This window comes from Melanostigma gelatinosum (assembly GCF_949748355.1).
Source record: "Melanostigma gelatinosum genome assembly, chromosome: 3".
In the NCBI taxonomy this organism is placed as follows: domain Eukaryota; kingdom Metazoa; phylum Chordata; class Actinopteri; order Perciformes; family Zoarcidae; genus Melanostigma; species Melanostigma gelatinosum.
In genome coordinates, this window is record NC_136636.1 from 4,192,059 (window position 1) to 4,312,953 (window position 120,895).

Below are 120,895 nucleotides of genomic sequence, written 5' to 3' on the forward strand. Positions count from 1 at the left end.
TAACTCTTACATCATGTTGAGTCAGCTGTGTTGAGTGAACTTATTCAGCTAAGAGTGATGGATAACTGGTTGAAATATCTGTATTTCATATTATTTTAGGTATATATATATATATATATATATCTCATAGTATTTAGGACAAGATGCTAACCACCAACAGGTTCGCTTGATCTAAAAACAGACGGACTCAGGCGGGTGGAGTTAGTGCTTTTTATTTATCACTGAAAAGCCTTTTTTTAATTATCATTTATGACACTGAAACAATTATCACTGAAACATATTTACAGTTCAACATCATCGATCCCGTTTGTTCCTGCGTCAGTAAAGTGCAGCTTCTTCAACACGAGGTCTTCACCCGTCTACAGCAAGAACACATCCTCCCAAAACAAACGGCATCATCAGTGACCGTTGACTTAGGCTTTTCAGAAACATCCTCTTCATCGTCCGCCACAGGAGGCTGTGACCTCTGACCCCTGATACAAGATTAATGAATAATATCTGTGAACAGAAAGCGATCCCAAACAAATGACACGGATAAACCCAGCACAGCAGATACATATTCAGGAGAAACACGCCGACTCAGCTGATTATGTGGTTAAGTGTTAAAAATGTTAATTTTCTTCAACCAGCGAATCAGAAAAGACAAACGTTTGAGCCCCAAACTTCTTTTTCCAGTTTTTAAAATGGAGAACCGTTGACAAATAAGGCCGAAGTGAGATCATTTGATCAGATTTGTGCTTTTGTTGTTTATCTTAACAATATGATACAATACAGGATTATTATTATTGTTAATGAGCAATACTTTCATGCGTCTATTCATTTTGTCGGAGGCAGAACTTGCAGATATGTGGAAAGAAAAATAATCTTATTATGAAAAAAATTTCAACATCAGATTTTTTTTCGATTCTGTGGTTTCACAACCTCCAGGTTTCCTGTGGCGGCCATGTTGGCGCCGTCCTGACACGTGCGCACGCACGCACGCACACACAACGCTGGACAAAACAAATTGCCGACAATTCCCCCAACAAACACAGAAAAGGTGAATTCTGAGACATAAAGTTATTTGCTTTGGAGGATTTGATAAAATGCTGCTGGACATTCCAGTGGTTCATATATTTGTTTTTAAAAGAACCGATAATTTTGTCTTCATTAAACGGTAACAACAAACAATAAGTCTGTTAATCAATTGTAAATCTTTGAGTGTTGGAACTTTAAGATTTTAGTTTGACACGAGCACGCTTTGTGGATCAGAACATTGTCCATGTTTTATTTTGTTTTACTTGGAATATAAATCATTTTTAACCTGCAAATCCACCAGATCCGGACCGGATGATGTGTGTGTAATTGAACCGCTGCCTTCAGTTCTTCTGAATAAACTGTTGATGAACTGTGAAAATCAGCTGTCAGAGACTCAGAGTGTTGATCCCTGATGAACGAAGATTTCACGCTTCATCACTCTGATGTGGTCATGATGATGATTAACTTACTGAAACAGTCAAAAGTACCCACAGATTCTCACTTAAGAAGCTGGAACCACGAATGATCGATCATTTAAAATAGCTGCAGATATATTTCCTGTTCAGATTGATCGACGTCTTGTTTAAAGATTTTAGAAGAACACGAGTGAAAACCAGTGACTGTCTGGAGGGAAAGATTGCAACACTGCAGGATGCTTCTTTTTTTAAATGGTCAGGAAGAACAGGAAGTACTCTTCAAAATAAGACTCTTCGGCCTTCGTCTTTTTGTTCTGTGATCTCGGGGAAACCTTCACCTCCGAACTGTCTCACTCTGACGTTTGTCTCCGTCTGATCCTCGTTCATTAATCTGCACATGTTGCTCTTTAACTCCTCCGTCGTTGCGTTTACTCTTTCTATAAAATAAACATTAAACAAACAGTAACTTGCAGGTTAAATCTATACGTGTGTCCTTTTCTGGAGAGCCGGTATGAAAAGCTTTTTTTTTTTTTTACACAAAGAATAAAAACAAAAGTCTGACGAGACGTTTCCACTCATACTGCCCTCCTCTTCTTCTTCCTCCTCCTCCTCCTCCAGTGAGGGTACGTTTAGTTTATCCTCCAGCTAGAGCGGGAGCGCATGTTTTCCAGTCGCAGGCAGCCCGGGCGGGCGGGTGTTGTTCCCCATCCTCTGACTCCTGAGCTGGTAAAACATGGCTCCCCCGTTTGGATTCGTCAGGCTTCAGACTCGCCCTTCTTCTTCCCCTCCTCCCCGGCATCGCTGTCCTCCGATTGGCTGTTGCTGAGCACCAGGAATTGTCCGTCGGCGGCGGGTTGGTTGGGGGGGCGACTCGAGGCGGCAATCAAGCGGCTCTGCTCCTCCAGATCCTGCAGAAAAATGACAACGTTAAATATGTTGAAGTATCTAATATTCCTTGATTATAATTATTAAATCATTATGTGTTCATCACTTTAATGTTGCAGCTGGTGGAGCTCATTTTAATTACTTTATATACTGCTGGGTAGTTTAATCTATAATTTAATGATTTATATCAGAACATGCACATTATCAAATGTATTTAGATTATAATTAAAACTGATAAACTAAACTGAAGAAATGTTATCTTTGGGTTTCGGACATTTGAAGACACAAATTGTGTAATTTTTAATTTTTAGGTTAATAATTGTTCGTTGGATCTCTTGATTATTTCAGGTAAAGATTATGAGGATTCTACGATAAAACCTAAATATATCTAAAGCACACTGAGCTGGGGTTAAAGGTTAAGAGTAAAAGGAAACTACAGCTGCACCCTTCATCTATTTGACTTGCAGTACTTCCTGTCGCTGCCCTTATAAAGTACGAACTGTCGAAAGCAGAATGCAAACAAGTCATAACGTTGCTCCTTGAGCTTTGACCCTTTTTGCTGCTTTACCCGTCGACTTCTGTCAATATTCTCTCTCTCTCTCGCTCTCTCTCGCTCGATGTGACGGATCTTCTATCGTGCAAAGGATTATGGGTCAGAACAGCCAGAAGCATGCAGCAACACTTTTTGGCACATTACGACCGTAATGTCTTTTCCTGACCACTTGACCACAAACCCATGTTTACTGAGGGAATAAATCAAGTGAGAAGTTGTCATTTTCTCAGACTTCTATACAATCTGAAGTCTGTCAGGAGTCGCCCCCTGCTGGTCAGTAGAGAGAATGCAAGTTTTAGGATTCTTCCTCATCGGCTTCACTCGGCAGACCCGGAAGTTGCCGCCTGGTTTCAGTACATTGAGGAGTTAAATGTCAAAGATCACCTTCTCTATCTGCTTCTGTTTGCTGAGCTCCTCCTGCTGTTTCTCTTTCGCCTTGTCGTGCTCCTTCCTCTTCTCCACGGCCTTACGGTCCTACACAACAACCAGACGACAAAAATAAATTCACCCGAAGACACCGGCTCCAAAACGCTGTGAGTTAAAGTTATCGATCCGTCTCACCATCTCGGAGTGGAAGGCTATCTGCTTGGCCAGGCCGACGCTGTCGCAGATCTGAAACACGTGAAGAAGACACACGGGGAGGTCAGACAGACAGACAGACAGTTTGTGGACAGTGAGACTAACGGAGAGACAGACACAGAACAACCTTCTCTCCGTCGTTGTTGGACTCGAAGATGTAGCCGACGGCTCGGCTGTCAGCCGGCCCGTCCGCCGTCTGCAGGACGAACCCAAACAGCCTCTTGTTGTCCTGATGGGACGAACACTGAACCACGCTGGTGAGAGGGAACTACAGGAGAGAGGAGAGGAGGACACGAGGGAAGGAAAGAGGGGACGCATCAATAGACGGAGACTAAAGCTTCCCGAGCAGAAGACGTGAGCGGAGATCCTCTCACCCTGAGTCGAGTGATTTGTGTCTGAGGATCAATGAGTCTGAAACGAAAAAAACATGGAAATCAAAGACCTTTTGTTGAACAGATACTTTACACAAATGTGTTCATTAATAACTTCTTCATAATGTTGTCGTGAATTCTGTCCTACTTGATCTCAATGATAAACCAGCCTTTTTGCAGAAAAAGATTTCCCAGTATGAAGACGCCATATTTAGGTTTTAATTTGACATTTAAAGTCATTTTTTCATCTACATAGTACGCCGGTGTATTCGGGTCATCTAAGGTTCCTCTTGTGACTTTTGTCTCTCAATGATACGTGAATCATACTTGAGGCAGTCGCAGGTGACCAGCAGGTGCGACTCGGTCATCCTGAAGATGTTGTGGATGGCTCTGGCTGCCAGGATCTGCCTCATGGTCTCAGGGATGACTTCCGCTGACTCGGCGGTCCTCACCTCCATGGAGCCCAGGAAGCGAACGATGAAGAGCTGGTGGAGGATCGAGTCTGGGCGATAAAAATGTATACCGAAGTCTGAAGCGGTCTTATGAAACCAAAACATACCGAAAACGCTTCTTCTGATGGATCATAATTCTCACGTTTGTAATGTTTGTCCAGGTATGTTTTTAGGTGAGACATGGTCTCAGTTCTGCCCCCTGTGGCCGATGAGGGGAATAACACCCACCACTACCGACAACTGTATTTAAAGTGGATGGTTTCATCCCCCGTCCACAAGGGGGCAGCAGTGAGCCAACTAAGGTTCATCGCATGAGAGTAGGCAATCACACTTACTCTGACAGTCATCAATAAAAGTGACAACATTGAAACTGACTGCAAGAGAAATCATGGAAATTGGTTTTCAAATTTCATATAAAATATTTAACAAGAGCCAGACGGTACCGTCACTGTCTTCTGATGTGCCTGACTCTCCAAATGGATTACTCCTTCTGTGGACGGACACACACACACACACACACACACACACACACACACACACACACACACACACACACACACACACACACACACACACACACACACACACACACACACACACACACACACACACACACACAGTATTGAACACCAACCAACAGCTGCTACATTACCAGACAGAACACAAGCTTTCTACCCCAAATACAAACTCTCACTCACACAAATAGTGATACTTTGATCGGGTCAGTACATTTCTTTTTAAATATTTCAATATAAAAATCATACAAGTCTTTCATTTTGAAGGGGGGTCAAATATATATCAAATATACAGATATGTTGTTGTTCAATACACTATTAATTGAGGCAACTATTGTTTTTTTTATTGTGGCTTTTGTTTATTTTTACTTGAGGCTTTTATTGTGAAAGGTAAGAACAGAGGGATTGGATCTGGTCTACGCTGCCTTTGTCATTGAGTAGCAAAGTTTGCCGTCAAAGTATTCATGACAAAAACAGCTCGAAAAAATATATTGACAGTGCAAATTAATCGCATAAAAAAAAAAAAACGCTTTAAGAGATGTAAGACAGAACATTTAAATATCATTTTTAAGTAATTGTGTGAACTGACGCTTATGTCGAAAATAAGGGAGACATGAGGTAGCTTTAGCATCCGTGTCTATCACACACACACACACACACACACACACACACACCTACCTGCCAGACTGTGCTGCCGTCTTGCTCTGTCCTGAGTTCTCCTCGCTGACGGGGGATATGATGTCAAACTGGATGGGCGTGTCCGGGGCAACCAGGGCGTCCAATGAGAGCACAGAGAGGGCGGGCGACGGCTCGGACCCGACAGAGCTGATGCTGCTCGCTCGCCCTTTACTGGGAGAGAGAGTGAGTCAGTCCTCATTACAGCTGATTGGTCACGAGCTTGTTGATCACACTTTGTTTTGACACTGGTGGTCTTCTAACACACACACACACACACACACACACACACACACACACACCTGCTGGGCCTCATGCTCTCGTGTCTCTGCTGGAAGGACGGCGACGGCGTCACGGCCTCGAGAGCTGATTGGTTCACTCTGGCTGCCAGCTCCTGCCAATGGGATGACAGCACTGTCAGCGGCAACCAATAGGAAACGACTTTGAGTACACGAAATTCAAATAGCTTTTCACGTATTTACATTTTCTGGCAAATCAAAATACTGCCAGTACACACTGGTTTTACGAGATGTCGTCTTTGTCCAACTTTCCACCTAAAATAACAACAAGAAAGTTTAACCGACTCGTGTTTCTGGTGCCGATGAGCCACTAATCACAGAGGAAGATGAGAGACTTTCCATCCTCTCGGATCACTTCTCCTGCTCAGTGATCAGCTGGTCCTCTGACTTTAGTTCATTTTCATTTATAGTGACTTGTGGATGTGCGATGTCTGTGGTAGTGCCAGCTCATAAGACGTCCCTTTATACATGCGGACGTGTATTTTGCTCCGAGTGGTCGACTTACGTTCTTTAACCAATCGACAAATCAGAAGTGTGAAACCAGGCTGGACTACATCTAAAGATGGCTGCCAAACGTCCAGTGACCAAGTAAATAAAAACACATCAAATGGAAGTTAATGAGGGAAGTGGGACACAGACCTCTGCGTTCTCACTCAGGTAGATCCTTTTGGAGATGTTGTTGATGGTGGAGATCCACTGGAGGAGGAAAGCAGCAGAGGAGACGGCGTGAAGACTCACAGACAAAAACAGAGCAGGTCACGTGACAGAAGACAGAAATCATTTTACCTCCTCGCAGTCCTTCCTGCTCTCCGACTGCAGCCACACCAACCTGACGAAAAACACACAAAAGTGGCATTTATACTCCTCCATCTTGAAAACTTAAGAACGCAGAAAACATCTCGAAGGACAAATGTTAAAGCAAAGCGGGAGTCCTCTCACTTCTTGCCATCGAAGGAAGTGACCTGGAAGCAGAAGCGCCGGTCGTCGCAGTCGACCGCCATGACGGAACTGTTGTCGAGGTCGGTGACCAGACCGCCCGCCACCTCGCTACGGCCCTGCTGCATCAGATTACCGCCCTGCGTGAAGAAGTACTGACGCTCCCAGGACGAAGACACCAGCCCCGTCTTACTGAGGTTCAGAAGAAGAGCTACATGAATTTCAAAGATCAGATAATATTTTGTGTGCGTGTGTGTGTGCGTGTCCTACTTGCGGATGTACAGGTAGCCCTGTTTCCTGGTCAGGTTGCGACAGACGGGCGAGTGGGCGGGGTCAGGGTCACACGGTACGTACAGTTGGTCACATGATGTCTCCATCTCCTGGATGGTCTCCTGCATATGCCCGACCTCCTTCTCCATCTCCCGACGCACGCTACACACACACACACACACACACACACACACACGTTCACCTTCACTTTTCTGTCATGTTTCCGTCCATTTTGCAATATTCCTCAAACTTAAACTGAGTTCAAGTAAATAAAACAAAGCATTTGAGACCTTCAATGTAGAACACACACAAAAGCAAAAAATAATGAGGAGGTGATGGGGGAGAGTCTTACTTCTGGACACTGGTTCCTATGGTTCCCAGGAAGTCCTCCCACTGCTGGGTGAGATTTTCTGAACCCAGTTTAAAGAAACTGATCTGCAGAGAACAAACACAGATGAAGACACATCAGCAGGTTTGGTGACAGCTCTGTCTGCTCCTCTTCACAGCAGTCTCGTGTTTCTCTCTTTATTTAGCGTCACATACATGTTACATGTTACAAACAGCTCTACGTGAAATTAACTGGGACTAGTTGACTCAAGGACAAACCCAAAAGTTTCTCCTGATGAATTACACCGTCTCTTAAAGAGGAACTTCAGTATCTTTTAACCCGGTGCCAATCTTCTCACGTTTTTGTGTCTAAGTTTGTAATAAACATTTTTTTTAATTGGTCCAGTATTGAGGGAGAACGCTGCACACTAAGCCGCTAAACAGATTACAGAGAAATAAAGTGTGTGTTTGAGTGTGTGTGTGTGTGTACCTGGGCCTGCATGTAGCCCAGCAGCGGCTCCAGCAGCGCCGTCTTCTTCTTGTACTGTAGCGTGTTCAGCGAGCAGAAGTAGTGCATCATGGTCTGGTGCTGTTTCTTGCGGGAGGTGTAAACGTCCTCCACGGCCTCCGCCCGCAACTGCAGCACACAAGACTCTTCTTATTACAGTATAGTGTAATATATATATATATATATATATATAAATAAATAATCGTACACTTTAAGTCGAGATAGTCGTATTGTAAAATGTTCATATTGGCACATAACTTAAGGTAATGGGCTGAAACTGGATGGATGACTGACTGGATGATCCAGAAGTTATTTGGTTATTTCACGAGTCCATATCTTTCTAATAATTTCTGCAGACGTTGCCCAATGTTAGTGTACCCTAAAGAGTCCTTTTGTCCTAATGGCTCAACACTATCTTTGAAAAAGTGGTTGCCAGGCGGACAACCAGCCATCAGCTTTTGTTTTGCCAAAACTGACAATATATGGTTCCCATTTTTAGTTGATTTATAATTGAAGTAATTAAGATACTACACAGTTATGTCAGCTTAACAATCAGCATTTAATATAAAAGCTTGATTACAGGAAGCAAACGAAACTCACCAACAGTCAAAACACTTCATTTGCTTCACCGCTGTCTCTGAAACAGATGCCTGAGTGCTCGTGAGCAAACACACTGGTTCCTGTTATAACTCTAACAGCAATATTTAAATTCTAAATATCACTTATGCAACAAATAGTAGAAATGTATTTATTTCTGGGTGCCACTTTTGCCGTTTGCAGTGCCTGTTATTTTATGTTAAGAAGTGGTTGCAACCAAAGGACAAGAATTGGTTGAAAATGTCTGGCAACCGTTAACCGTGGTTAGCCCTGCTACAGGGAATTTGACTGAATGTTTCACTTAAATTAAGTTCCGCAGTTCTATTTTTTCTTTCTTTTCTTCTCCTCTAAAAAAATCGATAACTTCTTATAAACTCAACAGAACTAAAATAAAAACGAATCAAAGTTTTCAGAGCTTTATCTGTATTTCTAGTTTTAGGAAACTTCCCTGGAACTCTTTAAGAAGACACAGACTCGTGAAAATGAAGAATAATCTAGAAGCTTAATATGTTTTAGTGTCGAGGTTTCTTACCTTGTCGTTGTCTCTCTTCTTGGACAGGCGGCTGTATCTGTTAATGGCTACATCGTGATCTGCAGACACAGGTCACACATTTCAGTCATGAAACATATCTTTGTCTTTTCTTTTCTTTTCCAACAGTAACATGTTAGAATGAAACATGAAGCATTAACTCAGACTAAGACAAAAAACACTGCCCAGCTAAATGTGCAGGCGATCCGGAGCCAGAAGAGTAATAAAGACACACAGATCTTCACATTTTCTTCTTTTAGTTTACGAGTTACTTCACATTGAGCTGCGTCCGGGTGACTTTGACCAAGACTCTGTCAGAGACGCCGGCTGTAAATTCTCGTCTTATCTTCAGTCTAATTAGGACAGACTGCCCTCCACACACACAGATGAATAAATACATATTCTCAGGAAGAATGTTAATTAATTCATCGCCACCTGTCACGTAGATGTCCAATCAGAATCATCGTCGATGGTAAACGAAGTCAATTAAATCAAAGCAATAAATTCCAAAGTGCTTTCTGTGCTGATTGAGAGTTTTCCTGTTTGTGCTGCCTGTCGGACGGAACAACAGATTTTGCAGCTGCAAACTCAGATTTCAGTATCAACGCACTGAGGAATTTATTTTGACTACATTTAACAAGTCAACACTCATCCACATATATCCTCTTTAAGTACATTTTTATAGAAAACTGGAAAACATTTGTATATTTAAGCTGCTCTCGTGTGAGAAATGTTCTGCTTATCATAAACTGTTGACACAAAATAAGCAATTGACCGATCCTTAGTCTCCGACCGTACTTATCCAGAAATATTAACTCTTAATTCTATCGAAACATTTGAAGCAACTGTCCACTGGTTCAAAGGAACAGGCAGGTTTGTTGGTCGAGAAAATCCAGATTTTAAGTTACTTCACTTTACATGCAGTTTCAAGCGCCACTGTAGCTGCGATACTATCAGTGTCTGTAGCTGAGATGGATTTTCAGTGATGCAACAATTGAATTAAAAAACGTAAATGCTAATGAGCAGACGAGTGGGTGGGGCTTAGGATTGGTTAATTGGAAGAGGACTCTTTGAAGCTGTGGAAAACTTGTGATGAACATTTATCCTTCGAAATATTAACACAAAAATGTATACAGAACATTAATTACAGCACAAAGTAGCGGTAAAAACTTACCATCACTGGATATTTGGAAGACTTCTTTCAGAGTGAGGATCTCTGAGAGAGATGAACAGAACTGTAAGTTGCAGTACAAAATCTGTCTGGGTCTGTTTTCCTGGTTTAGACCCCTTTGGACCAATTAAGGGAAATCTCATACTAAAGACAACAGTGTGTCTCCAATTACGTGGGCCGGATTATTGGTGTACCGCATGTGTGTTTCCTACCCTTCAGGTCTCTCTCTTTAAACTGAGTGATGGGAAACATCATGGCATCTGCAAGCTGGGTGGACAAGACGGCATGACAGGAACTCAACTACAAAAGAGAGACAGAGGAAGTTATCATGTCATATCCTGTCAGGTAAACTCTGCCTGTTGTGGCACATCCAAGAAGAATGAAACAGCAGCAGACGGAGCTCTGGTGTGTTTTCATTCTCTCTCACCTCATCAATGACTTCTGCAAACTGCTGCAGGGTGGCGCTCATCACCTCGTCATCGCTCCCTAGAGGAAAACGCTGCAGATGACAACACCAACGTGGAGGAATGGATTAGATTGATTCTTGTGAGAAGAAGAAATGTGTCTCTGCAGCAGCAAACAGACATGAAACGGACAGTAGAGGAATCTGTGAATTCATCGTCACGGAACAAATGTTGGTTAAATGTTGACCCGAGGTTGTCTCTAGAGGAAAGGTCATCATAAGGCTGGTGGCTAGCGTCGTAAAGCTGGTGGCTAGCGTCGTAAAGCTGGTGGCTAGCGTCGTAAAGATGGTGGCTAGTGTCGTAAAGATGGTGGCTAGTGTCGTAAAGCTAATGCATGTGTTATAAAACTGGTTAATGTTACATGTCTATTGTTAGTGTTTGTTGTTATGCGGCCTGTGCTATTGTTATAAAGCCGATGAATCGCGTTTAAAGGTTGGTGGCTGGCATTTAATGGCCAGTGGGTAGTATAAAAAGGCTAATGTCTAGTGTTGTAGCATTGCAAGGCTAGTTGTGTAGAGCTGGTGTCTGGTTTCATGAAGTCGGTGGCTGGTTGACGACTTGGCCTACCTGTTTGTCGTACTCTTTCAGCAATCTGGAGGTCAGGTGTGTCGCAGCACTGAGCTCATTCTGAAAGACAAAACAGGTCAGACGCAGTTACCAATCAGGTTGTATGTTCTGTCTACACCTGCAAAGCCAGTAGCACCACACCTGTGAATCAAGTTTGTGTTTACCTGTGCATCATAGATCCTCTGCATGGCCTGATAGAGCTGTGCACAGTAGTTGGACATCGCTGCAGTGTCCTCCTCAAACACTCCCAGCAGAGAGCGTGTCTACGTGCAAAAACACAACAAGAACACTGATGAAAATGTTAATCATTTGACCGTTCCATAAAACCGCAGCACCCAAAATGATCCCTTGTGTACCTGGCAAAAACCCAAACCCACACCCATCTATGTAAATCCACACCTGTTGCATATCAGCACAGTACAGTACTGTTCCTCAAGGTGTGTTTCAACTGCACCTTTCATAAATAGCATTTGGTTGAATGCACTCCACACTGGTACATAAAGGCAATCCTATTTTATTTCCATTTTCTCACGATTAAGAACGTACAAATATAATAATTTGGTGAATTCTACAAACACCAACGGGCGAAATGGTGAATAAGCAAGGGTCACGTTAGGAAAAACAAGAGTGCAAAGTCCCATTGCTTGTCAAACACTTTTGAGTTCATATTAATACATCACAATGTATTCGTTTTCTTATAGTTTGTATTGTTAATCTGAATCTGCAAAGTGACTAAAGGTATCAAACAAAAGGTAAATATTTGCCTCTGAAATGTAGAAGTAGTATAAAGAACAGAAAATGGAAAGACTATACTCAGGTACAGTACTTGAGTAAATATAGTCTGATACACCTCACCACTGGATATCCAGAATATCCAGGTAACCCAAACAGAGACAGACTAAAAGTGGAACTTGCTTCATGATTCGGACCCCTGATTTTCTCTGGGGAAACTGTTTACAGGTGCACTGAATTATAAAACATCCAAACTCAGGTGTATCACACTCTGGCCACACCCCCAACCGGTGATTGTACAGCAGTTGTTGTTTTTTTGCTGCAGCTTTCATCCCTGTGTGTGAATGACACATCTTAACAATTACATGACAATGGCCCAAAATATTACCAAGCTATCAATGGAAGGAAAGGACGCAGCAGCTAGCCAAGAGGCTAAGGAAGTAGCCGGCTAACCTATCCATTAAACGGGTTCATTTCTGACATTCTGGCTCCCGTATCTTGAGTCGAGACTGATCGATATAGCAGTCACACGGGCTGATGCTGATGCACAGCTGACGTGTCCTGTCTGACAGCTTTGATTAGCTGGGCCGTTAGCGCTTAGCTTGCTGCTTGCACTTGTCATCTCCCCGCTGGTTGTTGGCAAAACAACTGTGAGTCTACAAAGACGGTTAGCTCAGCCATACAAGTGGCTAACGTTAGCATGCTAGCTGAAGCCTCCAGGGAAAGAGGACTGTTACCTGAGGGCTGTCCTCCAGCGTCTCCTCTATCGGCAGCTTCTCTATCCCGGGCATGGCTGCGGTTGGTAAATCGGTGTCAATAGACGGACAAAAAAACGTAACACCAAAATCGGTCCCGACAATTCACAACACCCCAGAAACAGCTCCTCCCGGTTCAGCGGGTCCCGCCCTCTAAATGGATTGTGATTGGATAGAAAACAAATATACGAATTCGATTGGCTCCTTGTTTAAAGGGGAAACTGCGCCATTTTGGCTCTGACCAGGATCGCCCTTTCATATACCCGTGTACAACTTCGAGCCAGAATGGCGGCTGAGTTGCTTTAGTTTGCGTGAGAATCTACGTTATTTATTGAAACATTTGAAATTCTACCCGTCCAAAGTGACTCATTTTTGATATTCATTATTCAAATATTTCATATTTTGTACAGCCATTAACCCCACTGTCCTTGAGTTTCATATAAATATTTAACTAACAAATATATTTGATATTGATTAAATATAATAAATAAGATATTTGGAAAACAATAATCACCTGAATAAATTAAAGAGAAATGTGTAGCCAATTGTGACTAAAATCGTAAAATTATCCATAAAGAGTTATTGGTTTCCTAAACCAGAAAAGCCACCTTTGTTCTTTCATTCATTCATTGAGTCAGTGAACTCACAGGTTACAGGATGAAGAGGTAGTATTACGAAAAAATCACTGTAAGAAATATAGATTCTACACATTAAAATACCTTTAGACTATGTAAATGAATAATGACATATTTATGTGAATATATATATATATATATGATAGACACAGTTGATTATATACAACTGTACATAACAGTGTATATAATGTAATACAGTGGTGGGCCGACAGGGCCAGCTAGGCCTTCTCTAGGAAATGAATACGACACCACAGAGGACAGTAGTGTATGGAAGAACGTAGTATGTGAAGGACATTGTCCTGAGCAGCCAGTTGTGTAAAATAAAATAAGATCAGGTGGAATCAGATTTATTGTCAATTTATTTTCTCAAATGCATGTTTTGGGAGTGTGGTAGGAAACCGGCGCCCCCGGAGGAAACCCACGCAGACACGGTAAGAGCATGCAAACTCCTACCTGTCATCGTCGACTGTGGTGCAGGAGAATGTCCTCTTGGCCCAAGAAAAGAAGCAGTTCTTCTTCTTCATTGTCTTCTTCTTGGGCACCATGTCGTCTGAAAATCAAAAGGAAATTTCTGTAGAATCCACAACAATGTGAAACAACTCGACAATTCAGACACGCATGGCGGCGAGCATTTCCTACCAGATGTGGAAGTGATTTCTTTGTGTTCCTGTTCCATGTTAAGGTCCACTTTTAGAATGGGAGGGGGGTCACATTTAGGGGGTCGCTCCACTGGACTTTGTTCACCCGGTGCAGGTTGGACCAAGATAACGCCTGGATATAATGGGTCTGGGGTCCATTCGTGAAGTCCTCTGGTGGCACTGGAGCTGTGGAAATACGACACCCCAGCTTCCACCCCAGTTAGGTGAGTCAGGGGAAACTAATGCGGGAAACAAAATTGCAAATCCAGCAGCGGTTTTTATTTTCCGATTTAGAATCAATTACAATCTCAGCAGCGACAGAACAATCTATCTAAACACCTACCGTTTCCAAATCGTCCAGGTTGCGGGATTTAGAGATTGTCTGGTACAACCAAGGTCTCTAAAAGAAGGTATTTCAGATAGCTCTTAATCACATTAACTGATTCATATAAATCTTAACCAGAGAAGAGAATGTTAAGGGAGACAGGACTTTTGATCTTGTCGTGCCTTCAGTCTCCAGTGACCTGAAGGCCTTTGTAGAAAATGGTTTGTGGAGTACATCCCAGCTCTCAGAAGATGGTGTGGAGGTACACCCAGGAGTTCCACCATGCACCGCATCTGCAGACAAAACACAGAACATATTGTGAGGAAGCGTTTTTCCGTCTCTTCAATGGATTTCAATGGTTTCATGAACGTCATCGTTTCAGAACAGCCATTCCGAAGTCAATGAGCTTCATCCTGAGTGGCTGAGCTTTTCCTTCCACCACCATGATGTTGTTTGTCTTCAGGTCTGCATGGATCACGCCAATGGTCTTCAGGGCGTCAAAGGCTGTGGCCAACTGCAAGATCAGCAATGAAATTCAAAGGGTGAACTCACAGCTTTTTGACTTACGTGTTGTGTCCGATGCTACGGTATCCATACCTGTTGGATTACACTCCTGATGTCATGTATATTCACGGTTTCCATTTGAATCAGGTCGTCAAGGAGAGTCATATCCAGCAACTCAAAGACGAGAGCGGTTCTTTTGTCCGTCAGCTGGAAGGAGTCAATGAACCTGACCAGGTTCATCCTTTTAAACATGTTCATGAGATTCAACTGGGGAACACAAGTGTGACGATTAGTTGTTGACACAAGTTTTCAACTCTGGAGAAAGATGTTTTTTAAATTGAGATAAAAGTAACAAAAACATGCTGATGAGTAATTACTTCATTGTTGAGGGTCACGGCGTGTTTAGGGATCTTTTCTTCAACAGTAACACCTTTAGGGATCTTCACTGCAACAGTCTCATTGGTGTCCTTTTTGACACATTTGAAAACTTTTCCACAGCATCCCTGTCCAAGAAGTTGCAGCATCGTATGGTTACTGGGGAGGAGGCGGTGTATATCCTTCTGTTTCTGACAGGCACATGTGGATTGAACCACATTACACACACGATGAGAAGGCAGGAGAAGGGATAGTTCATCCAACTACACTTTGAGTGTTTCACATCTTTAACAGTTTTCTAGAAGTATACATCGTCTATCTAGCTTTCAATGAGATAAATATTTTAAAAAGGAGCAGCAGCACATGCTTTCTGTTCAGAAACGCATCTTCGTATTATATATTGTATCTTCAAGTTCTCACACACTTTTTCTACATGAGGGAGAAACAAACAGCGACTTACCTCCATCACAAAGTATTTGTCGAGTCGATCAGTCGAGTTGGTTCGATTCGTCGAGAGGTTGCTCAATATGTCTTCTCTGTCCACTTGTTTGCAGTGAAACGACAAACTGACCAGCAGTATTAACACTCTGTCTTCAGCACACTCCACTGTCCGTCTAAACTGACGTTGTAAACTGTACACCTTGCCGCAACGAGCCGTGGCTCAAGACCTTTCCAAAATGTGAAGAAAGAGAAACACGATGAGTGACCCTGTGGTGGTTCCCAGTCTGTGACTGGTTACCACATTCTGCTGAGGACCCACAGAGTCACAGCCAGTCTCTGTCCTGATCGCACACAGCAATCGAATGCTGCACTGAGTAGTTTTTCTGGTGTTTTAGGAGAAGATTATACTAATGTAAAATGAAAATGTCCAGATTGAACCAAACGAGTAACGAAATGGTCAGCTTGTCTCTTTATGTTTGAAATGTGTTGTGAGTCACAGCAAAAAGAACAAACTGATAAAGTGTCACAATTTGTGACACTTTATCAGTTTGTTCTTTTTTTAGTTTGTCCAAGTGTTGTTACTTACTTTTGCCACCAGGGGGTGTGTAATAACACAGCAAAAGAAAATCACAATTCAGTGTGTCTTTGAGTTATTTGTTTTAGACCATATATATTTATAGACACCATGACAACAACACATGTAATTATTTTACACGTTTGTTCACTTCTGATATGTTTGTCCGGTTTTATTATCGGCTAAGGAAGTGTAAATTATTAAAAAGTACAATATTTCACGATGAAATGCAGTGAAGAACAAGTATAAAGTTCAGGTATTCAAGTTCAAATTACTTGTTAAAAGTACAGTAATCAGTAGTTGTTAGCCTACTTTCCACCACAGCTGGATGAATCCAGCTGTTTAAACTCCACAGGTGGTAAAAATCTCAAAACACTCATTTAGAAAGTCAATATTTTAACTTTCTATCTCATAACTTCGAAAATATTTATTTTTTATTTGATATCTTTTTATCTGTATTTATTTTTTCCCTATTGCATATGAGCGTCCATACAGGTCTATCGGTGGAAATACTGCTAACATCTTTTATTTAAGAAAAGTAGCAATACCACAGTGTAAAAATACTATATTAGCATCGAAATATATTTAAAGTACAAAAAGTAAAAGTACTCATTCTGCAGATTGGCCCATTTCAGAACAATAACAAATGTATATCATACTATTGTGTTATATATATTATATTACTTTATATACTGATGCGAAGCTTAACTTACAATAATATATCATAATTTATTCGTTAACTATATTTTGTATTATTAGTATCAACCAGCAAAGTAATTCATGTCTAATACAATTACAATATTTACCTCTAATTGCAATAAGTGAAAAGTGGCCAACATTGAAAAAGTCAAGTAAAGTACAAGTAACTTAAAATTGAACTTAAGTACAGTAGGCCTAAATGTACTTAGTTAGATAGATAGATAGATAAATAGATAGATAGATAGATAGATAGATAGATAGATAGATAGATAGATAGATAGATAGATAGATAGATAGATAGATAGATGGATGGATGGATGGATAGATAGATAGATAGATAGATAGATAGATAGATAGATAGATAGATAGATAGATAGATAGATAGATAGATAGATAGATAGATAGATAGATAGATAGATAGATAGATGGATGGATGGATGGATGGATGGATAGATAGATAGATAGATAGATAGATAGATAGATAGATAGATGGATGGATGGATGGATGGATAGATAGATAGATAGATAGATAGATAGATAGATAGATAGATAGATAGATAGATAGATAGATAGATAGATAGATAGATAGATAGATAGATAGATAGATAGATAGATAGATAGATAGATAGATAGATAGATAGATAGATAGATGGATGGATGGATGGATGGATGGATGGATAGATATATAGATAGATAGATAGATAGATAGATAGATAGATAGATAGATAGATAGATGGATGGATGGATGGATAGATATATAGATAGATAGATAGATAGATAGATAGATAGATAGATAGATAGATAGATAGATAGATAGATAGATAGATAGATAGATAGATAGATAGATAGATAGATAGATAGATAGATAGATAGATTGATTGATAGTTACTTTATTAAACAATAACTACTAAACAACTAAACAATAGTTTAAAGATTTAACCGAACCAAACAAACAGCAGTGTAACGGTGTTTTAGTGACTTTCCATCGGTTTAACCCTCAAAAAGTACTTTTGAAGATGTGAGGACCGGATAAAACCTTCACACCTTCACGGTCGCAAAATCCAACCTGGTCCTCACAAAGATAGATAACACACAAACACACGCGCGCGTACACCCACAGACACACACGCGCCTCCTTCCCTCTCCTCTCTCTCAAGAGTCTCTCTCACAGTCTCTCCAGACTTGAGGGAGGAATGGCGGCTCCTCGGAGTTTCTTCATCACTCTCTCCGGTTTATTCCTGTTTTTGTATTCCTCTTGTGGATCTACGACCTCCGGCATCAAGAGAGCAAACCAGGAGCGATGCGGTTCCAAGGTAAACCGCAGAAGTGCACTTTTTACAGTGTTGTTTTAACGACATGTAAGCTGCTGGTGCGTCGTCTCCAATAAGTGTCCAAAGTTCAGTTTTCGGAGATGTTTCCGTCTGTTTGTGTTTTCTCTCTCTGTTGCAGTTTGTGTATCTCAACTTGTAAGTGAAGTTTGAAGATATACTTTTGTTCAAATAGTCTTAAATCCGCAGGTTGCGTCAGTCACGCGACGTTACCTTTCTTACCTGTAGCTCCGGTTCGGCCCATTTCTTTACGCACCGCTTGTGACCAAACTCCAATTTAGAAAGTGCTGATTTAAAGATCACTCGCTCTACTGTAACTTCCCACATCCCAGAAAACGGACTTAAAGCCTTTTTCTGAATGACTCTGGTTGTCCTGCTAAATTCGGCATACATGTAGTCCACCATAGGACTTCACTCCATTACAAATATAACATTTTATAACCTATTTGTCTCCCAAAAAGACAGCATGTGACTGATAAACTCTACGAAAATACGTTTGATATTGATATTTAGTACTGGATCTATGCTGAATTTAAAAGTGGCTCCCAAACCTCATGTTTATGTGTTTTATTGGCTTTGGAAACACTTTGAGATATCAACTTGTTTAAAGTGTAATAGGAGAAGAAGGTAAGTCAGACGAGTCTCCCTGGAGCGGTAGACCTGCTCCTCTCTGCTTTACACCAAACTCCTGAAAGAAAATGGTAATTGGACGTTTCCTACCTTTTGAAGTCTTTTTCTGTATCTGCCTGGTATGCCAAAGTGGATGGTTATTTTTGCAAATGACAGTTGAATAACTTCTACTTGGTGCTGAATTACAAATATTTCAGATGGATACAAAACACAGAACTTCCACTTCTTTCCATTTGAGCTGTGTGGCGTTGGGGGATTTCAGGTGGTAAAGCTGATTTCCTGCCTTTTGTGTGTTCTGTTAAAAACATTTGATGTGGAAAACAGGAATATGAGCTGATGCACCGCCTCCACACTGCTGCTCTGCTCCTCGCCATGAATGTACCACTTTCATGTGCACTTTGAAAACTAATTTAGCTTAAAGGAAAACAAAGAAGTGATGTTTTAATCAGATTTTGGCAAAAGGTCTTCAGATACCTGAACATTTCTCTTTCACTCCCATACAAACCATCTTTTTTATTTTACATTGCAACAGTTATCAATAACGTTTTCTTCTTGCTGCTTTGTCCTGATTGTCTCCAAAATGTCAACTTGCCCAAACTTGAGATTATGAAGATGATGATTTTGATGTTGCTGCCAGTAGATGGTTACAGATGACCATAATTACTATCGCGTAATTCTGGAGTCACTTTAGGAACCTTTTCTTTTCTTTCTTTATTATTAGACCTGTGTGTCGTTGTAAAACGTTCTTACAATCAAGTATCATTGACAATAATCGATTCATCTGCAGATTTTATAGCTTTATTGATTATTTGATTACTTATTAATTCTTTTTTTACATACAGTTTCAGCTTACCATCATCTGGGTGATTGGGACTGTCCATGTTATCATTGATTTATGTTAATGTAAGCATATTTATTGCCCAATTTATTGAATACCTTTTGTAAACTTAATTTGACACGCACCTATTCATTTTCCTGTTAATCGATATTATTAAAGAGTCCATGATCATTCGGCGATCGTCGATCTGTTGGATGAATCGACAAATCTTGTCAGCTCGAGAGAGAGCAGTTTGAAAGACAAAACTTTCAGAAAGTCACATGAAGATTTAGATGTTTGTGTTTTTGAAGGGAGTGAAGAAAGTATCTGATCGTGTGTGTGTGTGTGTGTGTGTGTGTGTGTGCGTGTGAGCGCTCTACAGGTTTTAATTTACCTGTGTTGATAGACGACTCCTACCTGCCTTTGATGCCGTGTGTGTGTGTGTGTGTGTGTGTGTGTGTGTGTGTGTGTGTTATCCTGGTTTCCTCTCTCTGGCTTTGAAGTGTTTTCTACAGGAAGCTTCACACTGTTTACTCTGCTGAAACATTCCTTCCTGCAACCCCCAAACACACACACACACACACAAACACACACACTCACACACACACACACACACACTCTGTCTCTCTCCACCACCACCTCCCCCTCCCTCTCCTGCTTCCCCTCTCTCTTCAGAAACACACACATCAAAGGCTGCTGGATGGGGGTGTGAGGACCTGCTATTCTACAGGTGTGAGCTTATTAGAGCTGTGTGTGTGTGTGTGTGTGTGTGTGTGTGTGTGTGTGTGTGTGTGTGTGTGTGTGTGTGTGTCAGAGACCCATAAAAGCTCTGCTAGTTTTACATGTCGGCTTCAAGTTTCAAAAAGGGCCATGAACACATTTCTGAGCAGATTACTTTAACGGTTATCTCTAATTGATGATCCATCTTCTTTTTTTCAAGCAAAAAGGCGAAACAGTCCTTGTTTTACTTTCTCTGTTGTGATGTTTTGCTGCTTTTCCTTCTCTTATGTGACAGTAAAGTTGATATCTTTCAGTGACTGTTGGTTGGACAAAACAAGATGATGAATTGATTTATTTGATAATGAAATAAAAGTATCTAGTAACACACAGCATAGACTGCAGGAGAGGTAAAACACCTAAATGCAACCTCTCTAGGTTTTACAATTCATCCTAGTGCTATAGAAATGTGTTAACATAATGAGATGTAAGCAAACGCCTTTAAACATTTGCAAGAATATGAACAAGCAACTTTCAGTCCATGTCATTTCATAGTTGGACACTCTGGAACCAAAAAGCTGAACCAGACATCCAGCAACGGCCAATCAAATACGTTCACACATTTCTGCCTTACTCTCCGACGTAAACACCGTTTTTCTTTTTCCTTTCTTCGTGATCGTCGCTCCAGGAGATAAAATGATCGTTTGATAACTCTCCAGACAATCCTTCCTCATGATATTATGAATGTTGTTTTGCCGTCTGATAAACCTTTAAACTCCTGGTTCTACGACTCAAACCGCCCCGGAATGATTTTATCGCCTCACTTGTCCCTGAAACAACAAGCCCACATAAGAAGTTGTCCTTTGCTGTGTTTCCTTTTCCTCCGGTCTGAACGTGGCTGTAGAGATCTCTTCCCTTCCACCTTACCACCGTCTCTGCTTTCACTGTCATTGCTCTTCGTCCTGCATATGTTCATTTTTTGGGGTGTGTTTGAAAACCAGAATTCACTTAAATCCCTGAACCTGATGAAGGAAACGTTTCATAAATCAGGTTCCTGCAGAAGGCCGGAATGAGAGATGATTTATGTCCACGTGAACTCTCTGCGGTTAAACACATCTGCTGAAGACATCACATCTGTCTCAGCGGAGGAAGACGTTCCTCTCTTTCTCTGGATTCCTCATCTTCTTCTTTCTCTCTCACCCTCCCATCATTATTATTTTTTAGAAGCACGTTTCCGAGCTGTAACCATGTCACGTATCCCATCATCCTCCAGGGCTTCGGTGTGTTTTTGGCATCAGCGAGCCGTACGAAACGTCACGGCTGGGTGGGCGTCCGATATGAAACACGTGTGCTTTCACGGTTTTTCTGGCGACTGATTCGGGCAGTAAAGTGAAGGATTGATGCTGGAAGTTCACCTCTTACAAAAAAACATCTCAGGGGAAATATGTCTTCTACGCTAAAGATGGTGTGAGGCTCACGGAAATTCTTTTAACTCTCTTTGACTTTCACCAACAAAAACTGAGGAAAAACGATTTCAGCTACCGTCGGTATGTCCGACTAAGAGAGGACAGATGTTTTCAGTCTCTATCTCCATATTTTTGTCCACATTTGTTGCTTCATAGAATACTTGTAAAGTGAATCTCAATAGTTTGTCCATTTTTTGTTATAATCCAGGTTCTACCGTGTCGCTGACAAGCCTGGAAGCTCTGCGTTGTGTTCAGCGTCGGATTGGGCAGTTATTATCTCACATTGCACAAAACTGGTGCATGAAAAAGTAGTTTATTTGCAGGATGATGTGCTTTGCCTCAATTCCATTCGAAATTCTTGTACGTACGAGTGAAATACAAAACGTTTGTTATTTATGAGGGAATCAAAACGAGTGCAATGAGTCGTTGAACCTCAATACCTTTTTACTACAAGCTTAAAATGTATCACCGGCTATCAAACCTGTCAAGCACTTAAAGCTCCCCTTAAATATCTGATCAAGTTCATAACACGCTGCTTGAGTTCAGACTCACCAATTTGAGCTTCTTTTGATCATTATATTGCTGCTATATGACTAAAACGACTACAGCCACAGTAGAGACTTCATCTCGTCCGCCTTTCTCCTTCTTTTCTTTTTTAAATGTATGTTATGTAAATATTAGCAGCTGATTGCAGACGTCACTTTCGGGGTGTATCTTGAGAAGAGGGTTGCATGTTTGCAGTCTGTTCAAACAGAGCTGGTGACTGTGGGTCCTGGTCACGTGACTATTCTCTGTTCTCTTTATTTCACATTCATGCTGCTGCTGGTGACCCATGTTGGTTTGTGCCCGTTCAAAGTAACGAGACTTTTTAAAGGACAAACTATCACAGCAGGAGAGGAGCAACACCTCCTGGGTGAGGAGGGGGAGGGGGAGGGGGAGGAGGAGGAGTGATGAAGAAGAGAGGGTGGGGGGGTCATTGAGGAGCAGTCATGCAGGAGGAGGAAGCTGCAGGTTTTGTTCCTGCGGTGGGAAGTCTCTGGTTGGCTGCCCACGCACACGCACACGCACACACACACACACACACACACACACACACACACACACACACACACACACACACACACACACACACACACACACACACACACACACACACACACACACACAGAGTTTGCATTGTTGCGCCTCACTTTTGTTTCCAGCTTTTTCTTCCTGGACTTGTTCCTCCGCTGGAGCTGCAGAGATCAGATGTGATTATTTAATTTATTTTTTATTCAGCAGCAGATTAATCAACAGCAAAATATAATCAGAGAAACTAACTCTGATTATATTTGATCTGCTGACACACGCAAACAGGGCAAGAAAAACAACATCACACATCCTCATAGCTATCGGTTTATTGACATTCATCACTGGATTATTATACTGCCACTGATCAATGATATGACCGACAGGTCGTTATCTTTAATAGAATATGAATGACATTTGTGCGTTATGCATTTATAACATTCTGACATGACAACAGTGATTCTAATGCAGTTGGTTGTAGTTAGTTCTGGGATTTCATAGTGAATAATAATCGGTGTTGACACTGGAAATCTCTCGACTACTCTTGAGTTGATGCGTTTTCAGGCTCACCGGCTGAACAGATCTTCACGTTGACTCTCTTCTTCTGTGATGATGATGATGGTGATGATGATGCATCCTGTGATCAGAGCTGTTAATCAGTTTGCATTGACGCATCTTGATATATTGAGACCAGCAGCAATACAAGAAGATCGTACGAGACTGAATGTAACTTTGACCCGGGGATTTGATTACGAGCCGATTGGACCCCATGGACGTGGTGTTGTACTCGCTGTAGTCATCACTATCAAAATACACACACACACACACACACACACACACGCATAGATATTCCAGCACAGCCATATGGTAGTGTTTGTAGCCGAGTGTGTGTGTGTGTGTGTGTACGTGTGTGTGTGTGTGTGTGAGAGACAGGAAGACATTAAGAGGTTGTTTTTCCTTGAGGCCTTTGCATGAACAAGACCCTCATCAACATCAAACACAGACACACACACGCACACATGCACAGTGTGAGTGTTGGCGTCTTCGTGGCAGTTGAACTCAATTCACAAGTTTTAAAGAATGAAAAAATGCTTTGTTGGACCACAAAGGGCTTCATTTGAACGTCTTCATGAAATCATTTTTACTGGAAACTCTGACTTGTGGAGCTCGTTGGTGAATGGTGTCTGGCGAGCTCAGTGACAGGTAAAGCTACAAAATGACTCTTAACTCAGTTGCTCAGTTGTTCACATGAAAAGTGACATAAATAGTTGTGTGACAAATGAAAAAAGAATCTGTAGAGAGACGCTGATCAGTTAAGTGAATTCAATTATCAATCTCGTGGTTCTTGAGAGACACTTCGTGCTACGGATACAAATTCCGGCCTTCACTAAAAAACAAGTAACAAAGCTCAATACTCAGCTCTAATCCTGGTTCCCCAAACAGCCTTTCTAGCTGTTTGTATCTTGCCTCATGAGCAGTTTGTTGATTAAAGGTCAGTTTGTGTGTGTGTGTGTGTGTGTGTGTGTGTGTGTGTGTGTGTGTGTGTGTGTCCCATGTCCTCTGTCCCACATCTGGAACTGGTCTGGTCGCCCCAAACAAAATGAGGGAGAGGAGAAGTCTGCTACGTGAACCTTGAATGGTGTAATTGAAGGAGTTCCTGTTTAATCAGATTCCTCCATCTCTTCTTCCTCACTTCCTTCCTCCTCTGCAGGGTTGGTGATTACTTCTCCCATCATCCTTCACTCCCCCCCTATTCTGAATCCTCCCTTTTTTCTGCATCCTTGCAGGTCTCCTTTCTTTTCTCCCTTTGTGTCCTCTCCTCTCCTTCCCTCTTTCCTTGCCTCCAGCAATGTGATTAATCGCTGTTGATGTGCAGCTAAAAGAGCCTGCAATCAGCCGCCTGATTACCACAAGAACTGTGTGTGTGTGTGTGTGTGTGTGTGTGTGTGTGTGTGTGCGTGTGTGTTTGGGGATTCCCAAGGGAAATTCTGCTTCGTTCAGGGTTCAGGTTTTCCTTGTGTTTTATAGATTTGTAGTTTACTTCGGTTCTTTGTAGTCATAAAAAGAGTGAACCACGCTCAGGATTCGAGTCTGTGACATTCCCCAAATGTTCAGTGTGTCTTCAGAATGTGTCAGAAGTCCAACAGCTGCTTTTCAGATCTTTTTTTTTTTTTTGTAACTAATTATAATAAACTTCCCTTTTCTTCTTCTTTCTTTACTTTTCTTTAACTTCTTTTCTTCAGTGGTTTTTCTGATGTGACAGTCTGTTCAGGCCTCAGGGTGTGTGTGTGTGTGTGTGTGTGTGTGTGTGTTGAGGGAGGATAATAATTAGTACTAGTCAGAAACACCTGGCGACAGGAAGGAAGAAAAGTGTCTTTCTCTGTCTGCCTGTTTGAAAAATTGTCAGTTGTAAAAAGTAAAGTTTTGGCTCGTGGCTCGTTCAGTGGTGAGCGTTAGCATCGGTACGAATGACCCAGTTAAGTACCAAGTGGTATTGAAGCTTCTCCAGTCCAACGACAACTACAATCGAGCTTTGTTGTCCCCGCGATCTATAGCGCGGTGCAGGAATGAGTCCTGAAACCCAGCAATGAGTCGGCAATTTAACACTTCCGGTTCCCTCGTCTCCCAGTCTGTTAAATCGCGATGCTGTGTTCTCGAGTCTGGCCGGTCTTCAAACTCATTGATCTGTTCCTCAAACTGGACTTTTATTATTTCACCAGTACTTGAAATGAGGAGAGAGAGAAGGGAACTAACACCAGTGTCCACTCGTAGCCACTATGCATAGAAAATTATTGAAGAATTTACCAATTGTTTCAGAGTAATGATACCCCGAAGAAGACTTTCATGTTGAAACTTTGGTAAATTATTCATTTTATTTCATTGTTATTTTATTGTTGTGTGTCACTATTTTCCTTAATATCAGTACGATATGTCAACCATTTATTTTTCTTCTTTTCGGGTCGTCCGTCCGTATCGTTCTCGTGAATGCGATATCTCAGAGACGTATCTCTGAACAAATGTCCACTTTGTTGGGCCGAGGCGTTAATACGAGTTTTTGCATTTAGATCCACGGTAGTGTCTCAGGAAACCAGTCAGGAAGTGCTTTCTTCTTGTGCCGTCGGTGAAAACCTTTTCCTTGATTTTAATTAGCCTCCCATTTCATGCTGCCAGCAGGACATCTGTGCACGCAGCAGCATGCAAACCTCGAAAGGTGAAAGGTCAGCAGTGGAGGCAAACTGAAGGCAAGGTATATAATGAAAAAGCATGTGATCGGATCGAACCGTGCGGGTGCATTTCTGTCCTTCTAAGGGACATTTTGAGGACATATTTGGAAGCTGAAGACATTTTTGTCTGATTCTCACTTCTTCTGAAGGCTGTTGATTGTTACGATCTGGATTTAGGGTTCATGTTGGTGCGTCTTTGAAGGTCGGGGGAATGCGTTCAGGCAAAGAGAGTCTTCACAAGTCTATAATTAAAAACGTGTGTGTGTGCGTGTGTGTGGATGGGTTGTCGGGCTACAGTGACTGCTAATAAGCACGGCACACTTTCTATAACACACACACACTCAGTGGGGAGTCTGTCTGATTGGTTTCAGGTGTGTGGCTGTAGTTGTTGTGTGAGACCACAGTCTGACACCTCTGTAACAAGGGTGTGTGTGTGTGTGTGTGTGTGTGTGTGTGTGTGTGTGGGTGTGTGGCAGGGCAACATGAAAACAAGGTCAAAGCTGTAACGCTGCTCTGCTGAAACACACCTCATGAGACTCCATGTCTTTGTGTCGGGACACAGTGAAAGGGATTCTGGGTAACTGTAGCTCACAAGCGAGTCGGTGTTCACGCCGCTGCTTTATGCCACGATACTCATCGTGTGTCGCTGTACTTGCTGTCTTTTGGTTTAAATATCAAAGCTGCTGGGTGGAGCTGGGACGGATACCCAGTAGAACCAGAGCTCCAGTAGTTTCTGTGTTGTTTTTTGGTGACAGCTTTTACTCCAGCAATACCAAATTCCAGTTACTTGCATTAGTAGGAACTGAAGTTACATGTTGTCGTTCCTACTCCAGTCAGTTAGAGACGAGCACCTGTTAGCAACAAGCTAGCGGCTGTGCTTTGGTGCTTACTCTAAATGTTTATTCTAATACTAGGCTCTTAGTCCTCTGTTGTAACCAAAAATTTCCAAAAATCCAAAACTTTATGTCAGATATGCCTATTACATAATGTATATAGCATACAAACATAGAATTGAATTGAATAGATCGGCCCCATTGTCACCCATATCCAAAACCAGCTATTTTAGTCAGTTTTGGCCTAGAAGCTCCTCTCATTGGTCACCATTGAAAAGGCTCCAACATTCAGTATCAATATCTAGAGAAACTGTAATATTATTCTGGAACACTATTGCCTAAATAATCGAACACACAGGAAACATTAAGAGTTCTGTTGGAGGCTTGTTTTTGATATGTTATGGTTCTCTCTCTCTCTCTCTCTCTCTCTCTCTTTCTCTCTCTCAGGTTCAGTCTGGTGCAGAAGGAAGTCGCAGGTTGGCCGTCACCTTCAGAGCTGACAGTGAGTTCCTCTCTACTTCTGTAAATCTGGATAATGTCTTTGGTTCATTTTAAACACACAGATGTTCCCAACAGCCTTTTTACTTTGGCCAGGATGGTGGCCCTATTCCCAGCAACCTAATATTTTACCATCAAACCATATCTTCACCAGACCTTCTTCTGAGGGCAAAGTGATTATTAGTAGATTATTTTTTACTTTCCATCATGTTACCCATCAGGAAGATCTGAAGCTCCCTACATCTCCAGCCTTCTCCTCCTCCTCCTCCTCCTCCTCCTCCTCCTCCTCCTCCTCCTCTTCTTCCTCTTCCTCTTCGTCTTTTGTTCTTTTCTCTCTAAAAGTCAAGTTCCTGAGCCGTAGCCGATCCCTGCCTCCTGCCTTTGTCCATGACCATGAGCGAGAAGCACTTTCAGATCTCTCTTTGTGTGTGTGTGCGTGTGTGTGAACAGAGTGTGTATGTGTGTGGGTGTGGACAGAGAGAGTGTGTGCGTGTGTGTGTGTGTGTGTGCGTGTGTGTGTGTGTGTGTGTGTGTGGAGACAGAGTGTGTGTCTTTTTACAGTTTTCAAGCAATCCCTTCATCAGACTGCAAGTTAACTATTTTAAAGAAGTTTTCTTCCTGAAAACAGAAAAATCTGAACAAAATTTAGTGAGTGTAAAAATAAAAGTGATAATAATCAATAGGTTCAATTATTTTCTAGGAATATTACATTCAGGACTTAATTTTTGATTATTTGCACATTTTATGAGCATCTAACAATGATTTTCATTATTGTTTAAATGTCAAAAATACCCATCACAACTTCCGGAAGCAGAAGATGTCTTCAGGTTTCTGTTTTGTTCGAAACAAAAGTTCAAAAAAGTAAAAGATATTTAGTTTACTGACATATTTGAGTCATCAAACTGTAGAGTCTGAAACCAGAGAATGTGACCCAATCTTCCAATTGATGGTCATAATTGTCGGCGATCATTGTTCGAGCGATTGACCAATCATTTCAGTCTTAATCTGAATTATTGTCGTCTACTATTCGAGTTGATTGACAGATTCCAAAAAAAACAATTATTGTAGATTGTTAATAAAGTTATGTTGACTGATTCGAATGAAATTGGAATCAAACCCAGTCGTGAAATTCCCAAAGATTCCCATCCCTTCCCTTTGGGCGGAGGCAGGCTAGCGGTTTCCCTTTGTTTCCAGTGTTTATGCTAAGCTAAGCTAACCATAACCTGGCTGTAGCTTCATATGAAAGTGGAACAAAGTTTCTCATCAAACTCTTCTTCTTTTCCCACCAATGACAAACTATTCCTTTTTAAATACAACTTATCGTCGTCACTATTCAGTTATTTTCGCCGCTTCCACGAAAAATCTTAATCTTCATAGATATTAGTATAGGTCACCAATAATGTGCAGGTCAGGGGTCACGAGGTCATGTGACTTTTATCATCACAACGCATCCTGTTCTTAAGAACAGAGACAAATGTGGAAACCTACACACTTAAAGCCAAAGTGAAGCACTGAGGTGTTTTACCATGACAATCACAACCAGCACATTGCATGTGTGTGTGTGTGTGTGTGTGTGTGTGTGTGTGTGTGTGTGTGTGTGTGTTGAGGGACTGACACACCTCACTGCTTCCTTTCCTCTGAACCTCCAGCTTTTGGAGGATGTAGGAAAGTCAGAAGCTTCTTCTTCTCTCTCACTCTGTTTGCGGCGATGTCATGGACTGGCGAATATAAATCAGGGTGACCTTTGACCTGTAGGAGGTCACTAATGGAAGTTGATGAAATAAGCAAAGTAGTGGCGTTAACACCGAAGTTTGGTGATATTTTATATTTGTCTTATTGTTAACAAATACTATAAAAGGACCAAAGCCAACAATGTTGTCCAGAAACTATTAAAAACACATTAATGAGCCTCACTGTTGCACTGGGCGACATGTTTCTTCATCACCATGAACACACATTTTTACATCTTTAGTACAAACCAACAGGGTTGGAGCTGAAATGAGTGACGGATGGAATGACCTGCTGTTGGTTTTGGTCTTGAAATAAATTGACAATAAGAATACTCCAGGAAAACGTAAAATAACATCAGGTGCCTTTTCAGAGAGAAACAGCCAATCAGAGAGCTTCATATTTGGTCACGAAACCTGAACATTCAGCAGTTGGTGCCTCAAACTGGCTTCTTCTTCACAGCGACAGCAGCTGAGGCTCATGGGTATTGTAGTATTTAGAGATACTACACCGCACTGATAAAAACACATTCCTCAGAAAATATTAAATTGAATATAAAGATCTTAACGAAAAGCTATAACACTGTTAATATATCCAGAAGGCAGAATGACACTTGGAAGGATGATGAGGAGAAGCTCTTTATCTACAAAGTGTTATTCTAAAAAAGAGTAGGAAGAAACAGACGAAAGTACATGAAGAAGAAGAACTTCTTTAACATCCTCTTCCCTGATTCATCTCTTGAGAGCTCTGAGGAGGAGCAGGAGGAAGAGGAGAAAAGGACGAAGAGTGTGTGAGGTCTACCACCTCCATCTCCTCCTCTTTGCTTCTTAAACTTAAAGGAGGAAGAGGAGCAGGGAGACGAAGGGTTTACTATTCCTCTTACTCCTCTCCTTTTGTCTTTTATAGACGATCTTAATACAAAAAGGAGGAAGAAAGGAGGAAGAGGAGGCACAAGCGGTAACCTTTATATCCCATCGAGAAGCTTTATGATGGAGGAGGAAGAGGAGGAAGAAGAGGAGCGACCAGCCGTGACCTTCCTCTTTAGCCCTGAACATGACCCCTCTTTGAGGAAGAGGATCAGTGACTCGTGTCGCATCCCACCTCCTCCCAGTCATCTCCATCCCTTTTTAAGCTCCTCTCCTCTTCCTCCTCCTCTTCCTCACCTCAATCCTCTCAGCAGTAGGAAAGGGGAGCAGTCAGTCGTGTCTGAGCTCCCGCCCCTTTTCTTTCTACATCCTAAGTCCGGCTTTTCTCCTCCGATCCCTCTCGGTTTCATGGCTGGCTGCTCCTCCTCCTCCTCTTCCTCTGCCCCTCCATCTTCGTCCTTCGTGAGATAAAACAAGACAAATGTTGGGAACAGGAGGAGGCGTGCACACGTGGTGATTGAATGAGTGGAGGGTGTGGTTTATAAAAATATGATTGGCAGGTCTTTGCAGGATGCTGCTGCTAACAATATGTTTCCTATTTCCTGTCTAATTGTTGTTTATTTGATAAGCATAACTTTAGCTGTCATTACATTAAAAAATTGCTAAATTTAAAAAATACAAATGTCACCAGTCTTAACTAAGTCTTAAGTTATGTGACTCTCACTGCAACAACTTTTACTGTTCTTACTTACTGCAAGTAAGTACAATGTTGAGGTCATCCTGCATAATGAACTTTTTCATACCATGTGTATATTTTGATGCTAATAAGTGATTTCTTTGAATGTAGGACTTTTACTTGTAACAGAGATTCAAACACAGTAGTTTTTCTACTTTTACTGAAGTAAAACTTCTTCCACCTCTGGGGAAATGAACAGGGAGACGCTGACATAGCTCATCTACAGGAGTAATGATGTCGCCATCTTCACCGCGGTGTGACTTCAACAACTGTTTTCATGTAACGCAGTAATATGTGTTAGAATATGTAGTGATGATGTGTTGTTGTTGATCTCTGCAGACTGCTCGTTGAACTACCCGTTGGGGAAACATGTGATCCATGAGGTCACCAACGTCTCCTTCAGCCACCTGGCATGTGAGGATCAGGCCGCCGTGGTCGTCCACTGGGCCGCCAGTCCGCTAGGTACCTGTCTGTCTGTTAAACCTGTCTGTCTGTTGTCTGTTTACCTGCTTCTCCGCAACATAAAAGATTTAGAAAGAGGAGAGGAAAGTGAGGGAGCAGGAAAGCAAAAAACCTTCAAAGTGCTCAAATCCGTAAGATTACCCTACCGCGTGTGTGTGTGTGTGTGTGTGTGTGTGTGTGTGTGTGTGTGTGTGTGTGTGTGTGTGTCCCTTTGATCAGGCCCGGAGAAGAGAGTGGATCAGATCTCACACTACAATACCACGATTTGACCATGAAGGAATGTGTGTGTGTGTTTGTGTGTGTGTGCTCAGTGTAAGGTGAACCTCTCTCTCTCTCTCTCTCTCTCTCTCTCTCTCTCTGTCTCTCTCTCTCTCTCTCTCTGTCTCTCTCTCTGACTCTCTGTCTTCCCCCTCTCTCTCTCTCTCTCTCTGTCTCTCTCTCTGTCTCTCGCTCTCTCTCTCTCTGACTCTCTCTGTCTCTCTCTCTTATGTGGTGTGGAGGAGTGAAATGAACATGTGAGGTATAATGTTTATCATGTTTACCACCATCTTAGTTTAGCATGCTAACAAAGCTAGTTACCAGTGAACACAAAGCACAGCTGAGGCTGATGGGAATATCTTCAGTTTTGTGGGCTTATTTGGTCATAAACTAACTTTGTTACGGAAATAAATCTGCAACTATTTTGATAATCGCTCAGGAGTTGGGTTGTTTCGGGCTGCTGGTCAGACGGATTAAGACATTTGAGGCTGTAACTGTGGGCTCTGGGAAACTGTGATGGGCATTTTTTGTTACTTTACTGTAAATAATAGAAAATATGGGATCACCCAAATCAAAAGGATTCATCCTTTAGGGGACATGCGCTGTACAAAATGTGTTGATATTTCGGTCTGTGGTGAACCAACCAACCAACCAACAAGGCTAGAATGGCTGATAACCAATGTCTTTAGTCAGGGTTGAAATTATACTGAAGAAAAAGAGCACAAACCTGTCGTCACACTGCAGCTGTTGTTAATATGCAAAACATCCTCGTCTGTCTTTGACTCTGCAGAAGAGAGACGGCGAGAGAGACATGTTCAGGAATCTGCCTCAAGACAGAAAAACCTGTTCTACTGCTCTCTCTCCTTCTCTCTCTCTCCTTCTCTCTCTCCCTCCCTCCCTCCCTCCCTCTCCTCTCCCCACAGAGCTAATAGGAAAAACATGTCCTGTGGATGTAAAGGTGTAATTACAAGACAGACGTGTTTTCAAAGAGCAGAGAGGAGGAGGGGAGGAAACAAGGGGAGGAGGAGATAAAGGAAAGTAAGACGGGGAGAGGATAGGAGGGGTAAAAGGAAACAAGAAGAAGAGATGGAGGGAGTAAGAAAACAAGAAGAGGAGAGGAAACAAAGAGTGGAAGAAAGGTGGAGAAAAGAAAAGTTGTGAAAAAAATGGAAACACGGTCGTGAAAGGAAGCAAAGAGAGGAGAACAGGGGAGAAAAAGGAAAGGAAAGAAAAATAAGAAAGGAGACGAGAGTAGTAGAGGATAGGAAACAAGGGGAGTGAAGGGGAGGAAACCATGGAGAGGAGAGGAAAGGAGAAAAGGGAACAAAGAGAAAAGGTGGAGATAAGAGGAAACAAGGAAGGGAGGACAGAATGGGGAATAGGAGAGGAGGACATAAAAGAAGAGGAATAAAGGGAAGGAAACAAGTAGAGATGTACGGATGTGGATCGTTGAACTTGCTGCTTTGTCTCTGCAGGAATCGAACACATTAAAGGCTTCAGAGTTTATCTGGAGGACAAGAATCCAGAAGGGAAACAGTGTCAACATCTCATCCTCAAAGACCCTCGACAGCTCAACTGCTCCTACAAGAACACGGTAGGACCGGAGGTCACGACGGTGCAAACTGACCAATCACAGGCCAGGAGGCCGACCGCTGCTCGTTCCCACCCAGACACTTCACATGTAGACGAGTTCAGAAATCATAATGCAAAACTCACATGACAAACGTACGTTGAAAGAGTTGTTGGTGGCTGAAAACAGTTCCCTCCTCTACATACCAGTGGGAAGTGACAAAGTTCCGAACTTGAACTTAGTTCATACAGTTTAGTATGAACTTCCCTCTTTGTGTTTCCCCGCCAGTCTGCTGAGCTGTAGTTTCAACTCAACCTGCACAGACTTCAAACCGCAGACATCATTATGTCACAATATTGTCAATTAATGTGCAGCAAATATCTTTCTGAAACTACGGATGACCTTATTTCCGTGCAGCACTTTTAATTATTGCTCGTTTATTCTTCTTAAGACTGCACTCAGTGTCTCCTTCATTCCCTCTGAATGGGTAACAATGTGGGTGCTTTTCATTGTGTCTCCTCACTTCCCTCATTCGCGTCTCGCCTCACATCCTCGCTGGGAGGAGCTAAGACGTGAGGATGTGAGGAAGAGATGCAAGGATGGAGGAGGCGAAGCTGCTAAAGGAAGCATGCGTTATCATAATGCAAAGCACACTGTTGCTCATTGTTTCCTTCTCTGACCTTCGATGTTCTCCACAATGAACAAAATGGCTTCGTGTCTCTGTTTCACTGTTGTTTTCTGACTCTTCTCTGTTATTCATTGTTGATTTATTGTGATTGTTCTCATGCAGAAGCTGAGCAGCCAGCCGTTCAGCGGTTTGACCTTTGACACCGACTACATGGTTCGTGTCGTTCCTTTCCCGACTCTGATGAACGAGAGCTTCTTCCCTCCGTCCTTCCTCCGGACCAACTGTGAGTCCAGCGATCTCCTCGTTTATCTTACCCACAGAGTCACATGTTTAGCTTAGCTCAGCACAAACACTGGAGGCAGGGGGAAACTGCTAGCCCACCTAAAATGATGCCTTTTAAAATATTCAAATGCTTAAACTAATAGTAGTCAACATAACTTATTAGTAGTATCATTTTATAATTATTACTTCTGCTGTTCTTGGTACAACTACTGATATTACTACTCTCATTATCACTTATCATAATTATCAGGCTAATTTAAGATATGTGATATTGGGCTGTGCAAATAAAATGAAGTTAAATCCAGTTCATGGCAGACTCAGCATTTTCTGCCGCCTAACATTTCTGTGTGTGTGTGTGTGTGTGTGTGTGTTTTCATTCTACAGCGTGTGAAGTCCTCCTGGGATCAGACAACCTGGTTTGCAAACCGTGTAAGTTCCTCCGCGTCGTCGTCATAACCAGAGCCACATGTTAGTCCAGGGTTTAAATCTCTTGTTTTTAGAGTAATTACATGTAAGTTAAAGCTTTCCACAAACTTATTTTGATTCTAAATTTACAAAAGGAATTGAATCCAATCAGCACCATGAAGACGCTTGTTGTCATTTGATATATTCATTTGTATATTATGTTTCTGGTGCAGATGTTTCACATTAAAACCATCTTTGAAGGAAGTGTTGAGTTTGATAGTCGCTTAACTCATGATTAGTTGCTGAAAACAATATTATTGTTCAAAAGAGAAGCTGAATTACACTGAATTTATTAAGACAACAGGTAAATATGGAGAAAGATGGATTATAAGCAAATTAAAAACAGGAAGACATCGCAAACCAGGGAGGCTTCTTATTAATTATATGATCAAATGTACTTTTTATGGCAATAAAAACATTTCATTTATACTTTTGTGCTGCCAATTCCATTATGAACGTGTGAACCGCACATGTCCAAGAGAGCGGAGGTTGATTTATTTGTTTCTGTGCAGTCTGGAAGCCAAAGACCCTGAGCGTGTCCCAGCTGGGATCGAACCTCCACGTGGCGTTCGACCAGGCGCCGGCCTCCTTCGGCTTCCACTTCTACTTCCTGTACTACAAACTGAGGCAGGACGGACCCTTCAGACAGCAGCGCTGCAAACCGGTGAGTGCCTTCTGCCGTCAGAAACGAGAGTTTCACACGCTGTTACAGATGATTTTAGAAGCAGATGGAAAAATATGAAATATCCTGGAAAATCTTGTGTTGTCCTGGAAAATGATTTCAACATTCTCCTATTTAGCTTTAGCTCAGAATGAACTCTTGACTTTCTATCAGAGCAGATAACACTGAAAGTTAAATTCAGGATCAGATTAATCTCAAATGGTAGTTTATGGACCAGATTATTTCTGTGATCTTGTTGTAACGCTGTGAACATTGTTAAAGACTCCACTTAATGTTACTAGTAAAGGGGCAGCGAGTAATGGAGTTCAGCCTTTAAATCGTACATTTAGGTATGTAAATCAGACTTCCACAGAGAGGAACATGTCCTGGAAAATCAGGGAGGATCTGAAGATTGACCACCGACCCTCGACCCCTGTGATTAGTGGAGGAGAGTGGAGATTTAGGTTTTATGTGTTTGCTCATTGAAAGGAAGATGGACGTCATTCAAACAGCATTATACCTGTTGGTCGCTTTGATTTCGCAGCCTTTGCGATGTGTAAATTGTGGGAATTCATCATGATGAGATTGCGATGCCCACTGCAGGCGGAGCTGAGGTTTAAATAGTTTTTTTGTTTGTCCATTTTTTAGGATGTGAACCAGCACAGAACTACGTGCATCCTCCAGGACGTCACTCCAGGGACCTACACTATCGAGGTACATGAACGCAGCGCAGGGCCAAGCTTCAGTTACACATCACACCAGTTCTGAACTGGTTAAACTGGGTTCTACTGGATTCTACCTCTTCACCTTTATACATGGTTTAAATGCAAAAAACTCAAATTATTTAAAACCCCCAAAATCTCAAATTCATATCTAAGTGGTTGTACAATCAATTTATAATATTTCTCTCTTTTGTTTCCTTCCCTTCTTTCACAACTTTTCCTCTTTTCTCTGTCAGCTGAGAGACGACGGTAACACAACCAGGAGGCAAAGTCAGTACCACGTCAGCCAGGGTGAGACACACACACACCACACACACACACACACACACACACACACACACACACACACACACACACACACACACACACACACACACACACACACACACACTGCACAGAGCTGCAGCGTTTGCATCAGGACAAGCTGCTGACTGCTGCGTTCTCTACAGGGCGACAGGAAGTTCTTTGATTACAAATGAAGAGATAAATTCATGAGCAACAAAAACACAACGCCGCACAGTTCATTACAGTCAGTGGTTTTACAGCTACAGCTTTAACTGGTCTGTTTATAAGTATAATAGACATTACTTATCCATTTCAATGACTTTATGATCCTCCTAAACTTGTGTTTATCCCTTAATTGTTACATAGTTGTCATATAGTTACATAGTGTTGCTTTAAAATTCGAAATGAAATCAAGAAAATTCCTTTATAACCCTTTTAGATCAAACCCCTGGTCCTATTGGGCACCTATTTAACAATATATGCAAAATAAATCTCTTTCTTTGTATTTTTACATACATTTTTTACAGCATAATTTTCATGCTAGGACCGACCAAATTCGACCAATAATATCATGACATCCATCCATCATTCAATCTGTCACCTTTAGTGATAAGGGAGGAGTGTGTGTGGAGCCACAGACCTCTGTAGCTCCACTTTAAGCCCGCCTACTTTTTAGTCAACCAATCAAATGAGAAGGATTTGATTTAAATCCCTCTTTTAACTCCACACGGCTCAAATATTCAGTGTGTCACAGTACAGAAGCCAAAGACGCTCTAACTTCCATTTCACTGAGACTTTAAAGGACTCAGTTACCTGACTCTTTTTGTCTCATGACGGGTGTGTTTGTTTTCATCTCCAGTCCTCTCCACCTGGGCGGGGCCTATCCGGGCCATGGCCATCACGGTGCCTCTGGTCATCATGTCTGCCTTCGCCACTCTCTTCACTGTCATGTGTCGCAAGAAACAGCAAGGTGAGAGCGCTAGTTGTTGGTGATATTGCTCGTTTTAAGTGTGTATTCAAGATTATTTTCACGGTTTTTACACTTTTGCATGTAGAATTGGTCATCATAAGAAAATTAAATAACAGTAATAGGCACTGAGGTAATATTAAATAAAATGATAGAGTAGAGCAGGATAAGAACCATCTACATACAGAAAAGAGAAATAAATACAGTATATATTATGTATTTAGTAATAATAAGAAAATATACTGTATATTTTTAAAATTTTAAATAAGTACTGAGTTGACGTCAAACACAGAAACATCATATATGACAGTAAAACTTTTACTTTTCATAGTTATTTGCATACTTTTACTTGAGGGAAGTTTTGATGCAGGACTTTTCAGTGTAATGGAGTATTTTGCCAGTGTGGCATTAGTACTTCTACTTCAGTGAAGGATCTGAGTACTTCCTTCACTGCTGGTTGTTGAGTTGGGACTGTTGGTGCATTCAGAGAGGAAAGATTTAACGTTATTCTCATACATTGTGTCTCCCCTCCTCTCAGAAAACATCTACAGCCAGCTGGACGAGGAGAGCAGCGAGTCGTCCAATCACAGCGCGGCGTTGAACGCGGAGCGGCCGTGGCCCCGCCACAAAGTCTTCATCTGTTACTCCAACCGAGACTGTCCCAAACACATCGCCGTCATCCAGAGCTTCGCCTACTTCCTGCAGGACTTCTGCAGCTGTGAGGTGAGACAGAAACCACGCGATGTCTGGATGAAGGTGGTAAAATGTTCAAGTGGGTTTGGTCGTTGAGTCGTTGTTCACTGGTGCTCAGGTGGTGTTGGACCTGTGGGAACATCTGGAGATGTGCAGAGAGGGTCAGATGTCGTGGCTCAGCAGACAGCTGGACGAAGCCAACTTCATCATCACCGTCTGTTCCAGAGGACTACGGTACTCTCTCTCTCTCTCTCTCTCTCTCTCTCTCTGTCTGTGTGTCTCTCTCTCTCTCTCTCTCTCTCTCTCTCTCTCTCTCTCTGTCTGTGTGTGTCTCTCTCTCTCTCTCTCTCTGTCTGTGTGTGTCTCTCTCTCTCTCTCTCTCTCTCTGTCTGTGTGTCTCTCTCTCTCTCTCTCTCTCTCTCTCTCTCTTTCTCTCTCTCTCTCGCTCTCTCCCTCTCTCCGCTTTCTCTGTCAAAGCTGCAGTTCCTTTTGACCACTAGGTGGTACTACAACACTTGTAGTAAATAGCCCCCAAATAAACATTAATATTTACCATAAGAAGTCAAAAGTGATTGTGTGTTTTGATAGATCTGACCCAGTTTTGAATCTAAACTACGGCACAAAGTAGTTGAATCAACGTCTCATCTTACCTCATTTTCTTTGTGTTGTTTTCTCTTCTAACCGGCTCGGTTCTCTTCCTGCAGCTACTACATAGAGAAGAAGAGTCGCAGAGGGAAGACGCCAGTCAGTCGCCGTAGTGGCAGCAGCAGCAGCTCTCCGATTGGTGGATCAGGCGGTGACCTGTTCATTGTGGGCGTGGCCATGATCGCCGAGAAGCTTCGGCTGGCGAAGGAGAGCGAGGGGGGCGGAGCTCAGGAGCTGAACCGCTACATGACGGTTTATTTTGACTATTCCACAGAAAACGACATCCCGACCATGTTGAGTCTGGCTCCCAGGTAAACAACAACAACAACACGCTGGACAAAATAACAGAAACACCTTCAGAAACAACATGTTAAGAATATTACAGCAAAAATATGAGATATTTTGATATTCAAGTGTTTGAGAAGCGTGAATTCTGAGTTATGGGATTTTAGACAAGACACAAAATACCTAGATGTTGCGTTTTTTACTGGGAATTAAATTGTGTTTTCGATGCTGCTTCCATTTAGGAGCCAATTCCCGTTTGATATTTGAGACTCTTTGAGACCTTTTATCTCCACATTTTAGCTGAGCATCAAATTCCTAAAAAGGCTAAAATGAAACTTGGCTGTTTTCTGGTTGAGGGCCGGATAGAGGATTGGCACATGGTTGTGTTTACACAACAAAAAGGTACAGCTGTTTTTAAAGTGTCAGACATATGTCACATGTTAATATGCAAAACTGTTTCTGACTTCTCAGACAATCTTTAGAGTCACTTACAAATATTAAAAAGCTAAATGTTATTTGAAAGGACTCAGATTCAATAACTGGATTCACGCTGTGTGTGTGTTTGACCAATCAGCAGCAGTGATCCCTGCAAACCTCACCCTGACACCTCCTTTATTTGGGTCTTTTTTGGGGTATAAAATGCTCCAGAACTTAATTTAGACCCTGGTTCCTGCAGTCGAAAAAGCAATGAGTTCTTCAAAAAGTTCCTAGTTCCTGCAGAAAGTTCCTGCGGTCAAAAAGTGGCTTCTGTCTCCAACATTTGGCAACCCTTCCAGAAAATGTGCTCTCTGCGTCGGTGTAATAAAGAAACAAATCAAACATTTACATTTGCATCTTAAATCAGCGTCACATCGTTTAACAAGTGTATTACATCTCACATATTTTCTCTACATCGTACTGAAGCAGAAAAACTGTTTAATTTTGACATTAGTCGAGTCCTTCGTGTGTCTGTAAACCCTGCATCACACACGTTATCTCCTGTGTGCAGGTTTAAGTTGATGGACCAGCTGCCTCAGCTCTTCAGTCGGCTCCACTCCAGTCAGTCCAGTTTGGCTGATCGTGAGTCGCAGCCTCTCAACGTCTCCAGGAGGAACTACTTCAGGAGCCGATCCGGACGCTCGCTCTACGTCTCCATCTGCAACATGCACCAGCACATCAGCCAGAACCCCGACTGGTTTGAGAAGCAGCTTTCTCCTCCTTCAGAAGGTTCCTCAGCCTCCTCCTCCTCCAAGCATCCTCCGGTCCCTGCTGTCCCGGGCCCAAGCCCTCCTCCAAAGACTCCCTGCCCCTCCTCCTCGTCTCAGCCCGTGCAGAGGTTCGACTCCGGCTTGGTGCTGAATGAGGTGGTGATGAACACGCCGTCCTTAGAGGGAGGGGATGGAGCGCTGAGGAGGAACATGCTCATGCTTGCCCCCGGATCCAGTCCCAGTCTGAACCTAGGCCACAGTCCTAGTCCCAGTCCGGATCCCTGTCCCAGTCCAGCTCTGCCACACTGCTCTCTGTCCATGCTGGGATCCACTTCAAGGTAAAGAAAGATGTAATATGGCTGTGGTTTTGTCATTGTTTTCCTAAAGCTACAATTATGTTTTGGTCTTTATAGGATATTATTTACAGGTGTATCTTGATGCAATGCTCGCATACCGGTTGGTATAGGAATCATTCCACTTCCTATGCTACTCTTACAGCTACTTGCTCTGGATAACCTTTTGCATTTTAACGTTTTTGCATCAGCGTGTGCCAAGCGTATCCTGGTTGGTTTCATTTGGTTACAATCTGCAACCTCACCGCTAGATGTCGCCAAATCCCCCACACTAGACCTTGACCTGTTAGTTGAGCTAACGTTAGCACTCACACACTCGTAACAACTTTTTTTTTTAAAGATTGCGGAACATCTGTATGGTTATTTGCTGCTGTTAATGATGATTGACCTTTATTTACGGCGGATTCCATCAAAGCTGCATCATCACATGCTGGTAGAGTGAAAATAGTTTGGACTCCACAGCAGATAACATGAGAGCACTCTGCTTTTCTGCTCCTTCAGGTCCACTTCTGGATTATCTGGACTGTCACCTGAAGAATCCTCCTCCTCCTCTTCCTCCTCCTCCTCCTCTGCTCCCTCCATCCTCCAGGATGTTGTGTGTCCTCTCCTCACTCAGGCCGAAGAAGGCCATCGTTCCCCTCCGGAGGCCCCGCCCCCTCGCGATTCGGGCATCTACGATTCGTCCGTCCCTTCCTCGGAGCTCTCCATTCCCCTGATGGATGGACTGTCACATGACCAGGCTGACTCCTCTTCCCTGGCAGACAGCGAGTCATCTTCTTCGGGGCTGGGTAAGGCTGGCTGTTTTTTACCCCTTTTACACCTTTTTTACACCTGTCCACCGTGTCTCACACCTGTCCACCGTGTCTCACACCTGTCCACCGCGTCTCACACCTGTCCACCCTGTCTCACACCTGTCCACCCTGTCTCACACCTGTCCACCCTGTCTCACACCTGTCCACCGCGACTCACACCTGTCCACCGCGTCTCACACCTGTCCACCGCGTCTCACACCTGTCCACCCTGTCTCACACCTGTCCACCCTGTCTCACACCTGTCCACCGCGTCTCACACCTGTCCACCGCGTCTCACACCTGTCCACCCTGTCTCACACCTGTCCACCCTGTCTCACACCTGTCCACCGCGTCTCACACCTGTCCACCGCGTCTCACACCTGTCCACCCTGTCTCACACCTGTCCACCGTGTCTCTCAGGTGACGAGGAGCTGCCTGCCGTCACGTCGCTCCGCTGCAAAGCAGAGCTGCACCACCATCACCACCTGGAGCACAGCGACGGACCTGCACCTGTGGCGTCATCATAGGGCACGTCTCCGGCCAATCAGAAGAGGAGCAGCACCGGTGATGTCATCACAGGACCCCAAAAAAAATGTCTTGGACCTGAATCCTCTCTGAAACTAACTAAAGGTACTTTGTTCGCTCTGCCTGGAGGATTTCTTATTTTGAAGGACTGGATCTCCAGACGGTGGCAGAGCGGACCAGTTCAAACCAAAGACTCAGCACTGTGGATTGATTGATTAATTGATTGATTGATTAATTGATTGATTGACAGCTGACTCATGTATGAGTGGACGTTCAGGCACTTTTTGATCCAGGAAGACACAACATGTCCAGATGCTCCCCGACAACAACAACAACAACAACAACAACATCAAAACGGGACGAATGCGGCTTCTGAAGGTTTTTGTTTCAAACCAAAAGCTGCTGAATGTACAATGTGGCGACATCAGAATATATCTTTTGTATTATTCTCAACATTTAGGATCAAAACAAAGTATGCACTAAATACTTTTGGGGGGAAAACCACATATCAATGACTGTTGTCCCTTTGAAAGAGTTAGTTTGATGTGCCTTTTTGAGCATTTTTCTCATTATAAAGAGGAATTCTCTCAAAACATTTTTATTAATATTCATTGGATTTAAAGTTTTTCCTCTGATATGTTTTAACAGCATACCTTATTTAAAATGTCTTCATGGCCAGTGGCTAATAAAAAACTGTAATATTATTTTTGACAAACTGTTAACTGAACAGAGCTGTCGGAAACCTACTAAAACCTGCTAATGTGACGTAATATAGTGGAAGAATTGTGTGAAATATGTGTTGAATTGAAATTCTGTGATTTTCTCTGCAAAGTTCAGAACACACAATTAAAATTCATTCATCTGTTGGCACCACACGGACGCCATAACATATTGAACACTGTGGTTACATATTTACACATTCATAGTCATGTATTTCGTATTAATCCTTTTCTAACATTGTTGCAGGAAGCAGCGATGATGAGGGCATTACTTTTGTTGTAAAATGACTGAAAACCACTTTAAAGATGCAGCTACGGAGGCTCGTTGCGGCCAGAGCAAGAAATTCACACAGGAAATGTTGTCAAAGGAAAATATGATGTCACATTTTTTATTTACTTAAATAAAACTTATGCGATACAAAAGTAGATTGTATAAACGTAAATCAACATTCAGAACTATGATCCAAACACGAAACTTAATTATTGATCCCATGAACATGTTTCATATCTGACACAAGTATCAGAACGCTACAACTTTGTTGTTGATCGTTTAAAGTTTTATTTCCTCAAATTGACTCAAATGTATTGAATTGCTGCTGAAGGCAGAGTGACGTCTTCTGGTTCATCTTCGGGTTTGACTTCGTTGGAAGGGAAGAGTCAGCGTTTCCTACTTGTAAATAATATTCTTATTCTTATTTTTCCTTGGGAATGTCTGTTCTGCTTCAACTTTGTACATTTAGACGGTTGTATCACTATTATTTCTACAATATTATAGAGATGTACTGTTTTATAGTACCTTAATGTAGGAAATAGATAAATCCATCCAATAAAATGTTTGTCTTTTCATCTTTTTCGTTCAATATTTGACTGTTAAGAGTTTGTGATTAAAATAATAAACAGTTTATTTTGCAGTAATTTAAACCAGATTAATAAAACAAATAAAAAACACAACAGGTGGCAAAAACGAACATCTATTTGATGCAAGTTGCAAAGCTGTCGCAAAGTATTTTATCAGGTAACAAGAAGGATAAATACTTGAGTACAATACAAATACATGTAGAAATACTCCACAATGAGCTATACTGCTTTACGGCTGGTTATCATCTCTCATTTGCTTCAAGCTGACGAACAAGTTTTCGTTTCTTACTTCGTTCACTGACATTAAGGCAGCAGACAGCTCTATAGTGTGAGAGCTGCGAAGCGTCAACGCTTAAAACAACAGAAGCCTCTAAAACTCACAGACAGCCTGTACAGGTCTACCTTCAAAATAAAAGCCCAGGCCTGTTCAGTCAGGCTGCGACTAATGATTCAGTATCTATTCATTATTTTTCGTTATTGTTTAGTTTGTATAGGACCGTATAATACTTCAGTTGCAGACTGAAATGTGTCCGTAGCACTGATAATCAGTGTTTGTCAATTTGAGCCTGTATTTAGTTTATTTAGACCTTTACATCACATTACATTACAATAATTCAGCAGACGCTTTTATCCAAAGCGACTTACAATAGGTGTAGAGAACCTTTGAGATCTTCTTTTGTTCAATTAAAGTAATCATGATTATATTTCTTAACTAAGTAATGTATAAATTGGTATTGGTTCCACAATCTAGGTATTGTATTGGCTCTAGAATTTTAAAATATATCAGAATATAGTCTATTTAATACGGTTTTTTTGTAAGCAAAAAGTAGACCATAATCACCACTAAAATGTATTGCATCAGCGGCAGTGAAAGGAATCACTTCAGTAAACTAGTCTACTTTAAAAACTGCACTTAAGTACAGTACTTGAGTAATGCACTTGGTAACTTTACACCACTGTTCTTTTTTAACTCCTAAAAATGATCAATCAATTTAATGGCTCTTACTTTGAAGGCGCCACCGGAAGAGAGAGATCCCTCGCTTGAAAGAATCTTCACATCGACTCTCAGTTTGTTGTTCAGCTTCAATGTAGTCGGACTCATGTTTGACCTAAGACTTATTATAAAAGAGGAAAAGTTTATTTTTCTCGCACCGGAAACTTGACAGCAGCCGGAAACAGTTTTATTTCAATGTTTGTTTAAAAATAATAATAATACTTTGATTGTGGTTCTGTCTGTGGTCGTCGGGAGGAGCTGCAGCTCGATGCAGACAGGTGATGGATGTCAACGGGGTTCAAGGTGAGAAGCTTCAGTGGTTTACTAAAGTGTGAGAGAAGAAGAAGAATGTGAGGTGGACGGACAGGCTGTCTGTCTGTCTGTCTGTCTGTCTGTCTGTTGCTTTATAAAAGATGTGTGGAGAAGTTCAAGAAGTCTGGTCGAGAGACCCTGAAACGTACTGTGTTTTAAAGAGAGAGAGACAGAGAGAGCGAGAGAGACAGACATAGACAGAGACAGAGAGAAAGAGAAAGAGAGAGAGACAGAGACAGAGAGAGAGAAGAAGAAAAAATTGGTTTTTATTGCTGTCCTCAGTGCCCTGTGTGTCACAAGTTTGCCTGAGAGTGACTGCACGCACACACACACACACCCACACACACACACACACACACACACACACACACACACACACACACACACACACACACACACACACACACACACACACACAACCACACATCATCATCATGGCAGCTTTGTGTGGAAAATTATGTTTATCAGCTGTTTTTTGCTCGATGATACTATGGTGGAAAGTACATCAATATATTTACTCAAGTACTTTACTACAGTACAATCTTTTTTAAAAGGTACTTGTTGTTTACTTGGGTATTTATATGTTCTCCACTACAGCTCAGAGATAAATACTGAACGTTTTTTACATTTATTTGATACATTTTGTTACTTTGATTTCAGATTGATGATATTGATGATACAAATTAAAGCAACATTAAAGCGATGAACTCATTAATGCGTTAACGATAATAAGAAATGATTCTGATATTGGTCATTCTGCATATAGTGAGTACTATAAGCTTTTTATACTTTTAAGTTAATTTTGCCACAAATACTTTTGTGTATTGTGTATAAATACTGTGGTATTGCTACTTTAACTAAAAACCTTTAATGGTATAATAAGTTTTATTTTTATTTTTGTCTTTCTTAAGGAGATGTGATTATGTTGGGACAACATTCCAAGACAATCATTGTTTAATTAAATTTTGCTATATGTGTTGATTTCCTGATTTGTTCTGTTTTATTTTTAAAAAATGAAGAAGAAAGCAGGGAAATAAAAAAAAATCCATTACAAGTAAAATTCTTGAATTATAAATTTTACCAAAGTAAAATTGAAAGTAAGTAAAAACTGTTTTAGATATTGTGTGTACTGCTGGGATTAGTAATATAGTACAGCATCACATTTCATTTTATATCAAATAAATGTAGTGGAGTAGCATAAAAGTAGCATCAAATTAAATTAAAGTATGTCAAACTTGCACTTAGGTTCAGTACTTGAATAAATGTACTTAAATCATCTCTTTTAGCTCTGTTTTTGGTCTCCACCAACTCCTGAGGGGAACATCTGTCTTTTAAGCGGCTAAATGCTCCACGATGTTCTCCAGATGTTCGCTAACAGTGTGAGTCCGTTGTTTGGTGCTGAGCAGGTAGTGAACAGCTTTAATTTAAAGAGTAAACACAAAATGTGCCAAAAATAAAAAACAACTAAAACAACAAAAGAGGGAGCTAAAAGAGGCAACGTAAAGATTTGATTTATTGTTCATACACTGAAAATGTTTTGTTGGATTTACTTAATTTATTTCGGTAAGTGGTTGCATGAAATACATTTATCTAAATCCAGATATATTTTTTAAGTTGACTTTACTCAATTTTTCAGTGGATTTATATTCATAGTTTTACCTCAACTATTTTGAGTAAAGTTCACACTAAAACCATGTTCAGTATATTAAAATGTATTATGTAACCTCAATTACTATTTACCTTTAAGGTTTGTGTACATTCAGATCAATTTCATAATACAAACTAAAACTTGATCTTATTAAACATTTGTAACTATTACTAATATCTTAACTTTCAATGAATTCCATGTTTACACAAATTAAGCAAACAAAATATTTTTAAACTCACTTTTTTACAACTTTATTATCTTTATTACCAGTAATGTAAATAAGTACATTTACTCAAGTATTGTACTTACGTATACATATAAGGTACTTGTACTTTACATGAGTATTTCCATGTTGTGCTACTTTCCACTTCTCCTCCCTGATCTCAGAGGTAAACATTGTGGATTAATGGGGTTTTGAATTTACAATAAACAGAATAAAGTCCCAACGTTTATCATAAAACCTGAAGTAAAGTGTCTAATAACTAATATACATATGAATGCTAATATATATATATATGAATGCTAATATATATATATGAATGCTAATTTATATATGAATGCTAATACACATGTGAATGCTAATATGCATATGAATGCTAATATACAGTCACAATAACAGACGAGGGGACTTGATGCAGTCGCTGTTGATCTCTGGAAGGAATGTGGTTCTGCTGCATTGTTCTGAGGCTGTAATCGTCACGTTTGTACCAGCAGAATGCGGCCCTGCTGGTTCCAGGAGGGGTGTGTGTGTGTGTGTGTGTGTGTGTGTGTGTGTGTGTGTGTGTGTGTTTGAGAATAACAGTTTTGATCAGTTCATTGCTTTGTCTTTAGCGGTCCCTTACTGGAGGATTTAATATAATTATTCATCTATAAAAAATACATTTGATGTGATGGATCAGATGCAAGCTCAGCCTTTTTAACATTTATTATTTTTAGGCAAAATTCTTGCTTGTGTTTAGAAAACGTTCTATTAAATGGAAGGGAAAAAACAGGTTTGCGGTGAAAAAACAAACATATTTCTCAAAGTAAAGTATTGGAAAAAACATTTTGGTCTAAGAAACTATGTCAATCAGCACAAGTGTTAAACACAAATATATGCAGTTTAAAAAGATACAAAGAAAAGCACAACATCGTCACATTTCCTTGACATGAATGACATAAATGATAAATATATTTTAAAAGAAAAATTTGATAAATTTTCCTCTTATTTCAGCACCAACTATTTGCTTGAAAACTTTTACAAAATGAACCAAATTAGAATAAAAATGATGTTATTTAATTAATAAACGTGATTGAAGTTCGCTGCAGCAGGTTCAGTTGTCAGCTGAGGTTTGTAAGGTCTGACCTGAGATCAGCTGGTCAGAGTTTCCTCTGCTGTTTCCTGAACGATGTCATCACAACATGTTCAGCTTTTTCCTCGGCAGGAAGCGTCGTCATCCCACCCGCCTGGTGGGTGAGACGACGCTATCGTAAGAGCCTCATAGACTCGTTTCACCAAGAACCAAGGTCCACTTACTGAGGTTCTGGAGCTTTGTCCATTGGTTCCTATTGAAGATAAGAATCTATGTAAACATTTACAAATATACAGTTTAAAAAAAGGGCTCAGTAGGTTCAGTAGTTACGTCACTCAATCGGGAGGAAAAGTGCATTTGTTTGGGGACTATTTTCAGCGGCGGATGAATCCACATTTGGTGCTTTAGCGATTATGTGTGATTGAGTGAGAGTGTACAACTCGAGGTTCTTCACAAGAACTTCTTGTCCTCACTCTGAACACCAAACACCCAGTTTGAGTCCTAAAGCTGAGTGTTTACTGAGAGATTAGAAACAGATGAGGAGGGGGGGGGGAATTTAACAAGAGAGAAGCAGGAGCCTGCAGCCAAACACACCTGATCTGGATTAAAAACGTGTACAAGTGTGTGTGCGTGTGTGTGCGTGCGTGTATGGGTGGGTGTGCGTGCACCCAGGGTGGGATGATTTGTGCTATTGGAAAAAGCACTGAGTCACACATATTAAAACACTTGTAATGTACAGACTCACACACACACACACGCACGCACACACACACTCTTACACCAACACACACACACACAGGGCACTTTGATCAGATACAAATGCTGAACACGCTTCTGTTTGGTTTCAGGTTGGTTCAAAACAATATAGCGCTGACGTTCTGTTAGCATGTGTTAGCATGTGTAACGCTTTATATGGTGGACTTACATGACCCTACAATGCAGCACGGTGAACTCTATAGAAGGCCTTAGGTGTGTGTGTGTGTGTGTGTGTGTGTGTGTGTGTGTGTGTGTGTGTGTGTGTGTGTGTGTGTCTCCTGTGTGTTCAGTGACTGAGGACAGTAAACATGTCAGGACTGTGATGCTAGTTTCAAACTAGTGATTTACTAAATCAGGTTGCACCAGTTAAACTAGAGCAATGTCTTAAGACAGCAAATAATTCAGTCCCTCTCTCTCTCTCTCTGTCTGTCTCTCTGTCTCTCTCTCTCTGTCTCTCTCTCTCTCTCTCTCTGTCTGTCTCTCTGTCTCTCTCTCTCTGTCTCTCTGTCTCTCTCTCTCTCTGTCTCTCTCTCTGTCTCTCTCTCTCTCTGTCTCTCTCTCTCTCTGATTTTTAACTGAGAGGCGTTGCACAACTTGAATGTTCTCACAAGGGCGGGTCATGTTGAGGAACAAACCTCAGACTAACCCTCTTCAGCTGTTCGTTAACGTAACTGAATGAATGAAAAGGTGGTTACAGATGTGATTACAGATGTGATTACAGATGTGATTACAGCATGTAGAATATACAGTATTACAAAAGAAATGAGGAAGAAAAGAGAATAAATAATGCTGATAATTGTTCCTCTCCGTCTGCTTCTTTCTCTGCATTGATGTTCAAACCAAACCCTTGAAATAAAATAAGGCTTTCAGGTAATAACAATAGACCTGTAAGTGTGTTTATGGTTTACATGTACTGACCAACCGATGCCACCAGGGGGAGCTCTGCACAAATCTAAACTACACTGATTTAACAATATGAAGAACGGATTGTTTGCTAACTGATACAGAAGGACCTTAAAGGATGGATTTTGATCTTAATAGAAATCTCTTATGCCCATATGTACAACGAGCGAGTTATCGATGGCTCATCATTTCTACTGACGGATCCACATTCCTTCGATAAAATGAGGCGACAGCAGTCTAACGAGTATATTGTTTTCACACAACCGTAATAATAAATTATAATAAAGTTGAATTTATATATAAAAACCAGAATGTTTCATGGGGAAAAATATGAGCAAACATGGAGGCTCGTGGTTTGTTTTTGTATCCTTTTAGATTTTTGTATTGTGATTTTTGAAATCTTTCTTTTAACAGCATTTCATCAAAACAATTGTTATTTATTTTAATATACATCTTATTAAATGTCTTTATGTTTGTGTGTGAGTCCAGTAAAGTTGTCCTTGAACACCTAAGTTGCTCATAAAAGTTTCTCTGTAGAGTTTAGGAACAGTGAGCACTAATTAATCTTCTTTCCTTCTCTCCTTCCTCCCTTCATGTTTCCTTCCTTCCTTCTTCCTTCAGGTCGAAGCTGCAGAAGAAAACTTCCTCCTTCTCTCTGCTCTCTCCTGACAGCTGGTCCCTGAGAGGGGTAAGAACCATCATTCTCTGCATCGTACCAACCGTACACTTAATTAAGACATAAAGCACGACGAGGTGACTTCATTACAGATAATGAAGGACGATTATGGCTCTGATATCACATAACAATGGAGAGCATAATGCGACATTCAAATGTGTTTCTCATTTGTTTAATTCATGTTTACCAGCGGTGGAAGTACTCAGATCTTTTACTTCAGTAAAAGTATTAACACCACAATATACAAATACTCAGCTACAAGTAAAAGTGTGTATATATACATATATATATATATATATATATATATATATATATATGTATATATATATACAGTATATATATGAAATATTTTATATATTCATATATAATTTTATAAACCAGAGTTAGGGTCCTTTGTGTGTCGGTGTCTCTCCTGCCGGTGTCTCCGTGTCTCCTGTAGCTCCTAATTATAGACGGCCGGTTTCCCCCCCGACGACCGTCACTTCCTGTTTGTCCAATGGGAACTGAGTGGACACACACACACACACACACACATTGTGAAGGGTTCCTGTTCCTGAGGGTCTGCAGATCCACTCAGAGAGGTGGTGAAGCTGAGGAGGTTTATATTGTGACTGAGGAGCAGGAGAAAAGAGAGAAGAAGAAGAAGAAGTGTGAACTTCAGAAAAAGGAAAGAAGAAAGAAGAGCGCAGCGATGTGACTGTGAAGGATGAGGAGAGAGGCATCAAAAAGAATAGCAAGGAGGAGAAGTGATCACAGATGCCCAACGAGGAGGAGAAAAGAGCTGATGTGACTTTGGGGTACAAGCAAAGTGGCCTAGAGGAAGAGGAGGAGGAGGAGAAGAAGAGAGTGGAGGAAGAGGAGGAGAAGAAGAAGAGAGTGGAGGAAGAGGAGGAGGAGAAGAAGAGAGTGGAGGAAGAGGAGGAGGAGAAGAAGAGAGTGGAGGAAGAGGAGGAGGAGAAGAAGAGAGTGGAGGAAGAGGAGGAGGAGAAGAAGAGAGTGGAGGAAGAGGAGGAGGAGAAGAAGAGAGTGGAGGAAGAAGAGGAGGAGAAGAAGAGAGTGGAGGAAGAGGAGGAGGAGAAGAAGAGAGTGGAGGAAGAGGAGGAGGAGAAGAAGAGAGTGGAGGAAGAAGAGAGTGGAGGAAGAGGAGGAGGAGAAGAGAGTGGAGGAAGAGGAGCAGCGGTTTGCAGAAAGAGTAAACTGACACTTGAATGTGTGTGAGGAGCAGATCTTGATGATGGGCTGCTGTCTGTTTCTTTACTATCGGGTGAGTGAAATCTAACGTATCCCAGAATGCCTTTCATTCAACGATGAGCCGTCAGGGATCTGTGAGGGTTCTCCGACACGTTACAGGTGGACCACACAAATCCTTCAGAACCGCCGTACTGTTGTCACATTTTGTGTTTGTTGCTTCGTGTTTCAAATATCACAACATTTTCTGAAAGTTTTAGAAATACTCACAAAGTGTTTTTGAGGCGGCCACGTTCTTGGCAACGTGACACATGTCATCGTCAGCTCCATGCAGAAGCCTGCATCCATGTTTTAAGTCCTTTACGTCATTAAAAAGGTACTTACATTAAAAACACAAAGAGTAAAAGTATTAGCAAAGGTGTACTTCAAGTATTTAAAGTAAAAAATACACACTGGATGTGTGAATGTGGATTAATATTACTGCTGTATTGATGTATATGTTGCATTATATTCTATAAAATCATATAGTAGGAGTTTCATAAAATACTAATACTCATGTAAAGTACATCAAATTTGTACTAGGCCTGTGGTACTTGAGTACATGTAGTCAGTAACAATCCACCAGGGTTTTCTGTATATAATAATATAACGTGATGCAAACAACTTCCTACTATTTATTAACATGGCAACCAAAACCTCATCAGATAAGTCGCCTTTTGAAATGATGTCCGATCATTTTTAACACCGATGATCGCTGTAATATTTAAATTCCAGCTGACTGAGACTTGTTTCAGTCAGGTGACAGGTCGCTGTGATGTTTAGAGGAATGACCATATATGGACTGGAGGAACAGACTCCTCCCTCCTCCTTGGTTTCCATAGCGACAGTGAGTTAAAGGTAAAGTCTGCCAGGTTACATAATGTCGAAAACAAAGTCTCAACACAATACTGAACAAACAGCAGACTTCCTGCTATTGTTACACTCTGCTGCACTGATCCCAACATCCTCGTCTCCTCTCCTTGTCTCCTCTGCTTGTCACCTCCTTCTCTGCTTGTCACCTCCTTCTCCTCTCATCGTCCCCTCTCCCCGTCACCTCCTCCACCCCTCGCCTCTCTTCATCTCCTCACATTGTCACCTCCTTCTCCTCTCATCGTCTCCTCTCCCCGTCACCTCCTCCACCCCTCGCCTCTCTTCATCCTCATATTGTCACCTCCTTCTCCTCTCATCGTCCCCTCTCCCCATCACCTCCTCCACCCCTCGCCTCTCTTCATCTCCTCACATTGTCACCTCCTTCTCCTCTCATCGTCCCCTCTCCCCGTCACCTCCTCCACCCCTCGCCTCTCTTCATCTCCTCACATTGTCACCTTATTCCCCTCTCATCGTCTCCTCTCCTTGTCTCCACCCCTCGCCTCTCTTCACCTCACATTGTCACCTCTTTCTCCTCTCATCGTCTCCTCTCCCCGTCACCTCCTCCTCTCCTCGTCTCCACGCCTCGCCTCTCTTCATCTCATCATATTGTCACCTTCTTCTCCTCTTATCATCTCATCTCCCCGTCACCTCCTCTCCTTGTCTCCACCCCTCGCCTCTCTTCATCTTCTCATATTGTCACCTCCTTCTCCTCTCATCGTCTCATCTCCTTGTCACATCCTCCCTTTCCTCCTCCTATTGTCTCCCCCTTTTCTTTCCTTGTCTCCTTTCCTTGTTTCCCCCCTCTCAATGTCTCCATTTTTTCTTTCTCTTCTCCCTCCTCTTCTTCTCTGCTTGTCTCCTCCCCTTCCCTCCCCTCTCCCCTTCTCTCATTCCCTCACCTTTTAATGTCTCCTTTCCTCTTCTCTCCTCTAAATGTCTCCTCTTTCCTCCCTTCTTTTTTTCCTTCCCTCATCTCTTTAAACCTAGTGTCTTACTTTGTTCCTTTCCTCTCCGCCCTCCTTTCCCCCCTCCCCTTTCATCTTTCCTCTCCTCCCCTTGTCCTCCCTTTCCTCATTTCCTCATCTTCTCATCATCCTCCTCCTCCTCCTACTCCTCCTCCTCTTTACCCTCAGTGACCCGTCTTTCTCATTAAGTGTTTGTTTGTTTACTTCCTGTGTTTGGTTGTCATGGCAGCACACAGGAACTGTTTTTTGTCATCATCATCATCATCACTACCACCACTTCTTCAGTGACTTCCATTGTATTCTTCTCTTAAACCTCTTCACTGTTTACTGTGAGCTACATTCTGGTTCATTAAACTCTCGTCACTGGTTCGGCGACCAGTTCAAACAAAGAGTTTTATTCTCGTGTTTCTTCTGAATCTCCAATAATTCACAAGAAAAAAGTTTTGAGACAAATAAACTTTGTTTGTTTTTCAGAAATATGTATATTTTTTACTTTGTTTATCTTGCGACTCTTGCAAAGTTTTAAGAAATACATTACTTGGTACTTTAGTTTTCAAGTCGTGGTACTTCTATTTTGTCTATTTTGTCCGTCTCCTTTTACTTTGAACATGAGATCATAAAATATTGCTGTTAAAAATGAGATAAAACAATGAATTTAAGACATTATTGAAAGAGAACATGTTTTTCATTTGGACCTTTTGGCATTCCTACATTTACTTCTTCACTTATAATAATAAATAAAATAAATAAAGTAAATAAAATAAATAAAATAAATAAAATAAATAAAATAAATAAAATAAATAAAATAAATAAAATAAATAAAATAAATAAAATAAATAAAATAAATAAAATAAATAAAATAAATAAAATAAATAAAATAAATAAAATAAATAAAATAAATAAAATAAATAAAATAAATAAAATAAATAAAATAAATAAAATAAATAAAATAAATAAATAGTTTAGTAAAATAACAATAATTTAGTAAAATAAAGTAATTTAGTAAAATAAAATAATATTATCAATAATAAAATGGAGCAGTAAAGCAACGACATCACATAAAAGCCAGTCTGTGAAAATGGGTTTTAGGAAGTGATTGAGAGGAGATCTACGAGATCTTCTGGAAGGTAAAACAGTGAATACTGTCACTGTGGATATTTGAGTAATAATAAACTGCAAACTAACCGATCTGTAACCAAAGCAGTGAGCTAAGAGCTGCACAGAGCTGAAGGTTTGGTGTTTTGTCACTACAAACTAAACCTTCACATGATATCAGAGTCGTTTGATTCAGTGTGAAGATATAACGTAGTGCAGCTGTTACAGACGGGAATACAGACAGAATGTATCAGTGCTTCTGACGAACGTGATGTGTTTTTGTGTTGCAGAAGAAGAGGAAGCAGGCCAGCAGAGATGCAGACTCCCTCAGTCTCTGCAGTCTGGACATCAACGTAAGTCCAGCTCTAAACTAACCTCTCGTTGTGTTGCTGGTCCATATTCAGTCACGACAGGTCAACGTTAACAGCACTCAGTTTGTTTTTGATAAAGACTTAAAGCTGCTGTGTGGAGTTTCCCTGTTTACATTCAGTGTTACGCATTGTGTGGATCGCGTTGAATGCGTTTCTTTCCTCGTGAAACAGTGGCTTTTTGAAAAGTTTGAAACCTGCTCTATTTACATCACAAACATGTTAATCCATGAGACTAAAAGTGGTCAAAAACACCATCGGGTACCTTTGATACTTGAAATGGTGTCATTTCTCTGATACTGCTCGCGTTCCTGTAAAATTACAACATATTTCTTTCAATATTACAAAACATATTTCGAGGATTTACAACTTTAATCTCATAATGTTTCGATTCAAAATATTTTGAACATTTCATTTGAGCCGCAACAACACACATGTCGTTTTAAACAAAAGCTAATTGGAGCTTTTACCAACAACAACAAAAAAACTAGATTATTTTTATTATTGTTGTATTATTTATATATATGTACAAGTCCATATTCCACAACCCATCATAAAATATGCAAAATCGCTTTGTTTGAACTGAATGTTATTCAGATCCTTTCACCACATCGCCTCATTTATTTCTGGAAATTCAGAAAAGAAATGAATGAATGAATATATTTTTACTTCTAAAAAACAACGTGTTGATAAAACAGCACCTTAAATATCTGCATACAAGCGACAGTATTAGTTACACCCAGTTTTCATCCATGTGACGAAGGACAAATCAAATGTAAAAGGCGTCTATATTTTCCTAAAATGTGATTCTTTTCCTAGTTTTAAATTAAACTTGACAGTCTTCACCTGGCTATGTGTCCATAGGCTAACTTCATAGTAGATATGCGTAGACCAGGCAGTAACTGTGACTTTTAAACCTCTTGTTCTTTGTTATCTGCGGCTCTGACGGTGGCTTATTGTATATTCGGACCCCGGGGGGGCCCTCGACCCTCATGTTGGGCCCCCGCCTCATGTGACTTGTAGCCCTCTGCCAGCAGCCCGGGCGTCTCCCTCCCTGCTCCGCCTAACACAGGATGTCAGCCCTCGTCGATACCCCTCAGCGTGACAAACACACCGTCGCCTTGTTCAGAATAAACGACGCTCTATTGTTGCTCTACTGCTCTCCACTGTTCTCTGCAGCTCAGTGAGTCACTCAGTCACATTGTGCCGTTACGGAGACATGGAGTTCATGGAGTTCACTGCTTTTAAGGTCAACGGTCATGACAGGGGTTCATGCCCTACATCAACATATTCACTCCGTCTGGACTGGAGATGAAACAAAAGATTTATTTTGTGTGTCAATCAAGTTGTCTGTAAAGTATTAAGTCATTTGGTACTCATCCCTGAGTTATTTTAGTTACATTACTTTGTAAACTACTCATTATGAATATATTATTGAAATCCTCATTGACCATAAACACTTCTTACAATGTCGACAACATCTGAACATTAAAGACGTCGTGAAGGTAAAATCATTTATGTTCTGATTTACAACAGATTGAGCAGCTGCTACTAATAAAGTGGCCGTTGAGTTTATGCAAAATAACATAAAAAGAGAAATTTACCATTTTTTGTATGTTCAGCTCACCTAAAAACGATCTAGTTTTACATTATAAAATGTTTAAAGGAGTCCTGCTCAGTGGTGCAATGTAAGTACCGTATATTTATTCAAGTATTCATACATACTTCTACTTAACTTGAGTCTTTGATTTGTAATACTTCTACTCCAGTACACCTCAGAGAGAAATATTGAACTTTTTACTTAACTTTTTTCTGCACTAAGCAGCGCAGAATTTAGTGTTCTTTTTGTTTTTATAGGATCTGGTTCAAGCTAACGGATTATTTGGGGCAACATTTGTAGAATTAAGTGTTTTTGATAAAATAACACGAGTTTAAGCTCAGATTTAGTTGCTTTTCTTTGACAGAAGCGTTTGTCACATGTGATGTGTTCAAGGACCTACGGAAACATGAAAATCTGTTCATAATGTCTGTTGTTACAGCTTCTATTCTAGCTTCGATAAACGGTGTATTATTGGAGATTTAATAAAAAAGAAAACACTGGGACACGTGACTTTAGTTCGAATTTGAGATATTTGTACCTTATGTGGGATTTTTGTTTTGTTTGTGTCGACTTTGTATTTTATTAAGTACAATATTGTACTTTTTACATCAACTTTACAACATTTTCCAGGGAAATGTTGTTGTAGATTAAACTATCAAACACGGTAAAAAGTAGTTAAATCTAAGCTGCTTGATTAACTCTTTATTGTTTGTCACGGTATAAATGAAAGAAATAGAAGCCAGGGGAAAAGGGAGAAAGGAAGGAAGGAAAGTGAGTGGGTGAGGGAGCCAGTGAGTAAGTGTGTCAGAGAGAGAGAGAGAGATTCAGTTTCAGGAGGAGGGAGACGAGTGAACACCCATCACTGAGAGTGAGGAAGCTTAAAACACTATTTAACAGAGAGGTCAGACAGAAAACTGGAATAAGAGCTCCAGAGGGTCTAAACCGTCTGAACTCTGGTGGACTAAACCTTTACTGGACTCTTTCTCAACACTGCCGGTACCGAGCTGGATCCAGATACCCTCTAGAGGGCACCAGGCGCTTCCAGGACACTACCAAGAAACCGTACTGGTACTAGTTTCTCTCCGGGCAATACTGGTACTGGTATCAGGCACTTCTTGGATACCAAAAAAGCCCGAAAGACTTTGTGGATGCTCTTCTAGTTGCAGTTCACTCTGGAAGATCTGCTGCTACCAAATGAATTGTGGACACTGTGAAGTACGGAATACCAGACATATTCTGTATCCGACTCTTTCTAGAGCCTCCAGTTTCCTTGTGGATTCTGAACCAGTACAGTATTTCTAGAACCAGCACTAAACCCCATCTGGACTCTGGGTTCTTCACACCTTCTTGAAGCTCTACTGGTACCGTGCTCGCTCTTCACATTTTGTCAGCGTCACACTTTCTGTAGCCACCTCACAATCTCTCTGACCGGACCAACGAGCAGAGCGCAGACGCTTTCTCGTCACTTCTCTTGTTGGTGTCAGATATTAACCAGCGTTAAACCTCCTCTGACCAGTTTGAACATATTCCCGGGCGCTGTCTTGGTACTGTGCTGGGCTTTGTGGTGAGCAGTATGGTGATGGGACAAAAGCCCTCCTGGCTGCTGGTACACCAGTTCAAGTCGAGATGCTCTGTGGGGTTCGTCAAGGGCAACAACAGCAACATGGGGAAACAGTTGGAGGTAAGACGGAGGAGATATTCTACTACTTCTACTGCTGCTAAGACTCATGTAACCTTAAGTGTCTTTTAGTAGTATTCAGGTGACACTGTTTCATACTAAACTTATCAGACCTTTTTTGGGATAGTTCCACTTTGATCAAAGTTAATATTCTTGCATTTGCTGAAGGATTTCTGGAATTATTTTTGGAAAGTCTGTTCCATTTACTCCTTGAGATCCTCCCTGACTGGTTGCTCTGGTGATGAACTGTACAGTCACTCGCCATGCAGATATAGTTTTGTTTTTATCCGGCGAGGTGTTTGCCACTAAAATGTCTGCTGTCAAGCAAACACATTGGAGGTGAATGGAATTTAGTTTGTGGTGCTTGAAGCTTTGAAACAGAAAAAATCAGTCCTCTGTCTCTTGCTGTTAGTTTTCAGTAGAACACATTCTTATCAGTGAGTTCCTTCATAAAGGTCGACTGGTTCCTGAATGTGTTGATGCAAACAGAGTTTGACGGTTCCTGTGTTCCGGTCGGTCGGATGACTGTACACACACACACACACACACGCATATTGATTTGTTGTTAGTCTGTATGTGTGTGTGTGTGTGTGTGTGTGTGCGCGTGTGTGTGTGTGGCACAAAGGGGAGGCCTTTGAGTCACACTATTGTTTAACCTGCAGTATAATAATAATAGTTTCCCGCAAACCTGCTAGAACCAGCTACACACACGCTTTTCATTAAAAAAAGTTGTTCCACAAACATTCTGTCAGTTGATTGATGAGTCTATTGTCAGAAAACTGTTTCAATCATCTAATCTTAACCTCCATTGTGAGGACGTTGTAAACTGTATGTTTGGGAATTTCTTAATGCTGTGTGGTAAAATCAAAGACATTTTTCCACATTGAGCTTCCTTAAAAACATTTGGAGAGTTTGACCCCGACCTGCACCGCCCTTTGTAGGCCCTTCCAGCTGCAGACGGCGGAACGTCTGTTTTAATATCACCTCTGCTCGGCTCTCTCCTCCAGGAGCCCGGCACCAAGCGCAGTAAACTGGTGTCCAGAGTGACGTCTCTGGCCGGCCTGCTGCCGCCCGTCAAGACGGCGCAGCTGAAGAGGATTGGTCAGACGCTGCAGGTGAACAAAGAGAGACACGTTTCCAGAATAGGATTATAATCTAATAGGTTAATGTTATAACCTCCAGTTTTAAGGATTTCCACTTTGTGTCTGACATGTTTGTCCTGGCAGACAGCTGATAGACTACAATACCCATGACTCTAGGCAGCTGCTGTTATAGAATCAGAACTGTGCTATTGTTGCTGACTTCATCCAACATGTCCACCGAAATCCAAAGTGATTTAAGCTGCTGATAGTTTCATCAATTTTCTAAACACAGAAAAACTTTAGCTTCCACCTGCCTACAGTGGTGCATCTTGGGAGTCGTAGTTAAGCTCTTACCTGAAGTTTTGTATCGCCACAGAACCAGATATTTTCTAACACAGTTGTTCTTCTTTTTGAACTGCGTTTCCTGCCAAGTGTGAGTCACGTAACAGTGTTTGAGGAAAAACTACTTTTACTCCTTTAACAACAAAATATAAATGGGGTGGCCAAATTAGCTATTCTTATTAGCTGTTATATTTATTGTTAAAATGTATTACTGTATTATTTAACCATCTCTCTGTCTCTGCAGCGCTCCATCAGTTTCCGTAATGAGAGTCAGACGGAGAGAGCCGCTCCTCCTCCTCTTCCTCCTCCTCCCTCCTCTTCTTCCTCCTCCTCCTCCACGATGAAGAGGCGCGTTATCTCGGCAACGGTCTCCAACCCTTCCTCTTCCATGACGGCGGCGAGGGTTTCCACGGCAGCGGCCCCGGCCTCCAAGCGGCGTGACAGCAAGCTCTGGAGCGAGACGTTCGACGTCCGACTGGGAGCGACGCAGCCTCTGAGCCCCAAAGAGATAAAACGACAAGAGGTGAGAGAAACATGCCTGCTGGAGGACTTTTGTTTTTATTTACAACAGAAAATCTGAGGATGTTTCTGGTTTCCTTATTTACAGAACTACAATCAGTTGGAATCCAACAAATATGATCACAAAACAACATTATCCTCTTCCTTTTGTTTTTAGTAAATTCTGTATTTATTCTCAACGGATAAAAAAAATGTACAAGAGAAATATAATAAATACAATAAATACAGAACATACGTCATTACAATCACAAACAAGACATTTAAAGGATAGCACATTTCTTTCCTTCAGAAACCAGCATACTCACTCGTCCATCTCTTGACACTTACAGATAACTCAAACTCATTTCTAAGACTTGTTTTCCTCTGCAGGCTATATTTGAGTTGGCTCAGGGCGAGCAGGACTTGGTGGAGGATCTCAAGTTGGCTAAGAAGGTAAATAAAAATCTTTTTCTTTGAGGAACTGACTTTCCTGCTATATTAATTCTACAGAGTATGCTCATGTGTGTGTGTGTGTGTGTGTGTGTGTGTGTGTGCTGCAGGCCTACCATGACCCGATGCTGAAGCTGTCAATCATGACTGAGCAGGAACTGAACCAGATCTTCGGCACTCTGGACTCGCTGATACCGCTGCATGAAGGTAGGAGGCTGCATCTGATGGAAGGTCACCAGGTGTCTTGAGACATGCACACCTTTACATTATTCTGATGGCAATTGAACACGTCTCCAAATGAATGCAAAACTGTATCAGTGGATTCACCGGGAGAAGCGGGGACGAGCGTCAACGGCAAAATAATATTTACAAATCCTCTGTTTTGAAACATGTTGCAGCGCGTGAGAACACGGCTCTGGATGTCTGAGGAAAGCCAAGAGGAACATTCACTTGAAATATATCTACGCCTGATTGACACGAAGGCACTTTAACTTAAACAGATAGATGAAGGCAGCAGCGCTGTATGTTCCAGGTCTGAAATGGATTTAAAGCTGCAGTTCCTTTAATAGCCACCAGATGGCGACTGTAGACGTGAATGAAAAACCTCCAGCATCCCTCTGCTCATCAAGTCAACACTGCAGATAAAGTGCAGACAAGGAGACTGGATGAGTTCACACCTACTGAACTTTAACCTGATAAACAGTGAGCATCTTCAGAAAAAGAGAGCTTCTCTACTTTTTGAATATTGCAAACCAAAAGCATTGCTTTGAATGGGACTCATGCATGTTCAGCTGAATGTTTTCACAGGTTGAGATCTGAAATTCAAAAAACCTCAGCCATCAGGTTGAATTTAGTGATGATAGAACAGCTCTGTGCTGCTCTGGGTCCTTACCTCTTTTAAATTGTTTCATGATTCCAAACCGTCTCTCCTCAGACCTGTTGAGTCGCCTCCGAGACGCCAGAAAGCCTGACGGGTCCACAGAACATGTGGGACACCTCCTGACTGACTGGGTGAGTGTTTCTCATGACATGACATACTGAAAATAATGAATGTTTCATTGCCTCCTGTGCTGTGGATAAACCGGGTGTTTCTGTGTCCCTGCAGCTTCCCTGTCTCTCCTCCTACACCTCGTACTGCAGTAACCAGGTGAAGGCCAAGGCCTTGTTGGACCAGAAGAAGCAGGATCGGCGGGTCCAGGACTTCTTGCAGCGCTGTCGCCAGTCGCCCTTTAGCAGGAAGTTGGACCTGTGGAACTTCCTGGACATCCCCCGCAGCCGACTGGTGAAATACCCGCTGCTGCTCAGGGAGATCCTGAAGCACACGGCCAACGACCACCCGGACCGGCAGCACCTGGACGAGGCGGTAGGTGTTAAGATTCTGCACACCTTTGACCCAAAGGTCTGGTTCACCTCACTGTCAGAGGGAGGCAGAAGAACACCAGATGATTTGAGTTTCTTAGAAGCAGTGAGAACTGTCAAGCACAGATGTAAACTGCAATTATGTCCCTGAATATTCAAGACAGCTTTAAAAAGTTTGGGACACCTTGAAAGTTAGTGAATGATGACTCGGTCACACCGGCATTCAAAACATTTCAGTCAATCTGCGTGAAAATTTGGCACCGAGTTCCACTTTGACATAGGAGGCCATCTATCTCAGGCTCCGCTGGTCCTATAAGCCTGTTCATTCATTCATTTTCTCAGATTGACAGTTGGAGAATGTCAAGGCTTGAATGACCATGGAACTCACCTGATGTCTGGCTCCTTTATATAAAAGTCAAACTTACCAACCTGTGGACCTAAAAACTGTGAACTCCCAAAAAGACAATCGCCAGATTAAAAATATGATATGAAGAGTCAGTAAAACTGCATGTTAAACGAAGCAAATCAGATCAATCTTGATGAAAATCAATTAAATGTGAACATTTCTTTGTTTCTTTTCTTTTATTATTTTGTTATGAGGCGCCAGGGTTCTCTGCTTTCTGCATAATTCATATTGTTTCATCAATTGCACGCAGCTCAGTCAGATACATCGACAGGTTGTTGATTCTCATTAAAAAACGGAAGAGGAACGATGACATAAAATGCGTCTGAACGGAGTCGGGTGTCGTCTGTTTGCTCTGCAGATGCTGATGGTTCAGAGCGTGGTGGCGGACATCAACAGGCGGACGGGGGAGTCCGAGTGTCAGTACTACAAGGACCGTCTGCTGTACACGGAGCACGGACAGAGGGACGAGCTCATCGCCCGGTCCAGGACCCTCAGCTGCCGCGGAGAGCTGAAGAACAACAGAGGACTCGTCAGTAGATTCCTTCAGTTCATTACCCACCACCATCTCCCAACCCCTGTTATACATACACTGTATTTATCATACGTTTATATCCTCTCTCATTCTTGTTGTCATATTATATCTCTCACTCTCTCTCCTACCTTTGAGTAATGTGTTCAGGTGCTTTGTAATGTGAGGGTGGGTTCTTTAAAGGTCCATAACATATAAATATAACTCATAACTGTGTATACAGTATAACGATATATCTTCTTTTGAAGTTCACATAGTTAACTTTCAGCTTTTATCTTTTCCGTAAAGAAACTGCTACTACTAAATTTGGTTATTTTAGCAATTTTATGAACCGAATTTCAGGTAAACAGGATCAAAAAACACTCAATTATACACAAAAACACCGGATGAAGGAATCAGTGAAGAGAAATGAACGTCTGCTCTCTCTCTCTCTCTCTCTCTTTCCAGAAGCTCCACGTCTTCCTCTTCCAGGACGTCCTCGTCATCACCAGGTCCGCCTCGTCGAACGACCAGCCGGTCAACTACCAGCTCTGCCGCCAGCCAATCCCCATCCGGCAGCTGGACCTGGAGGACCTATCAGACGGAGAGATGAGAGTGGGCGGGTCCATCAGAGGAGCCTTCAGCAACAACGAGCGGAGTCAGTACATTTCACATACCTCAGATACAAACACAGATTTTATTTTGTCGTCACACGAGACGAAATCAGGATCCGTTTTCATGCATTTGCTTTTCTTTTGTTCGTTGTGAAACAAATGCTGTGAACCAGTTTCATACTATAACACAGTAAAGTGCACGCTACAGCCCAAATACATTGTATGTGCCTTTGGTCTGAGGCTGGTTTGGAGTCCTCAGTTTCAGGTTACAAAACCACTTAGTGAGGTTTCAGAAAAACATCACGGTTGGGCTTAAAATAAGTATGTAAATAACGTAACATAAGTACAGAAAACACGTCACAAACATCACCAATGTAACTTTAAAATAACTCAACACTTCGGGACATGAACACTGATCTCCTGGTTGAAAGTCCTGTGTTTGTTTGACTCGCTTTCTTACTTTTCATACTCCATCATTTGCCCTGAGCGCAGCATTATTACGCACATATGTGTGTTTACGTTGCAGTCAGTACAGACTGCATGGCGTAAAAATTAAAAGCAAAAAGCAAGAATGGCTTTGTAATTGCACGCTGTTTTGAAACAGGTTGTCGAGGTTTGAAACAAATTGATTCCAAAGATCTGTTTGATATCATTTAGAAACAGAAGACTTATAATGTCAACCAGACTTTTTTACGCTATAAAATGTTCTGCGAAGTATATATCTTTATCGAGATTTTTTAAATCCTCTTCAAAAACTACGTTGAAGTAATTCTCAGGCTTTCTGAATGAAGATGGATTTCAACCTGTTGAACACAGATGTGTGACCATAATAAACATCCATGTCTCCTGCTGTCTCTCTCTCCTCCTCACAGCAAAGAACTTCTTCCGGGTTTCGGACCGGACAGGCGGTCAGCTGCACAGCCACTGCTTCCAGGCCAGCGACGCCTTCAACAAACAACAGTGGATCAACTGCATCAGACAAGCCAAAGAAGCCGCAGCGCTGACCGGAGAACAGCCGCCACAGACAGGACAATGTCTGGAGACGGGTCTGGGTGGACAGATAGGGTCGCTTGGTGAGACAGGTCTGAGCTTGCGCGGTGATTCGGGGCTTGAGGATGAAAAGGGAGAGACGCGGGGGGAGATGGAAACGGGGCTGGGTTCAAAAGGAGAGGCGGGAGACAAAGATCCCGGTCTGGGTAAAGACGCCGGGGTGAGTTTGACGGGTGGGGAGATGGAGACAGGTTTGGGTGTCGATGGTGAGACGGGTTTGGAGTTAGGTGGAGAAACGGGGATGGACGGTGAGGCGAGGCAGACGGTCGGTGAGACAGAGACGGGTGAGATGGAGACAGGACAGGATGGGGAGATTTGTGTAGAGCCAGGAGCCAGAGAAGGATGGAAGATGGATAATGGAGGAGGAGGAGGAGGAGGAGGAGGAGGAGGAGGAGGAGGAGGAGGAGAGACTCTGAGCGGAGTTGCCGCTGACGGTCCCGCCTCCCCTCCATCCTCTGCTTCGCCCTGTCGAGAGGAGCAGGAGAGGGAGGTGATGGACGAGGTGGAAGAGGTCGTCATGGACACCGGCGAGGTTGACTCCCTGCGGTGCTGATGATGCTAGAACCAAACAAAACTCACGAGGGACTGGCAGCCAATTCAAATTGGGGACTTGATGATGACGTCACGTCAATAGGACGTCGGACAATCACTGGCCGACGTGATCCAGAACTCTGTACTTGCTGTATCCTCACTGTTGGTGAGTTTCCTCCACAAAGGTCACCGCAGCGCCCCGGGAACACTGTGTGACTGTAAGTGTGCATGGATGTATCAGGAGAACTGGATACCGTGTTCAAAGATGGCTTCCTGCTAAACCAGCTACATACTGCAAATATATTTTTCCCCTTGGGACTTATCGACCTAATAGCTCAACTTCCAACAATGCAAAGACTTGAGTGTTTCTGATGCTCAGAAAAAAACGATATTCTGGTTTTACTGCCTTTTGAAGAAGTCATATTTGGGCCAGCAAAAAGGAAATCACCTCACAGCCCAACTTTGTTCCCTTGAGGTTTTACCTTTTGAATGAAAGTATTTCCTCGCTTGTTTGATTCCAGTTTTCTTTATCCTGTATTCATTTCTTCATTAGCTCACGTGTATTTTGCACTTGACCTGCCTTTGGAGAAGGCTGTGAAGACTTTATTAATGGAGTAACTGTTTGGTCTGTTAAAGTTACCCCACGTGACTTTTTTGACTCCACAGGGAACCTTTAAAAAAACAAACTGCTCCACCCATAGTTTTAAATTGACAAGCAGAAAAGACACTTCATGATTTTAACACAGTTCTGTTGTAAACAATATCAGCAGCATTCTCAGGTAGCGCTATGAGTTGAATGATGATGAATCATGCTTGCAGCTGTAACTATTACTCAACATTAATTTAATATTAAAAAGAATGAAACTGGAATTCCAGTAGTGGCCACTTCTGTTGTAGAGATTTCATGAATTTTGGCAAAATAACCATGTCAGTCAAAGTCCAAAGCGTGAGTCTTCTACATCTTTCCAAAACCAATCAAACAGTAATCATCTCAAACTTGTGTATTTGTATCTGTAATTTGGAGGATTTTCATTCTTCAAGTTCAGTTGAAGGAATCTTTGCTCTTCAGCAATTCTCTTAACTTGTTCTGTTTCTGAAGGTCTTTCAATATTTTCTAAAACTCTTGAAATAATGTCTTAAAATCACTTGTAATGTCTGAAAACACTGGAAAAGAAACAGAGCGTGCACCCTGTTCTGATGGATTTTTAAAGTTTCAACTAACTTATTAGCCCATCCGTCTACATTCACAACGATTTGTTCATGAATGAATGAACATCTATTGGAATTCATGGGAGACACGGTTACCGATACAGTAATGTATTTTTAGCATGACGTCTACTTAAAGCATTCCAAATGCATTAAATGCATATTTAGTGGATTTTCAGTTGCAGCTGCTGCAGAGTGAAATATTCAGTGTATTTTGATGGCGGTCAGAGAAGCCCTGAAGGAGGAGGAGCCTGTTGTGTATGTACTGTATGTATGTAAAGAATGTATATTACGTTTATTTGTATATGAATGTAGGAACAAAGCCAAGCATAACTGTTTGTTATATATGTGCTTACACATCACACATGAAATATGACTTACTGTACATTGTCAAGACAATCGGTTAGATATTATAAGTTACCATCGTCAGGATAGTTATGACGCTGTTGATGATGTTTAGTTGAGGTATCAACTAATGTGTGGATTGTCTCAAAACATAAGCATCAATAAATTGTTACAAAAGAAACCGGTTGGTGAATTTATCATCACAGATATGAATTCCTTCGATGATGACTTTTACTTGTTGTACTTTACTTGTATTTCTACATTAGTAAAATACTTCCTCCACCATTAAAATCAGTAGATACTTTAATGTATCAGAATTTAACTTAATTAATTTGGATTTGGATTTAATAACATTTTTACATTGTATTTATTTATTTGCTTATCCTCGAAAAAATAAAATCTAAATAAACTCATTGACGCTGAAGGTGCTAATTACGTCCACACGATGGCGGTAAAGCGACATTTAACGTAACTTCTAGCTGCAGTTATAATCTTCAGTGAAGAAGACCTCTGCTCCAGGAAGAGCATGGCGCGCGAGCCTCTGGATGTGTGTTGGATCGGGAGGTAACAGCGGTGACAACACGGGGCTCTAGCCGAAGATACAGTGACGGTTGGGAGGATAAAGAAAACGCGTCGGTTTGGTTTGACAAACAAGACAATGGACGAGAACAACCAGGCAGCTCGACCGCCGAGGACGTCGTCGTCGTCTGCTGCTGCTGCCGCGGAGGTTGGAGACGACGATGTGATCGAGGTGACCGAGGTGGTGCACCCAGCCAGCAGAGACGCTCCTGGTCCGGACGGACTGAGCTCCGTCTTCGGGAGGATGGAGAGGAGGACCTCGGCTCCACAAGTGGCGGTCTACCAGAGATACATGCCCATGGAGCCTCTGAAGTTCCCTATACCGAGGAAGACCAAGGAGAAAAGAGGTGGGCTGGTCTCCGATAAAATCACAACACATAGGACCCAGAAGTTGTGTGTATTTGTATTTACCATAACAACACATAACCTACGATGTTTCGTCATGTGTCGTATATTGAACTGTGCTGTGATATATTTATTATAATGAGCTAAAGAACAATGTGCTAGCTTTGTACAAGCTGTGATGTGTTTTTGAGGTAACGTTAGCAAGCTAAGAATGCTAGCAGTTAGCCAACAAGCTAACGCTCGTTCCGTGCTCGTTGACGTCTGTTTTCAGTGAGCAGACTGTACTTTTAATTTGCAACTTACGGTAAATCTCCACGTATTCAGCTTCTGCGTCTAAACTGCTGATATCGGCTCCATGTTGACGTTAAGCTGGCGTTAACGTGTAACTTTTGTTAGCTGAGTGAAGGTAACTGTCTGGGTTTGTTTACATTCTAGCTGGTTGGTCTTCAAGTCTGTAATGTTACGTCAGTAGATGCATGTTAATCAGAACGAGGCTAAGACAAAGTGAAGACTAACTAAAGGACAGGGCGTTAAATATATATTATATATTATTTATATATATATATATATATATATATATATATATATATATATATATATATATATATATATATATATATATATACACAAATACAAATGTATATATATACAAATGTATATACACACACAAATGTATATACACACACAAATATATGTGTGTGTATGTAACGTTATGTATGTATATGTATATATTATATACACACACATATACTATATATGTATATATATATGTGTGTGTGTGTGTGTGTGTATTTATATATATATTTATTCAGGTTTGAGACGTGTCTGTGACCTCATACAATGTGTTCCTGTTGAACCCAGCATGTATAAACATGTTTAAAAGATAAACAACATTTCCTAGAAAAGGGTGTATGAATATCAGTGTCATCCTGACCCGAGGGCATGACATGAGGAGAGGAGACCAAATGTGTTTTTGTGTTGGTTCAGTGAACGGGATTTGATTGGTGGAATCAAGGTATAAAAATGTAGACCTTAGAACTCTGACACTTTGGTGTTTCTGCCACAACAAGATGGAGTTTAGCTGTAAGTTTGTTCTGTTGCTCTGAGGACTGACTGTAGTTTAAACCTCAGGTAAATGTGTGTCTACCTTACCATTTGTGTTTTACTTACTTTAGTCTGAGCCCAACATTATCCCATATGTATGTGTGTGTATATATATATATATATATATATATATATATATACATACATACATACATACATACATACATACATACATACACGTGTGTGTGTTTATGTCAGTCAATTGTTTTTCTCACCTCTCGCTTCCTGTCTGGCATATATGTCTATATTTGTGCAGGATGGCAGCTGCTGCAGGTTATTTTGTCTCCTGAGAATTGAGCACCAAAAGGCTGCAATAGTTATAATGGAGGCGGACTAACATCTGTTTCTGTGGGCTCCCCAGACGCCCGGACCTTCTATTTGGGTGTGGCCGAGGATCACCTGAAAGCTGCACTAAGAGTTATTGCGGTCACTGTTAATTGTAAAAGAGTGTTGTGATCCACAATTTTACTTTTTTCCCCTTACGAGCTGAGGATACACTATTGGTCAAACAGTGATGATGCCTTAATGACTGGTACTTTAATTACTTTGGTCCACTGTTTTTCCAAGTTTGATCCCCTTTGTTCTGATGAAGATACGTCTTTAACACATACAATTATATTTTAGACAATAGTTTGTCTCCAACTCTGTTTGTTGCAGCTGCCACTTGCTTCTTGGTCGTAGGTTTTGACAGTTGCTAGCGGATAAAACCTAACATGCTGTGAAGGTTAGCAAGTGAATTATTGCTCCTACAGCAAACCTGCAGAGTTTAACTGTTGTGTAGTCTATAAATGCAGAAAACGATTATTTCTGATTATTAACGATCCTTCGTGAGAACGTGGTGAAGGATTATGAGTGAGTCCAGGGAACATTAACTGACGCGTGTGTCTTCCTCTCAGCTCTGTTCCAGTATGTCGCCACTGAGTCCAGGGAGTATGACGACATGATGACCATCCTGACCTCCAGCTGCATCGACACCGGCTCCGCTGGCTGCTTCACCTACTGCAAACCTCGGCTCGTCCACAGCGAGCTGCTGGAGAAAGAGGTGAGAGACGGATGGACGGATGGACGGGTGGAGAGGCATTGACCATTTTAAAGATGTCTTCGCCATGGTAGCCCAGTGGTTACGGCGCATAACATCCTGGGTTCCAATCTGGTCTTGATTGCATGTCGTACCTCTGTCAAATATAGGCGAACATGAAGAAGCGCTACCTGTGTGTAGAGATGCTACGATGGATCAGCCCCCGGTTCCAAACGGCCAGTTGTGAGCTGATCAGTCTCCTACGTCTGGTCAAATTTAGGCTCCATCCACACTAATACATTTTCCTTTAAAAACTGAGTTTTAAAACAAAAATGATCTCCGTCCACACAGCGTTTCAGCATCGTTTTTGGAATGATCTACGTCCATACTAGCACGCTTGAAAAATGAATAACTCGTGACTATTCACGTACACTGGGCATGCTTAGTTAATGCTTAGTTTTAAAAAAATACGACAAATTAATATAGTAGTCAATAATAATGAACGGTCATGTTTGATACTTGAAATCTTCCTCTATAAACTCAAACAGACAAATTTCATGGGAAGTTTTATTTTTCAGATTTAGTTCCAACGCTGCGGGTCTTTCTCTCTCTCACTCACTCACATCAGATTTATTATAAAATGAACACTTACACATAATGGTTTACAAGATTATGGGTTAATAAATGTGGTCATCTCACGTGCTGCATGATGGTTTAATGTTGCGCACACACAACGGCACACACCGCTATCTGGTTTTCGTTTGTGGTCAGAGTCGTATTGACTACGGTAATCACGTTTGAGGCTTTGGTTGAATTCAGGTTCAACCGTCTGCGTGGAGAGCAAAAGAGGCGAGACACATTGGCCTAAATTTAACCTGGGAACCCACAATGATTCAGCTTTTTGTAAGATGTCTCCTTGTAAAAATGTAGAATAGTCAAAGTTTCATTGTGAACGCACAGTTGAATTTCTATTTGTCATGAAAGAAAAGTTACAAAAATGTTTCATATTTGTTTGTTTGTGTCAGTTTGTGGAGAAGAGGAAGGAGATGAAGGCAGACGGGAGGACAGACAAGGAGCTGGAGGAGAGCTACTGTTTCCTGTTGACTGATACTGTTAAGGTGAGATTAATCTGAATCAAGCTGTTAATTCGCAGTGTTGTTATTTGCTGGTGTATAAAAGGACTCGACGAAGTCTTAGTTGGACGAGCACATCCAAGCAGTAACCGTTCAGTACTTTTGTTCGTTTATTACCTTTATTTGACAAGGAAACCAAACCGCAGAGCATTTATGGCTGAATGACGGGACTTTGCCTCGTACTTTGGGGCTGTGGAGTAAACAACATCGCGGACAGAATGACTGGACGTTCTCTGGAAAAAGAAACTAGATTGTAACGACTGGTTAAGATTTGGACCAGAATTGGTTAACAACTGTCAATGAGCCTCATCCTTAAAGAATGATATTTTACCCAATGTAAAGTCTAATTTCTCCCTGAATTGTCTGTTGTAGCTGCCCTTGCTCTGTGAGAAGGGGCTGCTTGTGGGTCAGAGCCGGGTCACAGTGCTGGGAAACCCCATTAAAGGTAGGAGTGAACAGATCCAAGCTGATGCACACAAACAATAAAACACTTCACTTATATACGTTTACCTTTTCCATCTGTTTAATGATCATTGTGGGCTTTTTTTCAGTCAGAGTGCTGAATGTGCAGTTTAAGGGCGAAGATGTCGACGCCACCTTTTTGCTGAATTTGACTTCTGTGTGATCTTTATTTTTCTCTTTGTGTGTGTGTGTGTCTCTAGGAGTGTACCTGTCCAGGTACTCAGACCTGATTCAGATCAACCCCATAACTCCTGGAGTCACGGGGGAGATCGTCATCTTCAAAGTGATGAAGGTAAATCAGCCGGCCGGTCACATGTTCACCTGTCGGAGGCAGGAAACATGTGACGTAACTAGAGTTCCTGCGCCCTGCTTTGTTACGTTGGTGAAAAATGTATGGATTCAGTTCAGCCAACTTCCACCTCAAACATCTGCCGGGCGGCCAAATGCGAACGTGAACACAGACCACCAGGGTACCTGGAAACCATGGAAAACATGGAGATTGTTTTTTCATTTTCCAGGTTTGGAAAAGTCATGGAAACTGAGCAAAAGTTAACACTTACATGGAAATTTAAACAGTTGTCCTGGAAGATGTTATTGGATGATGTGTAAAATAGTAATAAAATGAAACTATTGAGCACAGAATTAAGATGAGTTTATAAAAACCCTTTACATGTGAACAGCTTTTACTGTAGATAGAAATGGATGATCCCATGTTGTAGAGCAGGGATTCCCAAAGTGGGGTGCGCGAGCTGCCTCTAGGGGGTGCGCAAGAGGAAAAATGTAATGGTGGTCTAATGGTGCAGTCCTGTCTCCTAAAAATTACGTTCCCCCAAAACTAAAATGCATTCTCAATTACATTTGACTAAAAATGTATTTTCTCCCTGATTACGTTTGTGTTTGACGTATGACAAATACTCCCGGATTTTACACGCGGGCCTTTGTGGAGGTATTGTAGCCGCGTAATGTTCCACGTTGCTCGGCCTGGGTGAGCGCATTCCTGCCGGAGACAGGCGGCGTGTTGTGGTGGTATTCTGACCGCGGAATAGGGAGAAGGAGAGGTGGTGGTGGTGTTAAAATGTTGATTAGAAACGTATTTGTAATAAGTCAAACACAAACGTAATCAGGGAGAAAATACGTATTTGAGAATGCATTTTAGTTTTGGGGGAACGTCATTTTTAGGAGACAGTCGGTGCAGTGAGGTTCTGGCTGTCTGGGTCTACAAAACACGTTTGTTGTTCATCTACAGCTTGTTGCATTATTTCATGCATTGATATTATCAATAAGACATAATCTCGAAGCATTTACAATGTAGACTTGACTGGCACATCTTTTAAATCAAGTAAGTAGTCGGGTGTCCTAGGGGGTTGTGTGTGTGAGGGGAGGGGGGCGAGGATGGGGGCGGAAAGCTTCAGGGGCCTATAGATCATCACTTAATATGGTACCTGGAAAATCAGGAGGTAGCATGGAAATTTTTTTCACGGCAAGCGTGGGAACCTTGACCACAAATCCTGACAACAAAAAAAAACAAAACAGGTTTGTACTGTTAATGAATCCCCATGAGACAGTAATGGAGTTCAAGCCGACCCATGGGGGATGGAGCAAAGGGGGAAAAAAACATCTAAAGAGATGCTGGCTTGGCAATCCCAAATATCTCTCCCCTGCCTCACCCCTTCTCAGAGTCACTGAAGGTTTGGTTCGTGCTGGAAATTTAAACTCGCCACAACAAAGCACGTTCCGTGACACCGACCTTGCTGAAAAATATAAACAAATAGAAAGAAGCTCTCTGCTGACAGTGTTGTTGAGACCAAAAGCACCGCCAAGGTCACCAAAACGCTCATCTTCACTCGTCACTACGTCTTCGTAGAGAATTAAAAGCACATTCTTTCATTTGGCAGTCAGTGACGTCAACATTTTTTAACAGAGTGCATGATTGTAGGATGCGGCCATCTATTGTACCTTTTTAAATGGTGCATTAGGGGATAATGGGATTAAGCTAAATTCCATTATGTTTGATGGTTATCGAGACATTTGAACTGTTTATAGTGGATGATAATTGATTTTGAACACAGACACTCATCCTGGTTTTTTAAGTGCTCTCTCAACTCGTTCGTTCTGTACTCGATATGAAGTGATAGAAATGGGAATAACCAGTTTTTGACGATGGAGGTTATTACATTTTTCCTTTTTCAGGGGAAAGTGAAGAGCATCTATGAAAACATGAAGAACCTTCTGGATCCAACGCCTCGCTTCGACAGCCACACCTCCAAGAACGCCAGCAAGGTCACATCGCTCACCTCCTACCGCGCCTTTGAGCTCACACAGGTAAGGACACGCACACACGCGCACACACACACACACACACACACACACACACACACACATTGCATTGACTTCAGTGACTGATAAAATAACTATTTACATGTCTAGGGATTATTCAAAGAAGGCTAATTCACATTTAAATTCTTTAGAAACATGTCTTTAGAATCTTCATTTGAGTAAATATTTTGCAGCGAAATCAAATAGGATATTCAACCTTTTGTTTCCTTATAATGCATTTACGGTAATACTTGAGTTCTCTCTTTACAGGGTTTGTACAAAGGAAATAAAATATCCATGAATATGAGATATGAGTTTACAGATAATTACAATCCCTCCTCGGCATAAAGGAGGTTGGTTTATGGCGTTTTGCCAGTTGCACCTGCAGTCTGTGTATATCTACGGGTTTAAATCGTAGTCCTTTTGATTGTTCACAGTACATTTTGTTTGTACGCCCTCTGGGGTTTCAGAGAACAATGCAGAGCATTGCGTTTAAACGGCTCCATACATACAAGTATAAACAAAGTTTAATCCTAACCTAAACCTTACTTTAACCTTAAACCAAGTCAATGTAATGAACTACATTCTGGGGGTGAGCAATTGTCCCCAAAACCAAGTTGAGTCCCCTCAATGTCACTGTGTAGTCTGCCCTTTGTCCCCACAAGACAGGTAAAACACGCTCACACACACACAGGAAAACGTCTTTGCTTCCAGAAGCTACAATGCTAAATCCACAGAAGTAGACAAGTCATCCCTGCACATTATTACAGTTAGACAGAAGGGATTTGATGAAGTGGTTCATCAGATTAAATCTGATGGACAGTGAAAACGGTAAACATAAATCTCAGAATGTGTTTGCATCAGATTAGCAACACAAGTCACATGACACGCCCAGGTAGTCAGGTGACTTGCGTGAGGGCTTTTAATTCCCAAGCGAAAAATAAAATTCCCAAAAAATATTGTTTTGTTGAAATATTTCGATGATTTTAAAGTTGAGTTTTCCTTTTCAAACAAGTGGCATTGAACGCCCGTTGCTCTGTTGTTTATTTCAGCAATACTTCTACGAGTATTCATTCGACGAGCTGCGGCAGCGGCCTCGTCAGGTCTGTCCGTACGCCGTCATCTCATTCCAGTTCAAAGGAAAAGACTCTTCACTTCCCAGCAAATCTCTGGCCCCCATCAGGTACGGACGTCTGGTTAAAGTCTCATTCCAATGAATGTTGTGTTATTGTATAATACTTTATATGCGTAGATTCACTTTTTATGGCAGATATTTATTACTCATCGTTTATTCCTCGGAAATATGTTATCTTTTAATATAATGCACCAAATGAGGTTGGCGCAACTGCAACGTCGTTATGCTTGTTCAACAGCAATACATTTGTTCATTGATTTGATCATTATTAATTATAAAACAGAATTTGTTGGACTTTATACATCGTCCTTCAAATCTGTCCTGGTCCCAGCATGAATAGCTGAGTTGACATGTTCTGTGTTTGATGGACAGGTTGAACAGCCAGTCAGCAGAGGGGAGTCACGGTGAGTCCCTGTTGGTCCTTTAATCACACTACACACTTACAGCTCAAATATAGGACATGATAAGTGTCCTGAACACTGACACTACCGCTGCTGAGCTGTGGTCTCTCTCTCTTTCAGAGCGTGCTCAGTTCACAGTGTGGACCGGAGATTTGGTGAAAGGCGACCGGGTTCTCTTCCAGATCTCCCTTCGCTCCTTCTCTCCTCCCCTCCTGCCCCACAGACTGTGAGTCCTGGACTGACCTCTCTCTGTTTTACTTTCTAATACAATGAAAATGTGTTCGTTCGACACGATCAAATCAAACTCTTCTGTGTCCGGTACAGCGGTAGGGGTGAGGGGTTTATTGCCTCACTTGGGACATCGAGCAAGTCGTGGTCAAACTAAAGTGAAGAAATCCACCTTCAACAAACCTAATTCTGCCTCGTTGAGCTCAGGACATACCTACTGAATTACACTCTCGGCCTTTGTTCATTGTGAAGCAGCTGCAGGAAGTGTTGATACGACCAGATCATTGTTTGATTCATTGTTTGTAGTTGAGGCTCGTCTTACGTTTTAGATAGAAACCCTTGGTGAAGGTCTGTGTTGGCACCGTTAGCAGCAGACTTGACTTGATATTTCTGAAAGTGGCTTTGCAGTTTGTTCGAGTGCAACTTTTCCTGAAGACGTGAGGCGACACAGAGCATCAGATCAGTCAGGTGCTTTACGTGGATGGATGTGTCTGTTTGTCCACCAGACCACAGACCTCGGTCTCAACTTCCACCAGAATTGCTGACACGGTTCATAAAACGGACCTCGCAACCAGAACACGTTGGGAAAATGCATTTTTTGTGGCATTACGTTTACAAGTAAAACAAGTGTATCCTCCCATTTTACAGCGATTGGCTCTGTATGTATTGTGTCTCCTTCAGACCTGAGAAGTTGGAAATCGGTTCGTTGATGAGGCTCAGCCAGGTGACCAAGCTCCTGCCCTCCGACCTGCTCAGCTACAACCTCTACAGCAGCAGCCACGAAGGTGAAGCCACAGCTACCCTCAGAGTGATGGTGCATTACACATCTCATGGGCCTTTGAAAGCGCATTCGTTCGGACTGAGTTACAAACCGTTATTTTGTGTTGACATGCAATTTTTTTCATATTTAAATCAGCATTTAAACCGGTAGGACGTCAAGCATCATTTGCGTGAAAGCAGAATATACATTGCTTTGCCGTTTGTATCGTATGATCACCGCTGTATTGTGTGTTTTGTTGTGTGCGTGTAGTCGTGAAGAGCGGCCATTGTTGCAGCCTCCTGGAGGTGACTGACAGAAGTCGGTCTGCGACCAGCGTGACGACACTGCTGCAGGAACTGGAGATGAAGAGCGTGGTGGGTTTGGCTTACATTTCATTTTTACCCCCTCGGTGTATTTTTATCTGGCCTTTCTATTTGGGACAAACCTTTATCTCTTTGTGCTTGTTTTAAATGTTTTTTTATGAAAAATATAACTTAGTCTTCTGTGTCAGTGTCAAAGATATTGACATTTGTCAATATCTTCCACATGTGATTATTCCCCCAACTTAAGTAGCAGGAGGACTTTAAAATGTAAGAAGAAGAAAAGGGAACAACACAGGAGAAGCCAAATAGAAAGATGGGAAATGAGAGCGTGTTTGTTGAATGACAGTTGTCTCTTCTCTCTTCAGGTTCTGATGACTCCGCTCTCAGACCGAGGCTTTCTCCTCCTGTTATCCAGTGTTCAGATGGCCACACCCTCTGGTATGACACGGGGCAGATGGGGCGTACTGGTTAAATAGGTCGAGGATAGTGTCGGACAAGCCGTGTGGTTATTGAATAATAAGGCACAACAGAGAGGCTGATTAACCGCCGATGCCTTTTGTAGAGTAAATGTTCCCACATCTGCCGTGACAACTTGCCAATGCACTGTTTTGTAGATGTAGGTATGAAGCGTAGAAGAACGTACTACAGCATACCTCCAAGAATAACAAAGATCTTTATGTGTTTTCAGAGAGAGGAGAGAGCTGGAAGAGGTGTCTTCAGGCTTTGTTTGTCTTCCCAGAGTCCAGAGATATGGCCAAATCCAGTGAGTAACACGGGGCCTTCTGGGTGTGAGGGTGATCAGTTTACAATGTTTTCCAAATCCTGTATTATCCAATACATTCAAGGTGTTGATCAGCTTTATTTTAGCTGATACGGATCCATTACATGTGTTACACGAATGTTATCTTAATGCAGCATTAAGGTGTGCCTCCTCGAGCCATAACGCCTCCGAGTCGGTGGTGTCTGGTGTGGAAGTGATGCCGCGGCTGAGCCAGTTTATTCCAGCGCTGCATCACGCTCTGGTCAAGGCCCGCGCCAACCCTCCCCCTGAACTGTCTGCCGGTGTGGAGCGCCAGGCACGGGAATACCTCATCGGCATAAACGATGGCAAGGTACGACCGGTTGGGTTCTTCAATTGATTTCAATTGTAGGGGTGTCCACACAGTTTTGGCAGGTATTTGGTCCATTGGTTTATTCCTTGAATCGTTCCTCATAACAGATTAAAGAACATATTTCCGGTCTCTCGTCTCCAGGTGCGACAGTACCCCATGGGCGAGTACGACTCCGAACTGGATGAGCAAGGAAAGCTGTTCCCTACTCCCAAACACCACCGGGTGAACATGGACGGCTATCTGCACTCCTACCTGTACAGCCCGGTCCTCTACCTGCTGTCGGTGGCCCGGGCCAGGCAGATGGTGCAGGCGCACTGCAGCCCAGAGGAGCCGCCGGAGGTGAAGCTCAAGAAGAGCCAGAGGGAGGCGGCGGGGAAGGAGGCGACCAGCAACACTATAGACGAACAGACCAAACATGAAAGGGTAAAAACTGACATGACCACCAAAACGTAACGGCGTGGACAAAGATTCCTTCACAGATATGGTGTCAGTATGGTGTAGTGTAGATTTCATTCATGTCTTCGGCCCAGAGTGAACTCCAATGTGTTTTCCTTTTGTGTTGCTCAGATACAGCAGCTGGTAAACCTGATATTGACCTGTAAGAGGAATGCAGAGAACGAGGTGAAGAGAGAGGAAGGAGGAGGGGTGAAGGTACCAGGGAGGAAGAGGAAACTGGAGCAGGTGACGGCAGAGAGGACGCTGAAGTTCCTGAAGGCATCGCAGGAACCAGGAAGACACGGCAGGATTCCCGGTGAGGAGGGTTAGGGTCTAAGACACAAGCAGATCGCCGCAGACCTTCAGTGTAGCATCTACATAACTATGTGCGCATCGGCCTTGCTAACACCTGTGCTTTCAGGCTGAACATATTTGCTTCTCTTATTTTATAGTTCTTGAAATTAATGGGTTGAGGTGTTGCTCACTGACATGCTCTTACTCTTCATTTGGCTCCTAGTTGAAGGAAGCCAGGTCCCTTCCTCTCCCGGCTTTCTTGCGTCTGTGATTGGCTCGGTGGGTTTGAAGGACGTTGATCTGAGGGAAGATGGATCTGAACTAGCCGCTAAACTTCTCAGTCTGCTAACAGGTGACCAAATTCAAAGACTTTCTGCTTGACCACAGACTCCAAAGGCTGGACCACCTCTGTTCAACTTTCAATTCATATTTCTTTCTTTTTATTCTTTCATTGTCTTATTCCAGTTGGTCAGGTTACATCAAAACACGAGGAAATTCACTTCTGTGTCCAAGATGGGACACTTGATTTGCAGGTTCACAAGATACAAGACACATAATTCATCATCCTAAACCATGAATTTAAGTTGTTGATATATGTATAAATAACCTTGGTCTTTGTGGCATTTAACTGGAGAAAGGCTTTATCACACCAGTTGACATCTGATCAACCATCAGCCCATGCTCTCATTCATCTTTTTGGACCAGGCTGATGATGACTTTATCATCAGTGAATTTCAGGATGTGCCTGTCCCCATGCTGGCTTCTACAGTCATCGGTATATAGTATGAACATCAAAGGGGTCGGGACGAAGCCCTGAGGAGAGACAGTGACTGGATAGTGTCAAACACAGATGATATTAGTCTGGCATGGTTTCTAAGACCTTCAGGAACTGACTGAGGCCTCCTCTTCTCCCGTCCCTGCCTTGAATGCAAACTGCATGAGCTTCAGAGCCTTTTATCCAACAAAGTCCTTTTTGACCAGACGTTCAAATGACTTCATGAGTGAAGTCAATGCCACTGAAGTCATTCAGCACCCGAGGGGATCCGCTTTTAGCCACCGGGACAACAATGGAACCCTTTTCACCGCTGCATCTCTAGTTACAGTATTTTGAAAACTCTTGATGCAAAACAGCTCGTTGAAAATGAACGTCTCCCTCTCCGCTAACAGACCTCAACCAGGCCGCGAAAGGAACGACCAATCGGAGCGTTGGTGAAGTGCGAGAGGAGGGTCAGAGGGAATCCTCTCCATTTGATAGGTTGGCCACCAAGCTGGGTCTGCCCACCAACTGTGACATTGACCTGAGGAAGCAGGACGAGCTGGAGGTAACTGAAAACTTTTAGGTTTATTTGTCCACTGTAAACGGCACAGTCACATGATCATAGTGTACAATAGGAACCCGGATAGAACTAAGAGTGGTGAAAGCATGAAACCTCACACTGTTATTTACTCTGTCATTCTAGTTTTTCTGGTTTGACAGAGGCTTTGAAGCCCCAACACCGTCCTCCATGTGGAGGATCTGCAACCCGCTGTTCTTTCAAATAATGAGAACTTTTTAGACCTAACGTGTGTACAAGACTGGTGGTGATTTGGGCTTTTGAGGCAGATTATGAAGCTGTGAGATTTGTAACTCTTATCATTTGTACCCCCTGTTCAGGAATACAAAATGTCTCATTAATATATCGATCGTCATTCTTAAAGCTTTAATGATGTTGACACTACAAGCATATATATATTTTGTCAAGTCTGTCTTAGTACAATACCTACGTAATGCTCATATGTACCAGAACCAGCTGTGAAGTGATTCTTTCATGGTGAGATTACGCTGTAAGAGATGCACACTCCTGTTTATGTGTAAACAACAAAGCTAACATAAAGTTTAGATGCACTGAGGATTACTAATAAACTCTAAACATACGTTTAGCACGTGAGTATTGATTTCTTAATATAAATACTTCAAATGGAGCAGTTAAGGTTATTAAAGTGTGTGGTTTGGTCTCTCTAGGAGCAGACAGCGGGCAGCGTCAGTAGTTTGGAGGGATTCAGTCCCAGCTCCCACAGCGGGGAGATGAATCACCACAGAGGAGGAGGAGGAGGAGGAGGAGGGCTCGAGAGGAGAGCAGGAGGATACGAAAAGGAAGAGGGGGACATCCAGTGGGAGATCCCGTGGGTCCTCATCCCCATTACAGGTCTGTCTGTCTGCCTGCCCACTCAGGATGGACATCAAATAGTTGTCATTAGTGTTTACGGATTTTTTTTAAATAGAAATCGGCAAACAAACAATTGTCACAGATTAAGTTAACACATATACAAACATTAACACCAGCCGATATCCATCCCATACACGAACACATTATAATGTCAAAGGAAAAAGTTTAAGCAATGCTGCTTCTTTACGACACAGCAAATATCCTTTACATGAAAAATGTGTCTCTTTACTACTTGTGGTGCCTCCGGACCAGATTGCAGATTCACAGAAGTGACCAGAGTGACAAATGACAGTTAACTCTTGTCTGCAGGTGTGTGTTCACAGAGGTATACCCAGAGGGACAGAAACCTCCCTCAGGACCCTCGCTTCCAGCACCTCGCCACGCTAACGAGTGTCACCGCAACAACCAAACCTCCGAGGAAGAGCCCCGCCCCGTCTCCTGAACGAAACCCTCCACCCTCCCTCCTCAAGTTATCGTCCCCCGAGCCCAGCCCTCCCCACTCCCCCTCCCAATGCCCATCGCCCGACCCCAGCCCTCCCCCGTCACCCTCCCAATGCCCGTCTCCAGAGCCCAGTCCGCCCCCTTCCCCTTCTCAATGCCTGTCTCCAGAGCCCAGCCCTCACCCTTTTCCTTCCCAATGCCCGAACACTCCACTCGGCCGCCCCCCTGTTCCCCCGCGGTGCCAGTCCTCGGAGCCTAATGAGCTCAGCCCGCTTAACAAGAACCACAGTGGTGCTAACGAGGAGCAGGTAGCCCCCACAGCCTCCAGGGAGTCTGCAGGTAACCTCACTCTCCGGGTCTACTTGTTGCATCTGTTCAAGTTTAAACGGTTTTGACTGCCATGTCATCGATATTAGACAGTTATGAACTGATCATTTAAAAAATGTTCTTGCTTGAGTATTTGCTGAAGCCTGGCTTAGAGAAAGTAGACGTAGAGCTAATGTTGATGCTGAGGATTTTTGGCCTTTTGCATTCAGTGCGAAATTTCTTTGATTTTTTTTTTTTACTGCAGATTGGAGTTATAAGTGCAAATATTACAGCCAGTTTTTTTGCTTAAAAATTTTGTCTTAAAAAGTTAAGCTCTTAAGTTTCGTTATGTGATGTATGCAATGTGTAAAAAAAAGTTTGTCTGTCAATTCAGTCAGTCAGTTTTTGTGGGACAGTAAGGTTTCTTTACTAATGATGCATCTATTGTGGATTCTGCCTCCTGCAGGACTGCCTAAAGACATAGAAGAGAAGCCTCCGGGGAAAGAAAAGAAGAGTGAAGAGCCATTTGTTCCTGCATCCATCCAGCCGTCTATCCCTCCAGCTCCAAAGAGGAGGACGAGCCCCTCACCACCACCATCCACTGAGAGAGAGAAGGAAGACGCAGAGAGGGAAACAGGGGAGTTGAGGGAGGTACAGGCAGACATTTTAGTGCAGGAACAAGAAAATCGGCCAGTTCAGAGTGGGCAAGACCGAGAGGAAGTGGAAATGATACATGTGGTAGCTAGTGATAAGGAGCAAAAAGCAGAAGAGAAGGAACTGGTAGGTGGTTCTTTGTTCTCTCCCTCTGTCTTCTCACCTCCCTCTCGCCTCGACAGCGTTGTGGACAAACACCTGAGCAACTTCTCCTCTGAGATACAGCTCCTCCTGCAGGACCAGAGCATCCATTACAGCTTCCCACAGTCCCCACACTCTACCTCAAACACAGAAACCTACACACCTCCCCACACAATCCCACGCACTCCCATTTCTCAGTTTTCACAGTATGTTTCCTTCTACAACCCCTGCCCCCCAGTCCAGGACTACGTTTGCTCACTACAGGACTGCATCGGCAGCATGCTAACTGAGTTTGATAACCACTGTCCGAGCCCCAAGCCCGGCACCAGCCGCACCGATGTCGATTCCGCGCTGGCAAGTAGCGTTAGCGATTTTGTGTCTAGTATCAGAGCGGGTAATGCTACAACGGGCAGAGAGGATGGCGGTCTCTGTGGTGAACTGACAGCTGCTGAAAGTCCTGCACACTCCAGAGGCGGCGAAGTGTGGCCGCCACATGCAATCACCAAACAGGTTCCTGCTGCTGCTAACAGGAACCCCCCGACCTCTCATGTCACTTTATCTGTCGCTACCTGTAAGTCCGGTTCGGTCTACAAACCTCCCAACACTTCCGTCCTCATACCTCCTCCGAACAAGTCCTCACAGTCCTCAAGGAAACCACAGCAAAGTCACTCTTTAGAGATCACCAGAACAGTCACTCACAACAGACCAACACAAGACAGCAGCTCTACCAGGACTGTGTATTGTACCCCTGGTGTGGAAGGTGGGAGTGGCCTTGCGGTTACAAACTGTGAGGTGACATTTCCAGGATTCAGCGGCGTCTCAACAGAACCGTCCCACCCCCCCGAGCGGGTCTCCAGTCCGGCCTCTGAGTCCGTCCCCGTGCCCGACGAACGCCCCGCTCCTCCGGCCGCCGCCGCCCTAAGCTCCCTGATCAGCCGGCTGCAGCCAGAGGTGTTCAACAACCTGGTGGAGATTTTCAAAGACATCAAGAGAAACTCCATGCAGTTCTACCTCCACAGCAGCGAGGCAGGGGACCAGGTCCATGAAGACGTCAAGGTAACATCACGGGCAGCGCAGTTGAGATGTGTTTAAATAGAGCGCTGACGCTAAATACATACAAACCTACATTCATATTTTTGTTAGACGTTTCTGGTGAAAAGTACATTTTCTGATCAAAAAGTTAGAAAGGTAATTAATATAATAGCCTCAATAAATATAATAGCCTCAATAAACAAACATTTATTTATATATATATGAACACGGACACCAGTTGGTGGTTCATTTATCCACCAAAATAACCCAGTACCAAGTAGTATCGAATCTTCATTTGATCCTTTTAGCACCCAGATCTAGAAATAAATGACTATTTTTATGGTTTTGTTCCCAGCCAATCGCTGAAAGCGTTTTTCGATTTCACGCAACGTGAGATGGGCCCTTTTACCGCAGCAGCTACAACCAGATGCAACAGTCGGCCCTTATTGATGGAGTATTATTATAATTTTGTGTGTGTGCTCTCACGTTGCAGGAATACCTGTTGAAGCAGGGTAACACGGAGCAGACTCCTGCGGACTTCCTGAACCAACAAAACTCTGCAGGCAAACTGCTGGTCATCATTAACAACAAAGACATAACTCGACACATACACAAGGTACCTCTGAATGATCAGTTCAACAACTACTGACTTCACTCGCAGGTCCACAAAGGGTTACATTGTACCTTGATCTGACAGGAGAGGCAGACTGCAGTTTATTTGCCCTCTAGAAGCAGAAAAGTGTTGTTTAAAGGCAAAACTTTCTGATCACTGATTTTTTTAGAAATAACAGGTTTATCTTGAGTGACTAGATGCTTTAGCTCAGGAGGTTTTTCTGAGTAATACCACCAAAGACAATTCCCTACACCAGGGAGTTGTTGTGGTTCAAAAACAACTCCCTGTATTAATCCATTACTGTGGATCAAAGCTATCTCCCTGTATTAATCCGTTACTGTAGATCAAAGCTATCTCCCTGTATTAATCCGTTACTGTGGATCAAAGATATCTCCCTGTATTAATCCGTTGCTGTGGATCAAAGCTATCTCCCTGTATTAATCCGTTACTGTAGATCAAAGCTATCTCCCTGTATTAATCCGTTACTGTGGATCAAAGCTATCTCCCTGTATTAATCCGTTACTGTGGATCAAAGCTATCTCCCTGTATTAATCCGTTACTGTGGATCAAAGCTATCTCCCTGTATTAATCCGTTACTGTGGATCAAAGCTATCTCCCTGTATTAATCCGTTACTGTGGATCAAAGCTATCTCCCTGTAATAATCCGTTACTGTGGATCAAAGCTATCTCCCTGTAATAATCCGTTACTGTGGATCAAAGCTATCTCCCTGTAATAATCCGTTACTGTGGATCAAAGCTATCTCCCTGTAATAATCCGTTACTGTGGATCAAAGCTATCTCCCTGTAATAATCCGTTACTGTGGATCAAAGCTATCTCCCTGTAATAATCCGTTACTGTGGATCAAAGCTATCTCCCTGTAATAATCCGTTACTGTGGATCAAAGCTATCTCCCTGTAATAATCCGTTACTGTGGGTCAAAGCTATCTCCCTGTATTAATCCGTTACTGTAGATCAAAGCTATCTCCCTGTAATAATCCGTTACTGTGGATCAAAGCTATCTCCCTGTATTAATCCGTTACTGTGGATCAAAGCTATCTCCCTGTAATAATCCGTTACTGTGGATCAAAGCTATCTCCCTGTATTAATCCGTTACTGTGGATCAAAGCTATCTCCCTGTAATAATCCGTTACTGTGGGTCAAAGCTATCTCCCTGTATTAATCCGTTACTGTAGATCAAAGCTATCTCCCTGTAATAATCCGTTACTGTAGATCAAAGCTATCTCCCTGTATTAATCCGTTGCTGTGGATCAAAGCTATCTCCCTGTATTAATCCGTTGCTGTGGGTCAAAGATATCTCCCTGTATTAATCCGTTACTGTGGATCAAAGCTATCTCCCTGTATTAATCCGTTACTGTGGATCAAAGCTATCTCCCTGTATTAATCCGTTACTGTGGATCAAAGCTATCTCCCTGTATTAATCCGTTACTGTGGGTCAAAGATATCGCACTGTATTAAGATGTAACTGTGCCAGTTTGCAAACCAGATAACAAAACTCTTTGATTGTGAGCTCTTTATTGCAGAATTTCCGACCACAGTTGGTGTGTCCTTTGTGGTTAGCTTGGTTTGATATGTAGTTTGAGAAGCAGATCTCACAGGAGGGTTGAGGCCAGTTGGCTAATTGAGCCCCTCTGGGACTCATAAATGTGCAGGAGTCTCTAGACTCTTGGTTTAGATCTTTGTTTGCAGTAATGATGGCAGATAATGAGGGCTATCGAATAGTGAAAAATCCCTTTCAGAATAAACATGCAGCTCCTGTCACTGTCTATCTGTGTGGAGTGAGGAGTCATATCCACTTTGTGTACCGCCACTGGAAGGAATTCACCGTCAACTATAGCAGCTTTTTCTTCTGCCTGACAGATTTGCTGGATGACTAACAGGAGGTGCTGTTAATGTGTTTGTGTGCACATCAGATCCCAGGTCTGATGTCTCTGAAGCGACAGGCCTCTGTGGTGTTTGTGGGAATCAATTCGCTGGACGACATCAGAAACAACAGCTGCGACGAGCTTTTTGTCTCTGGAGGCTGCATCGTTTCGGACGAGTTCGTCCTCAATCCAGACTTCATCACTCGTGGTAAATCAGGGATTAGCGATCCAATACCTGCATTAAACAAAATACATTGTTAGGTCATTGTAATGGAACATTTTCGAGTCTTACACAAGTCCAACTTGTCCAACACATTGTGAATGTTATTTACAGAATATACAAATAACATTTGTCCTTGTGAAAAATTATGTATTATCAGTCTTTTTGTAAATGATGAGACAAATGCATCACTGATCTGGAACTTGTATTTACTTAACTGACGTGTTGATTGATGAGATGTTGTTCTGCAGATCAACTGGCTTCACTGCTGCTGGTCCTGGAGCAGCACAGCTCTCTAGCAAGCGTCTGGAGGTGGAAGGTTCACTGGCAAACCCACAAGAAATTAAAAGAGCAAGCCAGGTACCGATGCTGTGTCTGCACTATATGATGCTCCAAACTGCAGCACAACACACACAAGATGAAACCGTATGTTTAATGAATGGATTAACAGCCCAGTTGAAAGAGAATTAAACTCTATTAACCTTTTAGAAATATAGCCTCTCCTTTGATTTACAGGCTTATGGTGTCCTCACTTCATGTCTAGGTCATAATATTGATGTTCTTTAGAATGACTTGGGCCACAATCATTTTGCATGTCAGACATGTTTTAAGACGGAACCTTTATAATGGCATAAAAATGTACTGACAACAACATTTGATGGATTTCATCCCTTCTATTTAACTTGTTCTTTCTTACATATCGGATGAATTTGTGTTTTTGCCATGTGGTCAGTTAGTTTTCTTTTTAAAGCTTATATTTCTTTACATGTTGTCACATCTACACCGTTGAAAGTCAAGTTGAATTAGCCACTGGCAAGTTCCTGTTTGCATTTTAACCACGGACTCTTGATGACTTTAAATTCGATTAGTTTGATGTTGAGGAAAACAAGATTTGAAGTTATAAGAAGTGCATGTTTTTATATGACTTCCAAGTGGAGTTATGGCCATCTTTTCACAATGTCACACTGATTCTAGCAGTGTTATGACTGAGAAGAAGGGGTCTGATTTCCTTTTCAAGCAAAATGTGTAACTAGTGTTCAAAGGGTTACAGCAAAGATAAAGATCTCCAAAACATGGACTCTCCCTGTAGTAATGGAGACAGTGTGGCTGAAATAAAACCCATTGAGGTTCACTATATGCAACTGGCTGTAGACGCCAACCTCGATGAGCCCGGATTACTTTTTCTCTCCAACAGAAGCATAGTTAACATACTTTCTCCAACTGCAGGTGGAATGCAGATCATACAGGTTGCAGACAGGAAAGTAGGTATTTTGACGCGTGTTGTTCGTTTGGTCGTCAGGTTCAGGAACGATGCAGCCAATCTACTGGACCTACTGTCGACCTATCAGAAACGGCAGATTGTTGAGTTCCTCCCATATCATCACTGCGACACGAGGAACCATCAGTCACCTCACCTGGACTGTCTGATGGAGCTCCAGGCCCAATACACACAGTACCGACACACAGTCTTTCTGACCGGTGCGTGTGGTTACCTGAGGTTTGAAAGCTTAATTCACCTCCTGATCTGTAGCACTGATGTTACTACTTCGTCTTTCTTTTTTCTCACTCAGAGAATCATTTTGAGATGTTCCCTGCCTACACCAAAAGTGGCATCATCGTGGCCAGTATTGACGAAACTCTGCACAACTTCACCAGACTAGTCGGTTACCATGACATCAAGGACAGGCAGCCAATCATAGATGACATGCTGGCTCCCAAAGGTCAGTATGTGGAGAACATTTCAATTCGAAAACAAATACTTAGCTTGAGGTGTGGTGTGCATCTAATTAGACATGCTGTATTACCCATAATACAACTCAAACCTCAGTCAGAGATTCAAGTGTGTTATGCTAATAGCGGCTAATGTAGCCACCAGCTGCTAGCCTCAAGCAGAGATGAAGAGCGGACCACAGAGGTCTGGTAAGCTCTCGTCTTTCAAACTCCACACCCACTCATTTCAAATTTAAACTTCGACCCCAACTGACTCAAGTGACATCACTTTATGCCATTTATCAGATTTTGTGCAGCTCCGTGTGAAGCTTTTTGCACATATGAAGTAGTACTTTTCAAGGACTTAACCTGACAGTTATTAACGTATTAAATCTGCTCAAACTCTTGATTAAAATCCTTGTCTGCCTTTTAAAAGTATGCAATAGCAAATAAATGGCTTAATTGTTAATCGCTAATGTTAAGAAAAAAATCTCCTTTTTAATTTGGGTCCTAAGGTCAACAAACTGTGAACCTTTACCATGTGTCTAGCATGCAAACATCACTTTAGCATCTCAACTGTGCAGGCGGCAACCTCCGGAAAAGTGAAACCAATGTTGGCTAATGGCCATCAGTTGGCGACTCCTCTGGTTGCAAAAAGAAGGCTGATTGTATAAAAGTCTTTGAGAAGATGACTCTACTTCTCACTTGATTTATTACCTCAGTAAACATGAGTTTATGTTCTCAAGCACGAGTTTCAAGTCTTCTGCAGTATTTTATTTCGAGTCAAATCAACGACAAAGAAGGGTATACTTTAGGACAGGGCGACCTATCGATTGACAGGTCACTACCATGATCTTGTCCGTGTTGACTGTAACATTTTGGTCGCCCTAAAAATGTTTTATTCAGGGTCCGGTTGCACTTAGCTCCACCCTCTCGTGTCAATTCTGGTTGCAACAAGCCAAGATGCTGACGGCCAAAAACCATTATTCTAGATCCTCCTGCAGCTCTCTACTGTCTCTACTCGCCTTGCATCATCTCTCTTTGTGTTCTGCTGTCTTGTTGTTCCGCTCAGTGCTCTCTTCTGTCCTCAGGTCTCGGGAGGCAGCTGACTCGTAGCGACTCTGTGTCAGGCTCTGAACGCTCTCCCTCTATCTTCCCAGAACACATTCGTCCCCTCTTCTCCCATGACCCACCCCAGCATCTTCATCGGCAGTCCGCCTCCGCCCACCCCACTCTCCCCCATCGGTCTGACCAGCTCGTCCCGGACACCTCCTATAAAGAAGTTTTGCCGCACCATTCAGACACAGACTTTGAGGTTCTCCGACTCGCCATCTCACAGTTGCGGGCGGAGCGTCAGGCGCAGCTGCGGCAGCAGTTGGACTCTGAGGCAGAGTTGTACATCAACTCCCTTTCAAACCTTCCCAATGTCAGTCGTACTGGTAGCGGTCACACCACGCCTTTTGTAGCCCAAGGAGGTCCCACCGAGTCGGTAAAAGTCACTCATGACAGGAAAGCAGTGGCAGTCACTCTGGATATGATTCACTCAGCATTGCAGCAGGAGCAGGAGGAGGAGGAGGAGGAGGGGAGGGAGTACGGAGCAGTGACTCGCACCATGGGGCGACGGTTTGGAGGAAGTCAAGAAGGTGGAGGAGAGGCTGGACATCACAGAGATGGTACTCTAGTGGGAGGGAACAGGGATCCAGGTAATGTTGAGACGTCTACTTCTTCGTCCAATCAAAGCACAGCTGCAGTGACGGGACCAAGCACCCAGACAGGCTCAACCAGTGACGGGGGAGAGAAAACAAATCAACAAAGAGAACTATTTCCCACAGCAGCTAAACATGCTGCAGCCTCCTGCAGTATCACAGCTTGTCCTGTAGAGGGCCACAGATTGAGGTTAGTTAATGACTACTGCCCTTCGTCTACAGTTCAGTTTGTAATATGTTTGATTCTGAAACATTTTAACTGGTTCCCTGTCTTCCTGAAACCTAATTTATGCTGGTTCATGTGGGTGCTTTACATACCTTCTCAGTCAATAGATTTGAACTGGTTGTAGTCTTAACAGAGATACCACCATCACAGACTAGTCCATATAAGCACTGTGGGAAGGACAAAAATCCCATTTCGGTAAAAAACAAGTATAAAAGCACTGCAACAACAAAGAAATATATGATGATGACACACGCATTCATTTCCTGGCGGTAATGTCCTCTCGGACCCAAATTGGAGCCCTGGCTATTGAGCTGGGGGAGCTTCTGGAGAAAGAAGCAATCTCCCACGACCCTCCAGAAGAAGACGATGGGTTCTATTCTCGCTATTTTCTCTCCAAAACAGGTGCATTATGAAGTGGCCTTTTTTTACACGCTGACAATCAGGCTTGTGTTGGAATGTGAGTGTCCAGCCAGTTGGTTCACTTCCATTGACGTGGGAGACGCCTATTTCTACATTCCTGTCGTTTCGAAACGCAGAACGTTCCTGCGGTTCACTTCCACGGAATACAATACCAGTACAACCAGCTTCCATGTCCGCAAGCCATGTGCGGCTCCCTGGTACTCCTCGTGAGGACAATCCAGAGGTGGTTCGGCTGCCTCTGTCTCAACCCAGTTTGGCATAAAAGGCGAATGCTACACATTCCTCCTCACTGCAGTCAGACCTGGCATACTCAAAAATCCTGTCAGTGTCATCAGGGGTTCTGCTTGGGAGAGCTAGGAGCCCTCATCTGTGTTCTCACAAGCAACTGTTCTCCATCAAAGCCGTGTACAACGGGGGTACAGAACCGCACAGTGGACTTAATATCTTGCAGGGGGTCTGTCCCATGAGTGGGAACTAAATGTCACAATCTTTTAGCTTGTTGTGGGACAGGTTTGGGGCGGCAGAGGTGGATTTTTCAAAGATAATGTGCACTGTGTTTCTCCACAAACACATGGGAGAACCCTCTAGAACTCTAGGAGTGGATGTAGGACCCTGGCTCAGAGCTCTCCTTTACGTAATTCCCCGATTCCTCTGAAGGTCTCGCCTCAAATATTTTGGTGGCACTAGACAAGCATGTCATGGTTTTCTGACCATGACCCAGCTGCTCGTAGTGAAACCGTGGCATCTTCCATGGCACAGAGATGCACTGCCATAACTGGACGGTGCTATCTCTTAACCTCTCATGTGAACCTACCCTCGAATGTTGGTAGATAACAATTTGGCCCCATAAACGGTTAAAGTTGATGATGCAGCCCTTTCATCCTTCCATGAAGGGTATGGAGAGATGTTTTTTTCGAACCCCTTAGTGAAGCACCTTTTGAAGGGAGTCTGATGAAAGAAACCTGTTGTGCGCTCTCTAGCACCTCGGTAGGATTTATCAATGCAAATGCTTGCACTTGGGTTCACCCGTTTGAGTCGATAGCTCGAATCTCTCTCAAGATGCTATCTTTTATCATCTCTGATATTGGCTCAGTGAGTGACCTATGCGCACTGTCTGTCTTGCCCTCCTGCGTTTCCATTTGAGAGGATGGAAGTGCAGCAACCTTATAGCCAAAGCCCTCATTTACACCGAAAGTCATAACAAATTAGTTTCGGTGCAGAATCTTTTTTCTGGAGGTTTTTTTTCCTCCACCTCACCAGAATGAAGCAGACAAGTTTACCAACTCTGCCAATGTTTGCGTTGTCTCAGTATGTGAGACGCTGCTGAACCTCTTTTTGTTTACTTCCTGTAGAGACACAGATTCGGGCCAAGAACAGCCAATAAGAGGAGAGGGAGCACCACCTGGCAACAGCACTGCCAGTGGCACCAAGGTAACAGGAAGTATCACCATTGTAACAGACCAGTACGGCAACTATTGGCCGGTTCTGATGGACTCCAAAATCGAACGCAGATGTCAATCTGGGCACTGGCAGATGTCAATTAGGAGCCACGGTCCAATGAAGTATTGTTCGTGTTGGTTGAGTGCTATTTAACCATTCACAAGTACTCCTGTGTGGTCGAGTTACTATAGACCCTTTACCGTTGGACAAAAAAACCAACGAACACTCACTAACATCTGGCTTTTATCTAAAGTACGAAAGATTACAACCCGCATTTGTTCCTGGGACAAATTACTCTGCAATAGTCATGGGTATTTATCAGCTTCACAGCCCTCTCAGCCCCCGCTGAGTTTGCGTGTCTGTAGGGCTTTCAAACGTGACTTTGAGGTACAAAGCACATATAGAGGGGCATCTGTGCACCGTCCACAAGAGTCAGAAAAACCGTCCTCATGGACTCATGACACATTTTGCAAAACGGAGCAAATATCCCCCCGGTCGAAGCTCTCTACGTTACCTCCTGCCAAGCCGTAGGTTGTTAGTTTGTTTAAGGATTTATGTAGTAGTGTGCCGGGGTGAGCGAGAACGACTACCTAAACTCCAGTGTCTTAACTACTTAATATTATAAAAGTATCATAAGTACAGTAATATCGGTGTCTGTTAGAAACACAATCCGTCATTGGACCGTGGCCTAGGCTCCTAAACGGTGCCCATATTGACACTTGAGTTAGATTTTGGAGTCGATCAGAACTGGCTAACTTAACCATTAGTGGTGCCCGAACAGGGCACCACTAAGGTGGAACCCTAAGGTAGAACCCAGACTAAAGTAATCCAAAAAAAAACTTGGACCCAAAGGTAAACATTTGTTAAACTAATGTTACCAAAACTAGAAAGTATTCAAAGAGCTCAGAGTTAATACTATATATTTATATCTGGCAGAGTCGCCTGTTTCAAGCCGAGGAGAACCGATAGAGTGCGCTGTTGCCTCAAACTCTGAGATGGCAGGTCAGTTCACTCAGGAGTGGCATGAAGCATTAGCTAAAAGGAGAAAGCGACAACGATCAGGTTGTAAATACAGATGTAAACTCCCTGAGATAATGAACATATATACCAACTGGGAAATCCATGACATAAACTCACGGCTGGAAAATTTCAAACCTTCCCAGCCTATGGTTATGCTGGTAAATAGCAATTTTACCATTGAAGATGGAGTAGCTTTAGTCATAAAAGAAAAGGGAGGAGACCCTTCAGGCGTAATGCGATCAGTGGCAAGGTAATGAAATGGTGAGTAACATCCCCGTTGGGGAACACAGACGTACATGGCTACACAACCGAGTCCCACGCAAGTCATGTGGGGCAAACCTTGAGAAATCAATCACTTTCTGACCTCACCCCTTTGGATTTTAATAAATATTTTCCTAAATGTCAGCCTATATGAGAGAGCGTTAGAACGTGGTTTGATTAAACTGAAGGACCAACCAATCAGGTCACAGGGGCCCTCAAAGTTCACCCATATTGGACCCTGACCCCGCCTAAAGACAAATCTTCAAAAACAAACGCAACACTGTGTCAGAAAGCTCATAAACGAGGTAATCCAGAAGCTCAATACTTGTGGTCTAGAATAAATAAATATGCAAATGAAGTGATTCAATCTTAATTTGCAAAAATGTAATCGGATTAAGGGCACCTTACGTGGGAGACGCCCTACTTGGCTCCTCCGTCGGAATCAGTCCCCTAATTTCCAGGATCTTTTAACCAGTACCCGTACAATTAGGAGCACCTCCTATCGGAGAACCAACATCACGGAATTCCCCGTCAGCATGTTTAACCCCTCTATCCATAGGGGAATAGGCTACTCCTAACTCTTACTCAATTAGACCCTGGATGACCAGGAAAGAACTCCACGAGCGGGAAGTTACCCAAGATCTGTACTCTGGAGCTCACCAGAAACACATCCTAAACCACAGGCTACATAGAACCATAAGAAAGTCTCTTTTCTAGCTACCAAACCCCTCGGTGGGAGACTGATTCTGTTTAAGGCTGTCCATCCAGGTGTCCTTGTAGTGATTCTTCTCTTGCAGAAAAGTGCTGGCTTTCCTTTCTGAAATATTCAGAACTATATGCCTTTTCCTCATTAGGAACTGAATTGGTTCTCAGTAAAAAAATGCTATGGATGGACATTCTGCCTTATTAGGTATTTTATCGTGCTGGAATTTCACCGGGATGTTTATTCTGGTCGTTCCCTTCAATGGGGTGTGATCCAGCAGTGTGGTTAGCAGGGCTCTGATTGATGTAATGGATGTCCCTCAGGACAAAAAAAAAAATCCCACAAAGGAAAAGTTCCTTTTGGGTTGCAGTCCCTCATTTTTCCTCCTACCCAATCATTACCTGACTTCATGCAGGAATGGGAGCAGAGAATAGCCAAAGACCAAGAATAAAAGACCTGCACAGGAGGTGATGGAAGAAAACTCTGCAACCCCCAAGGTTTTCTTCCAAAGGCCCCAACTGCTGCAGTTCCATTAGGGGATTTAAGGATACTATCGGAAAACCTGTCAAAAGGGCAGTTATACTTGGGCCAAAATAGGATAGGCATAGCAGCAGTCATGCCAAGTATCATGGTGACACCACTCCGATGCACAGTGGCTTTTAAAACAGTATAACAGGATTGTTTTACACAGATCTAATGTGCTGCCTTACCCCTAGACCACTACTGGAGGGGGAAGCAAACCTGATATTGACAGCGTCTTTCAGCTACATCGTCTACCACCTGTTCACGGACAAAAGTGGACTCTCCGCAACGATATCCCACAGACCCAACCAGCGCTGACGGAAAACAAGGGGGAAGAAGGCTACCTGGAAAAACAGGGGACTGCTCAGCAAGGTGCGGCCAAGAGCTGTGAACCACGCCTGCAGCTGTACAACCACAAAGGGGATAAATTCAGCTCCAGTTATCTTTCGAATCCCAATGCCTGGAAGGATATTTCCTACGCCAGACCAGGATGGACACCAGACCACCAGCCATATCTCAAGCCTGGCAACCAATATTTGAAACTCAAGGCTAACAGTACTGTTGTCTTCATTGGCATGGCTCCGCCAAATGAAAGAGGTCCGAAGAAGGTGCCCTGTGGAGTAACCTGTTACAACCACAAAGAAGGTCCTTGGTGCGAGGTCCAGTCCCAGAATGGGGACAGAATTTGCATTCTCGCAGTCCCTCGAGCAACCCCCCAGACTCCCCCTCAGATGAGGCTGGGACCACTGGGGCAGAATGCAAGAGAAGAGATGGGAGGGCCAGTGCTCCCTGTATGAGCCAACCCAAAAGAAAACCACGTCGAAGAGACTGACGAGCTGAAAACACAAGGTTAGCTTTGCTCAAAAATAGGGAAACTTGACTCTGCTTATGTAATTTCAGTTTTTCATATTGTTATTCATTCAGTATTTTAACCATATATAAAATAATACACCCTGCCATTCAGCAGGTGTGGAAACCCTCTCATCTCCACTGTATAAAAAGAGAACTAACAGAAGAAAAGAACAAGGACGAAGGTCTTGAAGAGACCGATATACCACCCTTCAAAGAAAACCTTGGACAGCAGGCATATTGTCTTACTCTGTATTTGTATATTTTTGTACCTGCTTTTTATTTTGGTAATTAAAACTAAATAGATCACATGGTCTATTGAAAGACAAAAGACTTGGTCTACTTTTATGTCTAACATCCTCTCATCCAAGGCCACTTGTATTCTACAGTTCTCTAAAATGTTAGAAATGCTAATCTTTGCTCCTCAAGAGAGGGATACCCTGAACCATCAGAACCGGCTAACACAACCAAAATGCTGCTCTGCTCCGTCTACAACAGATCCAGCAGCCCCTACAACTTCTGCAGCAAATGAACAACCAGCAGCTCCAGCCGAGTCCATCACACCTACGACAACTGTCTCACAGCCAGCAGCAGCGGGGCGCCGGCCTCCTGCAACCCCCCCACCTGCCCCGATTCCCCAACCAGCCTTTCTCGCGCGGCCCCATGCTGGCGCCCCTCACTGCCCACGGAGGTAGCCTCCTGGGGCCTGTGCCTGTCTGGCCAGGGGGCCTGGGCCCCACAAGTGCAGCAGCCCTGGTCTGGGGCTTTCAACAGGCCGGCAGGGACTTCACTGGTCCTAGACTGCTGGGTGGTTACCACAACCCTGCCGGTCAGGGCAGCAGTAGGTACAGAGGGGGGAAAAGTGGAGGAGGCTTTAATGGGATGTAGAGAGACGGTTTAACTGCACCAGCTGATTAAACCAAATAACTTTCCCGCAAAACTACCACCCTGTGTGGAGGTCGAAACATGCAAATCCTGAATACTAACCGGTGCTAGACTGAAGGAAGGAGGAGTGACCCCACACTGTATGAAGCGCCCAAGGTTCATTATTAACTTAAAATCAGGGTGAAGTCTAACCCTGACCCAAAACACTTCTAGCACAAATCAGTTTCCTAGAATCTTGACATTTCAGTCACTCGGGTTCATCAAATTGGTTACAGAAAGAATGTTGGCAATACAAACTCATCTTTTGTTGAGTGCAGAAATGGGCGATGGACAAATGAGGATATGCAACTATCGTCCCAAGGCGGGATTCGAACCCGGAACAAGGCACTGGAACCACTTCGCTTAAAGTTAGGTTGGAAAGGAATTGTTTTGTTTTTTTAATAGAAGTTTTAAAGAATTGATGTCGGGTATGTGTAAAGTAACAAAATCATCATTTATTTTTGACGGGTGTCTTCCATTGAAGTCAATACAACTCGAGTGAATCCAAAGATGTCCTTCAATCGATCAATCTGTTTGGTTGACCGACGGTTCTGTCGAGGATTTTGAGCGTGCAATGCTAATAGTGGCAAGTGTAGCATTCACCCTCTGCATTATAATTTCCCACATCCCAAAGAGATGCAGCATCACCATCATTCAAAAATCTGATATCAGTTTACTGTCGTATAATTTAAAAAAAGAAGACAATTATCACATTTGAGGAACTGAAAACAGTGAAAAACATTTTTCTTTCTTGGAAGAATTCAATTAATTTTCTGGAATCGTTTAGTATTCGATACTGTAGAGAGCTTATCAGCAAAGACATACAGAACATTGATTTGTTGTACTTGTATCAACTTTAATGGAGGAGCACATTCTTAGTTATATAACATTGTTTATTACTTTGCAACCATCACACACTTTTTTTCCCCACCCTTTTAAAGTCACGAAGAAGATTATCTGCCACCCTGTGAATTTGTATTTTTTCGCACCGATTTTCTGAACTTTTTATGCAGTGTGGACTAAAGTAAGTTGTTCCTGCTTACACAGCAGAAACCAGCTGCTGTAGAGTAGAACAGAAACCTGCTCGGTTTACTACCTTCTGTAACCACAACCTGTCGACCACTTCCTGTTGACATGTTGCCGAAGAAGTCCGGCACGAGTGGAAAATGCCCCTGCCCCCTTTTTTACATGTGTACAGGATATGAAAAGAACAGTTGAGCAGATGCCATGTTTTCAGAGGTTTTATTTAATCTCACTCGGACCCGACCCGGCATCTTTTTAAACTCTGCCTCAGAGAGATTCTCTTCTTACTGAATGAATGGTAAACTGAGTAAACGTCCACCTGTTGTTTTTTCTGTGCGGTGCTCTCAGAGCATTGACTGTACATTAAAAAAAGCCGCTGGATGGATTCCAATTCCCAGCTCTTTTTATATTTTTTTTACGCACCATCAACTTGACGGTTTCAACGGTTTTCTGTCAACAACTTTGTAGTCCAGCAACCCGATGAATTCATTTCTCAAAAGGAAGCTTTGAGCTGTTTATTTGTTCTCGTTGCATTATGGGCGAGACCAACGTGACCCTGATTCTTAAAGTGGACTCTTAAGACTATTAAAGAACTTTAAAATAACAACCTGTAAAGGAATACGATGGACAGACTTCTTCCAGTGGGCTCTTAATGTCTTGTAAAAAAAAAAGAAGCGTTTTTTTGTACTGAATGTTTTGGTTTGTTACTCTGGGAGCTGCTTGTGTTTAGTTGCTGTTGTTTGTACAGTAGGACGTGACTCTGTAACAGACTCGTTTTAACTTTTAAAAAAAATGTCTTTTCACACCTTTTTTTGTATTAAACGTTGCCGTGCGTAAACCAGCAGATTTGCTTGGAGATGTTCTTGACCTCAGATCGCGCTGCTGGGTTGTGCACAGTGGAGGTTCTGAGTCAAGGGCCCACTCGGTTCCAGTAAACAAGACCTGAAAGGTTTTATTATTTTTACTCTGTCCACAATATGTTGTACGCACAAATTGAATCTTATAAGTTAATGGAATGTCAAGACCAGTTTGTACAAACTGCATCCGACCTGGTCTGAAGGCAAATACGGCGCCTATGAAACGTCTTCAATTAAAGTGGATTTAAAGACTTTGGACCCTATTTTTCCCAATGTTTTTATGTCTTAAATGACTGAGGACGATTTCACCATCAGAGAAGTCTCGTCCTGACATCTCGCTTCACATCCACATTGTTCAAATCTGCCAAATATGCACCCATGACATTTAAAATGTTTAAAACAACACTAAACTACGCTTTCTGTTCTCCAACACAACTCTCTGACAACACTTCCTCTCTCCAACTGTCACTCACGTTCACAACGTTGTCTTCCGGCAACAAGGCACACAATAACAAACAGAGTGAAAGATAAAGAACGTGTTAAAGAGTTCATATTATTGAAGGTTGTTCTCTGGAGCTCTTAGAGGCATTCGAGCAGAACACATTTGCTCCACAGGACGTTTCCCAGTAGACTTAGATTCTTCTGCCTCAAACACCCTCTGGTAGTAGAACTACAGATGTGTCTGCAAACACCTGAAGCCAGAAGTAAAGAAGATGTTCTACATCAACAGTGTCCACCTCTAAGAAACCTCTGAAAAGAAGCTGGCAGTGGAAACTCAGGTCAGTCAATATGTTTCAACACTTAAAGTAAAACAGAACATTAAAAGATGGCTGCAGAAGCTAATGACATATTGATGAAGATTTTGGAAAATGTTCTATATAATCAGAATCAGCTTTATTGGCCATGTGTGCTTACGCATACATGGAATTTGTCTCCGGTTTCCACTCCGGTCTCAATGTACAAACACAAATTTACAATAAACAAGAAAAATATATGTATAAAGAATCAAAAGGCAGCAAAAAAAGTAGAACGGATGTAGGTATAAACATTTAGCTATAATACAAGTATACGTATAATGACACTGATGTGTTCAAGTGACTTGTTTTGTCTGATCAAAAGTCCAAAACCAAAACTTTATAACTACACAGGACTAAAAAATACCAACAACTATTTACATTTCAGATGTCGGAACCATTGACTTTTGAACCAGACATGACTTCTGTTGAATGACTAATCAATTGTTTCAGCTCGAGTGCTCAAAGTCTTTATTTACTCCAGTAAACTCCTTTACTCGAGAAAAGCCTCTTTTGCTAATGGCTAGCTAATTTTAAATATAACTTGTGTTTTAAAACCTGTTTAGTTCCGTTCGTCTTTGCTGCTGTTTGACCACGAACAAGTGGCCACAACTAAAGTTACACTCACCATGATCACCTTTGACAAAAGATGTTTAGTTGTACAAATTGAAGGGTTAATAGAGCGCTGCAGGAATGAGGCCTAAAACCTGGATATGATTCACCATTTTTGAAAGTCAATTTGTTTTTTAAAATGTGTTTTTGGTTCGATGACTAAAATAAGGTCTGTGGTTAAAACGAGCTGAAGAGATTTTAAAATGTTCGATATAAAATAATTCCACAGTTGAATTTTGAAGCTTTAAAAAAAGACGGTTGCTAACAAGTGGCTAAATGAGACGAGTCCGTTAGCGTTTTGTTTCTGGCGATTAGATTCACGCTTCAAAAAAGTCGATAATAAAAGTGGTGATTATTTGTGAAGATTATCTTGAACATAACGTGTAAGAATCATAAACCTTTGTTTGCCACAGAGTTCATTTTCAGAGATGACACAGAAAGCAATAGTTTTGTCGAGGGAAGCAGTGACACCCTAACTTCCGGGTTGTCCTATTAAACTCGGTCATCTGCAGCTCTTTTTAAACCCGCTGAACATCACAGGTGTGCGGGTACTCTGGTTGATTACACCTCTTCTCAGGACTTTGTGGATGTTCAGACTCATTTAGTGACGTCTTCCTGAGTTTCATGTTGGCTTCATTGAACCTGTTAAAGTGGGATAAATTACACCTTTATCCCTCTTAGTGGAAGATGAAGATTTGTGACATCAATTCCCATCAAAGCTGCGGCCCACTATCCACCTGATCACAGGTGTGATCATCCAGGGTAACTGAAAACACCTGTGAGGGTTTAAGTGGTTAAACGGGGTTCTGGATATCAGTAAAGTTAGTGTGAGATCTGCATGAGGTGTGTGTGTGTGAGTGAGACTGGAAAAGGTGCTCAAGAACTAAAGCAACACAGATCATGACACATCACGGCTCATCGCAGTTTATTAACGTATATGTTTAATTATGTTAATTTGTTGTCAATGTCAGCTTTCTCGTCTGTTTCAAGATCTCAGCTGTTAACAAGGTGAGTTCAACGTTTTTATTATTCATTTAGATGATTCACAAAATAAAACAATGACAAACTATCTTAACTTCTCCTGCTGGAGATAAAGAACAAACTGTGGCTTTCAAAGTTGACCTGTGTTCATCAATCAATCTAAATGTATTGAAGACCAACAGTTTGAATGGAGTTTTGAAACATGTTTTATCTTAACAGTGTCAGCTGTGGGAAATTCAGGGATCAGGCAGTTGCCAAAATACAATAGATCAAAATGAAGCACAATTGTAAGAAATAGATTGTAAAAGTTGTAGGTACACGACATTATTTCATTAGCAATAAATAAAAAATACAATAAAACCAGAAAAACTCCACAATAAAGAAGCACAAAGAAACATGGAGCTCCTCGGCCAGCAGGAAGCTGAAGAAACGAACAAACTCGTATATCATTAATGATTTAAAGAAGCGCTGAACTCGTCTGCAGGGACAATAATTTAAAAAAAGTTGAACTATACCTGTTTGATACAGTGTCATTGTTATGGAAAGTGCATTCAAAACAGAATTTTAAGATACAATCTTCACATAACATGATAGTAAAACCGCATAAATCCAGTTAGTGACAAATAAACATGTAATAAACATGTTTGTCCTATGATGATCTTGATGTGAGGTAGAACTGATCGAGCAGAGTTAAAGAAAACAATGAGGCGTTAGAAGTTAACACTTTTATTCCAGACACGTTTCTATGTTTTAACAGCAGGTGTGGTGTAACAGTTCACTGTTACCATGTTTAGCTGCCCATCACAGTCGAAGGTTCGAGTAAATATAACCCAAACCGGCTCAAATAGAAGTGGATTGTCTCCCCTTAGGCTGTCATTAAAAAAAAAAAATCAACACGAGCTTAATTAAAATTAGTATCAGTAAAAATGCATTGTAGAGTTAACATTGTTTGCGGTAACACAAACAGAACATTTGCACAAACAACACACCTTGTGCTCAGTCGTGTGTTTTGTGAAAATAACAGACCCCCCCCCCCCAAAAAAGAATCTGGTGATCCATTTTTTAAGTGATATATATATATCACACACACACTACACCTTGTGTTAAGAATACATGGAGAAATTAAAAATCACCTGGAAGAAGATACGTAGTCCTATTTAGAACTCGGGGTGTTGGTGCACTTCGGCCTCTTGTGGCCAGAATGAGTATTACAACAACAACGAGGAAACTATTTATATGAGTTATAAAACTGGATCACCGGATTCTTTCTCTCTCTCTCTCAGGGCTTCTGTTATTTACTGGTAATAAAACGATCACTTCTGCCTCCCGACTCAAGAGCATCCGTCACATTCACTCTGATACAATCAGCTTCACTTTGAAAACTCCCAAAATCTCACATTGAACATTCAGTCTCAGAGTGTTGGACGACTGAACGAGCTCCTGTTTGTGTTTAATGTTCTCCATGACGGCTGGTCCAAACACCGTCAGCGTACACGTACACACACGGAGCAGGGGTCAGAGGTCACTTGCGGTGCGTTGCCGTGGGCAGCCGGTGCTCATTGTCAGGACGCTTCAGCAGAGGATTCAGATCCGTCTCCAGCTCCCTCTGCTTCTGTAATAAACCCTGAAAACACACACACACACACACACGACTAAACGTGATGATATCTCAGCATCTGCTGCTTCCATTTCACCATGTTTTGTTTCTCACAAGTCCCCCAGTTTTAGGAGAGTTGTACTAAATACCATAACAACACACCGGTAATAACAGTTATTATTGACACGAATTTAATGACTGTTTACAATCATAAAACGGCAAATCTTTACATCGGAAAAGCTGCTACCAGAATGTCTGTCTGTCTGTCTGACCTGCCGTAGCTGGGCCAGGCCTCTGAGGATCTCCTGCTGTGTGTGTGTGTGTGTGTGTGTGTGTTACCTGCCGTAGCTGGGCCAGGCCTCGGAGGATCTCCTGCTGTCGGTGTGTCTGTGTGTTACGCAGCGGTTCAGAGTGGAGGAGTCGATGTGAGGGAGCAGCAGGAGGAGACGCTGAGCTCTGAGGAGGAGCTTCTGACGAGGAGAAGAATTAACAGAATAGTTTACTCTCAGTATATAAAGCAGACGTCGTGCCGTTTCCTCTTATTGTAGTGTGACTGTTGTTACTGGTGGGTTCTCTGTATGCATCTATTGAAAGGAAGATGAATCCCTCTTTTGAAAATCCTAAAGTTGACAATTTGAGGAGCTGATATTAGAGAATATTTGGTTATTGTGTTCAAAAACAAATTAATGGATTATCTAAATAGTTTACATCAATTAAATCTACCAGTTAATATTTCCAGCAGCATAAGTTCACTCACTGTAATCAGGCAGCATTTTCTGTTGATCGACTAACTGACGAATCAACTGATCGGTGTGTGTGTGTGTGTCACCTGTGTGTTTTGGCAGTGGGGGGGTGTCAGCAGGTTCCAGTGGATCCATGTTGAAGACTTCATCAGTCCGGACGTAAGGAATGAACTCCGGAGGGGCGGAGGAGGAAGGTGCCTGCTGAGGAGAGCGCCCCCTGGAGGAGACGACGACGCGAGACATCGAAACAGAGGAGTGAGCTAAACGTAGATTCACTTCACCGTCAATGGAGCTGCTGAGTGGACAGGTTTTTATATTTAAACAGTAATGAAACGTTTTACTTCTTCCTAACGTCACACAGATAACTGCCTGCATTTAAAGGAGTTACAGCTGCTCGTTCTTCCTGCTTTGTTTCACTTAAGACGGTTCAATGAATGTAGAAGGATGCATGATTTTATTGTGAAAAACGTTGTAGTGTAATATGCAACAGAGAAACACAGAGCCAAGTTCTCATTTTAATGTATATCATCTAACAATCACTTTGTAAATAACACTGACTTGATTTGACTTTTTCATCAATGCTGGTCATTTTCAGGTTGAAACTCTTCCTGTTTTGTTTTTATAAAGGGGATCTGGGGTTGAACAGGAAGTGCAGTCAGAGCTGTTCACCTTTCAGTGTTGACTGCTGCTAAGAGGCCGAGTCCTCTGGAAACATTCTCCACCTGGAACAATAAAGGTGTGTGTCAAGAGTGGTAAAGTTTTAGATTAAATACAATTTAAGACAAAAGCAGCCATCAAAATGTAGTATGAGGGTCTACAGTCTCACCCTCATGGTGGGACTGGTTCTGGTCTGTGAGGGGTTGGAGCAGAGACAAGGCTCCTCGTGAGGAGGAGGAGGAGGAGGAGGAGGAGGAGGGGGGGGGTCGGTCCTGGACAGACAAGTCCTCTCCTGCAGAGCGAGGAGGTCAGCCTGCCTCCTCTGTCGACTCTCCTGTCTGTTCCTCTGCAGAGGGGCCGGGTAACGATCCGAGGCCGGAACGAACCGACGGCTGGGCCTGGAAGAGACAGGTACAGGTACAGGGGGGTCAGAGTCAATACTGCTGGAGGAACAGGGTACAGGGGGGTCAGAGTCAATACTGCTGGAGGAACAGGGTACAGGGGGGTCAGAGTCAATACTGCTGGAGGAACAGGGTACAGGGGGGTCAGAGTCAATACTGCTGGAAGAGACAGGTACAGGTACAGGGGGGTCAGAGTCAATACTGCTGGAGGAACAGGGTACAGGGGGGTCAGAGTCAATACTGCTGGAGGAACAGGGTACAGGGGGGTCAGAGTCAATACTGCTGGAAGAACAGGGTACAGGGGGGTCAGAGTCAATACTGACCGGGTTGAGCTCTTAATTCTTGAAGACATGACAGAGGTTGTGGGAGAGATTTTGGATTTCTTAATTAGGCATTTCAAACTTGAAAGGACTGAATGAGGAACTAGATCTGCTCTTTACCTTCTATATCATGAAACATGAGCGCAGATCATTAATTTATATTTATTTTATTATTTTGAATCAACATCCAGGAGGATCCTGTTGTATTCAGGTGTGATGACTTCAGACATAAATGTGAGACTTGTGTGTGTTTCTACCTCTGTGTGTTCCACTCCGGCCTCCTCTTGTCCATCCTGCTCTTATCTGTCCTGGCAAATGCTTCATATGGGCCTCCTCTTCCTCCTCCTCTTCTTCCTCCTCCTCCTGCTGCTGCTGCTGGCAGACAGATGTTCTCCTTGCCGGTTCTCACCGCTCGTTTCCTGATGTTTGGAGGAGCAGCAGAGAGAGGAGGAGGAGGAGGAGGAGGTGTCTGATACTGTACGGGGACGTCAGGAGTCTGAACTCTGAGCGGTAGAGAGGGAGCTGCTTCCACACACACACACACACACACACACACACACACACACAGAGAAAAGATATGCTGTTTAAGGATTTTCAACATCCACATTCAGTTATCAAATATTAAAACCACATCTTTGTGACGCTGCTTTGATAAAATAATCTGAAAAATACAGATCTGATCAGAGTGGGAACGCAGCAACTTAAGGAAAAAGGTTTAAGTCTTAAAAAAATGTAAATTAAAAGAGTTACATGACAGTATCTTTACAAAAACAACCTGGAGACACGAGAGTGGAAACGCATCATCCTCACATGTAAACGGTGTTTTGAAAAACAGACGGCTCAGTGTGGATACTACCGTTTCCCAGAGTCGTACTCTTATTGGCAGTAACAGTATTTGTAGCAGTCATAGTTGAGTTACCCGTCTGTGCAGCGGCGTCTTTGTTCGGGGAGGATGAACTGTTGACTTCCTCCTCCAAACACTCGCTCTGCCTGGCTGCACACAAACAGAGTGATCATTAAAACCAAGGTCTTCATCACACCTGTTGTTTAGTCAGCAATAAGAGTTCCAGTGGTGCAAAGTAACTAAGCACCATTTCCATTTCATGCAACTAACAACTTTATATCGTAATTTTGCACACAATTTGAAAAATGTATAAAATACAAAGTCGTCACAGTGACAGCCATTGGTTTGTGGACTGACGGACGTTTTGAAGCCATCGTCATCTTGGATTAAGACCGTCGCCATGTTTGTTTTTTTTCGCAACCAATGAACAGAGGTTACCATATTTAGAATGCAGAGTAGTGACGTAGAGACGTCTTATACGTTTCTGGTAGCAGTAGTGACCTGTCAATCACAGTAAGCCCCGCCCTAAAGCATCCCCTGCTTTATGGTCTATTTGACTCTAAATGGACCATAATGTACTAAATGAACATCATGCTGTATTGAAGAAGACTTGAAACTAGAGATTGAGACATAAACTCATGTTTACAATGTTTAGTGAGGGAATAAATCAAGAGAGAAGTAGAGTCATTTTCTCATGGTTCATTCTCAATAAGTACTTTTACTTTTGATACTTTACTTAAGTAGAATTGTAAATACAGTACATTAACTTTCTTACATTATTGATATTTGACATTGTTGTATTGGCACTTTTACTTCAGCAAAGGATCTTTGTACTTCTTCCACCACTGCAGAGTTTGATTGACAGCTTTCACACCCTGAGAATGTGTTTCAGTTTTATCGTAGTGCAATTATTTGTATTTGTATTGCAGTAATATTGCAGTAATATTGCAGTAGTACTACAGGAGCTCTGCTCACCGCTGGTCTCCAGCGTCTCCTGCTGTCTTCCGCCGTCGTCGTCGTGTGTTGTCTTTTGCTGCTCCGCCTGGTTGTTCGACTGCAAATACACACAGAAGTCAAACGCTGATGCAGCTAAATCATCAGACCGTAATAACTTCGTTGTGGATAAAACGACTGAGGAATCGTGCCCTGTTTGTGTTCTGACCTTCTGCTTCTCCCTCACTGTGTCCTGCCTGTACCGTCTCTCCAGCATCTCTCTCTCCAGCGCCAGCCTCCTCTCTTCCTCCTCCAACTCCTCCCTCCTCCTCGCCTCCTCTCTCCTCCTCTGCAGCCGACGCTCCTCCACCTGGGCCTCGATTGCTCGCTGTGGGGGGACGGGAAAATATTCAGGAAGTGATAAAACCTCACTGCATTCCTCCTCATCTTCCTCCTCCTACCTGGTGCTCCAGCTGCTTGAGCCTCCTCCTGTCTCTCTCTTCTATCTGGGCGGGGTCCAGCAGGGCGGTCATAGTCCTCAGATGGCTGGAAGTAAACGGGAGAACAAAGATCACTAAACATTTACTGGTAAACATTTGGAGCGAGCCTGGTTCAGGACCTCCGACTCACTGCCCACATCCTCGATTTGTTCGGAAACTCAAATTTTGAAGGTTGGATTAATTCCAGAAAAATACCAAAAGTGGGACAAAGTAACCGAGTTTCAGCCACAGACTGTCTCGTTGTGACGTCAACCATTGGTTTGTAAACTGCCGTTTTTGAAGCCTCGAGTTCGGCACTTTGGTCGTCACTACCTTGTTTTGTTGCAACCAGTGAACAGAAGTTAACATATTTGGACTGAGGAGGAGTGACGTAGAGCCGCCGTATACGTCTCCTCCCTCCTACCTGGCTCTGGTCGGGTGTCCGCTGGTTGTATCTACGCTGGCTCTCCCCACACTCTCTGCTCCACAGCTGCTGCCGGCCTCCCAGACCAGGGACAGGCTGGACGAGGGCTCCCACTCCCCTCGCTCAGAGACAATGGACGGAGCTGGAGGTGGAGCTGGAGGAGCTGGAGGAGCTGGAGGTGGAGCTGGAGGAGCTGCAGTCTGGACTGGAGGTCGTCTCAAAGAGTCAAAGTGTGTCACCCAGAGCTCGTGGTCCACCGTCTGCAGAGACACGTTCAAACAGTAATGAAGCTGAAACACAGTGAAACATTAACACGTCTCTACTGTACCTGTCTCTACTGTACCTGGCTCTGGTCTCTACTGGGTCTCTACTGTACCTGGCTCTGGTCTCTACTGTACCTGTCTCTACTGTACCTGGCTCTGGTCTCTACTGTACCTGGCTCTGGTCTCTACTGGGTCTCTACTGTACCTGGCTCTGGTCTCTACTGGGTCTCTACTGTACCTGGCTCTGGTCTCTACTGTACCTGGTCTCTACTGTACCTGGTCTCTACTGTACCTGGTCTCTACTGTACCTGGCCTCTACTGTACCTGGCTCTGCAGCAGCTTCTCTCGTCTCCTGCGTTCACTGGTCTCCTCTCTCTGCTGGTCCAGCTCCTCCAGCCAGCGTCTCCTCTGCTCTTCTCTCCTCTCGGCACTCAGCAGCTCCTCCATCGGCGTGACCTCCTGAAGAGACGACGCAGCTGTTTTTAAAGGACCACGACACCCAGAGCAACATTTAAATGTCACTGACATTCATTTATTTTTGGGGTTCTAATGTCTCTAATGTCACATGTCAAAGACAACCTGGCAACCCGCTCTGGCTGCAGTGTGCAGATATGCTGCTCAGTGGGACAAAGACTTTACCCCGAGTCTGAGGCTGGATCTGATGGCTGCATGCTGATCTCTGTGGCTGACGGAGCTCTGAACTGAGAACACACTCTCTGTGTCCTCCTCGGCCTCACACACACACACACACACACACACACACACACACAGATTGTGAAATATAGAATAGAAAGTAAATGTGTTTCCAGTCTTTCTCAACGTTGGACTTTGCTGGGTGCCAGGATTAATAAACCTGATATATTTTACTGAATATGTCAGTGAACATATTTTGTTAAATATATAAACTCATTCATTTTGTTTTGCTTCAGATGATGGCGTTAAAATATATACAAATGTGTTAAACAACCCCAACAAAGTGAAACCCTAGAGATAGAAGGTGAAATATCTGCCGTACCTGGAGTCTGCCAGGAGCCGAGCACTGCTGCTTCAACGCCACTTGCTCATCTAACACACACACACACACACACACAGAGCAACACAGTGTGGGATTATACATTTAGAATAAGTTATGGTTGTGAATGATCTGGATTGATCCATTACCTAAGACTGGGAAACAGATATTGTGATACGAGACTAGATATAGTCTTGGATGTAGGATAATAAGGTTTTAAAAGCTTCATTACAGTAAAGTGATGTAATTGAAAACATATAAAGTAGTCATTATATCCACATTGATTATTTATCAAAAAAATGGAATTGTTTAATAATTTAGTAAAAGCACTAATAGTTCAGGATTGTTGTTATATCGATGGAGGTATTTATAAATTTAGAATCCGGGCCTCAAATCAAAGAACCATTAAAGTATTTATCTCAAACATTTAATAATTGTAACTGAATTATTATTGTCTTACTTTGAAAGGCATTTTTAAGAGCTGAAAGCACAAAAACTCAGTTAATCTGCGTCGTCGGGACCGTGCGGCTGTGGCTTAGACATAATTGAACTGATCAACCCTCCAACTGTCATTACATTCTTGCTCAAAACCAAAAGAGTGATTGATCTTTGTGCAGCTAAACCAAAACAAGGAGCTAAAAGACTACAACACTTAGTAAAATGTCTATAATTCTATAACTGATCTAAATACTGGAGTTTGTGTGTGTTCACCTAGTTCACTCCTCCACAGAGCCTTCTTGGCATCGATGGCCGCTCTGCTTTCCGACTGTCGCTCCTCCAGCCAGCTGAACGGACATCCAGACAACCTGAACGACAGCAGCGGCGCTCTGCATTTAACCGCCATTGTTTAGAAATACAGATTTCTAAAAACACATCAGCGCACGAGGGGAGCCGCACTAATACTGCTTAAAGGTCTTGAAGAGTAAAACCAAAAGGGTGAATTGTGAAACTAAACATCTCACCAGAAAACATAATTTTATTGTTTGCTGAAGAGGAAACAATGTTTATTTTGTCCTCATATCGTTCCTGACGTGCTTATTAAACAGCAAAAACATGAAGAAGTGGAGTACAGGCCTGGTCTTACCACAGTTTGACCGTATTTATGGTGATCTAAGAAGAGAAGCTTGACCTGAACATTTACTGTTGTCAACTAAATAGATATTTCAATGTCTTCTTCGTGGGTTGCTCCTCACCTGTTGTCTTTATCCTGTGATCTTCCACTTGTATCAGTTCCTCCTCTATCTTCCTCCTTCATCTCTCCTCCTCCATTCATTGAGGAGCCAGCTTCTTTTAAGTCTGTTTGATTTACTAGAGAAGAAAAAGACATGAAGTTGTACATTATATTGCCTAAGAGGGACGGTCCAGTGTCTGATGCTGTTGTGTTTGTTCCCTCTGTGCTGTAGCCGCCATCACCACTAACACAACCATCACTACCAGTACCCTGAGTCTGGTGGTCCTCTGGTGGGTGTGGACCAACGCTGCAGGCCTGGACTGTGTGGAGGATCTTCTGCAGCTGCTCATTGGTCACACGCACCACGCTGTCCTCCGGTTCTGTTAGTCCCTCCTTTCCAGCTGCTCGTGTCCCGCCGTTCTGAGGCCGTCCTGTTGTCCCGTCGGTCCTCAGGGAGCCGACGGTAGCGCCGTGTTTGTGTCTGTCGGACTTCACCTGCAAGAAAACACACAAATTAAAGGCAGAGCCGATAAACGTGCTGTGAAGAGTAAAGCAGAAAAAAGGTCACGCTGTGTGACACTTACCTTGGCCACAACTTTGACGCTTAGTCCTTTGTGATGCTCGTGTGTCTTGGATGATGTCACAGTGCTGCTCCTACCCCCAGTGGTGTTGGAGGTGAAGGAGGCGGCTGCTCCTCCTGCCTTGCTCTTGGTTTCTTTGTGCCTCCCTGCCTGCTGCTGGCCGGCTGGACGCTCCTCTCTCTGCACCTCCTCCGCACAGGACGGCTGTCTGGAGCTCAGGACGTTAGCCGCTCTGGGCCTGGAGGACGGCTGCTGAGATCGAGTTTAATCAGATGAGACGGCATTATCCTTCCAGCGTTGTTGTTAATTGTAAACATAAACTTGCGCTGTATACTTCATTATGTTGTACTGTAAGGAGGATTCCTACCTTTGCTGGATTCTTCTCCACGCCTGCAGTGGAAGAAAGACGTGACAGTAAGGAGTCATGAATATTACATTACACACACACACACATTCATGTTCACTAAAACCTCTGTGGGTCTAACATAAGGCAAAGCAAACAACTTAAGTGTGAACGTGAACACCAGCCAACAGTTTTAAGATATTTATTAATGCCCTGCGTGGATATGAGGGGTGAATGTTGTCATAATAGCAATTAGTAAAACTAAACACATTACAAACTGAAACACAGTTTAACATAAAACAGCACACTAAAGTCAAAACTGTTGTCAAATTGTCACTTGTTAATTTCTGGTATTTAACAAACTGATCAACTTCATTTTCTGCAAAGATTAGTTTAATACCTTTTTTTTTAAACTAAGTGAACATAAGGAGGGAACAAGAAAAGCACATAAGTGAGCGAGTGTCTCTGGAAAACTCAAGATTATAAGAGCAGAAAGTTCTCACCACGACTCAGTAGAATCAACTTGGGTTTTCCATTTTCAAGTTCAAACAGCAGGCCGTCTCTGTTCACGAACAGGGAAATACAACATGAAAGCAGTAAGCAGACCGACAAATGTAAATAACAATGTTTTCAACTGTCCTGTGTTTTTATTGTGGTTATAATTTAATGCTGTCTTGCTGAAAATATAATTTCCTAAACGAATGAACTAAAGTGAACAGACAGGTCTGTGAATTAGTGCTGAGTAAGGGCCGAGTTAGTCCCGAGTCAGTGCTGAGCTGAACAGAAACTGGAAAGTCACAGATTTCAGTCTTTTAACAGCTGGAATATTTGTTTATTTACAAAGTCTCAGTCAGACGTAATTTAATAAATATTCCAGCAATAAGTGGCCCAGTGTGTGGGAGTTTCCTTCAAAGTATCTGTCTGCACCTCCATACCTACAGAGCCCAGGAATACAAATTGTCAAATCATATTTAAGTTGCTTTTGGAGTATTATGTAACTGCTTGTGTTACATTGGCTGATATCGTCTCATATCAATTGCAGGCCTGAAATGAATCAAATCGAAAAACGTGGCAGACTTGGTGATATCAGCAAATATATTATTGTTGTCGAAAGAAGTAATATAATATTGCGTCATGATGAAACTTGTGATTTACATTTACATACGTGCACTCTGCACTTTTGATCAGCAATGTTGCATGTTTGACGTAAAGCGTTTTGTTTGGTCGTAAAAAATAAAACCCTGTGCATTTCACTGCGACACATTCGGTCAGTGTGTTAGCCTAGCTAGTAGCTAACTAACGGAATTTAAAAAAGATGAACGAAAAGAAACTCACCCGAGATTCATGCTGACAAAAAAGAGGTTTACCGTAAAGGCGGAACGTTTACCGAAAACCTTATAAAGACAGAAATAGATGGTTAATAAATAATTTAAGATTTAATAAAAGCGCTTCAGACCAGCTCAGAGCTGACCGCTCTGCCAGTTCCTGGTTTGTTTAAACTGTGTACGTCCGTTGCTGACAACGACCAAGAACGACCTCACCGATTGGTTTATTATTTTACATTGTAAAAGTAACAGCCAATCAAACGCCACCATTTTTGACGTTTACGTTCGACAATGCTGCATTTGGGGTGACTGGGAATTTATTTGAAAACAAAATATAACGATTAATTACCTACTACTTCGTTGACGATCACAATAGCTAATATACGTATATGTTATATACTTAAATGTATTAACATATATAGGGGCTATTAATTTACATTAATGTGGACAATGTGCTTATGTTTAAATGTCTGCTTTGCCATTTCCTACCCTAGTGTAGCTCATGAATCTTTCCATGTTTTGTGGTTATTTACATGTTATGGTAATTACGTAGACTTTACTTGTGAGTTATTGGCACACTAATGTCATTACTTGTTAGTTGTATGACACTATTTCAGTTGGTCCATCAGTGGTGGTCTCGTGTTTACTAATATACGTAGAAGTTTTTTGGTAATAACTTGTAGTTATTACCTTTTTATAACATTTAAATAACTAGTATTAGTTAGTCATGGCTGCTAAGTAGAGTATGTTACTTTCTTTCGATAATCTAATTAGCAAAACAGGAAGGAGAAGGAGAAGAGGAGAAGAAGAGTTATTAGAGAGCTGCAGAACCACCACCAGCCTGTAGATGGCGCCAACGCGGCGTGATCATGTAAATGAGTGTAAAAAACAAACAGGCTGCGTTAGCCTCCTGGATGTTTCTTTTTTTTCCGCCGTTAACGAGTCTGGATACCGAGGACCGACATCCATGCACCTCTCCGGCTGCCTGAAGCACAACAAGCATCACCGTGACCGCCGTTATTATCAGCTCAGCGTCCACCGGACGATCCTGAAGGTTTGTTGTTATTGTGATAGCTCCGACTGCGTAACGTCAAACCGTGATGTTAGCTATCTAAGCTAGCGTTAGCATGCGAGGCTACCTAAACGTCTCGAACTAACGTCAGTGTTTTCCATCAGTGACGAGCAGCAGATAAAAGAAGAAAGGTGGGGGATTTTAAAGCGAGATCAGTTTTAACATTTATTATAATCATCTGATTTAAAGACTAGCTGACTTAGCCACAGCTAGCGTGTTGTCAAGCTAAGGTCAAGAAGCTGGCCAGTCTGACAGCTAAGCTAACCAGCTAACGGCTAACTAACATGGTACCCAGGTGTCTATAAACGTGTTGTGTGGCAGCTATAGACACACCGCTAACCTTACACCAGGTAACACTAACAGCAACACTGTGACCAGGGTGACATTGGAGGATGGGCCGGTAACGTTATCACGATTTAGAGGTGGGTTCTTAAAAGTTTAATTAGCTTGAAGTTAGCTCGGTTTGATTGCTTTTATTAGGTTTCATGAGCTGACCACGCTGCTATGTGTCAATACAACGGATGCAGTCATTGCCTCATCATGCAGCTCTATAATTACCATGATTGTAAATAAACAAACGGACACTGGTCTCTTCTCTGGACTGTCTCACTGGTGGCTTCATAGACAGGTAGGTGGATGGATAGGTAGGTAGGTGGATGGATTATGGTACAGGTAAATAAAATAACAGAGTAAAAATATTAAATATCAAATGCACAATATATACAATGAAATAGAATAATATTAAATGAACTAACTAAACAGTAGTGCAAAGATTTAACCAAACAACAAACAAACAACAGAGTAATGGTGTTATAGTTGTGATTGATTTGACCAGAGAGGTGATTCATTGTACATGTCTTATTGCAGTGAATGTGACGTTTGTTTTGTTGTATTTTTGGCCTATATGCGCTGCTGAATATCCTGGTGGAAACAACCAGTCTTTCCTCTTGTCATCTACACCAGATTTATTGTGATTGTATGAAAGTATTGTCAACATTAGAGAGGAAAGAAAGCGAGACTTCCTCTCTGTCTGCCTGGTTTCTCTCGACATCAGTGGATGTCAAGAGCAATTACATGATAACGTAGCCCTAGTTTGTGCCTTTCTCTTGTTCGAATCCTCAACTCTTCTATCTGTCTGGAGTTATGTTCGGATAACATTTTCTTTGGTCACGAAAAATGCAGTGCTTGAGGATTTATAAAGATGCAGTGTTTGTGTATCAATTGTAAAGTATTTTAAGTGTTTTGGTCACATTTGGAGACCTGATCTGTTTAGAAAGGTGAACATTTGTGCTGATTCTGTTTCGGTGTATTCGATTAGTGCGATGGACCAGAAATCACAACTGTTCGAAGACATTGTGATGTAAATTAAATTTCCCTTATACCTCTATTATCTATTCATCATGCAGGATAACCACCGCTTCACCCGGCTTTATCTTAAGTAAGGTGCTCGGAGCTCAAACTGATAGAACAGATATCCGCACACTTAAATCTCTGCAGAGAACACTTTATTTTTTAGCTTTCGGTCTTAAAGGACCTTCATCATAGCGTTCGTGGTTCAGGGACATACCTCTACCACTCATCATCCCTTTATCACCTCAACAAAGTGGAGAAAAAAACAAAATCCTTTTCCAAACTCTCAGCTCTTTCTCCTGCGGTGCCTTCTGCAGAACGTAAACAAACCTCAGCCAGGCTCGCCGTCTGCACCGATAACACCAGACTATAAATATGAAAATGATGTGTGACAAAGTTCTGTCGGCAGTATAATTTAGACTAAAGTCTATAATTTGATAATTTAGCCGTTTCCAGGCAAACAAACAACATCTGGAGCGCTTCGACTCAAAAGATGGAGTCCTCCATTCAGTCTAAAGCAAGCGCCGAAGAAAAGCTTTGGTTTGAATGGAGAAAGACTTGTAGGTTAGCTGGCTAACTTTGGGCTTACGGCTGGTGAAGGACTGATGTCAGTAATCAATACAAGGTCCTGTTACATATGAAATGAGCTGAAATGGTTTATTAATAACTCCCAGTGTCGTCTGTTTTACTCATCCTCCATCAGAGCAGCGCTGAGGAACATGAGGTGACCTGATGAGTAGAAAGTCTTTATCGAGGAAATCCGATGACGGTGTCGCATAAATGGAAAATATTCCCACCGTGAAGTAATGACAAAAGGAAGACCAGTATGTGTTGAAAAGTCATATTTTATTCACACACATCAGTCACACAGAGTTAAGTTCAACATGTTTATACACTCAATCCAACACAGCAGCTCAGCTTCAGTCCTGCTTATTATATACTTTATTATATTTCTACCATGTTGCTACGTTAAAGTCGAGATCAAACGGGGAAAATGCCTTTTAAACACCTTTTAGATTAAATCCCCAGTCAAATGGTGCACCTATCGTCATTTTTACTACAGTCCAATATTTTTTCCTGCAGAGCGCGAGTCCGCGGTTGGAATATTGATTCCGACAATCGGACATGCAGCAAGCAGACATCTTGATGCTGTTAGCTTTAATTCAATGTCTGGATGTCTGGGACAAATCACCACCTCTGTTGCCAACATGTGCAGCATATTTTCGATGACGTCGGCTGTAAAAGGGTCTACATGCCTCCTTATTATTATTTTTCACTTCTCTATTTATCTGCACCTATTTCTGTCTTTGTGATGCTGTATCATTATTTAATTTCCCCTCTGGATCAATAAAGGCTCATCTTATGTTAAAGTCCTTTGCAGAGATAATACTGTTCAGTTTGGATTCACGCTGTCAGAGAGGTATTCATTTAACTCTACGTGTATTACTGAGCTTGTGGTTTAGTGAGGTGTTGAACTGGACTGTGTTTTATCATTTTAATATTTTGCACAAAATCAAAAAATGAACGACCATGAGAGGAAAACACGGTTATACCAACACCAACGTCTTGATGGTTGTTTTGACGGTTCGGAGGTTTCCTCGTCTCTCTGCGATTGATAGGACGGGTTGTTCTTCTGGTTCGGTGTGTGTGTTGTGTGTGTGTGTGTGTGTGTTGTGTGTGTGTCGCTCAGCAGCTGTTGATGCGTGTCAGGGTACACGGGCAGCAGCTGCATGTGTGTTTTTATGTTTTCCTGGTCGTAGTTTGTGTTTTTTGGGACTGACCGATGTGTTCGGGGTTTCTCTCCCACGGGGCTGCATGATACAGAGAAAGAGCCGGATCTCTTTTCCTTCCCTGCCTCCTCGTGTATCCTTTCTTTAATCGCTTCCTCTGTCTTCCTCAGCTCCTCCTTTCCTTCATTACTTCTTTCTTTCCTTCCCTCGCTTTTATTTCATCCATCATCTCTTCCCATCATGCTTTTCTTTCTTTCTTACCTTCACTTCCTTTCATCCCCTACTCCATATTCCTTAATGGTCTCCTTCATTTCGTCTTTCCTTCCTTCATCTTCATCCTCAGTTCCTTCACAACCTTTTACTTTACCACCTCCTGTCCCTCCTTCTTTCATTACTTCCTTCTCCGCCTCATTTTTTTCCATTGCTCCACGGCCTAATTGATTATCTGTCACACTTGAACCGAGGTCTCTATCTTCTGCTCATCTAATTTACTTGGTGAGTGTGTGTGTGTGTGTGCGTCTCTGAGTGTGTGTGTCTGTGTGTGCGTCAGCAGTAGCTACCTCCAGCCCTTATTTAGCATCATTTATCCTGGTTATGCTACACTTCACTAATGCAACCACTCAGCAGTAACACACACACAAAAGATGCTGAAGACACAAAAGACGTGAAGGTGATGAAGATGATGATGTCTTGGCTCTTGCTCCTGACTTGTCTCGTTTAGTGCAACTGACAGTCCAAAACCCAAAGACATTGCATTTATTGAAATGTTTAAACAGAAGAAATCTGACTTTCACACATGAGAAGCTGAAACTATACAATTCTTTCACAGGTTTTGCTTTAAAAAGATATTTAAATATTTAATACATGAGCTCAGAATTGTTGCTCAGAAAATAATGTTCTGACGATCGACTACTCGACTCGTTTTTGGAGCCTAGCTTCAGAATATATCTGGTTTTAACAGTACGGTACATGTCCATTACGCCCACTGAATTTAGGTATTCGGCACTTGATTGTTACACGCGTGACTTCTTCATGTAGTATGTAGGACGTTTTCCTCACAGTCCATGTGTGTCCAGAATCGTACGTTTGTGTTCCCTCTTCAGATCCGAGCGGCTTATCTTGGTCCTCAATCATTGATTAGGAGGCCAAAGAAAGCAGCCTGGACCACCTCCTCCTCCTCCTCCTCCTCCTCCTCCTCCTCCTCGGATCCACATGCAGTAACTATTTTCCATTCGTAAAGCTCCTGATGTAAATGTGGTTACCGGTAATAGATGTAGTGTTGATCAACACAGTCAGCTACATGTTAACATGCAGCAATGTACTCGTCACCATTCTCATTCTTAGTCCCGCCCCCACAAAGTTGTGATTGGTTGCTTCATAGAGCTGCAAACGCGTGTCTTTCGGTTTGATTAAAGTCATTGATCTTTAAGAATACTGTTATTCTAAAGTATTGCTTGTGTTGTTATTGATTAAAACGCATCTTCCAAAAGGTTTGGTGTGTTTTATGCGTGCACAAACTGCAACAAATATCCGAATATTGAAAATCAAATACCAGCCCAACGAACGTATACTCAGGTCCTGCCCTATCCAGCCGTTCACATCTGCGGTCATCACTACCCAGAGTTCCCAGTATGGGGCCAGTGTGGGTTAGAGATGTTGTTGCTTCTCGAGTGAATTTGCGCTCGTTTGTGAATGTGGTTGACCTCTGACAGATTATAATCTGATTACCTCAGGTTGGATTAAAAGCAGGTGGAAAGAGTATCTTTGTTGATTGTCAGCACTGTTTGGTCAACCGTGAGAGATAAGTGTTTGCCGGGTGAGAAAGAACCTTTTGCAACTCACTGTGTCGTGTTTGATGGAGCAGAATAGTCACTTTGAAACGATTTATGTCAGTAATTGATGAATCTATCACGTAAACAAGTGAGCATTCGCTGGTGAGCATTCACTGATGCTCTCTGAGTCGCACCGCTCTGCGTTTCTGTTGCTCGCACTAAATGAGGAGTTTAATCACATTGTGAGTTTGTGAAATGGTGTTCGGCATTTCCCATTAGTTTGAATGTTTTATCGACGAAATTGAAACATTGATTCATTGGAAAAGTATACGTAGATTAATCTAAGGAACAATCTGGAGCTTTTTCCATTCCGTACAAGGTTTTTAGCATTTATTTTATGGACTTTGTCTCCGCTGGACAGTTTGAACCGAGTGACTAGAAGCTTTAAAGGAAAGAGTTTGGTGGGATTACATTTTTTCTTTTTTTTAAGTCTTTTGCTGGACTCAAACCAGAGATGTTTTAGTTACCGTATGTGGTTTGTGTCTCAATTCAGTTCAGACATTTCTCCTGTTTTCTCCCCGACGTTTGCCTCCAAGTCCCAGGATTCGGTTCAGAAGAAACGATTCTTCACTTTGATTCTGTTTGATGTTCTTTCAAACCTCACGGTGTGAAATGGACTTGAATAGAGATACGTAGTTCTATGTAGTGGGGCTGCAAAATAGTAATACTTAAAGCTAAACGGCGCTGAAGTACAAAGGAGTCAGTGGGATGAAGCTAAATCGGATAAGTTTAGGTATCGGGGCCAATCTGTGCATATTTGAATGGATCGTTATGGGCCTCATAATGAGGACGGTTTTTTAATCACAGTTCTATACTCGGAAGTCAAACTTTTTTTTTTTTGCTTCATGTGCCACTGAGCAACTTTCATAGGAATGAACAGGGTGCCGCCTCCAACGCTGTATCTAGTTATATTTATACATCCACGGCTCGTACAGCGCTTACACCTGAGAAGAATTATTTGGAAGCCTGCAGAATGTCCTCCAAAGTCTTCTGACAAACCAGACAGTGATATGCAATAAAGAGATGAGCGCTCCTTCCCTTCTAACTACCAGGCTGACAACGGCTCCTGCAGATGACAAACGTACTGCAAATCCTCAGTAACCCTGTCGATTCAACACTCGTGCAACTCAATGCCGAACTACCCTCTTCTACTCTTAGACGTCCCTGGAAGTGCTTAATGGGCTCTATCTGTGACTTACTGAAGGACAGAAGGATTCCCTCACACACACACACACACACACACACACAGACGGTCAGGCAGTCAGAAATAGCAGCATAATCGGTCTGTTGGTGTTATCGAGCCGTAGTGAGCCCACAGCTTTGTCACAGTGATGGATGATGATGTAAGATCTGCTCGCACAGAGATCCTCTAAGCTGATTGGCTGGCTGCTCAGGTTATTCACCACACCTGGCAGGGGTTTGTTTGTCTGTTTGTCTGTTTGTTTGGACCGCGACCACCTGCACGGCGTCCTGCAGTGTTTCAAACAGACAGAGAAGACATCAGACAGACTTGTCTTTGATGCACAGCAGAAGTGATGCAAAGAGGTCAACTTATTCCTAAAGTGAATCTCTGAACACCTTTTTTTGCAGCCCGGAAGCAAACTGGATGCTCCGAATTACTGATCTACCAAACATCAAATCCACACGCCACAATTACATATTTACAGAGCTCACAAAACCACACAATACCAAAGCAGCCCACAGCCTTATCACAGACTACAGAATGACTGCATTTGTAATATTTCGTTCCGTTTATTCAATGTTGACATAAGAAAAAGCCAGCCACGCTGTCGGGGGCACTCACACATTTACAACTTTTCATTTATTTCCTATATTGTTATCAGGATTAGAAATGCTGGAATGTGATGGTTGATTATTTATTTATCTCTCCCTCCCTGACTCAAACCTCTTGTTTTCTTCAAACAAGAGGTGTGTGTGTGTGTGTGTGTGTGTGTGTGTGTGTGTGTGTGTGTGTGTGTGTGTGTGTGTGTGTGTGTGTGTGTGTGTGTGTGTGTGTGTGTGTGTGTGTGTGTGTGTGTGTGTGTGTGTGGTTGATGTTAGAAGTTGTGGATCATCTGCGTGATTTCACGGAATCCCAGAACAGATGTGACCTAATGTTTCTTGTTCGCTGTAACTTTAGAATTCATAGCTCGTGGGAAACACTGTTTACTGTGTGCGTGTGCGTGTGTGCACGTGTGTGTGTGCGCACCAGCCTGCATCTGGGGCCCAGGCTCGGTCATGCTTGGATCGTGACCCGAGATCAGAGAGCTAGATGTTGGATTTCCATGGTGGCTGAATGCGTGCGGCGTGCTGTGAGACGTCGTGATCGCTGCCTGCGGTGTGGGCTCCGTGCCAGTGTGTGTTTCTGCACAACAGGGACCGTGTGGCTGGAGGCCTTCCTCCTTCATGACATGTTGGAGGTTTGAGGTTTTCAAGGTTTTTCAGGGAGCGTCTCGTGTCTGCAGATCCTCATGTGAGCAGCTCACTCGTAGTCAAATCAATGAGAGAATTGAGCGTTCTATTGAAAAATACGTTTATTTCTATCGTAAATGATGACGGAAAAACAGCACATTTGAGAAGCTGGAACCAGCAACTGTTCTGCTCAACTGATTATCAAAATAGTTGCAGATGTATTTTCCTTCAATCAATGAATTGGCTTCGATAAACGACACCGGTGCTAATGCTAGAATAAATGTATTGTAAGGCTCTTTAACCTTCAGGGAGAATGAGCAACGGCCACATATTTAATGAGCGAGGAGATTGTTTAAACATCGCGTAGTCACGACATTGATCACGAGAGGCGACTGATTGATCAATGACATCGTCTGTTCATCAGAGCAGCCAGGTGGAAAAAATACAACCTTTTGGGTTTGTGCAAAGTTGAGACAAACGATGCAATCGGTCACGATCAGGTGGAGATGTTTGAGGAAAAATACGAATCTTCACCGCAGATCGAACACATGGCCGAAGGTATTTTGACGTTTGTATTGATCAGATCAGCTGGGCTTTATAAACACTATTTAGGAGAAACTCTGCATTTCTAAAGGAACCAGGACATTTTACACCATTAATATCACATTTTATTTTACGCTGTATTTCTCAGCTGAACACGGTTCATTAAATCGACGACCTGTGACGTTGTCTTGTGTGAAGTATAAAAGTTCGTAGAACTGTCTCGGCGTGTCTGAACCGTATGGAGGTTGTGTTTACCGTTACTCCGTTATTTTGAGCCCACATCGTGATCTCATCAGCGAGCGTCGTGCCTCGCTGCTGCTTTGACATTGACCTGATGATGCCTCAGTTCAGACACACACGCACACACACATATGAGCAGGCTGTGACGTCATTCATGGGTCTTCCAATCCTCTTCTTCTTCTTTTGTTCCTCCCACTTTTTCGTCTCATGTCTTCAGGCAGGCGATGATGAGTCATTTTGGGGCGGCTTCGAGGTGCATGATGGGAGAGGTGGGGGGGGGGGGATTTGAGAAAAGGAAAGAGGAGAGGAGGAAAAACAAACAAACAGGAAAACTATAGACTACAGTATGTGGACACCTGAACACTTCATCCATATGTGACGGATGAACATTATTCCAAACCCGCGGTCATTAATCTGCAGCCTTAAGATTTATCTGCAATGAAAACGGATGCGACCAAACCAGGAGACACTGGTGTCCACTGTCCACATACGTTTGTCCATCTGCATTAATGTATGTGGTGTCGGTCACCAGGACACCATCAGTGTAAATCAGATTTATACGTCTCTGCTTTTTGTTTGGAGAAGTCTCTGCGTTGAACCAGATTGTGTGATTTCAAGTTGTTCAGGAAACCTTTTGATGAATTTCAAAGACACGACCGTCATCTCGTGCGTACATTTTAACATCATAAACCTCAAATACAAAAAATGTTTTACTTGTTCCCCGAAATGAATTCACATTGTTTTAGAACCGAGCTCCGTTACATTTGTGTTTGATGTGGCCGTCGTCGTAAAACAAAAGTGGCATTGTTATCGTCTCCGGTGTCATCGTTTCAAATGCTAATCATTCATTCCTGTGGTTTCTATTGGAGCTGTTCCTCAGAAACAGATGATTTAATTCTGGTTGTGTTGGTTGGTGCCTGTGGACTGAGGAACAATAGATCTCATTTACTGACCATGTTTCTACATCAGCAGAGAGCTGGCAGGACATCTGTGGACGTTACAACAACAGCGTGGACTTCATTACAGTTGTCAGAGCTGTTGTTGTGTGCTGAGCCAGCACACGGTGTGACATCGTGTGTCAGGGTTTGTCTGTCAGCTCATAGTTTTGGGGTTTACGTTGGCTGCTGACTTCGTCATTGAGGTGCACCAAAAAAGATTCACTGCAACCTTTTTGGCGCCGCAGTAAGTTGCCTTTTTTCGGTGAGTTCCCGAACTCGATGGTCATTTCTGAATACATTATGGAATAAAGGTGCAGGTCAGTGTTCATGTTATTTTGACAGCTACTTTAGGTTTAGTCGTAAAAATGGTTTAAAGAAGAATATGCAGCTACTTAGTTTTCGTCACTTTTTAAGTCCAGTTTGAATCGGGACAAAGACGGGTGTAACAAGCACAGCAGCATTTTTAGTTCACGACAAAGAGAGACAAATCGTTCTCTTCATTTTTAATGACGTGTGTTTTAAAGGTTGTGATGACGGGGGTGTGGTTCAACATGTGCACAGAGACAGACTTGCGTACGATGTGATCGACAGTGGTTCTGATTACCAGAGTCCCTTTAGAAGACCTCTCATCGTACTGCAGCAA

The 120,895-nt window shown here is 42.5% G+C and overlaps 5 protein-coding genes across 10 annotated transcripts; 3 read left to right on the top strand and 2 right to left on the bottom strand.

The window, feature by feature from the left end:
- Window positions 1-203: 203 nt before the first annotated feature.
- Window positions 204-12,741, bottom strand: appl1 (adaptor protein, phosphotyrosine interaction, PH domain and leucine zipper containing 1). Its single transcript, XM_079265817.1, has 22 exons — window positions 12,601-12,741; window positions 11,296-11,394; window positions 11,132-11,191; window positions 10,528-10,599; window positions 10,313-10,400; window positions 10,104-10,145; window positions 8,933-8,991; window positions 7,786-7,932; window positions 7,321-7,403; window positions 6,969-7,130; window positions 6,702-6,890; window positions 6,549-6,591; window positions 6,402-6,458; window positions 5,766-5,857; window positions 5,467-5,637; window positions 4,717-4,763; window positions 4,149-4,323; window positions 3,825-3,861; window positions 3,578-3,718; window positions 3,433-3,483; window positions 3,256-3,345; window positions 204-2,341 (listed from the first exon to the last, which is right to left on the bottom strand). Exons 1-22 carry the CDS (start codon window positions 12,652-12,654, stop codon window positions 2,189-2,191), a joined length of 2,112 nt encoding a protein of 703 aa, XP_079121943.1. The 5' UTR covers window positions 12,655-12,741; the 3' UTR covers window positions 204-2,188.
- Window positions 12,742-17,974: 5,233 nt separating this feature from the next.
- il17rd (interleukin 17 receptor D) lies at window positions 17,975-42,961 on the top strand. Its single transcript, XM_079265818.1, has 16 exons — window positions 17,975-18,122; window positions 27,340-27,394; window positions 31,060-31,182; window positions 32,916-33,034; window positions 33,801-33,921; window positions 34,305-34,349; window positions 34,898-35,049; window positions 35,695-35,760; window positions 36,005-36,059; window positions 36,913-37,023; window positions 37,559-37,743; window positions 37,832-37,947; window positions 38,418-38,669; window positions 39,632-40,168; window positions 40,685-40,971; window positions 41,395-42,961. Exons 1-16 carry the CDS (start codon window positions 18,003-18,005, stop codon window positions 41,499-41,501), a joined length of 2,451 nt encoding a protein of 816 aa, XP_079121944.1. The 5' UTR covers window positions 17,975-18,002; the 3' UTR covers window positions 41,502-42,961.
- Window positions 42,962-50,777: 7,816 nt separating this feature from the next.
- On the top strand, window positions 50,778-65,983 carry arhgef3 (Rho guanine nucleotide exchange factor (GEF) 3). Of its 2 annotated transcripts, none has more exons than XM_079296304.1 (11): window positions 50,778-50,921; window positions 54,105-54,167; window positions 58,468-58,575; window positions 59,129-59,407; window positions 59,773-59,835; window positions 59,943-60,039; window positions 60,767-60,843; window positions 60,938-61,195; window positions 61,956-62,126; window positions 62,574-62,763; window positions 63,592-65,983. In XM_079296304.1, the coding sequence occupies exons 1-11, from the start codon at window positions 50,889-50,891 to the stop codon at window positions 64,320-64,322; spliced, it is 2,070 nt and encodes a 689-aa protein (XP_079152430.1). In that variant the 5' UTR covers window positions 50,778-50,888; the 3' UTR covers window positions 64,323-65,983. The 2 variants fall into 2 exon arrangements, with proteins under 2 accessions (XP_079152430.1, XP_079152431.1); XM_079296305.1 differs by having other exon boundaries at window positions 54,108-54,167.
- A 497-nt stretch (window positions 65,984-66,480) lies between these two features.
- tasora (transcription activation suppressor a) lies at window positions 66,481-96,635 on the top strand. The gene is made up of 30 exons (XM_079266009.1): window positions 66,481-66,777; window positions 68,776-68,921; window positions 69,923-70,015; window positions 70,403-70,475; window positions 70,693-70,784; window positions 72,683-72,814; window positions 73,861-73,991; window positions 74,316-74,347; window positions 74,465-74,570; window positions 75,254-75,357; window positions 75,603-75,706; window positions 76,021-76,093; window positions 76,344-76,418; window positions 76,571-76,767; window positions 76,909-77,190; window positions 77,335-77,518; window positions 77,720-77,848; window positions 78,664-78,818; window positions 79,499-79,682; window positions 80,013-80,483; window positions 80,917-82,301; window positions 82,771-82,893; window positions 84,823-84,982; window positions 85,246-85,354; window positions 86,295-86,473; window positions 86,566-86,715; window positions 87,796-88,600; window positions 90,409-90,487; window positions 93,197-93,793; window positions 94,350-96,635. Exons 1-30 carry the CDS (start codon window positions 66,510-66,512, stop codon window positions 94,737-94,739), a joined length of 7,008 nt encoding a protein of 2,335 aa, XP_079122135.1. The 5' UTR covers window positions 66,481-66,509; the 3' UTR covers window positions 94,740-96,635.
- A 3,201-nt stretch (window positions 96,636-99,836) lies between these two features.
- ccdc66 (coiled-coil domain containing 66) lies at window positions 99,837-110,281 on the bottom strand. 5 transcript variants are annotated; one of them, XM_079266016.1, is made up of 21 exons: window positions 110,146-110,281; window positions 109,314-109,372; window positions 108,835-108,857; window positions 108,471-108,716; window positions 108,156-108,381; window positions 107,909-108,023; window positions 107,427-107,521; window positions 106,719-106,768; window positions 106,343-106,435; window positions 106,028-106,162; window positions 105,441-105,700; window positions 104,999-105,083; window positions 104,767-104,925; window positions 104,580-104,658; window positions 103,680-103,754; window positions 103,018-103,285; window positions 102,209-102,437; window positions 102,052-102,104; window positions 101,469-101,674; window positions 100,979-101,109; window positions 99,837-100,666 (listed from the first exon to the last, which is right to left on the bottom strand). In XM_079266016.1, exons 1-21 carry the CDS (start codon window positions 110,154-110,156, stop codon window positions 100,565-100,567), a joined length of 2,700 nt encoding a protein of 899 aa, XP_079122142.1. In that variant the 5' UTR covers window positions 110,157-110,281; the 3' UTR covers window positions 99,837-100,564. The 5 variants fall into 5 exon arrangements, with proteins under 5 accessions (XP_079122142.1, XP_079122141.1, XP_079122144.1 ...); XM_079266015.1 differs by having other exon boundaries at window positions 103,018-103,282; window positions 108,471-108,719; XM_079266018.1 differs by having other exon boundaries at window positions 101,469-101,599; window positions 108,471-108,719.
- Window positions 110,282-120,895: the final 10,614 nt, after the last annotated feature.

Coding starts and splice junctions, on each gene's coding strand:
- appl1 (XM_079265817.1), bottom strand. CDS start 12,654: ATGCCCGGGATAGAGAAGCTGCCGATAGAGGAGACGCTGGAGGACAGC. Junction 11,395..12,600: donor CGCTGGAGGACAGCCCTCAG/GTAACAGTCCTC, acceptor TTTTGCACGTAG/ACACGCTCTCTGCTGGGAGT. Junction 7,131..7,320: donor ATAGGAACCAGTGTCCAGAA/GTAAGACTCTCC, acceptor GTGTGTGTGTAG/CGTGCGTCGGGAGATGGAGA.
- il17rd (XM_079265818.1), top strand. CDS start 18,003: ATGGCGGCTCCTCGGAGTTTCTTCATCACTCTCTCCGGTTTATTCCTG. Junction 31,183..32,915: donor CTGGGCCGCCAGTCCGCTAG/GTACCTGTCTGT, acceptor TTGTCTCTGCAG/GAATCGAACACATTAAAGGC. Junction 40,972..41,394: donor GTCATCTTCTTCGGGGCTGG/GTAAGGCTGGCT, acceptor CGTGTCTCTCAG/GTGACGAGGAGCTGCCTGCC.
- arhgef3 (XM_079296304.1), top strand. CDS start 50,889: ATGATGGGCTGCTGTCTGTTTCTTTACTATCGG. Junction 58,576..59,128: donor GGATTGGTCAGACGCTGCAG/GTGAACAAAGAG, acceptor CTGTCTCTGCAG/CGCTCCATCAGTTTCCGTAA. Junction 60,040..60,766: donor GCTGATACCGCTGCATGAAG/GTAGGAGGCTGC, acceptor GTCTCTCCTCAG/ACCTGTTGAGTCGCCTCCGA.
- tasora (XM_079266009.1), top strand. CDS start 66,510: ATGGACGAGAACAACCAGGCAGCTCGACCGCCGAGGACGTCGTCGTCG. Junction 77,849..78,663: donor ACTTCTCAGTCTGCTAACAG/GTGACCAAATTC, acceptor CTCCGCTAACAG/ACCTCAACCAGGCCGCGAAA. Junction 86,716..87,795: donor TGACATGCTGGCTCCCAAAG/GTCAGTATGTGG, acceptor TTCTGTCCTCAG/GTCTCGGGAGGCAGCTGACT.
- ccdc66 (XM_079266014.1), bottom strand. Junction 102,438..103,017: donor CCGGAGTGGAACACACAGAG/GTAGAAACACAC, acceptor TGTCTCTTCCAG/GCCCAGCCGTCGGTTCGTTC. Junction 102,105..102,208: donor GAACCAGTCCCACCATGAGG/GTGAGACTGTAG, acceptor TTATTGTTCCAG/GTGGAGAATGTTTCCAGAGG.